Source organism: Cygnus olor, chromosome 23 (assembly GCF_009769625.2).
Source record: "Cygnus olor isolate bCygOlo1 chromosome 23, bCygOlo1.pri.v2, whole genome shotgun sequence".
Taxonomy (NCBI): domain Eukaryota; kingdom Metazoa; phylum Chordata; class Aves; order Anseriformes; family Anatidae; genus Cygnus; species Cygnus olor.
Genome location: NC_049191.1, coordinates 224,199 through 347,457, shown reverse-complemented (window position 1 = coordinate 347,457; position 123,259 = coordinate 224,199). Strand labels below are relative to the sequence as shown.

General features: G+C 51.6%; 2 protein-coding genes and 1 long non-coding RNA gene across 6 annotated transcripts; 1 reads left to right on the top strand and 2 right to left on the bottom strand.

Moving 5' to 3' along the window:
- Positions 1-16,754: 16,754 nt before the first annotated feature.
- Positions 16,755-37,528, top strand: LOC121058810. Of its 3 annotated transcripts, none has more exons than XR_005814362.1 (4): positions 16,755-17,655; positions 18,609-18,763; positions 33,329-33,563; positions 34,632-37,528. XR_005814362.1 is itself a non-coding variant. In XM_040534822.1 (4 exons), the coding sequence occupies exons 1-4, from the start codon at positions 17,561-17,563 to the stop codon at positions 34,828-34,830; spliced, it is 636 nt and encodes a 211-aa protein (XP_040390756.1). In that variant the 5' UTR covers positions 17,423-17,560; the 3' UTR covers positions 34,831-37,528. The 3 variants fall into 3 exon arrangements, 1 of the variants encoding a protein (XP_040390756.1); XM_040534822.1 differs by having other exon boundaries at positions 17,423-17,655; positions 33,329-33,515; XR_005814363.1 differs by lacking the exons at positions 33,329-33,563; positions 34,632-37,528 and adding an exon at positions 23,645-24,816.
- On the bottom strand, positions 35,677-95,516 carry RUNX3 (RUNX family transcription factor 3). 2 transcript variants are annotated; one of them, XM_040534820.1, is made up of 6 exons: positions 95,282-95,496; positions 73,997-74,241; positions 72,782-72,938; positions 67,671-67,775; positions 49,902-50,066; positions 35,677-38,344 (listed from the first exon to the last, which is right to left on the bottom strand). In XM_040534820.1, the coding sequence occupies exons 1-6, from the start codon at positions 95,337-95,339 to the stop codon at positions 37,821-37,823; spliced, it is 1,254 nt and encodes a 417-aa protein (XP_040390754.1). In that variant the 5' UTR covers positions 95,340-95,496; the 3' UTR covers positions 35,677-37,820. The 2 variants fall into 2 exon arrangements, with proteins under 2 accessions (XP_040390754.1, XP_040390755.1); XM_040534821.1 differs by lacking the exon at positions 49,902-50,066 and having other exon boundaries at positions 95,282-95,516.
- Positions 95,517-104,422: 8,906 nt separating this feature from the next.
- LOC121059002 lies at positions 104,423-111,289 on the bottom strand. Its single transcript, XR_005814411.1, has 5 exons — positions 110,700-111,289; positions 110,437-110,527; positions 110,135-110,257; positions 107,043-107,241; positions 104,423-105,327 (listed from the first exon to the last, which is right to left on the bottom strand). It is a non-coding gene; the product is annotated as an uncharacterized LOC121059002 (long non-coding RNA).
- Between the last annotated feature and the right edge of the window lie 11,970 nt (positions 111,290-123,259).

Sequence of the window (123,259 nt, the reverse complement as noted above, 5' to 3'; positions counted from 1 at the left end):
TTTAAAATGATGCTTCTAGCCCCTTCTACAATTTAAAAACAGCAGTTACCCTTTCAAGTAGGCATTCCAGTTTGCAAGTTGGTTGCGTGTATTAGCATGCTGAATAACTTGCTCTATTCTCAAGCTGAAATATTCTTAATTTTCCATTAAAACAGGTGACTTCTGTTTCCTGAACATAAAGGGAAAATCCATCATCTTCACCCTGGTTTTGTGTGGGAGAACAGATTATAGTATGTGCATGATTTTTTTCTTAACAAAGCTTTACTGCTTGAAGAGATTCCTTATGTGTACCCAGCTGCCTGTTGAACAGGAGGCATGCGAACTTCTGAAACAGTTTCATGCACTCCAAAACCTTCCTATCCATCTACTGTTCACTGCTGGTCTGTGTAAATGTCCCTCATTGACAGTCACAGCCATGTAGCTTGTACGCTTGAATTTTCCCATAAAATTGGTGTTTTTTCCACAATGGGCATGTCTAAACTGGTTGAGAGTTGCGTGCAGTTCCATGATAAGAAGAGAGATGTAATCAAGATTTTATGCTAAAGTAGCAAATTAGCATTTCATCTCAAAGGAATACAGACATAAGTTGAAGATGCCTGAGCCAAACCCACTGATGCCTATCTTAATGTAGAACAAAAAGTGGCTAAGTACAGTCAACTTATTTTTTACTCTTTGCCACTCAGAATACTATCTGAACACATCCAATTAATATCTTCAGAAGAAAGCTTTATCCCAAGTGAAAAATATTTAATCTGCCTCAGAACCTGTGCCACTATTACGTTTTGTTTCTGGAGGGAGGAGGTGTGAGGATGGGAGAAGAGTGGAGCAGAATAGGATATAGAGACTCCCAAGACAAGATATCAAGAATTGGAGCATTGTTTGCAGAAATACTTGAAGAGTTGATACAAGTTATTGTAGTTTGCTTATGTCTTTCACTCTCTTGAACGTCTTTTACAGATATACCAGTATACTGCTGGCAGCTATTGTTAAAAATAAAATTATATTTTCACTACCGAGCAGATTTTCTATTGTTTTTGAAGACTAAGTTCCTGTATGTGTAAGCTATGACATGAATGTGGTGTGCTAAACTACAGGAGAAGTTTTTAGTTGATTATACTCTCAATTTTTTGGCCTTCTGTTTTCACTTAAGGCAGAATACATACTGTTCTTTACATTATTACTAGCTGTAATGCCCCTTAACAAAGGAACAGAACAAATTGAAAAACATTAAATTCTCCTACAGAAACTTTGAAAAGGTTTATGTTCCCCCCTGGTCCCCCTTCCAGGTTTCCGCATTGTTAAGTATAAACTCTTAAGAATATAAATTTTGATAGCTTGTTTTTCTCCAGAACACTAGATACTCAAAGTTAAACTGGGAAAATTGATTAAAAATACATCAAAAAATTGTATTTTTTTAAACTTATTTATGCCCGAATAATCCACTAAAAATAGGCATTTCAAGAATTGAGACTGAATTCATGTCTCTACAGAAATCTCGGTTTATAGATTTTTGGTGCTCTTATTCTGAGTTTCAGCCCTGGTTCCATACTGTCTTTTGCTTGCAAGTATGTCTAAACTAGTTGTGGTAAACACCATACACCCCTGCTTTTAATCTGAGTGTAAGTAGGTATTAGGTCTTCAGGGCAGAGACCACCAGCTGCTAGTGGAAGTTTTCTTCAAAACTTCCTAAGTGTTATCATGTCAATCTCTTGTCTGTCTTGTGAGTGTTTGAGGTGCATCTTGGGTCTCATTTTGTTTTTGAAAGGAAATGTGTGGAATCCAGAAGACGTTCCTGGAGCCTGTAATCTGGGATGCTATCATCTGGGTTCAAGCGTGTGCAGGAAAGCAATGGCTGTACCTGAAGGAGCAGGAAATCCAGCAATTAAACCCTTGGTAGGATTACATGCTTGTATCCCTGTATTATTTTACTGACCATGAGGTCTGTGATCAGAGCTGGGTTTTGCAATGAGATTTCCAGTTACCTTCAGTTTGGTCACACAGTTCCATGAAATGCAACTGTGCGGACCATAAAGTAAGATAATGCGCTCTTTGTGTGAAGAGCATACAGAAAGGGAATGGTGTGAAGCTACGAAGATGGTGTTTGTCCTGAAGAGCAAAAACAATAGTCCTAAGATAAATATTTTGTATAATTAAAATTTGCTGCAAGTGCTGCTTTCATCTAGCTGATAACCTTTCTATTTTTTGCTAGATGTTGTTTTAAGGCATTTCAGGTGCCCAGTCTGGTGCGGAAGGTTCTTACTGGATGTCCTAGCAAGAAACAGATGGATTTTGGCTTCAGTGAAAGCTATGGGCCCCATTCCCAAACAGTTCTGTGTAGCTGCTGACTGTGAGCAATGGAGAGAACTTGAGGGGAGCTAGGTGAGGCTGAATGTTTCATGTCTATTTCTGACCACTGCATTCTCCCTGTTCTCTCATCCAAATAATTATGAACTTGATGTAAATCTAGGTTTCATAGCTCTGGCTTATCTCTCCAAAAATATTACTGTGTTCCCTAGGAGAATTAGTATGGAGATCTCTTGCAATGAACTGCAGTGGTGTAGGATTTCAACCACCTAAATTATGGTATGTAGTAATTGTGAAAACAGTCAGTATCTGTTCGGCTCAGTTGCAAGGGCTGAGACCAGTGGAATCTGAACTGCAGTGACTATTGTGCTTTGTCACTCATCTTCCTCTCCTGTGCCGCCTCTCCCAACACCAACAGGCTTTAGCTAGACCCCAGTTATATTTGAGTATTCTTGTTTGTACTCTGGCCTATTTTGACTGAACTTAATCACAAAATGGCTTGGGTTGGAAGGGACCTCAAAGATCATCCAGTTCCAACCCCTCTGCCTTAGGCAGGGACACCACCCACTAGATCAGGTTGGCCAAAGCCCCATCCAACCTGGCCTTGAACACCTCCAGGGATGGGGTATCCACAACTTCTCTGGGCAACCAAGCCACAGGAAGATCTGGAGATCTTAAGTGCTGGTTCATCTTAAGTGTTTTTTTAATGGCATTGGCCTTGAAGTATTGGCATCTTGTATGGAAATACTGTTTTAGATGCTCATCACCTTATTTTTGTGATGTTTCACTGAAGTTCCTAGAAATAAGCTAGCATTTTTTTCCAACATAAACGGCTATACGATTTCCTGATTTTGTTAGTGTATTTTATGCAGGTGTGTTGCTCGCGTTTCAGAAGATCTGATTTGTCTTGGTTCATTCCTTTAGCAATGAGCACACTTTATTCAAACTCAATTTTTTTATTGCAAAGAGGCTAAAACACTATTTTCCAAAAGTTTCAGTAATACTAATTAGGTGTGGAAAATCCAGAAACAGTTCTCAAATTACTTCCTCAAATCAGTTTTCTTATAAACAGCAGCAAAATACAGTAGCTACAAGGCCAAGGAGAGCCTGCTAGTATCTCTGACTACGTGCTGGTGTAGGAATAAATCAATTTGTCAGAGTGCAGTTGAGATTTTTATGGAAGGAAAAAGAAAAGTGGACAAACCTTTGTATTCAGTGGGATAGAAAAGGAACTCATTTGACGTGGTTGCCTGAAGGCTTTTGGACACCCATTACAATGAAAGCTAAGTATGAGCTGAATGTCTAAACATTTTTGCTGTCTCTGAAAGTCTCCAGGAGAAAGGGTGGATGTAGTGACTCATTAATCAAGAATATGTTTAACTGTAGTGGTTCCTAAACTCCTCTCTGTGAATCGCAGGTGGTGCATGATGCCAATGAGAGTTTTTTTATGGCCTACATGAAGCAGGGGATAGTGTTAATGAAAGGTGAATGGTCTGTGAGAAGCCGACAGACATTTTAATCACAAGTCTTTGGGAACTGCTGCTCTAGGGATTTACTTCGGTGAATTTTCTTTGCAACAGCAAGATTCACCTGGAACTGGTGAATAGCTCGCGTCCAAATGCTTGGTTTTGTGGTGGTCTAGTGTACTCAGTAGGTATAGTGTGAGACTTAATGCAGTTTAATGAGAAAAAAAGTGCAGTAACACTGGCAGTAACAAAGCTCTTTAGCCTGGGTTAGTATTTTGCTGAGATTACCACAAGTGTGTCGTGGCTGAGCAACTTGGGGTTGTGACTGCCGTGTTCAAAATTAACCAGAGATCAGGGAAAGTAATACATTTGTCACGATAAATAACTTCTGAAACATAATAAACTTAAGATGACTTAAACAGCTGCCTGTCTTTTAACTGTGTGAGAGAAAAATGAAAGGTCTGGAGGTACGTGGTCTTTCTCTCTGCAGGTACGTGGAGGTATGTGGTCTTTCTCTCAGCATTTGGTCTTGCTAAACTTCTTGTGAGCGCTCAGAGCTGATGCTGGATGGTTTCCAGAGCCAGAAAAAGAGAACTCATGATTCTTTGACTCAAGAGAAGAACTGCTGTGTTCTTACCACTGGACAGAGAGATGAAAACAGTTGCTAAACAAAGATCAAACGTGAACTTTATAAACAAACAAAATTGATGCTAAGGGATGTCTCGGCTCCTTTGCCTACGGCAAAGGGCTTGGCAGGACCTAGGAGAATGACTTTGTCAGTTTGCACATGGAATTCTTATTTTAAAGAGTCTGATTAAAGTGATATGGCTCCTCTTTTATTCTGGTTAAAATGACCTTTTCTGTCCATGCATTGGTAGAATGTACCAAAAGATGTAGGGTAGAGGAGAACCCTTTTCCAGTGTTGAGCTCTAGATGTTGAACGTGGCAAAGTTGTAAGTGATGTGTGATTAAAAAGCTGATTCTAAGAAGCTGAAGAAGCTGCTGTTAATAGTAAAACACTCCAAGGCAGCAGGTTTGCTGCTGTGCTAAAGAGGAAGCTTAGTTACCTGAGAGAGGTGCCTGCAAGGCAGAGCTGGGCAGTAGAGTGGGTTCTCTGTTTTGGTGCCCATTTGAGTCCTGTTCCAATCCTATCTTCTGATGTGCCCATTAGTAATACAGGACTGTGGCTTTCAGAAATCTTTAGTCAGTATCTTAAAAGATCCTGGTGGTCAGAGTGAGAGCAGAACCCAGGCACAGGTAGCTGTTCTTTTTACCTTTTCTTCTTCTCTCAAAATGTGACAAACTAGAAACGGGAAGCTTGTTGGTCAGACTTTTGCCCAGCGTGTAAACCTAACAGTCTTGACTGCCCCTACTTGTTCCCAGCATTAAGTATCATCTGTCTGTGACAGCTTCTGCTGTTATTGCTCCTTTAGTTCCATACCTCTGCTGCAGCGTTTGCTGTGTGATGCTATAATCTGGATGTGGAGCATGGCTGCGGCTGGCTCCTGGTTTTAATTTAGAGCAGCCCACTTGCAGCCTCCTGGCGAGGCAGACAGCTGCAGTCACCTTAGTGCCTGGTAGCAATGAACCCCACCTTACAGCCTTCTCCCAGAGGCCCAGTTGCTCTGTGCTTGTCATGCTGTGTAAACAGCTTTCCAAGGAGAACTTACACTTCTGAATGCTCCAGCAGCTATGTGGGATGCCAGGCAAAAGGTAAAGGCCCCTATCTTCTTCCTGAACAATTTACTGCCTCATAAAGCTGTAGAACTGGGCTTTGTGAGCTAAGTCAAGCTGTTACTCTGCAGCTGTAGGATCTTTGGAAGTTGTTTTGGGGATGAATTTCTTGTAGAGTAAATTGTGTAAGAACTGTGGTCTTAACAATAGTTCCCTGGACTCGATGCAAGGGGACCTGGGTTAATTTCTTGCCTCTTTTCAGCAAGCTGTTTTCCTTTGTGCTGTCTGCTTTTTGCTTTCATAAAAAGGGAGTGATTTCCATTAAAATATTTTAGTAGTGCTTTCCATCTGTAGATACCAGTGAGGAAACTTGAAGGAGAAGAAGGTATCCTGGACAGTCATGTCCCTGTGAGATCCAAGGAAGGGCAGAGCTCAGCTGCTGTATTGGCACTGGCAGCAGAGCTGGCCTAAGCACATGCAGAGCTCCAGACGAGTTATGGCACTGCTGCACCCTGCCTAGTGTCAGCAGGCTGTGGGGTGAAGAGGAGAGCTGAGGTTGCTGCAGCGGAGAGGAGTGCTTGAGGACAAGGGCATGTGCCATAGGGAAACTGGCTTCTATTAGCTCTTCTGGTCACAATGACTTCTGTTTATTTGCTTTGCTGGCTCACTGAGAACGAAGTTACATCGGTGTAACAAAGCTGTGTTAGCATTCATACTGATTCTGTGGCTTGTAGCTGAATTTTTTCATTTGATCTGGCTGGGATGATCTGCATCCATGGGCTCCTGCTTTGGATATGTTTGAAACAGACCCATATGATGAAGCTTGTGCTTTTCTTGTTATTCAGGGACCGGGACAGCATAAAATGCTGTTTGCGTGCAGGGTGGCATTACCTGTGACAAATGAGCATGTGAAGCCAGGATACACCATGCAAGGTCACAGGGACACAGGGCAGGAGAATGCTGAGAGTTATTACAACTCCTGCTTGTGTATGTGGGTTTAAGGTGTAGGCAGGCATATGCTGCTTCAGCTACTTCTTAATTTTAATTTCCTCAGGCAATATTTCTTATGGGGACTGGGAGTTCCTGTAGTTTGTGTTTTTATTAAGGCAGTGGTTGGCTCTTTGTCTTGCTGCACCCACTTGCCTAGGAATCAGATACACTACAGCACACTCGCATTTACTGCAGGCATCATACGAGGGGTTGACAGGTTCGAAGTATTCAGCATGAGATTTTTTTCAAGGGGTTCTAACTATTTTCAGAATGTTTCTGGACTTTGAACCAGAATCAACCATGAAGTAAAATTTGCCATAGCAAGACCGTGGAATAATGCTGCTCTGATCATTGGGTGAGTTCTGTGCTAATCTGTTGAAGAAAGAAATTTTGCACACTTGCAGGATGGAGATTGTTCCCGGGTCCCAGCTACCTGCCCTGCAGTCACAACGTGTGACAGACCAGTTCAGTTAGTCTAGGATCCTTTCATACTAGTGGGCAGTGAAAGATGCACACGAGCAAACTTTCTCACAGTGTGACTAGTCCACAGGGCAATGCAATCCACAGTTATTAGTGTGCAAAATCCCTTCTCAGACTTGCTCTGTCCTTCCCCTCCAGATGAAACTTTCCCTATGGGTAGTTATTCTGTAACTCATTACAGCAGAATTTGCTGCTTTTCCCATGAAACTTCCTGCTGCAGGCTGGATTTTGCAGTGGTTACTGCATTGGTCTGACCCAGTCGGCATTTCATAGCATCTTTGGGAATGTGAAGGATTTAGGGAAGTCTGGGGTAAGGAGGAAGGTACCACTCAAAATGTGCTGTAGGTGATGAGAAACTTGCTGGGGGCAAGTGAACAGGGGCTCCTTGGGGTGGAATCCTGCCTGTGAGCCTCTAGAGAGGAGACGCAGGTGCTTGACTGTGGGTCCAAATGGTTAAGCCTGTGCTTAAGGAGGGAGAGGCTCCTGAAAGTGTTGGATGGTTGTAAGAGAAGGATCCTGAGTATCATAACGCGACTCAATGTATTGGAAGCCTTTGAAGTCTTCTCCTGACATCCATCCCGTACCAGCATCTTTCATCCTTCGCCAGCGCTTCCCCAGCTGAAGCTATTAAAGGGAAACTACAGAAGCCATAAATCTTAGCTGTTAACATCTCCAGTGGTAAGATTTCACAATGAGTCCAAGTTGCTGCAAAAGATAAGAGAAGGCCTTGAAACCAAGGCAAGTTGTGACTGGTTCCCAGGAATAGCTGAGCTTCACAGCTTCGTTGGGGGTCCCTCCAGGTTACTTGCTCACAGGCACTGTAGCTGGCTCTGCTGCTGACTCCGGGTGCCCTTGTGTGAGTCACCCAGCGCGTGTCTGCATCATGCAGCGCAGCCGGGAGGAGAGGTCCCCCGCTGTGACCTGACCCGAAGGGGTGAAGCAGTATCTGGGGTATGCTGTATGGAGGTCAAACAACCCAGCTGCAGTGCTGTCCTGCCGTGATCGCACTGCTTCCAAGGATTGATCTTATGTCCACAGGGAGCTGATCTTATAAATGCACCCATTTTGGTGGAATGTGGGTGCATGTCAGGGACCCCCTTTGCATGTGGAGGGTGGAGTGCCTCTCCTGGCATTAACAGAAGGTCTAGGAAGGAATCCAGGAGTCCTGATTCCCCAGGATCCCTGATTTGGCCCCACTGTCTGGTTGGAACGGGCAGCGAAAGGTGAGGATTTTTTTTCTGTATCCTTACATTAAGATAGTGGCTGGAAGGCTCCTTGCTTTATCGGGAGTGTTGGTTCAACAGAGGAGAAGAACGCAGCCTGAATTGCTAGATAGCAAATGGGAATGGTTCCTGGGAATGTTTCCTTAAGTAACTGGGAGCGTTGTTAGTGGGCAAACTGGAATCAGTGCTACATTCATGATCTTATTTACACCCTTGCTGTGATCCTGATCTCTGCCCAGCCTAGAGTGCATATCTGTACAGAGTTCACTTCAGTATAAACACTTGGCTCTGCAGAATGTGTCGGTACATCACATCGTCTGCCAGGCGCCTTCCTGAGTGAGTTTTCATGGGAGACTTTTTTTTTCTCATGTCATCTTCACAGCACCAGTCTGGCAAGGCTGCTCCTTCCAGCTGAGCAGCTGGCCAGGAGGGAGAAGAGGGGTCTGCAGAGGAGAAGGCCGGTTACCACGTGAGAGGGCTGTGGCAGAACAGTCAGTCATCTTTGCCCTCTCCATGCCAGAGGCTCTGTTTTCCCATCAGCACTGCTTATTCCCACAATTCCCATCAGGAGTGGCAGTAGAAGAGAGAAAACCTGCCTCAGTGTGCCAAATGTTGCTCTGCAGATGCAGCTGTTCGATGGAAGGCCTTTGCCATTTCTGTGAAACCACTTTCCTGGCTGGGTAGGTGAGAGAACCTGCCACAGCGTTGGTGTTGGAGCACAGGGCTCAGGCTGCCCCTGGGGTCTGTCACTTTGTGCCACGCAGAGCACAGGCTGGGCTGAGAGGAAAGCAGTGGTGTCAAGTGGAGGGGCACGGGGCATCTCATCACGTCTGGCCAAAGCCCTCCTGAAAACAGCCCCGACCTGCAAACCACTCACTCAGTCCTGCCAGTTTCATTGGCTTTGCTCTGCCCACTCTCTTCCTCCAGGCATTAAAATGATTCTCTGAATAATCTTCCATTTGATTTTCTTGTTTTGATGTCTCCCCAGCATCACCAACTTAAAGCTGCCCTTCTGCAGGGAGACTGCCTGCCGCACTGGCCGCACGCTGCCCCTTGGGGCTGCACTTTTCCATCCCGTCACATGCTATGCTGTGGGGAGGCTGGTGTGCGCAGAGGGCAAAGCAGACCCACTTGGACCCAGGAGAACTTCTGCATCTGGCACTAACACCCAGACAAAGCCAAGGCTCTGAGGAGACAAATGCTGCATCTAGGAGTTCAGATCAGCAGCTGTTAATGAAAACCTCAGCAAGGCAAGAGGCTTCAGAGCTGCTGTTGCCTTTCAGAGATGACTTTGTTCCCCATCAGGGCATATGCATTGCTGCCTTGGACCTTTTCAGAAAAGGAAGACTCAATATTGGCTACACAAATTAGGTGGGCTTTTTTTTTTTTTTAAAGTTTTTGAGCTGAAAACCAAATCTTCAATGTTTGATGCCCTGCTGATAAACTGGAGACCTGCTAAGCCCTTCCAGGCACTGGGTTAGTGCAAAAGTGCACAGTCCTCGCCTCTCAGTGCCTGCTCTGAGCAAATGGTGTGGATCTCAGGGGATCAGGACTCCTGGGTCTGCTCCTGGCTGTGAAGTTCTGCTTCCTCCTCTCTGTGCAAAAGGGGTCCTCAAGGCTCTGGAAAGCATGTTAGTACTTCAGCTTGTCTGTCAAGGGTCTTCCTGAAAGATTGTTTTCTTGGGGGACCTTTTTTCCCCCACTACTGTACAGCATTCGTCTTGCTCACTGCAACCTGTATACACCAGGCGTGGATCTCATCAGAGACCACTGGTTCTGCAGCCAGTTTTGCTTTGGGGTCAGTCTGGGGCTCTGTTCCTGTGTGTATTGGCTCTTCCAAAAACAGTGCAGAAGGCAGCGTCTGCTTCAGTTTCAGAGGTGGGAGAGGACCCCCAGAAGGGTCTGGGGCACGTGGTGGCAGATGGGGAGTGAAAAGCCTTGGAGCTGCCAGAAGCTTCTTTGTGTCTGCGTGAGATCCAAGCGGCTTTACTTCAGTAGGGAAATGCAGGATGCAAACAAGGCAAGGCACAAACTTTCTGCTGGTGGTTCAGCATCTGTGGATTCCGGCCTGCCTTGTGTCCGGCTGTGTTTTTCAAGCTGGGAAGCTGGTGAAATGCCTGCTCCTGGGAGCCTGCTAGCTAGCTCACGTTAGCGTTGTGTTTGAAGAAGTTGACAGCGGGACCGACAGCGTAATGAATTGCTGCGAACCTTCCGTTTCCGCAGCATCCCTGTCCCTTACACCCCTTCGTGGCTGGAGGGGGGGGAGGCGGTGGCAGCGCCCCGCGGGGCCGGCAGGGGGCGGCCTCGGCCCGGGAACCGCGGCCCGGCCGGGGGCACCGAGCAAGGCCCGAGCGGGGAAGGGGAGGGGAAGGAGGGCGAGAAGCACCGCGGTGCCGCTGCCTGGCCCCTCCTGACAGCGGGGGGCGTGCAGGGGATGGGGGGGTCGCCTTGGGGAAATGCGGAGAAAGTTTCCTCCCCGCCCCGTAGGGCCTGTGCCGCATCCCCGGGGCGCTGGTGCGAGTCTCGCACCTCCAAGCGTGCAGGTCAGAGATGGCCACAGATGCACATCGGGGACCCTTCTGGGTGGGTGCTTGCTTTCCTGTGCTGTCCTCTAAGTGTTAGGTGTCCTCAGCTGTGAGTGGAGCACATGGATGCTCTTAAGGCTGAAGTCAGAGGTGCCCACACAGGCGGGACCCCATATGAGGCTGTGGATTTTTCTGGCAAGTTTGTGTTGTTTTGTCCAGCTGCACCACAGATCGGATCCCTCCTCATGCATCAAGTGAGGAACACTGGAAATCGATGGGTGTATATGGTTGCTGTGGTAGGAGTCCCCATCCTCAAAATGCCACAAACCACCAAGACGCCTCTGTAGCCTGGCCAAAGCACAGCTCCAGATCTGGGCAGTTTCTGAAGACCCCTGGGGCAAGCTACAGAGCAGGTCTGCTGACCGAAGTCTGTGTGGTGCCTCTCTGTCAGGACAAGTGCCTCTTACCATGGTATTTCTGAGACCATCTCATTCCACAAGGCGTTTCTTTGGCCTGTTCCCGTTGGCTTCCCACAGAGGAACCTGAAGCACGGCTGGATGCCGGTGTGGTTCCTCTTGCTGTGTGCTGTCTGTGCAGTGCCCAGTGTTAATTAGCAGAGCTGAGTTTAGGCTCCTGAAATGACCTGTGCTGGGCTCCTGCCCCGCCAATGGGACGTGGCTTTCATGACACTCGGTCACTAATCACAGTGATCGTGGTCCATATGGCAAGCTGGGTTGATGGAGCTCTAGTGAAGCAAGGAAGTTCCCCGCTGCAGGTATGCAGTGAGGCTTCAGGGTCAGTAGAGTACTGGTGGAGAAGAAAAAAATACCTCTCTCTCCTTGGTCTCTTCCACAGTACTCATCAATCCATTCTAGAAAAAGCTTAACAGTGAGATCTGAAGGTCTCATGTCCCCATTTTGCTGGCAATAGATGGGACAGGTAGGGTGAGGGTGGGGGAGCCAGGAGTTACCCCAGCTCTCTCAAGCTGGTGCCCTTGCTGCTTAAACAGTGTGGCCACTCTTGTTAACCACAGCAGATGCTCAGAGACTCTTTGCTGCTGTCTGGCCGGGTAACTGTCCTCACTTTGTGCTCCCCAGGCTCCATCACAGCCATTAACATGTGGAGAAGTTAGATACACATTTAGTTCATATTCTTTGCTATTAGCAGGTTTCTATAGATGCCACAGAAGGCATGTTATTAAGGCAGATGAAAGGCCAAGGAACGAGTTTGCTGTGCTTGTGCATGCCCATGGGGTGAGTTTTCTACCCCTCCCCCATTTTTATTGTGTTCACCCTGCATCAAAGTTGCTTCGAGAAGCAAGCAAGCTCTCCAGAAAGGCCCTGCAATGGTGGTAATGGAGCAAAACCACAAAGTGTTTCACTGCTTGTGAAGTAACAGACTGATGGCTGGGCTGAGCCAAGCTGACAGGTTGATCTTTTGCTTCCTGCAGCCTGTTGTTCTAGTGAAAAAAAAGGCAGCCCCGCTCCTTCCTGGAGGCTCTTCCACCAGCCCCGCTTGCTTGCTGACTCTTGCATTCCTCCTTCCACATGTTAGATTAATCGCTCCAGTTGGAGCCTGGTGTGACTGGGCAAGGCAGGACATTCTGCTGTTGACATTGCTGCTTTTGACTAAGTTTTGGACTCACCCTGGCCAGTATGTGTGGGCAATCTCCTTGTGGAGTTTGGCCACTCCCTGTCGCAGGCACAAAGGGAAGCTGGAGCCCCACTGTACATGCACATGCTCTCTGTCGGGGGGGATTTCTCTTTGCAGAACCATGGCTTTGCTGTAGATACCAAAGGGGCAGCCATGTCCCGAGCTGGGCAGCAGCAGTCTGGACAGGTTTGGTAAGAAATGCAGCTCTGTGTCCTGCCTTGGGACTGGGAAACTGCTGCGGTGCAGCTTTTGGGTAGCGGGCAAAGCAATGTCTTGGTAGGGGTCTTGGTGGAACTGTGGACAAGGGGTCTGCTGCTGCAGCACTGGCCAGGTCTCTGCACAGCCTCTCCAGCCTCTTCTGCTGGCTGTGCAGCTGCCAGAGGCTGCTCTGCCTTTGTGCATACTTGGCATCACACCTGGAGCTCTCGTGCACCTCATCTTGGAGAGCTTTTGGCTGAATGTACCCTCTACAGACCTAAATCAGTCGCACAGCTGCACTGGACCTTCCTTCAGATCTACCCCTTAGGATCGCCAGCCCTCAAAAGAGGAACCTGGCTCCTGCCTTGCCCAGCTCAAACCATGCATGGGAAGACGTTGGGAGAGGCTGTGCTGCAGCTTCAGGAGAGTGGAAGCTTTCCCCAGGGTTTTTTCTGGGTGGTTCTGCACCGCTTTGGTTGCTGTGCTGTCCTGTGCACGTCTGCCCCAACCGAGAAGTCAGGGCTGGAGGCTGTAAGGTCAAACCTCAAAGGTAAGTGGCTATTTCTGGAATTTCACAGAAAGGAGGCAGACATTGGGAGCCTCAAGCAGGATACACGAAGGGACATGGTGTGTCGTCTAGAGAAACGAGTAGCGGGAAGAAGCACAAATCCCCCCTGTGCAAACGGGAGCTGCGGAGGGGAACTGACGTCCAAAAGAGAGGACACAAGGTGAGGACTTTCCCAGCATCTCTGGCTTTGCAGCAGAGGCCTGAGTTGTCTCAGCAGGCTGGGGAGCCGCCACCACTGGGGGTGAAGGACGTGTTAAAGCACTCAGACAGATGTTTGTCTATGTAAACATGAGTGTGCCTTGGGCGAGGGAACAGGTTCGGCAGCTCCCTGGGCTCCAGCGCTGTTTCTCTGTGATTTGTATGCACATACTTGCTTGTGGGCACATTCATTCACCTATGTGCTTGTCCCACCATAAACACACGTTTGAGATCTGAACAAAAGTTCAAATACATATTGTCCTTGTTGCATTGTCATCTATTTCTAGTCTAGTTGAGCACTACAGTTTTGTAGTGCTTCTGGGTATGAGAAGGATTATACAAATGGAGCTGTTGTAGGACTGTAATTTCAGAGAATTTTTCTTACCATTAATTTTTTCTTTTCTTTCTTACTCTACTTAAAAACACACACACACACACAAAAAAAACACTTCTTTTGTGCACTTTGGACTGAGCTTGTCATATTTCTTAGAGTCTCCAGTGACTCCTTCATACTACAGACTTTCTGGAGTCCTTCTTGTTAGACCAAGAACTGCGTGATTCATTGTGTGCTGGAGATTTAATACTGCACGTAAAACATTCCCAGTTCAAATTTGTTTTCTTTCTTTCCCCCCTCCCCTCCTTTTTTTTTTTTTCCCTTCATTCTTGGCTTCTCACTTACATCCTGGAATTTTTTCACAAGATATAAAATAAATACATTCCCAAATATGTCCAGGAGGAAATGATCTGCTTGAATTTTTCAGCTCTTGTTTTAAGGCCTTGCACGGTTTGGTGCTGTTCACAGCTGTGTGTTGGGAGGCCATCTCCAGGCTCAGGGCTCTCTGAAGATGCACAGCATTTTGGGAGCAGCCCAGCCTCTGTGTGCAGTAGGGCTTCTGTGTTTGGCAACATGTGTTGCTTGCTGAAAACTTTTGGGGTTGCTTATCCAATGATAGAGGCAGATTTTTAGTGCCAACAAAGACTTTCCTGATTATTTAACATGGATGGCTTCTTCAGGTGACCTTTAAGGTCACCAGCCCTGTGATGGCATGTCTCATGCCAGCATTAATCAGCAGGTGCTTCACTGGTTTTGTCTGATATCACTTTTATGTTTAACAGCCACTCCAAGAGCAGTGGCCAGGGCCAGCTTCCTCTGAGGACAAAGTCGTCTGACGGGCAGTTAAGTGATGACTTGAACCTGGGAAGAAATACTTGAAGCCTTTAATTATTAGGTTGCCTTATGCCTGCCTGTAGCAAGGTGTATCGGTCCCAGGCTCTTCTTCATCTGCATTTTTTAAATGTATGGTAATGAATTCAAGTCCTTCAACCATGACCTGAGAATCAATTTTTCAAAGGAGCCCAAGGCTGGGTTTCCCAGGACTTGGTCCTTGCAGTGGGCTCTCAAAGACAGTCTAGTCCCTTCCCAAAGTCCTCGCAATGCCTGATTTCCAAAAGGAATGCAGCACCCCAGTGATTTCCATTGGCCGTGCTGTCCAGGGAGCGCTTTCCCAGGCACAGCGTGTCTGAAGCAAGGTGGTCCTGCTCGCTTTGCTGCCCAAGGACGTGCTGCCCGAAGCAGTACTTGCCAAGCCTGCAGGTGACGGAGTTGCATCAGCGTGGCACCTCACCTGCAGCTAGGGTGGATTAGCTTGGGTATAGCAGCATGTGAAGACACCTTGACCTCTCCTGGGCCTGGAGCACCTCCTGGTTCTGCACCATGCCCTGGGGACATGTCAGCCTGCTGGGTGTTAACAATATCACTGTCCCTGGGGGTGTTTAAGGAAAGGTTGGAGGTGGTACTTAGGGACATGGGTGATACTGGTGGTAGGGGGATGACTGGACCAGATGATCTTGCAGGTCTTTTCCAACCTTAATGATTTCAGGATTCTGTCACTTGCCTTTGACAGCTTCGGCCACCTCTGCTCCCTTCCAGCCCTCTCTCTTCCCACCAGAGCAGCAGGTTGCATTGCCTCTGGACCTTGTGTTGCAAACCTGTGAATCTTTCTGGCGGTTTGGGCCCCTGTGCTTAACTGGGCTGCTATCCCTCTGCTTGAGTGACTCGAGCAGCTCCTGTGTGTGTGAAGATATTTATATGGCCAGAAGCTTTCCTGCTCCTGTGCGTTGTGTAAACACCTCAGGGGGCTAATGCAATTCCTGGCTGCTGTCCCCTCTGCTCTGTTCAAGGAGCTGCCTGGAAAGGCAGCAATAAGTGCATGGGCTTTGCTTGACCGGTGTGTGCTGGGACAGGCCCAGCTGGGGAAGGCGGCCTGTCAGGCCCAGCCTGTGGGCAATGCTGGCGAGATGCCTGGGGCCTGGCTGCCATCGGCCTGGCGCCAGGCACGGTCCCAGGAGATGCAGCCAGCTGGTGCCCAAAATGGGCTTTGCAGGGTGGATTTTTTTTGGGGGGAACTCTGTTCCCAGACCCCCTCGTCCAGAAGAGACCTCTATAGCACCTCAACCTTGGAGCAATGAGTGAGCCATCAGCAAGTGCCTTTCTCAGGTATCCCTGTGCTGGTGGCCTCAGCTCCTGGTCCTATGCCAAGCTCTGTATGCCCAGAGAAGGGGCGTCTTGTCCTGCCTTGTGGTGCTTCCAAACCTACCCTTTCCTGGGGAAAGGAAGCGATGGGGTTGGTACCAGCTCAGCGATGGACTGGGGGCCATAGGTTCAGTCTCATCCTTTTTTCTTTAGCTTTGTCCACGGTCTTAGCTTCTCGTTGGCCATCAAAAGTCAAGAGGACTTTTCCAAGAGCAGCTTCTTCCACAGGTGCGTCGACTGCGTCCCTGCTGCCCCCTGTTCCGGCTGCTGCGGAACCCGCAGCAGAGGACCCTGGCTGCACACCCCACCGGGCGCAATCAGCCGCCATCGCGCCGTGGAGCCTGTGGTGGCTGTGGGCCGGCTCGCCGGAGCACCCCGGTGCTGCTTTCATTCACCAGCCTGTAAACACGGTGGTTCAGGCATTGCTTCAAGTGTGGTTCAGCCATCGCCGCTGTGGGGGCTGCAGCTTCCCGGCTGGGGTGGGGCTGGCAGCTGGGGGCCGTAATTGCTTCAGCCACCCAACTTTAATCCACCTATGTTGGTGAGTCAGTGCCCTGAGGGGCTCAAGTTAAGAGCTTGGGCTCACTATATATAGTCAGTGGGGCTGCTAGGAGGCAATTTATGAACCTGCCCCTCCCTGTTTGCTACCTGGGTAGCACAGGTAGGGAGAAGTACCCTGAGATGGGGAGTTAAGCAAGCCTGTTTTACTTAATGCTGGGACCAGACAAGGAGCCCGTGGTCAGTTGCCACAGTTCATCTGCGGCTGAGGCAACTTCTTAAACCACTTGAATTCACCCCGAAGCAGGCGCCTGGCTGCGCTGCCTCTTGGTGCAGAGCCTGCCAGGCACCAGCCCCAGGAGCCTGCGCTCCCCCAGACCCAAGGCTCCTGCTCTGCTCCTCGGGCAGGAGCCTGCATGCATTTCCACAGTGTGCTGGGGGCCAGGTGTCCTGGTGGCCCCAGTGGGGCCCTGCTGGCATTCCTGGCACCACGGCTGCCCCCTCCTGACATCCGTTCCCATTTGCAGCGGTCAGATGCTCGAGCTCATCTGCCAGCCTTGTCGCCCACCAAGCCCCAGCAGAGCCGTTGCCACACAACACACAGGGGTGAAGCTCCTGAGCACCAGAGGAGAGGAGCCAAACCTCTGCCACGCCAGGAGATGGAGGAGATGGCTTTAAATGGAGGCTTCCTTTGTGCCCGGCTTTGCTTTGTTGGCGAACAGCACTTGGCTGGTCACAGCAATGTAGCAACTCCCCAGCACACATGTTAGTGGTTTTGAGGGCTAAATTGGACCTTGAGAATTAGCAGCCTTGTAAGTCAATAACAACATGTCCTAATGAATGCAAGATGTCCCTAGGAAATGAAGGCTCCTTCGCTCAACTGGGATCCTGTGACTAGGAGAGGACCAGTAAACAAGAAGGAATGTTTCAACTGGAGATGAGCAGGAGATACAAAGTCGACATCTAGATTTCAAACACACCCCAAACGTGGGTGGTGGGGGGCACGAGCCATTTGCAGTTGTGAAACATGGCCCTCCGTCGCTGTCTGCCGTCTGAACGTCCCCTGCATTTCCCTTGGGTGGAGTGGGCTTTGAAAACCGGCTGCTAAATGCCACGTTGTCCCCCCGCCCCTCTCCATCACCGTGGGGTGGAATTACTCCCCGGAGCCGTCCCGCCGAGCTCGCAGCAGCGCCTGCCTTCTTGCGCAAGGGCTGTTTCCCTCTGCCCCCCCTCACAGCCTGCCTTCAGAAATGCGCCCTTCTGGCGAGGCCGCTCACGCCTGGGCAGCGCTGGATGCAGGCGCTGCGTACGGGAGGACGGGGCGAGGCTGCCCGTCCGAGTGGAGGTTTGCACCCGGGGCCTGGGCATGCTGTGGCTGCAGGGAGGAGGCGGCAGGGCAAGGGGCTGGTTTGCAGCTGGTGGCATCGTGCCTCTGCTGCCCCTGTGGGGGAAAGGTGCTGGTGGGGTTCTGTGCTGGGGCAGCCTGTGCTCAGCACAGACAGACAGATCTCGGTGCCATCTGTGTGGCTCTGCTCCACCAGGGGCCAGAGCAGAGGAACGGCAGGGCCAGCTCAAGCCTTTGCTTGCTGCACCTCTCCCACTGCCACGGACAAGCAGCTGCCAGCCGCTGCCTGCAGCCCATCCCAGCCAGTAGCTCCACACTTCCTGAACCCTCCCATCCTCAGCCCCGACAGCTGCTTTCGCTGCCTAATGCTGCACCACATGGAAAGCTCTTCTTTCTGTGGGTTTGCAGACTTGCTGCCTGATCCTCTCAGGGACTAGTGCTGTGCTGAATTAGGAGTTTAATTCCCAGTGCCCTGACATATATTTGATCATTCCTCTAATTGCACGTGACACGTACATGGGTCTCTGCTGTGTCAGAAACCAGCTGGAATGTCTTTCTGTCCACGGCTCTGGGCCTTGAAGCATTCACCACCATGCCTTCTGCTGACACCCCCAGTATAATGCGATCCAAATGTGTCCTGTGCGAGGGCCGGTGCATGCTGACATCCTTGCAGCATGATGATTGCTCACAGGCGTGCCGGGTAGCGCAGATTAAAGCCTTGCTTGCAAACGCAGATGATGCTCGTGAGTGACCCTGCTCCTCAAAGCAACGGAGCCCCCTGCTCCTGGAGCACCTTGTGCTGCAGCTCCTGGATAGAGGCATCAGGATTTTGGGGTGCGCTTGGCCACGCTGCTCGGTGCAGATGGGGGAGCTGGGGTTCATGCACTGCACATGTGGCCAGGGACTGCAGCATGCGACATCCCTGTGTGCTGCTGCTCTGCGTTTCCTCCTAGGCCGACCTTGCTGCCCTGCCCATGGAGCCCGCGTTCAGCTGAGCTGCAGAGCAGGTCTCTGCTGGTAAAGCTGCTCCAGGAAGAGATCGAGGAAAAGGCCAGCTCGGTTTCACTGTCATCACCTCCTCCTTGTTCTGAAGTCACCGTAGTTTCAGGTACGTTTAGCAGATGATTTATATTCATCACTCATTAAAGGCAACACTTGCTGCTCTGTCCTGCAGGCTGGCTGCTTCACAAACCCTAGTGCATGACAGCACACCACCCAATTACTTGTTGACCCCAAGCTTTCCTCTGCCAAATTATCTCATTATCTTGCAGCCAGGCTCCCGACTGGTGTGGAGCTTTGTGGCAGCAGAGCATGGCCTGTGATGCTGCCTGCTGCTCACACACAGGGTCTGAGATGTTGGCTGGACAGGGCAAGTGTGCACATCCCTCAGGTGTAAACATCTAAGAGGGGGACTGCAGCAGCCCCTTGCCCATGTCATCTCATGGCAGCCCCAAAACTGGTCAGAGAGAAAAAGGCTGCATTTTCCTAATGCCTCTCCAGCACCTGCCTTGGCATTCAGCTGATACCCAATATATTGGGTGCTGAGCTACCTCTGCCTGGCTCATGTAGCATATCTACACTGGCGTGACACATGACTTTCTCCTATGGCTGTTGGTGCGAGTGTCTGATGGTACATGTGTCAAGTGGCTAGCAGATCAGCTGGAAAAAGCGGCTGGACCTCAGGGATTGGGATTTTCCCTGGGAAGGTGGACCGGGGACTGGGTTTTTCCCTGGGGAGATGGAACCTCTTAGGCCTCTCCCCATCAAACCAGATGTTTTCACAGACCCTGTAGCAGCTTGAGACCTCTCCCATCTCCATTGAACTTGGAAATGGGCTGAAATGGTCCTGTTGCCATGTAAATGCCCTTGAGGTGGACGTGAGGCTGAACCCTGGGAGCCACCTGGGTGCCTGGGGAGCGACAAGCTCTCGGTGGGTCCGGGTGCTGCTGCTGCTCAGCCCATGCACCTTTACAGGAGCAGGGATGGGAACATGGGAATGGCATCTCGGCAAGTGCTTGCCTAATCCACGCGCATGGAAATGAACTGCTTTGTGCGCAAAAAAGTTGTCGTTTTGCAGAGGCGATGGGTGTGTGCATGTGTGGGTGTTCAAACTCTGCAGAAGCAACCTTGAATGCCTGGAAAAAACTTCTTTGTGCATTTAATTAGTGGTAAATATGATTTACATGCGAGATGCCTCTTGGTCTGAATCTGCCTGCTGATTAGCAATTGCAGCCAATTTATATTGTGTACTTTGTTTGACTTAGACCACAACAGCACTACATGAACGTAACAGATCTTTCTGCCTTTGCATTTCAAAGCCCCGCTCACACAGGGGTGTTATTGCACAATCAGCTCGCGCTGCTCCAAGACGGGACATTTGCCTGGGGAGCTTGGCCTCTGCTCCCCCATCGCCGGCCACAGCTCTCGCCTCCGACTTTCTCTGCGGGCCGGGGATGGCTCCGCGCCGTGAGTCAGAGCGCCCGGGTCTGCTGGCTCGGCACGGCGTCGGCGCTGGTCGGGGCTGCGTGGCTGACGGCGGCAGCCGGGCTGGCTGGCAGGGAGCTCGGGACCACACCGGGCCTGCATGCAGGGCTGCCCCCGCAGAGGGACGTGAACCATGCTGTTTTGCTCTGAAACAGTGGCACTTGGAGCTGGTAGGGGCCTCTCCAAGCAGAAGTCCTGATAAATGTTGTTGCACACAGAGGTGACCTCTGAAAGCTCTGGTACTGCTTTTTTCAGAGAGAGGAGGAGAAAAGGGAATGCTCTGTGCCCAGGTGTATCTGTGCATCCCCCTTCCTCTCCATGCACCCAGCACTGCCCCGGGTGTCCTCGAGGACAGACGTGGCACTGCCTCCTTGGCTGCGGGCCGGGCTCTGACCCCAGCAGCTCCTGCCCAAGCTCTGCCTGCCTGCACCGAGGTAATGGCTCTGCGGAGGTTGGCCAAGAGGGTTGCCTGGACATGTGCAGTATTTCCTGTGGTCAGTGTAAACCATTCCCATAAACAAGTATGGTGTGGTTTTGGTTCAGGTTCCTTTTTTCCTCCTCTCTCCCCTTCAGTGCTTGCGTTAATAACCCGGGTCCTCTCCCCAGTCTGCAGTGAAGCACCCGTCGAGGTGGGTGTGCTTTTGTCTTGTCCTGGCAAACCCCAGCAGAGCACCTGGGGAGGGCGGTGAGCAATGTGGTGGCTCTCCTCCCGCCCCATCCTGTCTCCATCCCGCCCCATCCCTGTGCTGGGGGACAGGGTAGACAAGGCATGGCATGTGCAATAAAAGCATCGACATGGCCCCTAGGGTCTGGGCCGCAAAGGGAACAGCTCCTGCCCTCGGCTCCTTGTCCCAGCTCTCCGACATGGACAGAGGGGCTCTGTGACTTTTCTTCCTCTGCTTTCCCTTGGAGATGGAGTAAAGAGGGGCTGATGACTACCAAAGGAGAAAAGGAGCACCATTTTTATGCCCTTATTTCATTCCAGGTTTTGTAACTCCAGGGCTAGAATCTACTTTGTATTTCTACTGACTTCTAGAGGCAATGCTGGGTTTCTGGGATATTCCCAGAGCTGTGCAATGAGTGGATGCACTGAGCTGGGATGCCTGAGCCTGCTGGCTCTCAGGTCAAACAGGATCTGGAGCAGCTCGGCCTCGGTGCTGGCCATGGGAGGACCAGGGAGGCAGCCCTCGCTCTGGCAGGCTCACAGTCTAAACAAACAAGGAGGAAAGAGGGGAGCGTTTAACCCAGTTTTACAGAGACAGCGAGATGAAAGCAGTTGCCTGAGGTCATTCCATAAATCTGGGGCAGAGCTTGGATCTGGGCTCACACCTTCCCCAACCTCACCCCAGCCTTGACGAGGCTGATCTGGGGCAGGCTCACATCTGCTTATCCTCTCCCCGGTATTGTCCATCACTCCAAAACACTCCCCTGTGCTTTCATCTGTGCTGCGCTGCCTCTCGCTGCTCAGCCCGGGGCCAGCATCTGCCCTGGGCCAGGGGGTGTGAGCCCTGCGCCGCAGGGAGCCCCAGCTCCTCTCGGCCTCGGGAGGCACTGGCCCTGGCCCCAGCTCTGGCAGCGGCTGGGAGTGCGGAGCCTGCCGCCAGCATCAGGCAGGATGCAGCTGAGGCAGAGCTGCAGAGCTGTATGACTTTCTCTGGCCCCTGATGCCCAGGTGCTTTTGGGCCCTGCTTGGGGAAATAGGGGTGAGACAGGGGCCTCATTAGGCACCTGTTAATTGCCCCCACTGAACTGGAGCAGGGCAAGAAAGCATGCCCCTCCCCACCCTGTGTCCCGGTCCCTCGTGGGGTTGTGTGTCTAAGGGTGACAATGCTCACGGTGGGCTCCGCATCCCCGTCTTCAGACTGCCAGAGGGCAGGGCCCACAGCTTGTCCGGGCTCCCATCACCATCCCGCCGCTCATGGGCATGTCCTGGCCGTGTTTCCACCACACGGCAGTGAGGGCAGCCGAGCTGCCCCTGGGACGCCCACGCAGCTCCCTCGTGGGCCGGCAAAGCCAGGGGAATCCTGTGGGAGACAAGGGCTTTGTTTCCCACCCACCTGGGGCCGAGTGGATGTGGGACAGGGACCGGCGGTGCCATGCAGGAGCAGTGCCAGGGTCTCTGATTCTCCAGCTCGACTCCAGGGTTCACTTTGGTCTGGGCAGCACTACAGCTGAGTTGGGCTTTCGGTGAGCTCTCATCTTCCTTCCTGTGGGTCTCATGAGGGTCCAGAGATCATCCTGCAGCCGAGGAAGGCTCTGGAGCAGGTAATCGCTGTGCTGGGAACTGGTGCCTTTGGGGTGCTTCAGTGTGATGAGCAGCAGCAGGAGTGCTTGTTAATTTTGTATGAGTGCTTCCACGGGCATTATATTTTTCCATGCTAACTTGCTGGACGAGGCTGCTGACACAGGGTGTTTGCATCAGTGGCTTGGATTGAACCTGTACCCGGGAGTCAGTAAAAGTGCTCAAAGCATGGGGCATTCAGGTGAATTGGGAGGGATGAGCCATGTGATGGTGAACTCTTTAATTTCCAGTAATTTTCACTAGATGTGGGTATTCACAGCAGCTCAGAGCTGCTGTCTGCCTCATTCAGTGGAGCTAGTTTCACTCCCCAAAAGGAAGAGCCCAAGCCCAGCCGTGCTGTCTTGCTCGGAAGGGACCCATGCAGCTCCAGCATGTTGCAGACGCCGCTTTGCCAGCAGGAGGGTCCTGCAGAGCTCTGTTCAGCAGCAGCTCTCTGTGGGCTTCCTCCAAGCCAAAGCCATGCAACTGGCTGCATACCCAGTGGGTCGACAGCACGGTCCTATCTGGCCTCTGCAAAGCAAAGGCAGCCTCATGCAAGCGTAGGCTGAGGCAGGAGCGGCGAATGCTCCTTCCTCTCCAGGGAGCCCGCAGGCCCCGCAGAGGTTAGCAATCCCTCCCTCACCAGCTGTCCTGATGCAGCACGCCAGGGAAGGGCTTCTCTGTGAGGCTGGTGGCCCCGCAGCTGCACAAAGGGACCTGTGAAGCCACCACGTCCCCGGGCCCCTCCTGCTGCTGGGCTGGTGCCTGCCCTTGTGCGAGGCACTTGCTGCTCTGGGAAGGCTGTGTTGACCCCACTGGCAACATCCACGTCACAGCAGCTTGCAGCTGCCCAGGTGCTGCCAGCATTCCTGCCCCCGTTTTTACGGAAAGCCAAGGTTACAGCCCATGCATGCAGGAAAAAAGCTGCAAAAGCAGTGCCCAGCCCAAACGCTTCTTGCACAGAAGCGTTATTCCTGTGTGTCTGAGCCACTGCGAAGCGTGTTTCTGAAATATGTATTTCTGGGCACCTTCAGCATCTTTCTACAGTGCTAAATAAAATGAAAGGGACTGGAATTTCCTCCTTTTGCTTGGGCTAGACCCAAGGTTTGTTTCTGGTACAGGGACAACGCTGGCTCGGATTTGCCCCAGCTCAAAAATCCCAGACCAAAGCATCAGTGTTGTGACTTTTTTTTTTTTTCCCTCCCTTTTCTTTTTTTTAAACAGATGCTTATTTCCCTTGTGGTTTTGGCAACTTAAACCTTATTGTACCGTGCTCCCAGGCGTGCAGCAGACCCTGGCAATGTTTGCCCAAGTGGGAGGGAGAGGCAGAGCCCAGCAACCAGCACCTCGCCTGCTCCGGACAGGGGCTCCTTGGGCAGGTCCTTGTCCGACACGCTGATTCCGCGATGCAGTCCCCAAGCACAGCTCCTTCATGAATAAATTCCCACGTGTGCCATGGAAAGCGAACTCAGCTTTTGCAAGCCACTCAACTGCAAAACTGCCATCAAACTCTGCCAGCTGACGGCCCTAACCTGCTGCTGCTGAGTGGAGCAAAGGCATGCCACCGGCAATGGCATGATGCGCCTGGGAGGAAAGAATGGACCAGCCTGGCGCACTGGAAATGAGAGACTTGAATGAGGGGAAAGGCTCTGGTTTCTGTCCAGCAGCAGTGGGTGGGATCAGGAGTGAGTTTTAATTCTTGCACAACTCTTCGTGCCAGCACGAGGCTGACAAGGACCTTCGTTACGTGTGCTGGAGTCAGGCTGCTGTGCAGCAAATAGTTTGTCTTTATGCAACCCTGCAGCCTCAGCAGGTAAGAGAGAAAGGCCCACTCAGTACCTCTCTCCTTTGCATGCCCGTGAAGGAAAGGCTCGTCCAAGCTGTGCAGAACCAGAGCCAGGTCCTGCCCCTGCTGCAGCCCTGCCTTGGCCCCACAGCCGCTTTGGGGTGGGGGCAGCTCACGGCAACCCCCAGCCTGGGTAAGGAGATGCAGAACAGAGAAAACCAGAGGACCTGCGTATTTGCAGCTCCCGGGGTCCCCTTTATATAAAAGGCCTTGGCTGGCATTTTCAATTCAGATTTTTTATTACTATTTTATTTGAGCCCCTGTTTGTTTTACTTTACAGATGAGCTTGGGGAGCTGCACAGGAATACTCCCTGGCCTTATGCAGGCTGCCTGGGGCCAGCAAAATTGCTGGTGTTCATTCTCTGTTCTGGTGGAAATTAACTTGAACTTGCAGCTCCTGGCTTCTCCTTGCCCCCTCCAAAGCACCAGCTCTGGGCAGCACGCAGATTCCCCACAGCTCCACACCTGGGAGCTGGGCTGCGTTTTCTCCAGCCTCTTGTTTTTCATCTCCAGAGCTGAAACTATTAATACTTTTGTTGGCAAATGCAAAAGAGAAAAAAAAAAATCCTCTCTTGTGAAAACAGCTGATTCAGATCCATAGTATCTTGATGTGGCAGAAAGAAATTAGGTATTGAATGTGGGCTGAGAAACGCTGTTTGTCCAGGAGAGGGCGGGGGTGGGGGAAAGGCTTCCTTGATTCCTTTTTTTTTTTTTTTTTTTTTTTGATTGAAATCTCAGTGCTCGCTGTATTTGCAGGGGTTTGTTTCCTTTAGAAGCCAGACGGTGCTGGTGAAACATGCCAGGACAACCACATGAGCAGCACGGCGCCCGTTTCTAAAAAGCACCGCTCACCCCAGCCCCTGCTCCATCCCTGGGCACCCTTGGGTGGGCTGGGCCCCCTGCTAAGGCAGCCCCCTCGCCTCTGCAGCCCTCAGCCACGGCCAAGCGAGGAGGAGAGCTGATGCCAATAGCCCCAGTGGTTTTGGAAGAGCCCTGTTAATGCTCGAGCAGTGGACGGAGAGGAAATAACTAGGAACTAATAGGGTTAGGTCCAAGCCTCACTCTCCCACAATGATGCTGATGCTGGAAGGAGAAAGGCAGGCTATTCCTTGCTGAGTAAAGCCCTGCTGGGTGGCTGGTCACGGCCGGAGGGTCAGGGAACTGTCTTAAAAATGGGCTTCTAACAGGGAGCAAGACAGGTTGGTTGGTGCTCCGTGTAGGTGGTTTGCTTCTCCGCACAGGGGCTGGGGACATGGTGGGCTTTGGGGCTGGCACGTGTCCTGGCTGCTGTACCCCATGGGGAAGGGCCGGGTGGCTCCGGGGGGAGTTCGCCCCTGTGGGTGCAACTGCACCCCAGGGCTGCTGGGACCGGTGCGCGTGGATGCAAGCCCAGCATCCCATAAATTACTATGTTTATGCCTCTTCTTCTTTTTTAAACCAAGAATAAAAATTCCTTTACAGTTGTGCAGTGAGAACCTCTCAGGGCTTCTGCAGGCATTCTTTGAACTGGCTGTGGTGAGAGGCCATTTCATGGAAAGGCAAATCAAGCCTGGCATTCAGTGACACAGGATGTTGCAGCCTGTCTGTCCCTCCTGTCCTCAGGCTTTTGGCAGCACAGACAGACAGGTAGAGGGCAGCTGGGACTGGTCCTGATTTCCAGGCCTTTGCTTTGGCCCCGGTTCTTTTACCCTACGCCTGTCCCAAGCGTCTCCCCTTGCTGCCCCACGAGTGCTGGATGCAGTGACCCAGTGCCATGGTGGAGATTCGGTCACCAGCCAGAAGTGCTGGCCCTGTCCCGAGCAGGGCTGAGCTCCATGCAACAGCATCTTTCCAAATCAGAGGGTGAGGGTGGGGAGTAAACAGTTAAAGTTTTTCAATCCACCTGTATATTTTCACAAGCCTTCAGATAGCAATCAAGAATGCAGGAAATGGTGTATTTAAGGGGTCTGAATTTGCCAAAACTGTGCCACAAGTCAAACTTTTAAAGCAAAGTTTATTTGTAAAGTTACAGAAGGCCAAAGTATCTCCTGTTAATGGGTAAGTCTCTTTAAAGCTACCCCCCCCCCCCCCTTTTTTTCTTCACCTCTACCTTTTAAAATGATTGGGTTTGGGAAGAGGGAGAGGATTCATGAAGAGGGGCTGGATTTTAATCTAATAAGCATTTTTTCCTTCTGGGCAAAGTGCTAGAGCTCATCAAGGCACAGATCAACACTGCTGCGTGCCGGGTTATAGAGGGGCCTTTGACATTTTCCTTGAATAATTTCAGCTTGTTCCAAGCTGTGCCAGGGACCTGACGAGCTCACAGATGCTGATCGGGCCTGGTGCCCGCTGGCCTGGCTGCGTTCCCCCCCCCATGCCCGGGAGGGCTTGGTCCCAGGCCCTGAGGCTGCACTGGGGACTCGACCTCGCCAAAACCAGCATCCGCCTCCTCCATGGCTGTAGCCTGGGCCAGCGGGATGCTGCAGAGGTGAAAGCTCTTTGATTATTAACCCTGCACACCACTGCATGTTAATTAGCATGCCGTCTGTGGGGGTCCTTGCTGTTGCCGTATGGCAGGACGTGGAGCCATCAAGTGTTTAAAGGCTCTGAGAGGGTGTTTTATTACCTCCTTATGCACAGCGTTGAAGTGACAGCTGCAGAGGCAGTAACTGTACTCCTAGAGCAAGGGTAAAATTTATTAGAAGTTCATTATATATAAAAAAAATTAATCATGTTTTTATTTCTTGTGGTAGGTAGGAGCAGGGTAGCTTTTATTTGGCCACTTGTTGCTCATAGCTTCTTGGCACAGAAAGCTCTGAGAGAGCGGTGGGGGTGGGATGGAGCCATACACGTCCTAAAATGAGGCACAGCCATGGTGATCTTTGAGGTGGCTGAGCTGTGACCAGGCTGGGCTCGGCAGCCAGCTCTGCTGCAGGGCCAGGGCCCGGGGTGAGGATGTGCAGCTCCTGCCCGCGCTGCACACAGGCACTGCCATCCTCCTGCTGCAGTGAGGAGGCGGCTGAGGTCAGCAGCACCTCCTGCCTACGTGAGCCGTGGCAGGCAGGCACACATGCGCCGCTCTCCTCCGCCTCCCGGCCTCGGTGGCGTGGCGCCGAGCAGTGTGGCAGCGAACTGAGGTGGGCAGGGGCCCTCAGTCCCGGCACGGCCAGGGAAGGTCAGGGGGCCCCTGCCCTGCGATGCTCCCACCTCTGCTGCACTACTGCTGGCAGCGGCCTGCAGGCAGAGCGGGCCTGTCCCTGCCTGCCGCCTGGGAGAAGCCCCGCGGTTGGGCATGGAGCTGACATCGGCAGCCCCCTGGATTGGCTACGCGCACACCGGCCCTGCCGCCATGCAGGGTGTGGGGGGGCAGCGACACCCCCGGCTGGTGACCGATGCTGCTGGGTCTGTGCTGGAGCGGAGGCGTCCTCGGGGTTTTGCACGCCTTGCCTCCTCTGCGATGTGCACGAGGTTTGTTTGGGTTTATTCAAATTGTTTGGCTCCCTCTCATCCCTCTGGGACGAATGGCTGATAAACGTGGAGCCCTGCAGGTGATCCCCGGGCTGTGTTGCACGGCTCAGCCCAGCCGTGGCTGGCGGGGCAGGCGCCGGAGCTGCCTGCGGCATCGCCGGCCCTGGGCACGGGGCAGTGGGTGCTGTGGGGCCAGCACCCGCACCATCGGCGGCAGTGATGGCAGCCCGCCACCGCAGACTGGGTGGCCCTTCCTTGGGCGGTGACTAATGACTTGTAATTGAGATGAGGCTTTAATGCACAGCAGCAGGTGAGCTGGCTGAGGGGAGGGGAAGAAAAGAAAGAGATAGAGAGCGGGGAGCGCGGCGTGTCTCCCGGTGAAACGGCCGCCGACCAGCCAGCCTGGCTGGTTGAACCAGCCTGCTCTGCGGTGCTGCATTTTGGCACATGCAGGGCTGGGCCCTCACCTCTCCTTGCTGCCGCGTGCCCAGCGTGGCACAGAGATGCCAAGTGCGGATCATACATGCATAAAAAGGTTTTTTTCTTATTTTCCTGCACGTGAAAGCACAAGCCACCCCAAACCCATGAGATGCCTCTGTCCTCTCTGGCAATGGTGTTCAGCAAGGCACACAGGTGCCTTTAAGTGCCAAGACACCCTGGTTTGTCCCAATGAAGACAAAAAAAGAAAAAAAACACCGTTAAGAAAATTCCTCCAGTACTTTCCACACATTTCTCCCCCCCCTGCCCCCCCCCCCCCCTTTGGAAGAGTATCTCCTCTGGTTCCAAAGCCACAGAAAATATCTTTGTATTTTTAAATGAAACCTCAGGGTAAATAAAGGCAACGGTTTGCATGTGCATTCAACACACACCAGTACTATTGCATGGGCAGGGGTAAAAAATCTGCCAGCGCAGTTTTCTGCAGATATAAGATATAAAGGTGGAGAACATTTTTTAAATGTTCTGAAAACATTCCATCATCTATAGGAATCAAAGCCCCATTGAAAGCTACAGAACCCCTCACATTCGAGGTTTTAATGAAAACCAAATTTTTCATGCCCTGTGTTTTTCTTTGCAAGGATTTCCAAGGGAATACAACTGAACCAGGGGGCTGGCTTGGGGAACTTGGCTAAAGTTTCCCATTGCCCACTAGGGCTTTAGCTGTGTTATTTCTTTAATGGTTTAAAGATAATATGGCACTCATATTTTTGGACTTATCAAAGTTATCAAAGTGCGCTCTTGCCCCACCTGGATCAGTGCTCAGTTGTATTTTACTGAAAAATAGAAGATGAAGTGTGTGTGGGTGTGATGACTGTGGTGGGGTGGGGGAGTGTGTGTCTCCGTTTGCTCAGACAGGGATGAATCCCAAGGCTGCTCTGACTGCTTCAGGAGCACAAAGACCAAATGCTGGCCTTAGCGTCAAGCCTGGCAAGACGGGTCGGGCACCAAGGGGCTGGCCAGCACCAGGCTTTCTTACCCTGGGGAAGGTGTTTAACCTGTTGGAGATGGTCTGGCCCTGGTAGGAGTGGAAATCTCTGTGCACGCTCTCTCTGTTTTTATGCCCTCTCTCCCCTCCAAAAAACAAAATCCGTGTGGAAAGCCAGTTGCTTTGGGTCAACTGAAAGGTTTTTTTGCTACTGTTAAGAAACTTCTCATTTCTACTTTTTTCCCCTTTGCTTTGTCTACCTCCATGTTGAAGCAAGGTGCCATGGTGCTGAGGATGCTGGTGCATGTGGCGGGGCTGCAGTCGATGCCTGGTGCTGGCCCCCCACCAGCACCACTGGCCCCCGCTGCTGTGCTGGGGGCGTGCAGGGGGGCCACAGGTGCCCACCCAGGCGGGACAGTGGGGGCTGGACCACACAGCTCCAAGCTGGCATGAAGGGGGGGGCGTGGGGAGCCCAAAAAGCGCTCGATGGGACAACAGGAGTGGCCTTGGGACCCCTGGGTTTCACAAGCATGTTTAATCCCCTCATTAACGTCCCCCATTAGAACAATTCATTCTTTCACTCTGGCTTAAACACCCAACTTTACTTTACAGCTCATTTCATTTATGACTGAGAAATGAAATTACTGTATCGATTTCATGGCAGACAGCAAAAAAACCTGGGTGTTCCCAGCTGTAATAAACCCACTGGCTGCAAAGACAAACAGCAAAACCTGCCAAGGCGTGGATGGGGCTGCAGCTGCCCCTGGGGATGGCTCTGGGGCCTGTGGCCCTACAGGCAGCCCTTCTCCGTGTCACCTCCAGCTCCCCTCCCTGCAGCCAAACCCAGTGCTGCCAAGGGCTTTTACACCCATCTTAAAGAATTAGATATATGTGTTCTCAGAGACCCAGGGGGCTTTGCAAGTCACTAGAATGGAAAGGAAATATGCTGCCTGGTAGCACTAGCGTGAAATATTCCTCCTGGAGCTGAGCCAGAGGCTGGATGGGAGCTGGAGAAGGGCTGGAGCAGTGAGTGGTGATGGGGAGCCTGACCTGGTCCTTGGCTGCTCAGCACTGAATGCACACAGCCAGGATTTGTTTTATCCAGCTCAAAAAGGCCATTGGCATTTTCTCACTCCTCCTGTCTTGCTGGGTCACAGGCATTGCTGTGCTGCATGCGGGAGCTTGGGGCAGCTGCCCTGTGATCCCACCGCTCTCCACCTGAGCATCTCTGGGCTGGAGCAGGGAAGTGATTCACCTAGACAGCTCCCAAAGGCCAGATCCTGCCCTATCGGTGCAGTGCATCCCTGGTGGAGCAGCACATCCCTGCAAGGAGCTGAGCAGCCGGGTGCGCCCAAGCAGGGCTGGCGGGAGATGGCGGGAGGTGGCGGGTGCCGCCGGGCGTGCGTCCCCCGCCACGCGGACATGCCCCGTCACGCGTGTGCGCCCTGCCCACGCAGGCAGGTGCATGCCCACAGGCGTTCACCTGGAGGCTGCGTCAAAACGGCGCCGTGCACACACACACACACACACGCACATGCTCCTGCAGCCTCGTCGCCTGTGCTCACCTTGGCTGTCCTAATTAAAGCCTGGTATCGCCCCATCTAACGCGACTCCAGGGTTAATGAGTCCTTGCTCTCCGTTTGAAGTCGACTGCTTTCATTGCCTGCTGTCTGATGGCAGTGGGAGGCACTTGATGCAGCGAGCCAGCATCCCAGAGCCGTGTCGCTGCCATCACTTTCAGACTCTGTAGGCTAAGCCAAGAATAGATACTTGCAGCGTAAGAGTGCATTTTAATTTAGACTCTTCTGATCTCCTAGCCCAGCCCAACCTCTCTGCACAAGAAAACACCTTCCCTGCATCTCACCCTGCTACTGTCAGGGAATTAACAGTTATACAGTTGATTTTATTTGCATGACTTAAATAAAAAATAGTATCTGTGATTAAGTTACACCTCTCGTGCAGAATGGCACATTATGTGCTTCAGGGGAATTTCAAGATGTGGTTTCTGTGCTTTGTGCGGCTGCCACACAAGTGGTGCTTGCTCCTACGCAGGCTGCTGGGCGCAGCCACCAAGCACCAGCCTGGGGGTTCGGGGTGCCAGCGGGATGCGTGCCCCAGTGACACGGCCTTGTGTTGGCAGCATCCTTGCAGAGTGGGAGGGATTCAAGGAGGCTGATGGGGATCCAGGGACCTGGGCTTAAATTAGGCACTGGGAAAGACCCTGGCCTTGTCTCCCCTCACCCAGAGAGGTTGTGGCTGCCCCATCCCTGGAGGTGTTCAAGGCCAGGTTAGATGAGGCTCTGAGCAACCTGATCTAGTGGGTGGAGTCCCTGCCAATGGCAGGGGGGTTGGAACTAGACGATCTTTAAGGTCCCTTCCAACCCAAAGCCACTCTATGATATGATGGGGAGCCACAAGCATCACGATGGGGGCAGTTTTACATACTGTGATGCCTTCTCCTTCTTCCCTCTATGCTGTCTGGGCTGTCCCAACCAGGAACAAGCAGGCATCAGGTAAAGCAGGAGTCCTGGCATGGCCAAGCAGTGGGGATTTGTTGTTAGAGTTCTATTTATAGGAAAACACAGATGGTTGTGTTTTTTTTTGTTGTTTTTATTTGAAATAGAGAGTCTGCAGTACATGGGCAGATTCAGGACTGCATTTAGCTGAACAAGTTCTGGTTGGGGTGTGGGGGCTGGATGGCGGCTTCAGAACTGACCAAGGCTGGGGAGAGACAGCCCAGCAGATGGGTTAGTGGGCCTGAAAAATGAAACATCCTGGCTCCAGCTGAACAAAACAGCTCTTGTGACCCCAATACAAAGTTTTTATGGGGTTGTTTTTGTATTTCACCAATCTTGAGAAGTTCTGAGTGATCAGGAATGAGGGATTGGTTTTTTTCTCGGATTTTTATAGTTTGGGCAGTGACCCAGCCAACCCCCTCTTGCTTTTCTCCCAGCTCCCATCTTCGCCAAGCCTCCTACCAGCCAGCACCGCGGCAGCAGCCAGAGGGGGCTTGCTGCCAGCAGGTCCTGGCGTGGCTGCATTTTGCCCTTTATGGTCTTGGTTTAGCAGCTCCTGACTTTTCCAAGTAGATGGCAAAGGCACTGGTTGCCTCTGAGAGATGCTGAGCACCAGCACTCTACTGGCGGGGGGGGGGTGGGTAGGGGGTGGCACGTGTGTGTAACTGGGGCAGCACATGGGCAGGGCTGCAGCTGCAGCTCTGTTTTGGGGAGGGAGTGAATGCTGGGATGGCGTGGCAGGAGCTGCCTCTTGGTTTGAAGAGCCTGTGAGAAGCGAAGGGCTCACATGTGTGTCTGTCTGGGAACCAAACAGAGAGAGGAAAAACAACAACAACAACAACAACAAAATAACAACAAAAAAATCAATAAAAACAGCCCATACATATAAAATACATGTATAAATATGTATCTCCCCCAAAGCATGAAGTCCCACTGAGTAAATAGAAGCGAATGATGTGTAACCTAACACTTTCCCAGACACCCTAATGAATTTTCCATGTTTTCTACCATTTAGCTTCTAAATAGGCAGTGTTCAAGAAGAACACCAGCAGCCCCCATCCGCTGCAGCAGGACGCCCCGCAGCAGGATTATCCGCCTGCAGATGCAGACAGAAGCTGTGCTAGAGCAGGAGCATTCGCCAGGGTTTGACATTCGGGGTTCTGGGGCTGCAGAAAGGGTGATGGGCACCTCACACGACTACCTGGCCCTGCTGTTTTGGAGGGGCAGGACTGTGCTGGCCACTGGCCTGTACACAGCTCACTAACGCTTGGACGAGGGAAAGGCAAGGCCCCATGGCCTCGTAGGCATTGCCCCAAGGCAGGCTCCGTCCCACATGCCCTGTGTAACCTATAAACCTTTTGGCAGTGAAAAGATTATTACTAAGATGGGCAGTTTGGAGATGACACTGTTATTAAAAGAGAGACTGGGTTTAGAGTTTGGTCTGGAAAGAGAATACAATGAAATTTTGGTGTAGCTGAGACTTTTGTTAGCTTTGTTCTCAAAGGAAATGTTCTTCATTTTTCTTAGGATATTTTTTAGCACAGACTCTGCTCAGTTTAATATCTGAATGTTCAAAACCAAAATCATCCAAGCTTCAGTGATGTGTGCCTCCAACCCCCCCCCCCCCCCCCCCCCCTTTCAATTTGCGAAATTAAAATCGAGTGTTTATGCTGCAGCTGCCCCACAGCACCGCCCCGGTGCTCAGCCGACCCCTTCACCAGCGGCAGCCGCGGGGCGCTCAGCTTGGCCAGACCCCACTGCAGCCACGTGTGGGCGCAGCCTTACCTGTGAAGTCACTACGGTGGTGAAAAACCTATGCAAGATGCGGCCCCAGCATCCGCAGCACTCTGGATCCTGTGCTTGGTAGGTGGCCTGTATAAAAATAACGCCCATCTGGCCTTCAGGTGTCGGGTAAGTTTAACATCGCCAGTTCTCTGAGCTGCATGTGCCTCTGCTCCGTGTTTCAGCTGCTCCTGTGTCCGCCCTGTGCTGGGTGAGCCCAGCAGTGTCTGGAAGGGGGGCCTTGGCCCTGGACAGGCACCAGCACTAAACCCATTCTGTCCCCCCCAAACCCTTTTCAACAGGTGCCCCAGTGAGCACTGGGGTGTGTGGCAGCATTCTGCAACAAAGCCCTTCTTCATCGTTCGTTTTTTTTTCTTTCCACCTTCTCTCTTTCCATTGCATCGCTCACTGAGGCCGTGAGTAAAGTGTGGATCAGCTTGGCATGGAAATTTCCTGCAAATAACAGCTATACCTTGGGGTGTCTTCTCTCACAGTAGCTGTGAAGAAAAGGCAGCTATGTCAGGGGGTTGACTTGAAATACAATTCCACTGGCCAGGGCTGTGGAGCTGGGTGCTCATTTAGTATGCTTTTGTCTGGGTTTTTCCTTTTTTTTTTTTTCTTTTTTTCCCTTACAAGGACTGCTGCGGGCTGTGCTTATGGAGCTGTTTGCCGAGGGGCAGCAGGGCTCTGCCCCAGCCCGCAGGATGCACGAGGCGCTGGCTTTGCCCTGCAGTGCCGCTGCCGCCACCTTCACTGGGCATCCCTGTGCTCGGCTCATGGCCAGGGCTTGGGTTGCGTTTCTCTCATCTTGGCTCCTCCAGGGTTCCAGGCAGACAGCGTGCTGGCATCTGGCACTGTCGTGGGCTGTGCTCTTTGCTTTTCCTCTGTCATTGGGGTCCTCGAGGTGAGCAGTGAGAGCCAAGGGGTTGGGGCTTGGGCTGTGTGGAAGCTGGGTGCTGTGTGGGCTTTGTGCCGGAGCTTTCATGTGTCGACAATGGCAGATGGGGAGGGGCGCAGGGCAGGGGCCCAGGACCATGGGAAACAGGGACAAGGGGCTGAAGTCCTTCGTGTGGTGACAGGGCCAGATCCTGGGAGATATTTAAGCTTTGCTGGGAACTAAACGCCTGCCAAGCTCTCCAGGTCAGGGCCCAGTCTGGTCTTGCAGAAGGCTATAGGAGTCTTTTTTATGGATTTCAGGAGAGTCAAAAGCTGGCCAGAGCCTGTGGGCATGTGCCTGAGTTCTGAGGAGCCCAGGGCCGCTCACTGCGCCCGCTCTGGCCAAACTGCGGCTGTGGCTGCCAGCCCAGGCAGCGGCCCTGGGGCGCTGGGCCAGGGGCCGGGTCCATCCCAGCGGAATGCAGCACCTGGGACCTGTGGAGCTGCGGGCAAGGAGTGAGCAGGCAGGAGGCACCAGGGGACTTGTAACCGTATGTTTATTATTCCACATGGAAAGTCATTAAAATGATTACACGAAGGCCTGACAATATAATCATGTACATTGGCTAAGAACATCGACACCGATAATAGAAAAGCAGAACTGACCACTGTGCTGTGGCTTCGTACCAACTCAGTCCCACCCGTTCACGAACCCGGCCGACAAAAAGGAGCCCGACTGCTCTCATGGAAGCTGGCACGGCAGAGATGTCGCCAGCCAGAGCTTCGTCAAATGACTTCAACAGGAGCAGACCGTCCCCGTCCTCTCCCTCCCTCCCCGCCTCCCCCCACCCCAGTGACAAGTGCTACAGGTTAAAAAGATGGGCTACATGTTAAATATAGGGCATTACCTTCAAGTAGGGCTGGTATATTACACAAATAACCACATTATTTGGTATCACTAGCATTTTTTTTAATGTCCATTGTAAGACACCATTAAAAAAAAACAACTTTAGCCTTCTTTATCTACATATGTCTCTGTTCTCAACTCCTTAGTTGGTTGTTGTCATTTTACCCTGCACATGTAAGTATTAGAAGCATTATTAAGAATCGGATCCTTCAACACATTTAAGAATTATATTATTATAACAAATAAGACCAAAAATTAGATTCTATAGTTAAATATTCTTTGAGCCAGACAAAGGGGTTTTACTGTACAAGCGATTGTGCATTTTTTTAAAAAAGCAAATTATAGTGCAAAGCAAAAAACATTGGCCTGTCTTGTGACCATTTGCATACAATAGAGGTGCATATATTTACACCTTCATATGACAATATGTCATAAAAAATAACATTGTTGCCATTTTAAAAAAAATTCATTATGAACAGTCTTAAATTAACCTAGTACTACGAATGCCTTGTTTTCTTTGTGCTTTCAATCAGTGGCGTGGTTGGATGATAAACATAAATGCATCAAAACACAGGCTGCTGCTGTGGTCCAGTTTCTACAGCTGGCAAGCACCAGAGAGGTGCTCCCTGTTGCTAAGGAAGTAAATGTTGCAGTTTTGCTGGGGTAGGGCTTTTAAAAATTTCTATTTAAAAGAGTTGTTCCTCTTGTTGCTTGTTTAACTCATGAGTGGTCATCACAGCTTTCCAACTAAGCCAGGATGTCTTGCTCCACTCTTTACGTGGTAGTGCAATTACAATACTCTGTATCTCAGCTGACTGCTGACAAGCTACAACTGAGATTTGGTGATAGGTATAATGGCATAAATTAGACAGAAGGGACTGGGAGGTCAGCTGGAGGGTTTAAATTTTCCTACACATGGAAAAAATAAGACTTGGTCCAGAACCCAGCCCCAATTTGCACACCAGCAGAAAGTGTGGCCGGCTGGTGGAAGGCGGCTTAACCCTGTGCCGTGCATTGGGGCCAGGCCACTAACTCAGCGTAGGGGAAGCCCCGCCACCTCTCCGGCTGCCTGCTGCCACCTGGTGCAGTCTCGTTCAGGTCACAGCCTCGTTGGTACCAGCTATGAGGCCGTGTCTGCATGGTGCCTGAGGGACCTGGTTCCTCCAGATGCCACACAATCCAACCAGCTAACAGTGCGCCAGTGGTAGCTTTAAGGGCCTGTTCTTCAGCTTATTCATCTACAGCATGATAGCAGTGCTCTGGGTCACTTGGGAGAATGGAAAGGAGGGTAAGTGCTTGGAAAATGTCAGATAACATTGCTTCACAATCTTCCCACCACCAAGGGGACTGTGTAGAAACTGCTCCTTTCTCCAAATCTCAGTTAGAGCTTTCAGCATGAACTGACAAGTGTAAGTTGTTTCTAAATAAAAAAAGTCATCATGTGTCAATCCACTCTAGGTGAAAACACAGGAAAGAATCATAACAGAAATATGATGCTTTTGCCACCAGCTGCATGTGTAGCCACTCAGAGAGAATGAAAGAAAGACCCAGAGACCAGTGGCAGGGTCATGCCAAAGGTTTCTGAGTCACTCTGCAGGTAACACGCTTGCTTGGAAGTGCATCTCACACATCTTGGATTGTCCTGAACACTGCCTTCGCTTCAGACACCATCATTGAGATTTGCTAAAGAGGGGCAAAGAACTAAATGGTGAGGTCAGGACAAAAGAGCAAACAAAACAAAACACATCTCATAAAAAGTACATCTCATATGTAAACATACAGGAAAGGGGAGGGTCTGTCAGGCACAGGATCAGCCACGTTACTGTTTTAAAAATGACGACAATGACAAAAAAAATGAACAATACAACCTCTGTCGTCAACAAAGAATAATAATAATCACATCACAGCTCTTGTTCACATGGCTGATGCCGTCTGACCCACGAGGAATGCGCAGCCTCCGTGCATTCCCGAGAACCCACGGTTGTGCTGTAAACCAGACTCTCACGTGCGGCATGTGGCTCTGGCGTCGTTCCACGGATCTTTGGTAGTCAGGAGCCTTAAACTGGCGGGGAGGGACTGAGAGGAGACAAAGTTTTTTTCTTTTTTTTTCTTCTTTTTTTTTTTTCTTTCCAGTTCAGTCTTTCTGCATTGGCAGAGAGATGGTTCGGATTATTTCCTGGTCCTTTCTCTTCTCTGAAACATTTTGCAGAAGGACAAGGTTTTCTTAACTATTGAATGCTTTGTGTGGGGATGAGGATGCGAGTGAGATGACTGAGAAGTGTTCTGCAATAAACAAATATCTGATTCCACACATCTTTTTTCTTTCCTATGTACAATCCACATATTAAAAACAAATGAAAGGAACCACATCAAGCGACAAATTCAAGTCTTGTGGACACTTATCTTGAAATGTAACATAGGTCCTGGTTCATCTTCGCTTGACGTTTGCCCTGCTTCTATGTAGAGGATCCTGGTTTGCTTTTGATTTGGGAGACTTTGGTTTACGTTTTCCCTAGGTCTCATTTTGCTGCATTCACTACCAAAAGGAGTAACGTAACGGTGGCCAATTAAGTTAAAGTGGTCGGTGCCCAGCTGTGTTCCTCCTAGTAGGGTCTCCAGACCGACTCATCCATCCTCCCTGTAGTCGTCATGGTAGTCGGTGAGTTACTGTGGCTCCCATCTGCATCGACCCCGTCATTCTGATTGCCCAGGCTGGGATTCATTAAGTTGTTCCCTGCTGAAGCACTTGTACAAGAAGAGAGCATGCGGGTGGGCGAGCGCTCGCCGCCTGCCACCATGGAGAACTGGTACGAGCCCGAAGATGTGCCGTAGTACAAATGGTAGGGAGAGGGGTTGGCCTGGAAGGGTCCGCTTTGGTTCTGCGTGGAGCCAGGGTAGGGGGGCGGCAGGTAGGTGTGGTGGAAGCGCGTGGTGGTGGGCATGCTGGTCATGCTGATGCCCCCAATGCCTGTCGCAGAGGGCGTTGCGGTGTAGGGGAAGGCAGCGGACATGGCGCCGGGGTAATGCATCCGCGGGTCGGAGAACCTGGTCTCGGTGAGAGCCGGTAGCGTTGGGAAGGAGCGGTCAAACTGCCGGGGGTCTGAGAAGGGGCTCAGATCTGATGTGCCTGTGGGGTTGGGAGAAGAAAGCGGGTGGTTAGAGCACTATCCTGGTGGCTTGTAGAGTTTGTCCTGCGGCCTGGGTCATCCCCTGCCCAAGGAACTAAAATCAGAGGGAAAAACATCTCTAAGATCTGCTGGGGAAGAGAGCTGGGAAACTTAAATACAAAAATCCTAATACCATTTTGTTTAATTTGTTCCCATTTCCTGTCCTAAAATTTGCTGTTTCCTATCCAAGAAGGGACACAATTAAGCTGACTTCTCTAGGGGTCTATTCATCTCTGGCAGATTAAAAAACACACCCCATAAACACAGAAAAAAATGTTTAGCCATTACATCAGCTGTGTAGTAAATAAATGGATGCAGGCCCCAGACGGCTGGTCCCTGAGATAGTCGGCGGTGTATATACACGCACACACAGAGACAGAGAGGAAAAGCTGGAGTCCAGACCAGGCTGCTAAGCCTTCCTGTGGGTGGCCTGTTCGTGCTGATACCATCAGGGGATGGAGCTGATAAACACACAGCTAAAAACTCCCAAGCTAGGAGCCACAATACCCCTCTGCTTGCTTTTCTCTGTGTATTTTTCTCCTTCCAAGAGGATAAAGAGAGTGAGAAATTCAGGCTTTCCTCTACTGGGGGAAGGGAGACTTGGGTCAGTGTGGTGGGGGTTACCCAGCTCCCGCACATGATGGAGCCCCTGTGCTTTTCCTTAGGGGTATAAATGCCAAGTGGGTTGCAGCCAGCTTGTATCTGGACAGGACCTCTGCCTGGTGCTGTTGGGTCCTGTCCTCTGTGGGAAGCCCAGACTAGAGGGGGGAATCCATGCCAGCAGATCCTGTGAGGACCTCAAGCCTGTTTTGTGGCTACCCCTGCTGTCCTGAGACCGGTGCCATTTCCTTATGGAGCCCAGCCCTCTGCTTGGGGCACCCGAGGCAAAGAGAAGTGAGCTGTGCTCTCCCAGAAGAGATGCAAAACCCCTACCCTCTGGACCTCAGTAGCTCACATTAAGCTCTGGCGCTGGTTATGAAGGAGGGCACGGCTATAAATGCTACTACTGTGCCTTTCTCAGCCTTTTAACACCACCCATGAAACAAAAATCTCTAGAAAGAGCAGTTCCAGTCCAAAGTTCTTGGCTGACGCACTGTGCTCAGAGTGCTTGGCTGGCTGGAGGTGGCTTTCTCTTTACTGCTAAGACTACTATTTTCCCTCGTTAAAGGCAGGGATATTGCACCTTTCTGCTTTGGTAGCAGGATGTCATCTGGCCTCAGTGATTTTTCTGCAGGCCCACCTCTTCCCCACATTCTGCAGGATGAGACACACTCCTCCAAAGTAGGGGGAAAATTCTGCTGTGCCAGAGTCTGCGGCACATGAGAATATTTATGATGCTCAGAGCAGGTGCACAAAAGCTTGCCTATCTCTAAAGAGCAAACCTAGCCAGAAAGACTATTAGTTGTTGGTTGTCTGTCACAAAGGCCGGGCTTTGAATCAACTCAGAACAAGAAAATGAGTGAGATGAATATGATAGAAGTGCTTGTTATTTTTATATATGTGCCTGCACATACAGAGACACACACAGACTTATGATTGCATGTTAGCTGTGTATGCATAGGGATGTGTATAATATATATATATTTATTATGCCGAAGCATTTTTAAATTCTCAGGGCTGGTGTACCAGTCCCTGCAGCATTTCCCCAGGAAAAAAAGACCTGAGCTAATCCCTTCTAGCTAACTAGTGGCAAGGGCATGCTCTGGAGGAGCAGACAGGGAGGGGATCTGACCTGAAGCCCCTTTCTGGTCCAGGTGAGTCCTGCAGCAGGGGAGCAGTGGAGGGGAGGAACCACCCTCCCCTCCAGCCGTTTGCGGGCGATCGGCAGCGCCTGCCTTCCCACGCAGGCTCCATGGAGGAGAAAGGCAGGGGAGCACCTGGTTTGTGAACATGGCTGCGGCTTTGGTGTGAGATAAGAGAGGAGCAGCTCAAAGCTGTCATGAACCGCACTGTTCTGCACACACCCGTGGCTCCATCCAGCCTGTGTGCTATGCAGAGGGGTAGCATGCTTGGGCTGGCTGGAAAAGAGCTACACTGTGGAAAAAGCTCACAGCTTATTTCGCATCTCAGTTTGCCAGCAGGACACTCTTCCCCATCCCAAAGCCATGCTACCGCAAAAGCAGCGCCAGCACTGCTGTCAGGTGCTGCGAGGTGAGGTTTGAAGAGTGTTGCTGCAAGAAGCAATTTGAGCAGAGCCCTGAGCTTCAGCAAGGATCAGGTAGGACCACAGGACAAAAATCCCAGCTGAACCTGGGAAAGACCCAAAAAAGACCATCTTCTGAATACCTCCTTACAAGCATGCAGCCTGGTCACTGCAGGAAAAGGGCAAGACTGTTTTGCTACACACGCAGAGACAGCAGGCTCCAAATTCCACCACCACTCCCCCCGGCACCAAAAACCCAGGGTGCTGCTCAGCACCTTCCCCAGAGAAGCTGACAATGTCCAGTGATCAGACTGTGTTCCTTTGTTAGCTTTAATGTGCCCTTATATAATAGTCCAGAAAAATGTAAATTGAAATAAAACACAAGCGCTCAGGGCACATTTCCCTTTTCCTCTATAACATGCTCAAAGGGTTTTTTAAAGGCTACGTTTTATTGGACTGAATGTGCAACATTTGGCAATTGGTATTTGGTACTAATTTAGACACAAGCTTGTGAGAGTGTTAATTGCAGGCTGCATGCATGGAGAGCAAAGCACAGCGATACCAACAGGTCTAGAAACTCTCCAGCTATGGCCTGAGCACAGCGGCAGGCAACAGGTGAGCTCTGTGGGTGCCAGGCTTTGGACTCGGCTCCTCGGCAGCTCGTCTCGCCCCCAGCCCTGCGTGCTGCAGATGTGAGGCACCCACGCAGCACCGCCGGGCTGTGCTCTGCACAGCAAGTGTGCGTGGGGATGTGCATGCAGGGAAATCCCTTTGGGAGCAGATCCCTGTGCCGCGCACACCCCTGCCAGCAAGATCGATGTCCCCGTGGCGCGAAGCCGAGGCCAGGGAGGCTGCTGCGGGACCCCCCCGGGGTCCAGGCTCTGCGAGGCCGCGGCTGGCTCGCTTTCATCTACGCAGGGCCTTGGGCTTGAAGGCTCACCCAGAACAAAGCTTCGGTTTTCCCCCACCAATCCGAGGCTAAAACAAACAAACAAACAAACAAACAAAACAACCCAAACCCCACCTGTCTATTCTGTTCCCGTGCCGTCGGGGAGGCGTTGGCCTTCCCTGTTGAAGTCAGGCGGCGGTAACCAGCCGCCAGCCCCGTGCCGGCGGCCCCGGCGTTCCTGCACCGCCGGGAGCACTCGGGGACTCCCCTTCCCGTCCCGTCCCGTCCCGTCCCGTCCCCGGGGGAGCCCGGCCGGGGCCGTCCCGCCTCCAGCAGGGGGCAGCGGCCCCGGGCCCGCGGCGGGAGGCGCCACCAGAGGGAGCCGCGGCCGCGCCGGGCTCGCTGCCGCCCGGGCTCGGGAGGGGAGCCGCCGGCGGGGACCGGCACCGGCGCGGCGGGTGCTGAGCTCCGTCCCCGGGCCCCAGGGCCCCTGGCGGCGGGGAGCCCTGCTCCGCTCGGCTCTGTGCGGGCCAGAGCCGCGCCCCAGGCGCCCCGTCCGGGGGCTCTGGGCCTCCTGCCCCGGGTCCGAGGAGGGCCGCGCTGCGGAAGGACAACGGGGGGCGCAGGGACAGCCCCGGCGAGGCCCAGGCAAAACATTGCCCTTAATCCCCTCCGCAACCACCTAGCTCGGCAACAAAGCAGCCCTCTGTTACGCTCATCCAGCTACCGAGCGGCAATCCGGAGCGAGCGAGGCACTAAGCAAATGCCCAGGGAATAGGAGCGGGTGAAGTTGCACCTTTGGGCCCTGCGCTCCCTTTGAAGTCACAGCCGGCAGCGCACTTGAAAATCACATCTCGGTGCCTCCTTCCCAACGCACGCAGAGCTGAGCGCTTCGCAAGCACAATCTGCGTGGTAGCACTGCCTCGGAGGATTTACTACGGTTTGCCTTGCTTGTTCGCCGTCCAACCCCCATTTGCTTTTTTGGACCCTGACAATCTGAGCTTGAGTATTTCGGTTGTCCAGTTGCCAATCAAAATATTTGAAGGAAATGTTTATTTTCTTCTCGAAATCACACCAGCTGCTGCACTAACTGAATAAGCCCATTTAGCTGCAAGAATTTAACCATTGTAAGAGTGAATTGAGCCCCCCCAACTACTCCAAAATCTGACCCAATCTATCAGCGGAAATGTCAATGTTTTGGATAGGAGTTTGGGGAAGTGTGGAATGTGTATTAAATAAAAGCCATGTAAAGGTCAGAGCCCTGATTAGTAATGCCACTGTCTCCTTGTTAGGGCTGCGCTGCCCAGGGGACCCTGAGGCTGGGGCACACCCCAGTACTTAATTGTGCAGCTGCAATTTGCACTTTTTGAGGACCCCCACACCCCCTTGTGCACCCACTTGCAGAGTCCGATAGAAATAGACTTTCAAAGCTGCTCAGCCTCTTTCCAGATAAAACAACTGTGTTCAAGTGACACAGCAGCTTTATTTTCACCTCAGAGGTGATACAGGCCTTTTCTTGGCTGAACGGCGGGGAGAAAAAGGCAAAGAGCTGCATCTGAGCACCTGGGCGATGGGAGCAGAGCTCAGCAGGTTCGTGGTGGAGCTGCGCAGGGTGGCGCGGGCTGGCAGTGAGCGTGGAGGTGGGGAGGCTGGCTTGGAGACCACAGTGTTGTCTGGGTGTGTTCAGCCTCCTCCCTTAAGACCGTGCTGGGTTTGGGAGCTCTCTTGGATGGACTGAAACGGGTTCCTGTGCCCATGCTGGGTCAGGACTGGGGGGTCTGCTCAGAGTCCCCTGGAAACCCTCGTGGAGCCAAGGCAATGCGCCCTGCAAGTGGTTTTAAAGACCAGCAGCACCGAAGTGCGTACAACCCATCAGATCAGCGAGGGCTTCCACTGCCTCATAACCCAGAAAATGTCTGTTCTGTCTGGAGAGAGAAAAGGGCAAGAAAAGCTATGTCAGGACCTCTTCAGTGCCACATCATGGAAAGAGCTCTGAGGGACAACTAAATGATAAGCTCACCCAGGGCACGTGCACAGAGCACATCGCTGAGGCCCAATGTACAGCTGTACGAGAAGATTATCAGATTAGCTAGGGATGTGCAGTGATGCATGGAACCTGAGCAATTCCACATCACTCTAGATACTACTCTCTGATCCCCATTTTAGAGATGTGGAGAACATGCAGTGGCTTATTCAATAAGTCAGCAATAAACCTAAGCTTGTGCGTATACTATACAACACACAAATACATATAGCATGTGGAACGCAGAGAGAATAAAGGAAATTTAAAAGGAAATCGATAGTACAGAACTCTCTATGTATATAGAATATATAAATATCTGCAGCCTGGCCATATATCACCATTTTATTTATATACATATACGTGCCTTGCAAAATTGTCGTGAAAAATCTAGCCCCAGGGGAAAGAAACCTCCTTTCCTGTCTTATGCCATGATGATTGACAACAATGTAAACACTAATGATACTTTATGCTTATGTATATAATATGCATGCATACGCAAGACAGAGCGGGGACAGAAATTCTCTCTCTGTATATACCTTCTGCTATTCTTTCTCTACTAGTTTCTGTGATGCTTGGACCTCTAAGTTGTTTTCGGCATTTTTCTGACCTCTCTTCCTCTCTGCTTCCTTCCCCTGATCATAGCGGCTCCATCTGGGAGCATGAAGAGGCAGGTGGCCAAAGACGAAGAGAATCTGCTCTGTAAGGGAAGGTGCACAAGATGCATTCAATCTCTGAAGACCCAGCTCATCTCTAGAAAAGGCGCTGTTCTCCTCCCCACCCACGCATGCAGGCACGCTCTCACGCCTCTGTCACATATGTGAACAAGTTCATTCGTTTCACAGTCAGAGATAACTAAAAAAGAAACAGCCCCTTCCTCCTGCCCCACGAAAAATAGAGTGAAATTTATTTTGGGGGAGGGGGGAGGTGTTGAAAAAAAAATGAGGGTGTGAACAGCATCCGTTGTTACACACCCATGGAGCAATTGTTCTGTATCTGATATAACCGGCTCACAAACTGGGTGCTAGTACTTCCTCTGCAGAGCCTGAAAAAAAAAAAACAAACCAAAACACAACAACACACGTCGCTTATCACAGCATCGCCAAGCACCACCTCAAGATCGCCAAGCACGTTTGCTACTCAGTTTTCTCATTCTCTTCAAATACAGTGTGCTGCTGTGCAGACAGACCCAGCCCCCAAACCTACCACAGGAGCATCACAAACCAGCCAACGATGCTCCCCTCGGTCCTCCCCCGGCACTTTCAGTCGGGCCCCAGATACGCTGGGCAACAGCCCCCAGCCTCTGCAGGAGAGCAGGGCTGGAGGCAGGGATGTCCCCAGGTGCTCCTGGCTCATCGACCCACACACTGCATTGCAGCCTCCTCTGCAAAGTCTTCAAGGTCCATGCTTTTACCCTGTCCCAGCCATTCCTTGCACCCTTCCTGCCCTTCTGGGGAGGACCCCACTTCTAACATCCAGCGTGGACTTCTTCAGGGCCAGTTCAGCCCCATCTCCTGTGCCAGCACTGTCCTTCATAGCTTACATTAGCTCTTCTCCCTCCCTGATGTTTATGCCCTGGATGTATTTACACAGAGCAATCAGCTCCACTCCCAGCCTGCCTTTTGCTAGACTAAACAAGCCACGCTCTTCCAGCTTCCCCTCTCGCCAGGCCCCTCACTTCTCCTCGCCATCCCCGAGCCCAGCTCTGCCCTGCACCCCTGCCTGGCACGCGCTGCATCAGCCTCAGTCCCTGCTGCTCAGTCCTGCGCAGATGAGGAGTGAGCTAACGGTGCTGACTGCGCGGGTGGGTGGGCTGGATGGGGAGCGCTACCTTGACTGCAGGCACTCCCTCTGGCCTGCCCGCGCTTTGCTCTTTACCTGTATTCAAAGGGTATTAAAAAAAAATTAACAAGCCCTGACTACATAAAAGGAAGTAGCTGAATTTACAACCCAGCCTGCAGCTAGACCACCTTGCCTGCTGAGCAGGTTTGGGCCAGGCTGGCCTGCCATGGGAAACCCACTGCAGCTCGGCAGTGGTGGGGGCAAGAGGCGCCCGGGTGCCCGCCCTGCTCCGCCGCTCCCGTGCCGCAGCCCAGCCTGGTGCTGCCCCTGCGGGTCCCGGCACAGCTCCCGTGGGTCCCAACACAGCCTGAACCCCTGCCGAGGGCAGGGCAGCTGCCCCGGAGCCCAAGGCAAGGCCAGCCGGTCTTGCTGCGCACCTGCCTTCTATCTCGAACTGCAGCACCTCAGCTCCCGACTGGCGCTGGTCTGTTTCATCTTTGACCATTACCTGACAAATTCATTTAAGGGACATCCATTGCACAGCAGGCAAATGCAATTGAGAGGAGGAGAACAGCAGTTTGAAGACAGGCACAGAAGCATTCAGAGCCTGAGAGGAGGCAGGAAACCCATCTTAAGCATGTTCCTTCCTTTGAGGCTGAAGCTGAATCCCACAATATGTTTTCTTCCCACTAATGCTTGCCTAGCTTCCTTTGGAAACAATTTAGCCTCTGCCCATGGTAGAATGTTTTTATCCATTAAGAAACGGATATTTTAAAGAAACCATAAGTCGATCTGGACAGGGATTAGGAAGCAGCAATTCAGGGTATTTGCTGGGCCCGTAATTCAGGACTTAACCTCAGAGCAGCCACGTTGCATTTCGGAAACAATAGGGCACTTGCTGCCTATGCCAAGAGACTTCTTAAAAGTAATATAATACTTCTAAAATGTATATTTAAAAAGAAAAGGAGAGAGAGAGATTTTACTTTAAATGCATATGGTGAAGCATTCTGCTGATGACTGGCCTATGTTAAAAATGTTGCACTGGCTTTAAGTAATGGATTGCAAATGTAACTGGTTAAAGCTGAGCTGTTTCCAGATCAGGAGATCTGAAAGCTCTTCACCAGCACAATGTCTCCAAAACCGTTTAGCAGACACTAAGGCTGGGAGAGGCAGGATGGAGTCGGCAAAAGGATCCAGCATTTACTGTTCTCCCTGTGAAGTCAAGGGAATTTGGTTTCGCTGGAGCAATACGAAGCGTGTGCGAGGGGATGTTAAGTGCATTAATCAAAACAGCTTGCTTTATTACTGAGTAGACCAAATTTAAAATCACTTTGCAATTGTCCTCATGTACACAAGACCCCTACATGTTGCTGGACAATGCACACAATTGCTTTTGAGTGATTGAAGATGTTTCCACCGCAAAGCTAGAACACAGGAGCCGGCTGCGTGGGCGGTCCTCCTCTGTTGCAACGGGAATAAAACGCTTCAGCATGAACCACTGCTGAAACATAGGAAGGACGAGGCATCGCGCAGAGAATAGGGGGCTGCTGGGAGCATCTCGGCTCGCCCCAGGAGGATGTGTGTCTGTCACCGTCCCACTTCCCCAGAGCAAGGGGGCCCTGAGAAGCAGCCAAAGGCGTGCAGAAGCAAGTTTCTTTAACATCTTGCTTCACTTTTGAGAGCTCCTTGATTTTTTTAAACTAGAAGACAAAACTCACAATGAAGTAAGCACGCAAGGCTCTGGCATCACGTGCCCCATAATAAGGAACCATTTCAAGCCATCCTAATGACAGCTTGGTGTCTCGCTGCGGAGACGGGAGAGCCGGGATTTCAAAACCTCAGATTTTCCAGACCTCACTAGAGAAGTATTGGGCCAAATCATCAGTGGAGGCAAACGGCTCTGCTCTGCTGCAGCCAGGAAAGAGTGCCAGCTGATGCAGGGTGTTGGTATGCCTGTCCCACCTGCCCATTCTCACCACAGCTGCACTCAGGTCACTCATTTTCTCTCCCCAGAGCAGTGGAAATGGCTATCAAATCTGGCATGTGCAAGGCTGAAAACGTCTGTCCCATTTGCAGACAGGCATGGGAAGATATTGATTCTCTGCTCATCTGCAAGGGGTAAGGTAAGACTAGAGCCACTGCAGTAAACTGGCACTGGGCAGCGGGAAACCAGTGCGAGAGCAGAATCTGACCCGCTCAGCCGAAGCACTGAGCACACTCTCCTCCTGTGCTTCCTGGCATGCCCTTCAGAAATGATTGGTTTTCTCTTACCAGGAGGTTTTTGGTTTGAGACCATTTAACCTCAGGATGATCATTTTACATGGGGGCTATTTATAACCTCCAGGGGCTGCTTTACTGAAATTCCTGCAAATGGCTGAGGGCCAGATTCCTCTTCCATTTACACCACTGTCCTTGCTGTGATCTCCACTGTGGCCACATGGGCTTCACTCCTAGGGTGGAAAGATCGGACATATCCAGAGCAAATGAATCTCCAAAGGACCCTAATTCCTCTGAAAGAGGAATCCTATCTCCTACATTCCTGTCTGCTACAAAGAACAAACTCCAGGCACTGAGCTCAAGGAGCTGAGGTGCCTGATTCCCCCCTCGGTGGCTGAGGCTGTTTCTGGGCATCCCAGCTCACTGGCCAGGTTTTGCCAGAAGCGGATTAGGAAGCACTCATGCAAACCGCTAGGTCAGCAGAACTGGGAGGCCAACCAACACCAGCAAGTTGGTTGACGGACGGAGAGCTGCCCCCCCTGCACGGGGGTGCGAGGACACTGAGGACATTAAGGCTCAAAGAACCCAGGTGAGGGGCAGTGGGGATGGGTGAACTCCAGCCTGCCCCATTCGTCCCTCCTAACCGGTATCTCGTTATGCTTTTGCTAATCGGCTTCTCATGTGTGTTACCTAAGAATGTGCCAAGTCGTGAGAATTACAGGCCTGTTAACTCTCATGTTATTCTTGGCATGGGTTAGGCTCCACTTGCTTGGGTAAAAATTATGATCTTTGTGAATAAGCTGTGTGTGTGAGAGAGAAAGGGTTTTATTATTATTATTGGTTATAGTTAGAGTTGTGTCAAAAGGACACAGTTGGGATTAAAGTTACTAAGTTGATTCTGCTCCCAGTTACACTGGTAAGAACCCACAGTAATTTTAAGACAGTTCCTCCAACTTGGAAACAACAGAGCCAAGAGCAGAGCGTGCACAAACTGCATTTTGCAGCATTCCTGGTACTTTGGATTTACTCCGCAGGAATGATTTCAGATGGCTAATTTTGTGTCTCCCCACTCCTGCTGTCACTTGACATTTGGGAATTTGGCACAGGCAGTAACTTGTGGCCAGTTTCATTTTTCTTTTTGAATTTGTGTCATCACCTGACTCTTTGCTCCAAATGACACTCTTTGGGTTTCTGGCGCTACAGGGGACTGTGCTAATTTAAAATATGCATTCCCCCCTTCCAAGACTCTTTTTATTGTACAGCCAATGAGTCGAGTCCATAAAACTCTCTCTCTCCTTTTAAAAAACAGAAATCAAATGATGATCCTACACAAAATGCCTATGTTCTTCTCATAAACTGTGCTAATATCAATGAAAATTCCAAGCATAAAGATTTGCATTTCAATGAGAAATAAATTAAGCTTTCACTGTAATTTTGGGTTGGGAGGAGTGTGGTAGCTTTTACAGTTTGGTAACGTTTTCAAACATGTTTTTGTGCCTGAGACACCCTCCTTTGCCAATGACATTGAGGTTTTCAAACATCTACATCACTTCTGAAAACGCAGCATAAAAGCTTTTGAAACTTTTCAGCCCAAAACCTTCCAAGAGGCACAACTTTTCACCAAAACTCAAAATACAGACTGCTTAATTAATATCTGTTAAGTCTCTGTTAGTACTTCTGCTGATTTTCAAAGGAAAACAACACCAAGATTAAAAACGCATGGGAAAGGATCATGGGCAATGCGCAGATGGGAGAACAGACTCTCTTAATACATCATGGTAGTGTCTGGCTTTGCTGAGAAGTGCAGCAAGCAGGGAGTTGCAAGACAGCTGGATATTTTCAAATGCAATGCCTATTTGGGGGATGAAATTCAAATGCAGGGGATTAGCAGACTGACCTCTCACAGGTAACTCTCCAAAGGACTAGTGGCAGTTCCTACCACTGTCCTGGCAACAAGTGGCTATGCAGACTCACAGGGAGTGCCCGAGGGCTCAGCTATGCTGATTGCAAATATGGGAAGAGCAAAGCCTGTGTGTGCACACGCGTGCGCCCATGCAGGTGTGCATACATGTGGGGAATTATGCTGGAGTTAGGTGATGGATCACCAGACTTGGCATAAACACAATGCAACAAGATAAGAAACCACTTGGATTACCATGTAAAGTACAATACACCCTTTTCTTGCTGATGCTTAACTGTCTGCGCGGGTGCCTTCATATCAAAGAAGCTACCGAATTCAAAGCATGCCTAGCTCTCCCTTGCATTCCTATTGAAACTCCTCAGTTTTACCTCAGACCCCATACCTAATGGTGCACTCAGTGAAATCTCCTGGGTTTACAATTCAGCAGACGTCTGCTTACTCAGCAGGTGCAAGAAAGCTTCTGGTGACAAGATCCCGGTCCCACCCGCCCCGGCTCAATCCCTGAGCCCTGCGGCTGTCCCGGCTGCACGACGCCAGGCTGGTACCTTGTATTGGAGTCTGGGCCTGTGACCCGAAGTGGCTTGGGGTGCTGAGAGATCCGCGAGGGCTGGGTGTCGTCGGGGTGACTCTCATGGACTGGCGCAGCCGTTCCAGCTCCCCGTAGCGGTCAGCGAAGGGTTTGGTTTGGTCTTCCAGCTTTTGCCTGTGCCCTGGAACACGATAAGAGAGGCTGGTGTCTGCTCAGCTCCCCTTTGGCTGAAGTGTTCTGTTAAGCACAGCATCAGCACAGCAGCCCCGGTCCTCGTGGCGGCCTGGCCGGGCTGATATGCGGTGGGGGCCTGGAGACAGGCTCCGTGTGCCATTCCCGAGCCACCAGCCTGCGCCCCCCTCGTCTGCTCCCAAAGAGATGGGGGACACACGTGAGTGGGAGAAGGCCTCTCTCCTGGCACTGCTGTGGCTGGGGAGCCAGCAAGGGAAATGCTGCATTTTAAATATTTTCTACAGCATTTGCTCAGGGCATCCAGGGCAAACTCTTGTCTTTCTGCAGACCCCTGCCTGGCTCTGCCCAGCCTACGTGGCCAGAGCCAAGGGGGCTGCAGGGGCCGGGAACAGCCCTCCCATGGCACTGCACCTCAGATGTGTCACTTTGCTTCTCCACTCCTCTTCTCCTAAGCCTGTAAAATGGGGAGACTATTCACCTACCTCCCTGAGGCAGGGCAGCAGCTAATGAGCATTTGTAAAACACTCCCAGCTTCTTAGGTAGCAGCTGCTGGAACAGGGCAATAATTATTAAATTTATGCTAATTGGCCTGAGGCAAGAGGCGCATGAAATACACTTGATACATAACTTTCGCATTTTACTATATTAATCATCACTGAACGGCTTCACTCTCTCTGGGCCGGATTCCAGTCTCAGTTACACCCGCACAAAGCTGGAGGGCCTCCAGCGAGGCCGGAGCTGCCTCAGCTTTACGTTCTGAACCAGTGCTGGGTTCAGCCCTTGGGTTTCCGTCATTCCTCACCTGCTGCAGCCAGGCAGCCACGCAGTGCCCCTGGCTCTTTATGCCAGTCACAAAAGGACCTCCGCAAGGTGGCAAACACCTGATCCCGGCATAGCCAAGCACAGAGCTCAGGGCACCAGAAGTGTGCAGGCTGGCAGGGAGGCCAGAGAGGGGCTGGGAAGGAAATGGGAGGCTCTCCTGAGAGCTGCACCTTACCAGAATCAGCTCTATGGCCCGGCACCCACCCAGCTGAGATCTCCGTGGCTTTTAGAAAGAACAGCAATGCTGCCGCACTCAAGAGGCACAAAACACAGCCACCTCTTGCTTGCATGCCCCCCCCAACCCTCCCCCCTCACATCTGCTTAGCGTGAGCGCAGCGTCAGTTTATAGTAAAGTCGCAGAAAGTCCCCAGACTTCCCCTCCTTAAACCTGGCGTCTGGTATCTTCTGATCTTGCCTCCGCTTGGCTCTCGTGCTGGGGCCACCCTCCCAGGCTGCTCATGGAGGTGCCAGGTGGCTCAGCCAGGAGGGCCACTCCACTGCACCCCAGCACCCTGCGAGGCTGCACCAGCCCCAAGCTCCACCATCCCCAGGCTGCTCCCAAGCAAAACTTCAGCCCCAACAAGAACGTGCCGATGCCAAAGAGCAGAACTTGCTATGAAATGACTCCCAGCAGAAAGCAAAACCCAATGGTATTTTGAAAATGCATTTTCCCTGCTGTGTGAAGTAAACCAAGGAAACCTCAAATCAACACCATAAAAGATCTCTTCTAATCTTTGTGAGCCCCTAGACTTCAGGCATCTCTGTCTTATCTGAGGGCCTTCGGAGAGACACAAGCAGCAACTCACATGGTGTTTGTATTTTCCCCAAGGGGGAAAGCGTGTGCAGCGAGGTGTCTTGTTTTGGCCCACGTTTTATTATTTCTATATATGTTTGAACACAAGAAAAAAAATAGGTTAAAGCTTTTCCTTTAACAGTTTTCTCAGGTAGGGCTTAGCAGAGAAGCTAAAAGGACTACGAAGACCAAGTTGTACAGAAATTTAATGGAAATATCCCTGCCTCTGTCTCAGCTGAAACCCAATCCTGCAGTAGTGTTTAGCATGTGACGGAGAAAATATTGAAAAATAAATCAAGTGATGTCTATCTTGATAATGCTTTTAAAGATTACTCAGCTATGCAACCTAACCAAGGACTTCATGTGGCTGTACTGTGCTGCACTGTGGTTGCTCCAGTCCCTGCACTGCCTGAACACAGGCACAGCCCCACAGGGTTTTTAAGCCTCAAGTAAATACCAGTGCTGTACTCACACCCCTTAAAAGGGGACGGTCTGTGGGCAGACCCAGCAACTACCAGCAACCCCCACCCCCAAACCTAGGACTGTTCCGACAAAAAGAGAGTAGAAAACTTGATGCAAATGTAAGTCAAAGCAAAGACTAGGTCTCATTTAGGAGTGAAACCCAGAGCAGAGGAGGAGTGAGGCCAGGACCCTTCCTGGCTCTCCCAGGCCATCTCCAGTTTGCCCTGGCAGTGTCATAACTCCATCAACGGGGCTGGGGCTGGGCAGCACTAAGCTATACGAAATGAGGAAACAAACGAGTTAAAAACCACCAGCTCCGCGGACTACCAACCCTGTTTGGTACAGGCTGTCTCCCCAGGACTTCCTGCCGCTTGTCACTGAGAGCTAGGGACGTCAGACTTTGTCACGCAAGAGAGAATTGCTATTAATGGGTTTCTTTCATCAGAACAACCTGAGCTTTTTAATTTCTGCAGTGGTTGGCTTCATTAAAGGCCCTTCCCCATCTACCCACAGCTGTCATGCAGAGGAAACCAACGCCGTCAAATGAACAATAGCTCGTACCTTAGAGAAAAGGAAGGTGGTTTCTAGTTTAACCCAAGGACTGACTCAAAGCCTCACAAAGTCAGTGGGTGGATTTTCAATCGACTTCAAACAGCTCCAGACCTCAGCCCCAGAAATCTGTCTGAGAAGTCTTCATCACCCTGAACAGTGAATTTTTGGGTACAAAACCTGCTGTTGTGTTGGAGACTTTGCATTGCGTTTGCCCCAGTGCAAGCGCCTTGCTCCGTCGCGCGGCTTCCTGCCCTCCGCAGCCATGCAGCCAGCTGCACTAGCACCAACTTGCACAGGTCAGTGTTCATGGAAACGACAGCCGTATGGTTATAACTCGATGGCGGCTGCTGACCTTGGACACTTCTTGTCAATGAAACGTGGGTTTTGAAGGTAGGTCAAGTTTCCAAGTCAGTCAACTCTGATATTCAGTATGACAAGATGTAAATTTTGACAGATCACCTCAGCTCCTGGGATAAGAACACAACCTGTATCAGCATAGCAAACAAACAGTCCCACTGAACACTTCCCAGCTGGAAGAGACAATGAGCATTTTACACTTTAAACCAGTAATAAGATGCATACTGGAAGTTTTGGGTGTTTCCTGCTGCAATGAAGCTCAGGTCCTCAAAGCTATGATTTAAAGACAGGCTTTCTGCATTAAAATTTTCAAAGCCCAAACAGACCCTGCTCATCCTTCTAGGAGTGTGCAACCTGATACGGCTTCTGAAATGGAAGCCAGGATGGGGCTTCCAGGCTGTAGGGGGTGTCTACAGCGCTCAACAAGAGCCACTTATTTCCCCAGATTTCTTAGGTACAGAATATAATGTTGACCAAAGGTAGAAAGGGGCTCCAGAAACTTCATGATTTGAATGATACCAGATTCCAAGAGCTTGCAAATTTGATTTGGCCCAGTACAGGTGCTGGGGCAACTTGAAAAGCCCCCTGGGGTCCTGGCCCCTGGTTTATCTGCGTGTAGGCACAGATGGAGTCACGGCAGGGAGAGGCAGGGAGCTGGCACAGCACGCTCTCTGCCCTGGATGGGTTGGGATTCGGGTGTCACGTTCGTCCCCGTCCCCTGCCATAACCCCATGCTACCAAAGGAAGGGAGAGCAGATGGTGGGAAGTGGCTTGGCCCTCCCCAGACATCTTGCTGCGAAGCGCTGGCGGCAAGATGGAGCGAAGGAAATGCAGAGCATTTCAGCTCGGGGCTGTCTGTGTGTGTGTGTGTGTGTTCATTAACACACACATTTGCAGATCATTTCCTGAGCTCCACAGTCGAGCAGACAAGAACCAGGAGACAGTAGTGTGGGCCGGGGCACAGGGCCTGGGTTCTGATTATGCCACAGCAGCTTGAGATGAGCCATCAGCAGCCACAGGGCCCCCAACATGTCCCCCTTCAAAGCAGTGCTTGTCACAGCTGCCAGCTCCCACCATCCTTCTCCCACAGCACTGCTCAAACCCTAGCAGCCCAGCTGAGAAGTACACCCGGATCAGCTGTGCAGCCATGCCGTGCATAGCCTAATGGCTTAGTTACTACATGTCCATGAGAACAGACCATAAGAAAGCAGTCACCAGTGGATAAAACTCCATCTCAATGCACAAAATACCTTTCAAATCTCTCTTGTAGCCCTCAAAACAGGTACTTCAGAGAGACATGCCAATCCTCTACAGTGCATTGAATTTTTTCCCGGTCTGAGCCTCGGCTAGACTATCAAGTCCCAGCATGTTCTCCAGAAACAAGCCACATGTGAAAGGCCTGTGTTACAGGAACATCAGGCCTGTCCCTTACAACAGATGGTCGGGTGGTTTCATCTCTGCACACCAACAATGCAGGATGACCCTCAGGTCTTCCCGGGAACCCCACCTCCAGCTCAAGCACCTTGGAAAATGCCCGTCCAAGAAGCACGTGGTGGAGCCCCATGGCCACTGAGGGAGGACAGGGCAGCGGAGCCAGGCTGCTCACGGCACCAGCAGCTGGAAAGGACTCCAGCATGATGTCTCTGCAGAGGATGGAGAGCTCTGCTGATCTCCAGAGAGCAGCAGCAGCCAGCAAGTGCCAGCGCTACTTCAGCCCGCTTCTGAAAGCAAAGAAGTTCACAGGAGCGAGCAGGAGGAAAGGAAGAAAGTGTTAGAAGGAACTGTCTCTTCTGCGGCCGAACAAAGTCAAGCACAGATAACTCATTATTCACATGTTTGAAGTTAGCCTGCTTACGCCATTTGGAAAGAGAATCTGTCACGGCGAGTCTTTGCTTTGGTTTCCTCTGGCTTTCGTGAGACACTACCGCTACTGTCTTTCTCCAGCTTTGAGAGAAAGGCGAGTGTGTCGCAATGCGCCTCGGCTCGCATGTTCTGGCAGAGGATTTACACTGACTTGAACAACGAAAGGAAAATAATATTTAAGGGGGTGGGGGAGAGAATTTTAAAAAGGCTGCTAATTTATAAAGCTTTTTTAGCTGGTGGTGGTCTGAGATGACTTGGCTGCCTCTAAAAGGATGAAAATAAATATCCCTCTTTTTGAAGGAAATACGCTGGCTCCTGGCCAGCTGGCAGGAAGCACAGAGATATGTTGCATTTACAGTAGGTTTTTACTGTCTGAAGCTACAGCAGTGGGAGAGATGTTCATTATATGCAGGCTGGTATTGATTAGCTGGTTTGCAAGCCCTTAATCTCCTCTCACTTGTGGGTTAGTCCCTTGACTTTGCTTGCCTCTGCCTCTCTCCCTGTCCACCCTGTGGTGGGAGGCTGTGCAAGCAGGCAGCTTCTGATAAATCCTATTGTACTTCTAGCCTTTTATTACACCAGCAGACCCAAAAACTCATCCCTCTGGAAGGAAAACAAAGCAGGGCATTAACTCGGATATTTAAACAGAAATCTCGGGTAGCAGTTCCAACAGCTCCTGCAATGCAAGAGCTGTGGCCCACATTCAATTTGAAAGGAACTTCACATCCAGATTTCGATGCAGCTTCAGTACAGACCCTGAAGAACATGGGCTCCCCACCCCCAGGGTTTCAGCAGGAAGACTGAGTCTTTCTAGATTTGAAGGACATTTAAAGTACTTCAAAGCGCAAGTAAAGTTGGTGGGAGTCTCAACAACAAACTGGGTAAAATTCATTAGGTTTAAGGATTTAGCCTGCTTGTGCCTCGCTGAAAAACCCCGCAAGTGCTTTCCTGTATTTTTCCATCCTTAAATACCCCTGAAAATCTGGCTCTGAGACTGCAGAGCCAATTAGGAGGTTTTTAAAGGTTTTGACTGAAGATCTGAAAATTTCACACGTGTCACAAACTAGCAGATCAGAGCACATCTGTAGGAAATACAGCAGCTTTCATAAGAGGGTGCAAAACCTACCAGCCTCACTGGCTTTGCTGCATTTCTTCCCATTTCCAGGAAGGCAAAATTCAATTATGGGCTGTGATCCAGTTCTCATGGAATTAGCCAAAAACCTTGATTCAAAGATTTCAAGGCTGGGCACTTGGGAGGAAGCAGACAAATCTCAGGTACATCCAGCTGGTATTGCCTCAGTCTAGTCTGAGATCAGATTTTCAAGTGCATATATATATTAGCTGTCACTAGGTAGATCAGTGGATTTATGCCAATTTCCAACAGGCAGTGAGTTAATGCCTGCTATCTAACAACTTGAAATGGGGCCTGCGTGGTACCAGTATAGCTGGTTTTTCCCATCTAATAACCTGTTCCATTAGGGCAAGCACATCAAATTCCTTTGGGCAACCCGGGTTAGGATACTCTGCCCTGGACAGGGAGGACCATCTGCTGGGTTCAAACCTGTGCAAGGAGTATGCTCTGTTACAGCTAACAAACATGAGATGCACCTGACGTTGTGGGGCCATTCAGCAGACAACTGGATATAGGAGCTTTTGCCAGACAGTCCTGTGCTCTCAGTAACACAGCACAACCCAGATCAGATCCAAACTTTCCCAAGGTTGAGGGTGCTGAGCATTGGATTTCCCCTTTACCCTAGGACAGAGCTGGAGTGAAGCCCTGGCATTAGAATATTAATATCCCCCAATCCCAGGACTGAGCCCTGAGCTCCATCTCCAGAGACCAGCTGGTATGTCAGATAATTACAGCTCCTGCCGAGCTTTACCAGCTCTCACAATGCAATGCTGTGAGAGCCCCAGGGCAATGCTGCTGGCATGGCACCCCTAGTCCTCTGCACAACGCTGCTTCTCCAGAGCCGAAGCAGTGGGATCACGCACAGGCTCACCTCTCCATGCTGCTGAGCTGTCTGCTCCGCATGTGCTTTTGGGAGGCGTGCAGCTGGGAGAGCAACAGCAGCCCCAGCAAGGAGGCGCAGCTCTCGGCTGCTGGGCACCTTCCCACTGCCAACATCCTTGGTGCAACGGCTTGGAGGCACCAGGGCCGCTCTCTGCTTGCTGCTTTGCTGCTCCTCCCTCCCCTCTCCTACTACAGTGCATAGATTCACTGGAAAGAGTAAGATAAAATAATGCAAAATCATGTCTAAGCACCTTCCGCTGCAGGATATGATTTATCTCTGGCTGATTGCAGAACAGGTGACTGGTCTCTGGCAGCAGAAGAGCAGGGTCTTAGGAACTAAATTTCATCTCATTCTGAGTCAAATCTTCTTCCTCCCTCCACCACATCATTAAAGTGATTGGTTGCACTGATAAGCTCCTCGTTTCTCCCTCCCGAAGATGTGTCCTGCCTTGGTATCTGATGTGATCTTGTGGTTTTGTTTGATAGTTCTGGTCCTTTAGCTGTTGTCTTCCCTGAAACAAAACTTGCCTTTTAGCATTGACTTTTTTCCTCTCTTTCAGTCTGCGACCCTTTGCACTGTCCTCGTGAGTTTGCAAATCTTGCCCAAGGGGAGTGGGGCTGCAATGCATCAATAAACCTGCAAGACGCAGTCCTAGCTGCAGTTCAACAAATTCTCACCAACAACAGCTTCCACATACACGTCGTGCTCCCACGTCACCCACTACCCGCCAGGTTATTAGATTCACTTTACAAACAGGTAAAATAAGATACAGGACAAATTGCTGGGACACCCCTTGTGAAGGAGCAAAGCTTGCCAACATCCTTGTCACAAATACTCTTTTTTTTTTGGGGGGGGGGGGGTCCTGGCACATGCATGCTGTCCTATCTCATCCCTTTTCACAGCTCTGCTTGGTTCACCCATTGGATTCCGCAGAAATTTCTTTTGCTATTTATTTGTACAGCACCTGGCACAACTTGCCCCTGCGCACAAGACCAAAGCACCACTGACATCCTTCTGGAAGTAGCCTTCAATGATACTTCGTTCTCCAGATGTGCCCCATTCACCAGAGGATACTCTTGCTCCAGTTTAATCTCTTCCAAATACAATATCAATGTCTTGTCTGCAATTCTGATTTTTTTTTTCCAAAGTCAGACCAGGATCAGGTGTGTTCTCCTACTCAGCTGAGAATCATGCCCTGGGGTTTTCCAAAGCATTCAAAAGCAGGAGGTGTTGCAACCAATTTCAACAAAGATTCTTTGTACAATGCAAGCAAAAATAATTTCCCTGTTCTGACTCCCAATACTGCTTTGCTTAGAAAATATTGGTCATTTTTAAGTGAAATGATTTTGAAGTTGTTATACACTGGGTGATATAAAAGCAGAGGTGGAATTTACCATATGCACCAAATAAAATAATTAGAGGAGTGAATTTACTGGAGCCCATGTAATTTTGGTTGCTCTATTAATACTTCTTTCAAGGCTGGGATTACAGCCTCAAGCTATAGCACCAAAGGACCAGGCAACGTGAACCCACTGCTTTGGGCGCAGCCGAGCAAACTTTGTTCTTGCTGAGGAAGGTTCCGTGAGCCCCTGGCAGCCGGGGAGCTCCGGGACAGCTCCGTACCCAGCCAAGGGGCGAGTGGGGCCAGAGGCTTGCACAGCCTGGCCTGCCAAAACCCAGAGCCCGTCTGCTTTTCTTCCCGAGTGATTTTTGCCCACCCGGAGCCGAACCCTCACTCCCCCTACACCTTGTCTCTGCCCAGAAGGGGTTAACTGGATAGCAGTACCTATAAGAAATTAGAGGAGGAGGTAGTTTAACATAATTGCTTGCGATGCATGTATCAACAGCGGTCCCAAACTGCCTCTGCAAGAAAACAGTGCCCTGGACGGTCTCAGCAGATACCAAAGGGTTCAAATTCACCCGCTGGGATCAAAACACATTAGCAATGGGAATACAAACAGAGAAACCCTGCTTCACAGCAAGTACTGATTTGCAAGGACTCCTGCGTGAACTCAGAGTCTCACACCTGAGCTGTGTGGATTCAGCCCTGGCCCCAGCCCTGACCTCCTGCCTGGCCCCTGGTGAACGGTGCACCAGGGTGAATTAAAGGGACCTGGTGGATGGGGCAGGAATGGGAGGTGCATCGCTGGTCGGGGTATGCAGTGATGGCACCAAGGCCCTGCCATCATCCCAGCCCCTTGTCCCAGCCAAGCATTGGCTTTTCATTATTCTCCATTCAGTGAGCAAACAGGACATGGAAGGGTGGGATGGAGCAGGCCAGTCTCCGTGCAGGAGGCGCCCTTCATGCAAGTGCCCCATGACGACAGCTTTAAGGGACAGTAAAGAAAACAGCAATAGAACTAAAACATTAGGATACGCCGCATTTTCCTGAGGATTTAACATGCATGCTTTGTTTCATGGCACTCTGAAGGTCTCATGCCCTGTTCTAAGCCCCTTCTGCTCCTCCAGGTAGGAGCCTCCAGTGGGGCAGGATCTGTGTGGCAGAACAGGAACAGAGGCCAGAGAGCTCTCCAGTGACTGCCCAGCATGCCCAGGGCGGGGCAGCACCACCCCTGTGCCAGGGGCCAGTGCAGAGAGCAGCTGCTGGGCTTCTGTGAGGGCTCATCTCACAAACTGCAGTGCATCCAGAGCAAACAGTTAATAACGGAAGCAAGAAACTGTCACTCAGGATTTCCTCCTTTTCCTCTCCAGGGAAGGGGACAGGTCTCAAGAAGTGGGAAATCACCCTAGTTTAAGCACTGCACTTTAAATTACAAAAAAATGATAGCAATTTTACAATCAACAAGTGACTGTCCAGGAAGTGGTGAGGTCATTTATTTAAGTGATCTTGTTGGTTTGATTTATTTATGGTCTTTTTTTTTCTTTTTTTTTTTTTTTTAACAGTTCCCGGACAGACTGGGAAACATTTGTTTATTTATATCTAGCTTAAGACAAGCAGGGGAAAAAAATAAAAGACCCTAATAATACCCCAAACTATCACCCCACGGGAGCACTTAAGCAACAATCGTGGTTTTAATTACAGAAATATCTCAAAGGCAAGTTTCATGCATCCCCCCTGAGAAACCCTTTCTGCCAAGATAAAGATCTGAAACCATATAATCCTGGCACAACGCAGCCCAAGTCCTGGTATGAATTCGAGCAGAAAAGCAATAGACCCTGTAATAATTTATTACCTCTTCTCCAAGGGCTTTCCAGACAAAATCACATCTCTGAGGACAAAAGGCGCAGCAAACGTAGGGCATCACTGCCATGGCCCTGGGCAAGCTGCAGACCACAGGGTCCCAAGACTGCCGGCAGTAAGATTGCAATAGAGGATCACTTTGTCCTTGCCCCTTTTTGGCCCCCAACCCTGCTTGGCTGCATTCCTCTCCCTTCTACTCCCCAGCTGGTTTTAGCTATCCCTTGCTAACTCACACCATGTCTGCTACGCAGCAGATCCTGACACCCCGCGTCACTGCAATGGGAACGCCACAGGTTTTATTCCGCCACTCAGGTTCACAGAGCCAGGGGCTGCGACATCTCCCTGAGCCTCCCCGCAGCACTGCCCTGCAGAGCTCTTGCGGGTCCCTCTTGCATCTCATTTTGCTTCGAAACCATGAGACAACTGACACTTTTTCCCTTGCGGAGGAAGCGTGGTGTGGATTTATGCAAATCCCTCTGCAGTGCAGGTCCACGCGACAAAACATCCTGAAATCAGCCTTCCAAAACCACCGCTGGGCTGGCAGGCAGGCAGCAGAGCTGCATCCCCGCGGGCAGGCACCCAGCATCACCCCGTTTGCCGGCAGCAGCTCTTCCTCTCCCGATGCTGCCAGCGATTTCCTTCTCTGAAGCACGCTTTACAACAGGGTCAGGATGTGATGAGTGAATGCACGGACCATTTAACTTCATAGTACAACCCCCATACAGCCAAATTTCTTAGAGGTAACTGGAATGTTTCTGCTTCATCTTTCTCTTTTTTGCCCCCAAATGGTGCAAGTGAAGGAAGTCCTAAAGAGGTGCTCTTTGCTACAATTACTATGGAGTCAGAAATCTGGCCAGATATATTATAAACCGGAAGTCAGCAAGTAAATAACCAACACCACAATATATTAAACACAGTTTTGTATTTTTTATGGCATTGAAGTCATTAAGGCATGAAACCATGATGCAGGTAAAGGAATCAGTTTTGCACAGGATGGCCATATCCCAGCAAAAGCCAACACAAGCCTGGCAAGTTGCACCACTGGGGACCCCGAGGAAGACCCCGCCACCAACAGCCCTCGCATCAGCCCCAGACGCCAGAGAGCACGGAGGGGCTGACTCAGCTCTTCAGCCTCACCCAGCTGCCACGCAGCACAGCCTCAGGTCTGGGCAAACTGCCTTTGTCTTCAAATAAATAAATCCTCACCGTGCCTGGGGCTACAGAGGTGCTCAGGGAGTGGAGTTGGTTTTGGGGTCGAACCTGGTGCTGAACAGAGACTGCTTGCTGCAGGGACACACAGACCAACTCTACCCCACAACCACAGAAGCTGAAGTACTGAAACCTCCCAACACAGCCCACAGCAAATGCAAAACCCTAGGTGCTCAGCCTCACAGCCCCCTGTCCTAAGCCTGCAGGTCAAATTTGGCAGGAATGGAGGCTCAGATTAGGACAGCACCATCTTATAGCAGATACCTGGTGATTTCTATTCATTACCATCATACTGGGGTCTCTACAGAGCTTATTCTGACTAACGGGGTGGAATATTGCACTTCTTTTCCCTTCCCTGCATAAAACAGGTTTTCATGTTTTGCTGTTTCTAGCTGTAAATCTCAGACTCGTTGGCAGCCATGAGGACGGGGAGTTCTGGGGGGGGTAACCATTTTCCTCACTAGTGCAGCCCTGTGCACCCTTTTTCTCTCTGCTTCAATCTGGAGCATCCACTGAGAATAGAATAAAAAACCCAGAACCCTCAGAATTCAAGAAAATCAATTCAGATGCAATTTAAAAATAAATAAAAGCAAGAAAGAAGCTTTTCCAAGGTGGTTTGTGGAGGCGCCGATGTTTGAGGTGCCGGGGCCAGAGAGGCGCTGGGCGTGGGATGAGAACCGAGATGGAGGCAGTGAGATTGGGGTGTGGGCAGCGGAGCCAAGGTGTGTCCAGGCTGGCAGGTCCAGCGCAGGATGGGGTGGTTCAGGGCGCTGGTTTTTATCAGGGCAGCTTCAAGGTGGATAGAGAAGCCACAGCAAGGTATGCATCATCTCAAGTAAGTGCTGATACAACCCTTTCTCCTCCTCAGCTGCCACCTGGGCAGTGCAGGCACTGCTGGAAGAAATGCTTTTATAGAGGATCTTGGGGCACCTGGCATTACCAGCCAGTCTTTCTCCTCTCTCCCCCTGTGCTTGCAGCCAAGAGCTCCTCATGCATGGGGTGCTTGAGTGTAGCCTTGCACCCACTGACCCAGGGACAGAGCTACCATTAACACCTTGCACAGGAACAGCGTTCCTGTCTGCAGGAAAGAGGGTTCCTACCCTCTGCAGACCCCACACTCTTGAGTTCCCTGCTGAGAATGCATGGCCGTGCTACAGCTTGGACTGACATCACACACAGGGGACAGGCGGAGAGGGAAACCCTCACCCAGCCGAGGCTCTTAAAAATATCAAAGCAGAACCCAGCGGTTCTTGGAAACAACTCAGAAACGTGGGAGGTGAGAAGCCTTTCCACCCGCCAGCTACGTGCTGCGCGAGGGGGGAACGGGTGCTCAGGGCACAGCAGAACCACAGCCACACGCTGCACCCACTGCAGGGGCTCTGCTCCCAGCACGCGTTTCCAGTGGATGTGAGGAAGAAGCCTTTTGGAAAAGTGGCCATGGAGGGGACACCTCGTGCCTGTGCAGGATAGGCCCAGCCAGGAAATCCCTGAAGGGCCAACGTGGTGGGGAGTGGGAGCCTGAATGCTTTTGCTAGGTGGTGGTAAGCCTGGCACTGATCCATCTGTCCCCTCCCACTCCAAGCCCAGCAGACACCACACAGCACAGGGACATGCTTACTGTGGTCACACCAAGCAGGGACATCACCAAAAGCACCAAGTCTCCAACACACGCACCCAAAACAAGCAACAGACACCAACTCGCAGCCCAGCGGCCCTCACCGTCCATGAGCACTGGCTTTGCTGCTCGCAGCGATGGCCTGTCGGTTGGCCGGGGAGAGGGGAAGGCAGGAACCCCGCTGCCACCCCACTCCTCGGGCATGGAAAACCAAGGTACAGCCCCTCCTGCCCTCATCCTCCTTTCCATTACCCGCCCAGGACAGAAGTGTAAAAGCCACAGTGTAAAAGCAAGCGGGTCTGTGCTGGTGCCTCTGCCCCGTGCCTGCTCCCTCTTCCACATGCTTTTTTGTTGGGGACAGTGACGGGGGAAAAAGCCAGCTCTGTGTACAACTTGCCCAGCACTGAACCTCAGGAACAGACCTTGTACTCCAAGCGGTCCAGGCCCTCACCACATGAGCAGAGAGGGCCCTGGACATCCTGGCACAGCTGCCCTGCACCCTTCCCACCTCCACAGCACCCACACTCAGGGCTCAACGCCCACTCATGGCCAGGGGGGTGGTTTTCACCCCCAGCAAACACAGCTGGGTATATACATGCTGCCCCACAAGGGTTATGGATGGGTGATCACATCTGCAGTGGTGCCCTTTGCTCCTCACAGCGGCCAGGACAGCAAGGATGGGGTGGAAACAAGAAACAAGGGGTTAAGGGCTAAAGGGCTTTATACAGAGAGGTTAAGGAAGACTGAACAGCAGCAAGAAAAGTCAGAGCAAGTTAAAGACACTGAAGGAAAAAAGAAGGACTTTGCACAAGAGTTCTCAGGAGATGGACAGTAAACAGCTATTGCTGCAAGGGATGAGCTGGGAGGAGGACAGCAAGTGAAAAGGGTTGATAAGAAGTGACAGAAGGCAAGAGGGAAGAGCTGTAGGAAAGGAAGGGGAAGGCACCCAACAGGTAGGTGTGAGGGGGGAGGCCCTGGAGTTGCTCTCATTTATCCAAGCACAGACTAAACATCACTGTATAGCTTCCAGCTATTCATTTTTCCATGTTCTGCCTTCTGTGGATTATTTTGCAAGCAGACATGGATGCGAGAGACTGCACAAGGATTGCAGCTCAACTAAGTCGGGTTTTTGCTAAATAAAGAACTGCAGAGAAGGGAGGGGGGAGAAGGAAATTCCACAGGAAGTTCAGATATTTTATTACTTCCTGTTTGTACAAAGTATGTCAACACTTGGCACCCAATGCACCATTTGTTTAGAGCTAAGGTGTCAACTTGAAAGAGTGTCCTTGATCTCTCCAGATCTAACCCACAATGAAGCAGAGAAAAAAAAAATCGAATGAGTGAGCAGGGCACTTGGGAGCAAGCCTGCATCATGGCTTTCAGGAGATGCTCATGAACCACAGCCAACATGAGCACTTGACCAAAGCCACCACTGCTACCAGCCCTGTGCACAGCACAACCCTACTCTTCACTTTGCTGTGGGCTATAACCCACAGTTTTGCCATGGGTCCTCCAAACAAGCACATCTGGGTGTCTTCAACACATCGGTCTGGCTCTCCCAGTCTCCTCATCCGGGTTTTAACCACTGGCCCCGCAATGGGCTCTGGCTGCAACCCGGGTCCCTGCAATTTCTCACCCAACTCAACTTGATTTCAAACTCCTCAGATGTTTTCTGGGCAAAGCTTTAGTTAAAAGACTTGCTCAAGGGCTGAGATGAAGTGATGGGACAGGGGTGGAAGATGAATGGGAAGCTCAGAGGTGGGGCGTGGAGCAGAGCCGCGTTTCTGGCCAAAAACCCCACGAGAACGTTCGCTGGAGGAATTTCACCGCATCTGAGAAGATGATGCCCAGGGCTTTCCCATGATACCAAGACAAACGGCCAATTCTTTCCGTATGAAGGATACTTTTCCGCATGATCACACCAGCCCCTCCCCAGCCGTGTCCAGCCTCCAGCACCAGCCAACGCCAGTCATGCACAAGAGGAGCCACCACGCACCACATCCTTCTCATTTGCAACAGGGCAGCCAAGAAGGGGAAAAATATTTTTACATATATATTTACATCTATAAAAGCGCCTATGTAATATCCATGCATGTATAAAAATAATTGCAAGTCCTGCTGGCAGTTCTCACCTCCCAAAACCAAGCAGGGGAAGGGAGCACGAGCTATCGTGCATGGCCAGAGATGGTTGTTACCGGAGCCTTACCAGCTCCCTTCCCAGGTCAGCAGGTGCCAGGCGCTCCCAGGGGTGCTATCCCGGAGAGCCACCCAGTGGCAGGTTAGCCAGGAAAACCACCTTTGGTTTCCGTGACCAGGTGGGCCAACATCGTTTTACAGCCAGGATTTCTGCAGGGACAGGAGTGCAGGGAGAGGCAGGGACAAATGTAGTTTTATTTTTTTAAATTTCAGATTAATTAGAAAATGAAAACCAACGAAGTATGACAAAGGCGAGAACTTTTTTTTTTTAATTTTTCCCATACAGTGTAAGACTGTATTTTCACAAGACATGAATGAATTCCCAGTTTGACCCAGGGCTTACAAATATGACCTTTACAGCCAACAAACCTATGACCATCTGCAAAAAGCAGAAGAACTACAGCTTAGGTTTAAACTCTTCAGATCAGCAATTTATAGGATTTGTCGGGGGGGGAAGTACTGGGATGAGGAAAAAGATTGACCTTTAGGGTCCATACAAGACAACGGAATAAGCAACAAATAAATACTACACAGAGTTCTTTAAAGAGCCTAAATCTTCAGCACAAACATTATGAGGTACACAAATCAGAAAAAAAGCAGCAAACTGCTGACCTTGCATGCCAGGACAGCATCCCTCAGGCAAGCAAGCAAGAGTCAGGGCCAGCTGCTCCATCCTCAGGTTTTAGCTAATTGTGCAAAATGAAGGCATGGCACCAAGGCCAGGAGTGTCCATGGCTCAAACCCACAGCTCCCTGCCTAGCTACAAATCCTGTGCCTCCGTATCGGAAAGTTTAAATTAAAGATCAGTAATGATCAACCAACATGTTGAAATTCAAAAGGAGGAGTGGGTATGACTCAGCTTGGTTTTGGCAAGTGCTGAACGTTGGTGAAGTCAGAGCAAACCAAACGCTAAGAGTAGTAACTATCTTGCCTTGTATTATTATTTATATATTCCCTATGATGGTGATGATGATTATTATTATTAGAAAGGCGATCTGATGCAGCAGACAAGGGGCTGAGCCAGGAGTCAGGAGACCTGGTTTCTATTCCTGACATGGAACAGTTGTGCAACTCCCTGCCCAAACCCTGCCTGCTTTCCCCCTCCCAGCCTTGGTTGCCCATTCCCAGGTGTTTGCAGTGCCCACCATGACCCATGTTTGCTCTCCACTGCCACAGCACTGTAACAGGGACATGCCTTATGCTTATGGTTTTAAAAAAAAAAAAAACACCAAAAAACCCACAACATTGCAGTGCCTAGGCACTGGCTCTGCAAACAAGCACTCCAGACCAGCAGCCCAACAGGCTTATATAAAGCTTCTAACACCCCAAGCTCCAACATTAAAAAATAAAAAAAAAAGAAAAAAATAAAAAGGGGACCAAAAAAAAATCAACAAAAAACAAGGCAAATAAAACTGTCTTGCAGAGGTAACAGCCTTGACCTGGCCTGACATCAAGGGGTGCTGATGGCCCAGTGACAGCATCAACAGAAAATATTTTCTAAAGCATATTTAGAAGGATCAAACTGTTTCCCTTAAATTTGGGCACTGATGGCTTTACATGCTAAGCGAACAAACTCTGCTTTATAGTCCCCAGGGTGGTGCTGAGCATGCAGGAAGGCAGAGCTGGAGCAGAAGGACAGCAACAGAGGGCTGGAAATGAGGCCCTGGGACCCCACCAAGCAAGTACTCAAGGAAGAGGGAAACTCCTCCTGCTGACATTATTGGAGCATTTCCCCAATCCCCTCTAATCATAGGAGAGGTACTCCAAGATGAACTTAAACCACCCCAACTCCAAAAATCAACCAAGCGCAGCCAGTCTGCAGCTGCCATTGCAGAGACACTGCCAGCCCTGCTATATCCAAAAGACCCTTCTTGATCACAACAGAAAGATGGTTCTGTAGTTGAATCATCTGCTTGGTTTTCTAAAGCAACGCAGCCTCCATCAGCGGCCACTACCAGACAGAGGCTTTGACAACCTGAAAGTGAAACTGCCAACAAACAGAAGGGGAAGGTGCCCTGTGAGTTCTCCTGGGCCCACGTGGACAGACAGGCAAATAGAAGCACAGAGCAGGGGAAACCTGCAAACGTTATTAATCAGAAATTCAGCCTCTGAAGCAGGGCACAGCATCTCCAGCTTCATAACTCCCCCCACCCCAAAATGCGTTGCACACCCCCAGGGTTGAGCCCTCGTAATTTCTACTGCATCCCAAGTGCCACGAGGAGCAGGGCTGTACAACCGCACAGACCTTGAGGGGACATGGAGCACAACAAGAGGGAACAAGCAGCAGGCAGGACACACGTGGTGCTCCATGGAGAAAAAGAAAACGAAGACAATCCAGGCGCGCTCCTGGGGTTTGCCTGACCACACTGTCGTCTTTGCTCTGTGCACTGTGAAAGGCAGCTGCCCCAGCTGCAGAGGCATCCTTCATCCACATGGCCAGGGAAAGTTCAGCCCCCTGTGACAGCCCCCAACACTGCTCAGCAGCAGCCAAATAAAACATAACTTACTTCGTGGCTCCCGGGGTCCGTCTACAGTCACTTTAATGGCTCGGTGATAGGTAGCGACTTGGGTGGGGTTGGTGAACACTGTGATCGTCAGGGTAAAGCTTTTTCCTAAGGGAGGGGGGGAGAGAAAAAAGGATATTCACATAGGTTCAGCTCCTTTGAGGGTAAATTGCTCCTGCTGGAGAAAACTCAGACACAAATATCTACATACACCAAACTCCGGCACACATATCAGTTAATTTTATGAGACATTATTGTCAAGACAAAGCTCGACCATCTCCCGCTGGGGTTCAACTGGCTGCAGCGAAGACAGACTTGGACCTGGTTCAGAGCAGGAGCCTGAACCTTCCTGGACAGAAAAGTCACTTTTCCCCCTTCCCCTCCCCTCTCCCAGTATCGACCCCTCTGCCCACAGCAGCTTCCTGTTGCTTCCCTGTTTGGACATTTCCCTTTTTCCCATGGGAATCCAGCCCCAAAATGCAGCACTGGACACTGGATCCTCTCTGCAAGGGCCAGATTTGAGTCCTGGCACCCACGGAATACTCCTAGAGGAACAGTCAGACAAGATCACATCAGTTTAGACGTGATGGATGATGGTATTTGCTGGGTAAAACTGGTGGCTGTGGCCCTGCAGAAGCACCTACACAGGTAGGTTTGGAGGGGAGCTACACTGGGCTCTTGGCCATGGGGGCACCTGTGGCACACAGCCCACATGTGCTCATGCCAGGCTGCAGCAGAAATTGGAAACTGCAAAGCCTGCACCAAATATGCCCAGCTTTGTGCACCAGAGCTGGCCACCACACGCGTGGCCCCATGGACTGGGGGCACTGTCCCTTTGTTCCCGTACCCCCAACCCCAAATGGAGACCAGGAACACGCTGCCAGAAAAAGATTTCATACATCATCATGGTGGGCTTTCAGTGATGCTTTTGACGCACCAAGCTTTTCACTTTTTTTTTTTAATTATTGGAAAAAAAAAAAAAGTGGGGGGCAGGGAGGTAGGTGGTGAAAAGCTCTCCAAACCCAAAGTTTGCAAGAGCACAACAGTGACATTTTCTGGTGGAACACGTTTCCATTTGCAACCCCCAAATGCTTCTGGCATCGCAGAGGGCATTTTCTCCCCATGCAGAGAGGGAAGCAGCAGCAGCACGCCCCCGGCCCGGCCCCCGCTCCCCCCGCAGCACCTGCTCGCAGACCTCTGCCCGTTGCTGGCGGGTCGGGGACACCACCGCCAGGCGCAGGGCTCGGCAGCGCCGGCTTCTCCTGAAAGGGCCTCGGCTCTCCCGCCCCCTCCCGGGGCATCCCCGCAGCGTTTGGGAGTTCCGCGGGTAAAGGGGGGGCTGCGTGTGTGTGCAAGGGAACCGCGCCAGCCGATCCCCCAAGAGCAATAGCCGCGGGATTTCAAAGGCAGGCAGTATGTGAGAGGCAGAAAACCCAGCAGAAATCGCCCTGAAGTGCCTGCCCAATCGCCCCCGAGCTCCTCCAGCCTTCGCTTCACTCACAAACACCTCCACCGAGCAGCAAGAAACAGCCTCCTCTCCCTCTTCCCCGGGTTAGAGTTTTCTAGATCCCAACCACCATCTGTTTATAAGGGTGGATCTGAGAGTGCCTATAGCAAAAATAATTTATTGTATTTATACAGCTAGGCAAGAAAAGAAAAAAGAATAAATAGAAAAATAAATGATCTCCTGCAGAGAACACTGAGCAGTTATCTCAGGTGGGAAGTTTCTCTACAGGAGTGTTGGGTGTGTGTGTGTGTGTGTGTAGGGCTGGCTTTAAAGCAGACGGCAAGAAGGATTTGTGAAAGCCAGAAAACAATCCATGCCGACTTCAGCTTTCAAAATTAGACCAGACGGTGCACAACCCTTCAGCTCATTCTCTACACAAGAGGGATTTTTTTTTTTTTACCCTCTCAAATGAAAATGTAACCCCCAATGAAGCAGCCTCGCTGCCAACCTGCACCAAAGAGCCACGCTGCCACAGCCTCCGGAGCACGGAAGCTCCCGTTGACTGCGTTCACATAAAAACAACCGACACAAGCAGAGTATTTGTTAGCAAAACGTCTGCAGAAACCGAGTGCGCAGATGAGGATTATTAGAAGAAGTTATTTAGGAAGCTATTTCACGGGAAGAAAGGCAATGGGAGAGAGAGCGCCCTTTTGTTCGCGTGCGAGCGCAGCGCGGTGGGAGCAGGCAGCACGGCCGGCGTGGGGAGCACCCTGGGCACCCAGCAGGGGCTGAGCGGAGCTCACAGCTCCGTGCTCAGCGCCGCTACTTTCTACTGGGTGTGATTTTTTTTTTTTAATTTTAATTATTTTTCTTTTCCAAGCGACAATTCCCCTGCCTTTCGGTTTCACTCCCTGCTCACCGCAGATACAAACACCTCTGCGCGGGGAGCAGCGTCCCCAGGGAGGATGGCTGCAGAGCGGAGCCGGCCATGACATTTTGCGTCTCTAACAGCTCTCAAAAATCCTCCCATGAGTTGAAAATGACAATTATTACTCAGCAGCATTTTTACTCATTTCCCGCCTTCTCGGGAAGCCGGGCTGTGGTTACTCCTTCCCACCGCTCCCCGGCCCCAGCGCCCGGGCGGCAGCAGCCGCTCGCCGGCAGCTCGGGAAGAAGCCCGGCTCCCTCCGTGGGTCCGGGTAGCACCCGCAGCTCCGGGAGATGCTCCGTGGGGATGTTCCCTGGCCGGGAGAGCAACGCACACTGCAGCATCCCCTTGCCCTCGGCTTTCATTTTCTATGGTGAAATATGAGCAGAAATCTTTATTCGAGAGAGGCCGGGGACGCGGCCCTTTTCCCCTCCCTTCGTCCTGCACACGGGGACGGTAATTTTGGAGAGGGGGAGGTAAGAACCTGCTTTTCCCCCCGCCCCCGGGCGGCTCACAGTGCTGGGTGACCCACACGATAGGAACAGAAGTGGCCGGCTCTGAACCACTTCAGCTCCTGTTTTCAAAACAAGAGCCTCGCTGGTTCCGATTCTCCTGCAGCTCAGGCACACTTACTTGCTGTTAGTCGGTGGACACAGGCTGTGCGTGCTTACAAGTGCACACGTACACACACCATATTTACACAAGCTTTTACACACACAGAACTTTGTTCCAACAAAATATTTTGCAGCAAATTCAGATTTCCACCAGAATTAACAAAACCAACACTGGACGTTGAGATTAAAACAAAACAAGAGAAATTAAGTGTGGCGCCCAGAATAAAAATTCAATTTAAACGATTTTTAGCACTAAATACACCTCAAGGAGCCCCTTGCTGAGAAAGCACAGCCATGCACAGGGAACTAAGCACACGCTTCAAGCTGCAGGAAAACCCTACTGTGCCTCTTTCACACAGCACCAGGGAGCCCTACTGGAGTTAGGTCTGTGCAAACACTACAAAGCCTCATCCCATAAGAATAGGTAAAGAAATTCGCACTTGAGTTAAAACTTCTTGCTGGCTCCAAAGCCTGTTAGAGGCAGCAGAGGTGTTTCCACTGCTGTAATGAGCATTTGCCAGGACTCTGCTGGAGGAAGGAGACGATTCACCCAGCCACTTTCAGTAGACTGTAAACTACTGTTAATTCAGAGCTTGGAATTGCAGGAGGAAAGTTAATAATGAATTCAAGAGTCACGTTGAGATTGGGTTGCATTCAGTTTAGAAATTTGTGTAAGGAGAATGAAAAAAACAGAAAGAAAAGAGCCTAAGAGAATAATTGATTACAGAAATGAAAGCTTAATTCATAAAAGAAAAACATTTTCCATCCATCAACCTGCAACCAGTTAAGTGGAGAGTTTTAAAGAAACTGCAATTTGGAGAAGGAGCCAACAGGAAAAAGGAAATGTATGAAAGAATGTAAACTATTCAAGTTTCATAAAGAGGAACAAGTAAACAGTTATTACATGCAAATAATTCCTAACATCACTGCTTTTAATTAATGCAGAGAAGTCAAAATACATCTGACATTGTATGTATACATTCAAAGACTGAGAAAATGCTATCATATGTCTATTTAAAATATATTTTTTTAAAAAATTAACAATTAAGTGGTTTAGTCTGTAGTGTTTATTGGTGACAAAATGCTGAAATTCTATTTATACTATTTGAAATTCAGGTAAAATGCGGCTGTGAGGAATCATGCAGGAGTAAAAGGCACACAGGGATCTCCTCTCAACACCCACTGGCTCTCAGTATTTTCAGGGGATTTGTTCTGCTTTTCTCAGATAGCGGGGACTGATTTCTTTGATGATTTGTTTTCAAAAAGCCAGTACTGCGATCGGTTTAAGGATAAATGACAGAGCCAGTCTCTAGAGACAGAAGGTAAAATTTCTGTTCTAGTTTCCCATGCAGCAAGCATAGGGAAAAACAAATGCATCTTCCCCAAAAGTGGCTCAGACCTGCAACTGCCCCAGCTCCCACATCCCTGGTGGCAGTATTGCCCACAGGGATTTGAATGAATCTCTCTGCAACCCTACTCACCGCACCTACTCCATGCAGAGCACTGGATTATTCTTCTAATAAGAACTTCAAACATTTGATTTGCACCCTTTAACAGCTAGCAAAAAGGTGGATTATTGCCTCATCAGACCCCAAGTACATCCACCTGCCTCTGACTGCAGAGGGGACCCAGGCTCCAGCAGAGTCACCTGTCTGCCTTATCTCTCCGAGAAGACTCTCCATAAATTTAGAAGTACTTGGGCTGGGGCTGCCTACCAGCCCATGCGTGCACACTTTTGAGTGAAACACATGCACCTGAGAGGGGTTGCATTACAACACCACATTGGTTTTACAAAAAGGTTTCTTTTCCTGCACCACCTGTGCCTGATGTCTCGGCAGAGAAAAACCCCAGGGAGGAGCAGAGCAAAGCCACCACCAGATCTGCTCTGCGGGGAGCAGCCAGGGATGCTACCACATCCCTCCAACTGCCCCACTGCCCACGGCCCACTCAGGAACCACTTCGGTGCTGGAGGTTTCCTCCCTGCCCGACAAGCCCAGCCCGCAGCAGCAAAACCACCTCCATTGGCTCACGAGAAATATGCCGTTAAAGTAAAATAAACTTTTGCTTTTCTTAGAGAAAATAAAAAAAGAATAAGAAGGCCAACCATTTCCTGGCCGATACCTACCCCTGCCGCTTCTCCCAACAAATCTGAGATCGTTAAATCTTGCTACTTGGTTTTTCATCACGGCGGAGGCATTGCGGAGCTCTGCAGAGTAGTTTTCATCATTCCCTGCCATCACTGTTACCACCGTCCCATCAGGTACATCTCCGAGGGCTACAACCTAGGGCAGGACGAAAGGATTTTAGGCTGAGCTTAACTGCGGTCTGAGCTAACCTGCCCTACGGTTTCGCTCCCCTCAAGCCCCCTCAAAGGCAAACCAAAACCAAAAACAAACCGAGTCCCCGAGGAAAACCGAAAAAAAAAACACAAACCAAAACACGGATGGGGAAAGGGAAAATGAGCTAAACCGGGGGGTAAGAAGTAGCGAGGGGCTTCCGCGTGCCGAGGGTTTGTCCGCCGCACGGCCCCGGCCGTGGCGAACCGCGGATTTATTTTGTTCGGCTCGGGAGAAACTCGCTGCCGAGCGCGGGGCGGCCGCGCCCGGGGCCCCGGAGCTCCGCGGGCAGCGCGGCCCGGGGGAGCCGCTGGCTCTGCGCGGCCGCCGAGAGGAGAAGCGACCGGCGGACGGCGAAGCGGCCCCGGTCCGCGGAGCGGCGCCCCGCGCTCCCGGCGACAGCGCACGGCCGGGGGACCCGGTTTGTAAAAACCTCCCCGCCTCGCCGGGCTGCCCGGAGCCCGGCCCTGCTCTCCAGCCCCTCCTGATTCCCCCGCCTCTCCTCCCGCTGTTCCTCTCGCTTTTTTCGCCTTGGCCCCGTTCCCCCGGCCCCAGCGCCGGGCGCGCAGCGGGGCCGCCCGTCCCGGTGCACCCCGTTGGGCCGCCCCGTCCCGTCCCGCGGGAGCGGAGCCGTGGGGAGGCACGCGGGGCTCGGGCAGCGCAACCCGGTGCCGGCGCTCCAGCTCTTCGCTTTCTTCTTGCAGATTAGATCTCCCGTCCCTGCCTCCCTCTCCCTCTCCCGGGAAGGTAATTAACCTCCACTCTCATTAAACTTCAAAGTTGCCCGAGAGATCCTAACTGTACGGAATATCTAAGATGCGGTGACCGCAGGGCAATGCAGAGACTTGATTAAAAATAATAAAAGAGGTTCTCGTGAAGGTGATGTCAGGAGCGAGTTAAAATGAAAGGGGCGGAGGGAGAGAGGCGAGCGGGTCGGGACGGAGGGCAGGAGGGGGGTAGCGGGGCCCGGCGCCCCGCAGCCTTCCCCGGAGCTCCCGGCTTACCTTGAAGGCGACGGGCAGCGTCTTGTTGCACCTCCAGTGGGACGGCAGCACGGAGCACAAGAAGTTGGGGCTGTCGGTGCGCACCAGCTCTCCGGCGTGGTCGGCCAGTACATCCACGACGGAGCGCACCTCGGGTCGCGTCCGAGCGCCCGGCGCGGCGGCCCCCAGCGCCCCGCTGTTCTCTCCCATCTTACCGCAGGGGAATGCCGTGGAGGGGGGTGTGAAGCGCCTGCTGGTGCTCGGGTCTACGGGAATACGCATCACAACAGCGGGCGTCAGGGAACCGCCGCGGCCGGGGGGGACGAAGAGGGGCCCGGCGAGGCCCGGCGCCCACCGCTCGGCTGCGGCGCGGCTCCCGCGGCGGGGCGCGGCGGGGGCGCTCCCCGCGGGCGGCTCGGGCAGCGGCAGCCGAGGCCCGCGCCGCCTCGCTCCGTCCCGGCAGATTTCCGTGCTCGGCGGGGCGGCCCGGGGCGAGCGGCGAGGGGGGGCTACTCCCGCCCGGCTCCGGGGCGCGTCTCCGGAGGCCTCGCTGCGGTCCCGCCCGCCCCGCCCGGGGAAAGGCGGCGCGGAGCCCCGGCACAGCCACGTCGCGGCCGGGCGCGCTCGGCTGCAGGCGGGTCCCCTCCGCCGGGCGGCCCCGAAAGCAGCTCCCCAGTGTCAGCTGCGCCGCCCGGTACCGTATTTACTGCCGGCCCCGGGGGGGCGGGCCGCGCCTGAAGGACGGGGCGCCGCGCCAATGGGGCGGCCGCGAGGGGCCTCGTCCCCGCCCGCCCCCCGGCTCCTGGGGGCCGCGGGGGCGTGGCCACACCGAAAGGGGGCGGGGAGACCGCCGAAGAGGGGCGGGGCATCTCTCGAAGTGGGCGTGGCCTCGCGGGGCCCCTCCCCTCCGGGCCGTACGGGCCGGGCGGGCGCACGTCGGGGCCCCGGCGGCTCCTCGCCGCCGCCGCCGCCGGGGGGGTTTGGGGCGCGATGGGGCCGGGCTGGGGCCGGAGGCGCCGCCGTGGCCGTGAGGCGCGGCAGGGAGCGAGGCCCGTCCCTCTCGCCGCCGCGGAGCGCTCCCGGTGCCGCCGCCCGCGACCCCCGGCGCGGCTCGGTCACCGCGGGGCGGGGGGAGCCGAAGCCGCGCCGCTGGGCCCCGCCGGCTTACGCCGAGGGGCGGCTCTCCCCGCAAACCGCGCTGCAAGCCGCGTCTCCCCGGCCTCCGCTTTCTGGCCCCCGAAAGCTGGAAGCCGCCTCAGCCTCGGGCGGTCCCGGGGCGCCCGCGGTGCCCGGCGCCCCCGCCGGCTCTGCGGGGTCTGCGGGTCTGGGCACGGCCGGCGGCCCCGGCCGGAATCGTTGGCGAGAAAACTCGTGGCGAAGCGACCGGTTCTGCAGGAACAAAACGAAGGCGTCGGGCTCTTTGCGGCTGCCCGCGGAAACGCCGCGCCGCGAAGCGAGCCGCGCCGGGGGCGGGCGGGGGGCAGCGGCGGAGGGGCGAGGCGGGGATTTCTTTGCCCCGCGGCCCGGCTCTGCCGCGGCGGGGACGAGCTCCGCGCTCCGCGGTCGGGCCTGAGCGGCGCTGGGGGGCTCAGCGGCTTCCCGCAGGTTCGGGGCCGGCACCACACGTCGGGGCTGGCGGCGGAGCGCAGCCGGCTGGGCCGCAGCGGGCCCCGGTCCGCGCTGCGCGGGGCTGCGTGCAACACGGCTTCCCTTAAAACTAAAAGAAATTCTTGTTTTGACGAATCCCGCCTCGAACTGCCGAAACATTTTCCCCCGCAAGCCGCAGGGCGCGGAGGAGCCGGGCCAGGCTCCCCTTCAGCTGCCGGCAAGAGCCGAGCCGGGGACACGACCGAAAGAAAAAATCTGCGTGTGTCAAAATAAGCGAACAAAGAAATAATTTAATAGGGAGAGAGGAGGGAGGAGCGGAGGTTCCCTCGCGGCGGTGCCCCGTCGGTAACCGGGGCCCACAGGGAAGCTGCTCCGGCCCCGCGGGAGCCGCACCGGTGCCGGGGACAGCGCCGGCCCCGAGCTTGCCCGGGGGGTCGGCCGCCGGCCCCCGCGTGCCGGGCGTCTCCCGGCGGCTCTCTGCGCGGAGGCGCTGCGATCCTGCCCTTTTTAGGGGAAAGCTCGCCGGGCCGCGGGGCCGCCGCGTTCACTGCTATTTTTTGCCCCCGCGTAGCAGCGAGAGGGACGCACGCAGAACGCGGCTGCCCCCGCTCGGCGCGGAGCCCGGGGCAGCGCCGCGGGCGGGCCGGGTTTGTCGTGGCCTCCCACCGGGGCCGGCCGGGGCTCGATCCCCGCCGCCCCCCCGGTCCCCTCGGGGGTGGCACGGAGGGGATGCGCGGGGGGGGGCACAGCACGCCCGCGCGGCGCGGCGGGCAGCGCTGCAGTGCGGCCGCGCGGCCGCCGGTGGGCGCCGCGGCTCCGCGCGGCGGCTCCGCGACGGGGCGGGCGCGACGGGGCTGCCCGGGCCGCTGCCGCCCCGGACCGGGGCCGTGCCGGGGCCGGGCGGGGGGGCCGGCGCTGCTCCGGCCTCGCAGAGCCCCGCCGCGGCAGCCGACCTCGCCCTGCGGTCCCCACCGGTGCGATTTCGGTCTCGGTTCTTCCCTGCTGCACGGGTTCTCCCCGACGGAGAGCGAGGCGCGGCCCCGGGGCCCCCGCGTTCCCCCCCCGCCCGGCTGCTCTCAGACGGAGCACCGGGCTGGGACGGTGTGGGGGGTCCCGGTGGGACAGAGCTGCCTCCCCCCGGCACGATGCTCATTTCTAGGTTTACTGGCTTTACATTTCCTGCTTTTCCTGTCTTTTTTTTTTTTCTTTTTTCTTTAAAGTCCTGCTGGGAACTTGCCTTTAAAGTGTCCCTCCCTAAAACCCGACATCCCTGCAGAGCATGGACAGTGACACAGCACCTTGGCCCCCTTCCTCCCAGCCTGTTCCGCACCAGCAGAGGTGACAAGTTCTTCTCCTGTTTATAGATGCCACAAAGTGAGAATATAATCCATTTACTGCAGCCAGGGAGGGCCTGAGCACCTGCCATGGAGCACATCAAACCCATTCACGGGTTTTGGGCGCTTGCACGGAGAAGCTGGTGTCCCCCAGCATGGGTGGGCCTGGGCCTGGCAGTGCCCAGCTGGGGGCATGCTGGTGGGCAGGAGCAGCCCGTCCTCGGGCATTTGTCCAGCTGATGTGCGGTGATGAGCTGCTCTGCACCAGGACTTTGTAAGCACTGTGGCCACACAGCGTGGTCCTCCCCAGGAGGCTCTTACCTTTCATTAAGCTTTATGCAAATCTGTTTCACCTAGCCCAAATCACTACATCTTTTGGTGAGGAGAGGTGATGCTATTTAGAGAGAGGGCACAAACCCGGATGATTTCCATAGTCCACCCTCCTGCTATTACCTCCGCATTCAGGTATGATGAAGGCACATTCCTTCCTTATGTCAGTGTCCATTTGCAGCCCTGCTGTCCATGAACTGCTCAAATCCGTTTTTATACTGGTAACAACATGCTCAAAAGGGCAACTAATTGCATCACCTCAGTGTCCTCAAGGTACCATATAAATGCCTCCCCGAAATACCTGGAGTCAGTCACCCAGGCCGGGTATTTCCAGGTGTGCAGCGTACCATGTCCCGCCCCTCCCCTGCAGCCACCCCGAAAGCTACTCACACCAGCACCCTCTGACACCCCATGCTGACTTATTTTTTTTTTAACGTCTGAGCAACGGGAGGCAGGCTCACTCCCGTAACCTGTTGCATCATTTTGTTGCCCTGCACTTCCCCATTGCATAGGTATAAAGCTGCCCTACCTTGCAGCAACACAAAATGCAACCCAAAACATTGAGCGGTGGTAAATCAGACTTCCCCCAACTTCAGATTGGCTGGTCATCCCAAGACAAGCAAAGCTCAGCAAAGCAACCCAGCATCTGTTCCAGCAAAGAGGTGTTCATGCAAGAGAACTTGTCCCAGAGCTGTGGGGACCCTTGGCACTGGCAAGCTCTGTGCCCTGACAGGAATTATCTGTCGTTTGAATTATCCCTCAGCCTCAAAGAGGGGCTCCTCCTCCAGGTGACGGAGGGTAAAGTTAGGCACTCATGTCCAAGTGAAACACCAGGCTTTCAGCCACCAGCCCCTGCACTTTCCCTTTGCAGCACAGAACCAAACTGGACAGCAACTGCCCTGGAAGCTGCGCTGGAAATGGAGAGAGAGGAACGAAGCACACACCACTCTGTTCCTCCGCAAACCAGGACATATCGACACGTGGGGAGTATTCCTCCAGCCCCTGCTCACTCCAGGGAAGGTTAATATGGTATAAGACCAAGGATTTGCATGGGCCTCTTTTCAAATACTTTGAAGCTACTGTTCACATTTACAGGGAGGTCAGCAGCTCTTTAAATCATTATTTGCCGGGATTAGTTCCCTTACAGTCTCCTCTGTAGTTTTTAATTCATTTGAGCTGTTATTTAGCAGCAGAGCCACTTGCTTCAACAGCAAGGAAGTAAGTGCAGAGGCCTATAGGAAGCTTTCTATTAAAAATTCATCACAAACTCTGTCTCAGGAGCACAGTGCTCAGTGGGGCTATGCGGGTGTCTGGATCTATTTTGTAGTTAAGGGAAGGGGATCTGAGAGCAGCATGCAGGGAGGGAGCGTGCTATTCATTCATAAATCAAACAACAGATGCTAGGTCCAATGGGGTGCATGATGGTGACAATTTTTAACCCCTGAGTGTCACTGACAAAACAGGCTCTCATGAGGCAATTATGTGAGCCGCAGTAAGAGGCTCCGGCAGGAGGGAAGTTGTGGCACTCAGGGGAAGAAATATGGGGAAACTGGTGTGTGTGTGTGTGCAAAAAACAGTGCCTGCCCCAGACATAACTCACTGGGAAGCCTGTACTTGGGCAAGGGACCTACTGTGAGACTGTTCTGCTGGTGACTTCAGCAGCGCTGCACCGGGCACTGCTCTGTGGCCAGTGTGCCCCGGGGCTGGGTGATACCCACAGAGAAGGGAGGAAAACCTACCTCAGCACCCACTCACAAGGCAAGAGCTGCAATTTGACATCAAGATTTGAGCCAGGACATCCATTAACCCCATGGGAGCCACAGCTGTCCCGCTCCACCTCACTGTCTGCATAAACAGCCCTGTCGCCTGGTGTCCAGGATCCTTGCACGGAGCAGCCAGAGCAGGAGGAAGACTCTAGCAAGAGTGTTGGATCCTGGCATGAAATGCTGTCACCCAGGAAAATCAACATGAGGTTCCTACCTGGTTGCCTAGGGCCAGGTTTCTTTCACCATTTGAAGGACTAAAAAGGCCACAGTTGGAGGAGCGGTTGAATTCGCTCCTTACAACTTTGGGGCTTGCCTGTCCTCCCATTTCTCCCCATTTTACACCAGTGCATTGTATACCAGTCCTTACTTAAATCAGCATCCCCAGGAAGACTCTCCACATGCGTGCACACCCACACACGCATCCTTGACCACTCAGGAACCAGAGCACCGAGCCCCAGGGGCATGCACTGGGGTGAATCATGGGCAATGCCGCTGCTCTTGAGGTATTATCAGCACTACACACCGCTGCGATGCTACGCTACGGCGATGAGAGCCAGGACGCACGGCTCCCCTGGCACCAGACTTTTGCGGGCGTCCTGCGCTCTGTGCAGCATGATGAGGTGGGATTTTCAAAAGCTGCAAAGTGACTTAGGAGCACGAGTGCTATTGACGTGAATCCTGTGGTTCTGAAGTCACGAAAGTGCCATTCTTCATTGTTCAGCACTGCAATTCTCCTCTCCTCACAACGGCAACAATTAAGAGCATATTCAGGGCTTACATCCTCTGTGCTATTGATAGCACAGCCGAGCTTTTTGGAGCATGGGTCCCATCTGCCACTTCCACTCCTTTTTAAAAGATCCTAATGACTGTCAGATCCTTTTAGTTCTTAATTAATTTCAGAGTTCAACTGCAAATAGGAAACAAGGCAGCTTTTGCCCTTACGCATATGAATATTACTGTTCCATTTAATGTGGTTACTGGTGGAATGCTGTTATTCATTCCTGCCTGCAATAAAAGCCACATGTTTTTAAAACTTTGCACTTGAAAAAACTTTTAGGAAAGAAATCAAGTATGTTTTGTATGCATGGCATGAGATAAAAACTAGTCATAAATATTCAAAGAACAGTTAGAGCTTTATGCTTGATTTAAACAAGTGAACAGAGAAGTATGATGGTTGAAGTAAGTGGAGAATGACAGCCCGATGCTCCTTTAAGAATGTGTTTATGCAGAGCAAAGGAACTATTCATGCAAAGGTTATGGAGCACCTAAGGACATCCCATCTCCTCCAAAAAATGCCCAAGGTGGATAACAACTGGAAACAGAGCGCTTTATTCAGAGTTATTAAGGTTCTGTGGAGTTTCTGTCTCTTTGGGGGTTTCTGAGGAGTTTAGAGGGGCGCAATGCCTTGTGCCAGACCCTATGGGGGTGAGGACGCATCTTTCATGGAGACACCCCTGCAGTGCCCACTCCCACATTGGCAGGCAGATGGCTAAAGTCCTGCCGAGTCTTTCATGGGGCACCTGGGATGCGGCATGGATCTTTCTCAAAGCCCAGGCAGCCCAAACCAGGAGAGAAGGGAGCAGCCTCCAGCCTCCAGGCCCCAGGCACTGCCCAGGCCACAGCCGTGCACAGGGCCCCAGGTGCCGCCAGAGCCTGGGCTGGTGCCAGACTCTTCAAAACCCAAAATGAGACATGGGGAGAAATAAAAAAAATTCCAAAGGAAAGAAAAAGGGGAAATGTCTGGATGGTGGAAAGAGGAACCGAAAGGCACATGACGACAAGAAAAGTACAACGGGGTCGATGTAAAAAAACACGGTATGATTTCTAAGTTCGAGGAGAGGCGCTCCGAGGAGCTGCTGTCACGGAAGGGCTCCCGGGCCAAGGGCTGGGGCGCTGGCAGCCCTGCACCCACACAGCTTCAGCATGCAGGGAAACCCTGCTGCACGTGCCAGGCAAAGCAGCTCTCCCACAACACGAACAGACTGGAAGGCACTTTCTTGCCTCAGAAAGTAGCCATGCTTTGGCAAAACTGCCCCATCACTTATCTCCATGTGGTGACACAATGTGTAATGATGTTTCCCAAAGAACATTTTTCAGTGAGGCTCCCATGAGTCTGGCCCCAAATGTTGCTGTGATGCTGGGTATCAAATGGGTGCACAGCGCTCCTCTGGCATGCTGAGATTTGCACACGGAGCCTCTGGGAAGGGTCATTCGTCTGCACACCAAAGCAGCGGCCGGGCTGTGTGCCTGCATCCTGGCTGGGTGAAGTGTTTGCACTGCCCTGAGCACTGCTGCGCTGCACTCCAGCTGCTGGAGCCGCGCATTTGGGGAAGTCAAACGTGAACAGAGAGAAAGTGAATGCTGGGAAGTGCTCATGTTCTCCCACTCTCACCTAATATCGCTGCAAAAGGCACCAGGCTCGTAGCAAACTGTGGCCGTAGATTTAGATATTGCTGCAATGGCTGCAACTACGCCTTGGAGGCAGGGACAGAAATGGGTGCTTGTCTGCCCAGTGAGGGCAGGAGGGGACTGACAGCATCTTGCAGCTGGAACTGGCATCAGCTGGAGCTCCGGTTTCCTTTTCAGGTCTAATAAAGCCTCTTAGTGCCACATCTCAACAAAACCAGTTTTATAGGCAAGTGCAAACACACCACAAACATTTAACTTCCCTGCAGAACATCAGCATTGCAATGGGAACCCACCCTGCTCGCCCCAGGGGCACCCCATTGACTCAGGAGCCCCTTAACCAGGCAGCTGACAGACTGGCTTTCCAAGGCTGACAGACCGGCCTTGTGCATCAACAGTAGCTTGCTCCAAAGAGCATGGTGGGGTCTTGCCATCTCATGCTAGCTGACCACAGGGCAGCAGAGATGCCCTGCAGCAGCTTTGCTAAATTTCCAAAGCCCTTCCTGGAGCACCCTCGTGTTGAAGACGGAGAGTCCCCGCCGAACCTCAGCCTGTGATGCCTCACTGGGAGAGCCACCTCCACGCCACGGTGAGACCTCCTGCTCTCCTGTCTCAGGCCATCTTATTTCTCCATTCTTCTTTCCAGCGGCAAATTACCCCACTTCTTCTGTCTGGGATGGGCAGAGACCTGGTAGATGCACAGCTGGAAGCTGGGAAGGGAGGCACATCACAGGAGATGCTTTATAAATATGTGGTCTGCCAGCTAGCCTAATTCACCAGCTTTCATCCACTTGAGGGATTTCCCCACTTGTCTGCAGGCAGATGAGTTTGCAGAGCAGGGTGGTATTTGTCCTCCAGCAAGACAACTGTCTAGCAAAGCTCCCAAAACTGGTATTTAAAGGGAGGGACAAGAAGGTGAGGGACAGGAAGCATGGGACAGATTGTGGCAATGGAGCCCAAAGAAGCTGCAGTGTGCGCACCGAGCAGCATCATATATAGCTGGGGGAACATGGACAGGAGGGCAGCAATACACTTCTCCAGCCCATTGCAATGCTGCTTGGGTGAAGCATGAGCAAACAGCCAGCAGTGGCTGCCGGCCGAGCCCTGTGAGCAGATCCCAGGTCTCTGCATTCAGTCATTGCCCCAGGTTCACCTCACAGGGGCTGTGACTCAAGCAGCTTGCCCAGAACCCCGGAATTTCTGGGGACCAGTTTGTGCTGGCAAGGTCTCCTCCCACGGGCTGTGGGTGCTGAAGCCACGGGGCCCATTCCACCCCAAAACTCACACCGGAGAGTAAAGCTGCCTTGGGGGACACGTCAGAGCATGCGAGGAGATGCCGTGTGTACCCCTGTCAATGGGACTCAACAGCCATTCCCTGAGGATTACACCGGTTACAGATTAAGCCATGAAATCGCTGGCAACCACAGCTATAACTCTACCTTATAGCTCAAGGCAGATGATACAAATGAGATTCAGGCTGGCTTGCATCCCTTTTGCAATGCCAGGGCTGTAATTGCACCCTGGACATTTCTGTCAATGCAACTGATTGGCTTTTTTTTTTTTTTTTTCCCCACAGAGAACAAGGTCCCAGGTTAGGACCAGCTTTTCCCTTACAAGCTGTGTATCATTCCCATGGGATTGATCCCTGATTTATGCCTTATCTGCCAGACTCCATGGCAATCAGCCAAAGAAACAGTGAAGGTTCTCCACCAGCGACACAGAGCAACCTCAAACTGCTGTCAGTGACCAACCTATGGTAAAGCAATTCTGAGAAAACTGGCCTCTGGTTCCAGTTGCAAATTGTCCTTTGGGCCCACACCATTTTTTTCCAGGCTGGTTTGCTTTTTGCAATTATTCATTAGTTTCACTTCTATGAATAACTCTCGGCGATGCACTATCACCACGATGTCACAGCAGAGCTGCGGTCAGGCAGCTTTGACTAGATGGAGTCTGGGTTAGTGTTGCTTCTGCTCCTTCCTCGGATTATTTTTTCCAGTGCAAATGTTCTCTTTTCATATTTGCCATTCTGTAAAGACTCACATTGGCAACCAGCATCCCCAGACAGTAAGTCTCATAGTGGTAGAGTAGCTACAGAAAACCCCAAAGAGGGCTCAGACTGTGAATTCACCTTGCACTTTAGCATCCATGTAGGCACAGAACAAATCCCCTGGACTTGAAGGAATTAGTCACAGGTTAAAAACTACACAGAAGGTACTTTTCTGGTTTCTGGCTATGAACTCTGACAAATCAAATGCAATGTTATTCAGAGAATGTTGTTAAGTCCCTGTTTGCTGCACATCCATCTCCAGCATGCTGGGAAGGGAACCACGCCTGCCTGCTCCCACCATTCCCCCAGCCCTGCAAGCCTCGTGCTGCATGAGCTCACTTTTGCAGAAGTTTCTTATAAAAGTTCGTATGCAACCAGGAGGTGCCTGTCTGCCGGGGTCAGCTGTCTGACACCACCAGCAGGCTCCCGCCCCAGCCGAGGCCACGGGCTGGGAAGTGAAGCAGTTCAGCAGCAGGTTAGGGCTGGAGCCGAGAGAAATGGAGAACTTGTCCAGACAACATGGTAGTGGCTTTCAGTCTAGCATGAGCAGCCAGCTCTGTGGGGAGAGGGGGGATCTTATCTGTGAAACACAACCTCAGCTGTTTCTTCGGGTCTGAGCCGTTCTGCGTCTAGCTGAAGGGACTGCCTGAACCTCCAAAACTGGAAGAGATCATGTGGTTTTGGAGAATATTTTTACATTTTCTCCTAAAACTGAACAGAGGGCCATCACTGGCAGGAAGCGTGGGCTCTGGGAGAAGGCATTGGCGGGGGAAGCAAGATGTCTGGGTTCAATTCACAGCTCCACCGCAGCCTTCCCCAAGGACTCTGGACAAGTTGCTCATGGGCTCCAGCAAGTGCTTCAGCTCCCCCATCTGCAGAGCAGCGATAACAGTGCTTCTCCCAGCCCTGGCAGCCCCCAGCACCACAACCCACCCCTGTGCCACATGCGCATCCCACGTCTGGCATTGAGGAGCCCCCAGTTTCCATCAGGCCCCGGCCACAGTGTTCCTTCAAGGAAAATACTGCGAGCCCTGGCAGTCACACATTCTTGACATTTCAATCCACCGTGCCGATAAAACATGCACACGTATGAGCCAGTCCTGCCAACAACGAGCACTGTCGACCTCCATTTATATCGGCAGGAATGGATTTTCACAGGATGGGGTCTTTTGATCTCTCAGCAGCCAGGATCCTCTCTCCCGCCGAAATGCAGCCACACAGTGAAACCGCAGCAGCCATGTGATGGCTGGGGATGGGCGGTGGGAGGTCTCCATTCAAAGGCTGGGGAGACAAACTGTGAATCCCCCATCTCGGGAGCATACCCCAACGCACCTGCTCTACGCAGGTGACAAGGGTATTTCACCTCCTCTGGCACAGGGTGAGACAGGGACGCCAACCGCCCGAGCTGTGATTTCTGCAGTATGTCAGTTTAAATAGCGCTTGCTGACTGTCAGGATAGAAAGAGGTTTGAAATGAATAAAAAATAGCTACCTCAAGGGCTTGGCTAGTATCCCTCCTACACCAAAGAGTGTGTCAATACAGGAGAAATCCCAGCACTGCCTTTCCCATCCAATCCCTCCTGTGAAGGGGCAGCCAGGATGGAGGGGCTGGGGGGCCAGCATCGCAGGCCACCTGCTTGTCCCACCACAGGCCCAAAGCTTCAGTGTTGTGGGTCCCAATCCATCCCACCATCACAGGGCAGGGCCAGAGCAGCCCCTTGTCCCCAGGAGCTGCGCAGGCAAAAGCTCCTGCAGGACAGGGAGTGAGCAGGGGCATTGCTGGACGCCCAGTGCTCTACAAGATTGCTGCATGAGAGATGTTTGTGGTCTCCCCATAAAAACCTAATCCCCTTCTAATAATTTGAACAGCATTTTTGCATGTTAATATCATCCTGTAATGTTGTCTCAGAATAAATTAAGAAGAACTCTGGCATCACAGCAGGAATGAGCCTTTGCAATGATAGCAGAAAAATGTATGTCAGTGGATTTCAGCTACCACAGCCTGGTCTTGGAAAAGTTAACAGAATCGGGGGCTGACCAGGCACTACTTCATTCATATCTATTACCCCACTGACCTTCATCACCCGAGGGAGGAAGGCAATGGGGTGAGTTGCAGGATGGAAGGACTCAGGACTGAACTGCACAGGTCTGGTTCCCAGCGACACGTTAACTCTGTCGCACATTGATGTCTCCCAAACACCTTCTCCATCTCTTGTATGTCATAAAACACCTCCACAATCCTGACGCCAAGCTCAGCAGACCTAAAGTGCCCAAAACTACACGAGAAAGCAAGTGACAATGGATTTCAGCTGCCCTAGCACTTGGAAGAGTGGTTTAAGCCCCTGCTTGTGATCCCAGGGGCCACTGTACTCAGCTATGAGAGGGGAGAGCCAGGAAAGCAAAGCTAACAAGGAGCAGAACCATGACATTTTGGAAAAAACACAAGGGAAGTGAAGCTCTGTGCCCAGCTCAAGGTGCAAAAGCAAACGCACAGCATTAATGTGGAGTAAATTAGGAGCTGACATGCTTTGCCATTTAGAGGCCCCTATTAGCTGTGGCGGTAGGGATAGTTTAAAGCACGTGCACAGGATTTTTAATGACAGTGTAACTCCAAAGGTTGGAGGGATAAGAGGCTTTGATGTGGGGACACAGACACCTCCAGGGCAGGCAGAGGGGGATGGTGCCAGATGAATCCTCACAGCCGGTGCCTCGCCAGGGACCCAGCCCAGCGGCACCAGGGCTGAGGAGCTGGTGGGCACCCTGCCACTGGGTGCAGAGATGAGGAACCAGGGCTGGGGCTGCTGCTCCCTAGCCTGGCAGTTGTGCTGAGTTTATGGAAAAAATGGTGGGCTTGCCCATGCAGTGAGATTTTCCAAACTGACCCAGGACTAATAAAAGGAGGTGTTTAATTACAGGTTTCAATGTAATTGGGCACAAAAGTGGCCAGTAAAATGCAGCCATGGTACAAAGGAGCTGCAGAACAAGGCTTAATCTTGGAACAGAACATCTGATTTATTCTTTACATTCTCTGGGCAGCATTTTCTCTCTCTTTCCTAATGAGGGAAAATGGCACAGCCTTTCTCAAATCCCCACTAAGTAGTTTATTCCTGACTTCAAGTCACTGAAACCATGGCATTGTGCTCTGTCCTGAAATTATCTCCATGCATATGCTTCGAGTTTAAAGGGAACAGCAAAGCCCGTGTCTGGTGTTTAATGTCTGCCAGGCTGTGAAAAAACAGCCTCTGCAGCTTTTTTGTGCACCTCAGTGCATCTCCCCGCGCCCAGCCCAAGCTGCTGCTCCAGACCAAGCTCAAGCATTTATCTGCAATTCTCATGCACTTGCCTTTGCTGAACAAGAGACATCCCCACTGCACCAATAAATGATCTCCCGTATCTCCCTGCAGCAGCAGAAGGCAGAAATCAGTGACTGGGTGAGACAGGCTGATCCCACAGACATCAAGACACGTGCAAATAATTTCACTCAAATGGTCCCATTAACTCCAGCAGAGCCATGGGTTCACAAGTGGGCAGATGGCACTGGCACACACACAGTGTCTGAACAGGAATGGAAGTAGGCAACTCTGGCAGTAGTTTTTAATATTTGTAATGAGTGTGGCTTCCTCCCCTGCTTCTTGGCTCCTTATCAGGAAAGAAATCAAGCTACTGCTGGGGACATTCGTGTAGCAATCATGCTACCAGCAGCAGGCTGGATGGGAGTTGTGCATAGGCTGCATTTCTCCTTAGGAAACATGCCTCTCCCAGCAATAACCACGTGCTCACTGCAGAGATCAGAAAGCAAATGCTTCAGTTGCTTGCTGAAGTTTTTATCCCCAGAACTCCCCTTCATTACAAAGTTATCATTGGTGCATGAACCTCTGCAGTTGCAAACCACAAACCAAGCACCATTTAACCAACGCCCATTCAGCAGACTAACACTCATGCTGTTGACTCTGTGCGGAGAGACCAGGGCCGCTCCCAGAGCCCGCCGGGAAGCCTCTAGCACAGCCCAGCCACGACTTGGTGTATCTGTACGGGACCGACTTGCCCGCACGGCCCCCATGGGCACCAGCGCACTCCCCACAGCCCTGCAGCAAGTCTGCAACACCCTGAGCCTGTCTGCCTGTCCCCGTCCCAGACCGAGCCCTGGCCAGGGACCAGGAGGCACAGAGGGTGCGAGAAGCCAGAGCAGACTTTCGTCCAGGGCTGTGCTGCTAACATCATTCCTACCATTTTGTTTTGATTTTTTAGAAGTTATTTTAACAAAAACCATGCTGAGTTGTGAAATCGCATCCCAATATAGCAGACAAACACAGTGACCGACAAAAAGCAGCCCCAGACCCCCCAGTCCCAACATTAGGGGCAGAACCGGCCCCGCTCCCGCAGTGTGGCTGTTTCCTGGGCAGCCCCCGGCATGCAGTGTCCCCCAGCTCCGGGCTGTGTGGCCGCTGGCAGCGACGAGCCCCAGCCCCAGCGTGGCGCGAGGCACGGGTGGAGGCCTGAGCAGGCGCAGTGGGTGCCAGGCTGAGGCCAGTGGTCACGAGCGCTTACCCCACGGCCACATGCCTGCTGCCCCGTGGTGCCGCTACAAAGCTGTCGGCACCTCGGGGACACAAATCCCTCCTGGGCTGCTTCTCCCTGGGGCGATAACGCAGTGCCAGGAGGTCCCTTCCCAGCCTTCACCTCCCCAAATGGAAGCACAGACCCTGGACCCTCTTTTTCCAGCATTTCATGTCCCTCTTGATCTGGATATGGCTGTCCCAGAGGCAAAGGTCAGGCCTTCTACAGGGCCCTCCTGCATAACAGAGACTGTTGAAAAAAGCATGTTTTCAGTGTCTCCCTTCCCAACTCAAGCCTTCTTTTTCTTTGAAAAAACAACAACACAACAACAACAACAAAAACTCAACTCTGCCTTCTCCTATTTTGGTTGTTTTTATATTTTATTTTACAATAGCTTGAGTAATACGTTCCTCATGTTCCAAAGGCACTTGCTTCTTCCAGTGGGAATGGAAAAACATTGTTTCTTTTTATTTTCCCTTTTCTTTTTCTTTTTAATATGTTTATGTTATGGAAAATACCCCCAGATTGCAGACGCATTGACTGTCCCACTTTCTTGAAAGAAAAAGAAAAAGAAAAAGAAAAAGAAAAAGAAAAAGAAAAAGAAAAAGAAAAAGAAAAAGAAAAAGAAAAAAGAAAAGAATTTTTAGAAAGGGAAGAGCCAAGCAGGAGGAGGATGCTGTGCTCGAAGGCTGTGCCTAGCACCCTGGGGACCCACACGTAGGTCTCAGTCCTGCTGCAGGCCATGGTCACAGCCAGCTTTGGTGTTGATTTAGACTGTCAGTGCACTGCAGCATCACCAGGGTCTGTAGAGCACCCGGTGCACTGGTGCTGCGTCCTGCCCACTGCTCTCACACAGGTAAATCAGAGCAATTAACAAGCTGGGTCTGGGCGATCACAGGAGCCAGGGATGGAGTAGGCATGGTCAGGATGAATATGGAGGCTGCAGGTCAGAGGACAGTTTGCATTTGCAGCCCAAAAGCCTGAAGTGTCTGTGATGCTTCCCTGTGCTGCAGCAAACATATATATGTATATATGTTTCCCTGTGTATAATTTGGGGGTGGAGGGGAGTTACCACATTTACAGCTGGGTTTTGCTCCTTTTTCCTTCCCACCATACACCACTACTGCAGGGTGCTGCTGTCAGGGCAAGGATAGTGTTCTTTTGGGACAAGAATTAAAGCTAAAGCTCTTAGAGCCAACCAGGTCTTCCTTGAAAGCGCATTTGCTCTAGTATGCAGCATGATTTCCATAGGAAGGCATTGCACAGCAGCACTCGCCCTGCTCCATTTGCTCTCAGTACTGGTCGTTGCTTTCTGCACAGGACAGGAAATGTGTGAAACTGGGGTGAGCTCTAAAAAGAGAAAAGCACACCAAGAAACCCTGCGTGAACTGGTGGCCAGGCTTCAAAGGGACTTCTGTGCACAGGCTGCTGGGACTCCAGGATGAAAGGGTCTGGAGTGCTGATTCAGCCCAAGCCGCTGCGCCTGCTCCATCCCCAGCATGTCAGGGATAAAGCACCAAGGCCAAAGAAAATGAAAGCGCCCCTCTGAGAAGCACTATGTGCCAGGACGGCCAGGGCACTGCAGCGGGCGGGTCGGGTGCTTCAGGAAACCACGAGGGCACAGCTCGGCCTTCTGGACCCTGGTCTGCTTGCATGGCAGCTCAGTGCAGGAGAGTCCATTTTCAGCAGGTTGCAGCTAACGACCCAGCAATGACATTTCTTCCCACCCTGGACGTACCCATGAGAAAAAATGGGGTGTGAATGCCCCACGAAACGGGAGGACAAGGAAACGTGAATCCTTGGGGCTGAGCCCCACACCCTCCTTGCCACCACCCCGACGCTGCTGGGGGACATCCCATCAGGCAGGCGCTGAGGACGTACTGGCAGGTTTTTGAATGTTCTCCCTTCTGTTGATCAGCCTTGTTTGGGGAATATTTATGGTGTGGTCCGTGGCTCAGGCTCGTTGCTTCAGATGGGAAGTCACATTCTTGCTCCTAATGCCAACCATGTGTGGATCTGAGCCTGCAAGCACACAGCTCATTCTTTGTTTCCCAAACTGTACACGGCCAAAACAGTGGACCACAAACACTGACGACATATCAGAGCAGATCAAGTCTAAGAAATCATCATGAATTAAAGTGCTTAGCAAAGGGAAGCGCCACTGTCTCTCTACCCCTATTAGATCATAACAAGGTGATGAGAGACAATGGATTTATATTCACTGTCATCCCCCCCAAAACACACACACACAAATATATTTAAAAAAAAAAAAAAAAAGACATGCCACGAGTCAGCAGGGTGCCCTTGGAAAAGGCAAAGCCACTGACAGTCGATCAGGAGCCGTCAAACTCCACGCACACAAGCCATCCCAACGAAGGAAGGACGAATGGAGGCAAAGCAGACCATGCGGCCACGTGCCGCAGCACACCAGGCCCCTGGCACGTGCGTGAGCGTGTGCGTGCAGGGGCCGGGGCAGCGCAGTGCAGCACTCGGGCTCCCCCAACCTGCACCCACAGGGAGCTGGGGGCCCTGAGCCAGGCTTTGTGCAGGCGTAGGTAGGCGCTGGGTGAGAGCAGGCTCCAGCCGAGTTGTGATCATTGGAGAGCTCACAGGTGTGCAGTGCTCGTGGGTGTGCAAGCATCCCTGCCTAGATGGCTAGCATTGCACTGACACTGCCCCAGTGCACCCTACATCACCAGCTCTGTCCAAAATCATCACCAGCTTTCCTCAGCACTCTAAGCTAAAGCATAGTGCTAAGACCCACCAATTTCACCCATTATAAATTAGCCTAACACCAAAACACGTGCCTGTGGGCTGGCCTGCATAGCGTCCCTCCCCCCCCAGCATCCAGGTTTTTTGCCTTGCTTCTCCCACTTGCGGACACGGCAGCGCTCGGTGCCCAGCCACAGGCAGGCACGGCCCCTGTGCTCCTGCCTCCCACCCCAGCGCCTGGTTGCTGCAGACCTCCAGTGCAACACGCTGCCATCGTGCTGGGGAGAGCTGCATTTGCTCTCGTGTTTGAAACAAGAAAAAATCTCCTTGAGTGCTACAGGATGAGACAAAGCACCTGCATTTAGGCAAACTCAGCTGCAAAGCTCAGTGCTGCCGCTACCCGTGCGTGGGGATGTGTGGTGCCTGCTCATGCCAGCCTCGGCCAGACGCATTGCCCTCAGCGTGGTGAGGCAGGACAAGGAAAAACTGCTGGAAACATTGTCAGGGTTACAGTTTTCTGTGGTTAGGAAGAAACACAGAAAGCCATTAAAAGGCAGTTTGCTGAGTGGAAATCCTGAAGTGGTGCGTTATGGGAAGGTTGGAAAAAGAAACCTCTGCCTGGGGAGAGCCGGGGACATTGCCTCTCCCAAGCACGAGGCGAGCCGGTCATTTTATAAAAACGTGTGTGGTCCATGACAAACAGACGAGAAGAAAAGTGGTTCTGGAAGGAGCAGCGGACCTGCTGTGCTTGGCGAGAGCTGGAGAGGGATGGAGGGAGAGCATGGTAAGGGGCTGTACGGGGCCTGGGGGCACAGGGAAAGGCACCCCGAGGGCATGGCCACTGCAGCTGGGCACCAGGGCGCTTCTCCTGCCCCATGACACACCAGTGCTGGCATGGCCGCAGCCCAGATCGCAGCGGCTGCAGCCAGTCATGGTGAAACCTCTGACTAACCTGCACTCGTGGGCTCCCTGGGGCTGCTGGAAACGTGCAGGCGGCATCGACCTGCCAGAGAAGAAATAATAGCCTCTGACTGCACGGGGGCTGTCATCCTCACCCAGTTTCAGAAGCCAAAGGCAACCAGCAGCACCTCCGACACTGAGGCCCCCGCGGCCGCAGGGTTTCCTCCCCCTCCCCCAGCAGCAGGAGAGCGGGCAGAGCTCCTGCTGGCCACACCTGGGGACAGAAGTTAACTTGTCCATGTGAGCCGCTGCACTTCGGGGATGGGGCGGGTGCCCCGTGGGAATGTGGCTCATTTCTTTCCCTTTGGGGTGGATGATTTTCTCAGTGGGATTTCAGAAATCCGGTTAAGCCACCAGCAAGGCAAGGAGAGGGCAGCTGCCCACAAGGACACCAACATGATGGAGAAAGACGCAAAAACAATATAGTGCAGTTTTGTTGTTTTCATTGGGGAGCACAGACGGACAGTACCGGTTCAGGAGCTGTTCCCTCGTGCTCTTAGATTTACAAAGGCAAAGGGAAAACACAAAGCATCGGCGCTCCGAGCTGTGGAGACGAGACAACACTCACCCACACCGCTGCCAGCAGGCCTTAGCAGGGCTCACCCCACCACCAAGCCCCCCATGACCCGCAGCCAAGCACTGGCAGCCCCAGCCACCCAACGTGGCCCCGCCATGATGTCACAGCCCTGCCATTGCCAGAGATTTCCGCGAACGGAGCAGTTTTCTACTGAAGCAACAGTGGCAGCTGTTAAGAAAGCAGAGGTCATCGCTGAGCCTTCCTGTTCTGATAGCCATCACTAACAACGGGCTAATGTGACTCAAGTGGCCTGACGACTTTGCGGCAACCTGCTGCCACCAGGATGGTGGCTCATGAGGTCCCAGGAGCTCATGGCCAGAACCAGGAGCTGGTCTGCTGAGCAAAAATCGTAAATTTTTACCAACAGCATCATAAGGAGCTGTGCCTGCTTTGGGCGCGAGGAACATCAGCTGAACCACGTTGCCAACAGTTCTTTGCCCCACGGAGCTGCTCTCTTCCCTACAAATCATGGGGTTTATATCCAAAAAGCCTCAAGGCAAATTTATTCATATTTACTCAAGGCAAATTTATTTGAGGCCCTACCATATCTTTTACTCAGATGTGAATATGAGCAGTTCCTCTGCACTCCTTTGACTGGCAATTGGTGCAGCTCTACCACGTGGCACTTCTTCAGCTACCCCATTGGAGAGATGAAAAAATACTTTTTCTATTAAAAAAAGAGTTTCCAGACTAACTAGCGAATACCTTTGGGATTTTTCATTTCATTCCTTAAATGTTTGTGCAAACAAACATCCCTTTTCATGGATATGCCCAGAAAAAAAAAAAAAAAAAGAAAAAAAAATGAATACAGTTGAATCCAAAAAAGCCATGAAAAATTTAAATGAACATTCATGAATGTTTTGCTGTACTCACCCAAATCTAGCTGTGCGCAAAGCTGTGCAGAAGACACACTGAGCTCCGTAAAGAAAACATGGATTTTTTGTCCTAATACTAAACAAATGTTTCACCATTTGGCCATATTCCATCCTTGGAGTAATCATTTAATTCTCCCCCATTTAATAAAAGTTATGTCTGAAACAAAGATGTTTATTGCTTTTATGAGTTCCTATTTGTATGGAAATTGCATACAAGACGTGATATTTCTGTTTCTCACTCTCTTTTTATTTTTAAATGAGCAAACCCAGTTAAACTCCGGCATTTCTTCATCTGCCTTGTGGAGGCTGAAGTATAGATTAAAAAGAACCACGCAAATGTTTTTTATAAACTTCTCTTATTTCCTTGCCATGGGACTGCCTTTAATTAGCTCCATGGAGTACAAAAGACACATTTGTACTGCCACCATCCCTGAGCAGAGGGCATTACGACAACCATGCATATTTTGCCTGTTCTCCCTGCCCTCTGGCACGGTGCACCCATGCTGCGGTCAGGGGAGCCAGCCCGACTTCACACCCCCATATCCCAAACCAGCTCTGGCTTCTCCTGCTCCCTGTCCAATGTCCTCTGCTCAGAAGAAAACTCAAAGCCCCCAGGTACGGCAATGAGGGTTGACACCATCAATCTGCCTCAAAAGTACACGTAACATTTTGCATTCTCAGAAATAGGCAAAAAAATGGTCTATGGCTAATGCATTTCTGGTCATGCAGCTGGACAGCCCCACAGAATTGCAGCTGGCTCTATTTTGCCCCTGAAGTAGGGCTCAATTTAGGATCACCCTGCCCTAATCCATTTGGGTTCAGCCCAACATGCTGAGCCATCGCTCAGAACCTGAGTCCCTACAGCTGTGATCAGCTCAAGCTTCGGCTTACGCTCCCTAACTGCAGCTGCAAAACCAGGAAGGGAGAAGGCAGCAGTTTGCAGAGCTCTGCCCAACTCGTTAGCAAGCACCAAGCTTCTTCCCAAAAAGGTCTCATCGTATGCCTTAGAGCTGCACCCGCTTGCAGCCTGCAGAAACAAGGACAGGCCAAAACACCTGGCTCATCTCAAGCAGCTTACCCACAAAGTACTTTTGTTCTTGTGAGAAGCATTTTGAACGCATTGCAGCCACCAGTGTGCAATGAAGAGACAGGGACCAGCACACCGCAGCCGGCAGGAATTACAGGCCCTATCCCCCTTCTTGAAGAAAGATCCCTTTGCAACGTAAATCCTTCAGGGTGTCTCTGTGCTCACACACATGCACTTCATGTCATAAAACGTGCAGTAGAAACAGCACCAATGGCCTGAAAAAGTGACAGGCAATGGCAGTTTGCAAATCTGCTCCTCCCAGTGCCGCACCTGGGAGCAGGCGCTGCTGGCTGGGAGCTGGGACCCCTCGGAGGAGAAACCCAGAGAGAAGCAGGCAAGTGGGCAACGTGCCTGTCCTGAGGCAGACTGAGGTATGAGGCCACCATGTCCCAGGGGTTGCAGAGAGGCCATGGCAGTAAGAACAGGTTGAATAAATCCATTTCCCAAGCAAATTGCATATTTGGTAAAGCGCTATGTACAGTTGCTGTGTGTTTTCACATTTGGAGTTTTATATAGAAGTAAACATACAAAAGTCTAAGCTTGAATGCAGCTCTAACCTTCCCACAAGCCCTTTTCCACCTGCAAACCAGTTTCTCCCTAGAAGTAATTTCTTTACACTTCTGCAGATTTTTACTCCCCCTGCAGGTTACCTCCTGCTGTACCTGCACAGCATCCAGCCCACAACACCCAATGCCCAGGTAACAACATGGACAGTAGAAAAAATATCAAGTCCCAGCACAAGTCAGTCCTGACCCTCTGCAACATCCACACTGACCCTTCCCAGCATGGCTGGCAACACAAACACATGGGAAAAAGGAAAAGAACTAATGGGAGGAAATAACACACCAGTCCTAGATGAGGACAGCAATGGATCAAAGCATTGCAGACCCAATAGAAAACCCTGGCGAGGAGCAGTGAGAAGAGATGTGCCAGCAAAGCTGTATCACAGCCTGCTGCTGGTTTGTTTCTTTGCAAAATAACTAAATAAATACAAAACCCAACAACATTTCCTGCCACCGTGGAACGAAGCAGCCCAGTCTGTACTCACCGCGCAGGAAAGAAGAGGAGTAGGTGGTGAAGGAGTCGAAGATGCTGTTGGAAGCCATCCCCTCGTCCTGACGCTCAGCTCCCCTTGAGGAGCTGGAGGCAGGCAGGAGGAGGTGGAGGGATGGGAGAGGCAGCAGCAAGGGGGAGGAAGAGGAAAACCCCGCCGGCGACGCAGGTAGCCTCTGGCTCGCTCGTGGTTCTGTGGTCGGCTCAGCAGAGCCGCCAGCTCGGCATCCGCTGGGTGGGAGAGCGGCGTCACCTGATCCGTGGCGTCAACGGGCCTGGCGATATCTCTGCGGCTTCGACTTTTTTTTCTCAATAATTTTATTGTTTGTATTTGTTGGTTCATAGGAGGCCTGTGCAACTCACCTGGACTCGCTGGTGAGTGACAGACGGGAGCAGAGCAGAGGAGCACAGAGACATTTTTCTTTAATTAATTATACTGTTGCCTTAGAAGAAATGGAGAAAAGAGTCTGTAGATTTCTAATTGGGTGATTGAAATAATAACCCATTTACATTCAGTGTTTTTTTCCTTTTAACTGCCTTTTCTCCCACATTCACCACTTGTCTGTATCCTAATTTTTAGCTGTACATGACTTTCTGAATTCCAGCCCTTACAGATTATTGGTACTGCATGCTGAGACTGTTTCCATATGTGTAGATGGGTGGTTCTTCCCTGAGATTTTATGTGAATTAGTATTAAGTAGAAATATGAAGCACATGCAGTAGAAGGAACATTGCTTTCTGCAGAGGAGGGACCCACCACCATCACTCCTGGGAAAGGTGGGGAAGGCCAGTGAGGAGGAGGAGCAGGAGGACAAAAAGAAGGCAACGGGTCTGGCTGAGCATCAGGGCATGCGAGTACGATTTCAAGGTATTTATAGAGCTTGGCACTCATCTCCTCTTGCCACTTGCTGCTGTCGGTCTCAGTTGAGTTTTTCATCCGATGGATGTTGACAATCAGATGTATCAAGATGCTATCATCCAAGGCATTACAGATTCCTGCAGCATTATTACAGGCTGGGGGAAAAAAAAGAGCTGCTTATATTTGCTGCAACTGAAAACCAGCTTGTTTTCTACTTTTATGCAGAGAGTGGGAAAAACTGTTTTCAGACTTCTGGAGGTGGCAGATGTTGTGCAAATATCAGTACAAAAGGAAAGCAGCCCAGCCTGGAAAACACCCGATGCAAGCCCTAGCACCGCAAAGAGCCTGTGCTAAAAAGTCTGTGCTATCAAACAGCTTCGCCTTGTCTCTCATTGCCAGATGGCCCACGTGTGACCACAGCTTCAGCCCTAGGATGTGAGTTATGGGCAATGAGCTGTTTCCACTGGAGCAGCGGCGTTGCTCCCTCCAGATGCCCAGCAGCAGGGGGATGCAGCCCCCAGTCCCCACCACAGCCCAGAGGGGAGCAGGGTGACTCCAGGTGGACAGCACCCTGCTCACCACCCCGCCTAACTCAGCATCACAAGGCTCTTGCATTCACATGCATGTCCACTTGGGTGATATTCAGATTTTTCAGGCTTTTTTTTTTTTTTTTTTTTTTTTTTTATGATTTTGCATCTCCTTCCATACAGAGAAATGTGTGGGAGTTTCACCTCCCATCTGGCTTAGGTACCCACTAGCATCAAGGGGGAAGAATCACACTGAAGAGGAGGGAAAAGTGCTTTTAAGGTATCTGCCCCCTCCCCACTATAAGGTGCCAGATTGGAGCTCTGAATCAGCTGAGCTGAGCTACATGCTGAGTGAACATCCTTCAGCTGGAGGAGGCTCTGGATGGGGCTTCTCCTCTTGGTCACCCTCCCACCGCCTCATGTTCCCTAAATCATGGCTGTACCAACCCCACAGACATGGTACCAAGCCCCTTCGGCACAGCTAGGGCTTGTGGCCTTGGCCATTGTCCTCATGCAATCCACAAAATCAGCTTCTATCATAAAATTTCTCCTTCAGCCCTTCTGAATCAGCACTTTTTTCCACAAGTGTGGCTTTAAATCTAAATACTCCAATTTGCTCCTTCAGATGTAAGGGTTTCTTATGTGGTCTACAAATTGATGGGTATTCCTTGTGTTATCTATACATGGCACCTACACAGTGCTCACAGCATGCATCGAGAAGATTAACAACCAGCTCAGGCATCACACTTCATTACACACGTTTATTTGCATCCACGTGAGGGTAATGAACATCCCAAATGACTTACTCTGCTTGTTTGCCAGTACTCCTGGAAATCCAAAATTCCTCCCCAAAGGCCTAAGAGGCTCCAGAGCAATTTTAGGACAAAACCCACATTAAATTTTGCCCTACTAAATCTGTTTACAAAAACGTGTCCTTTTTTTTTTTGTTGTTGTTAGCCATGTTACCACAGATAGCCACTGAGCCTTTATTGCCCTCCCTGCAAACACGGCCCCAGCCATCAAGCAAGCCCAGCTGCAGTTTCACCTTCCCAAACAAAGTGTGGGTACAACAACCAGAGCCACTGCCATCACTGCTGCAAGCCTCAGAAATAGCCAGGCATTTCTGGTTTAGCAAACCCAGTGCTTTTACCCTCAGCAAAATGCTGCTACTCAGAAATAACTGACATTCACTGCTGCAAACGGGTTGTTGTAAGTGCACACACTTTTGTGTGCTCGCTTGAAAGAGGGGCTTTACAGCTCAATGACTTCCTCTTTGGTGCAGCTAAAACCGCGCCTGTCTGCAGCTGCCCACCGCGCCCCGCGCCATGAACGCTGGCCTCTGGGAACGTCATAGCCACACTCCACTCCCAAGGTGCAGGGCAGAGGGTCCAGCACCTGCTGTACACACGTGTGCAGCCTGAGCGCCAGCATCCAGGTACCAGAGAAAAGCAAGAACTCAGGGTGTTAGCACCTGCCAGTTTGGTCCGTGGGGAAAGCCACTGCAGTACACATGGTGTTTCCCAAACAGAGTCATTATTTGCAAGGAAGGGAGGTGGGATGGTAGTTTGATGGTATATGTGGGAAAGTGAGACAGGACAGTGGAGATTAAAACATATATTAATTTGGGAAGATGGCTGAAAGCAAATAAATACATGTCCTTAACAGTGCAAAGCTCTGCACATCTGCAATGTGCCACATCATTTTGGCATGCCGTATTTTAGCCAAACTACCTGTTAGCACCTCACCCCGATGTCCTGAAACCACGGCGCAGCTCGTGGCCCCCTCCAGCCCCCTGGGCTGACAGCTGTGCCCACCCAAGGCAGGACTCACTCGCCTGAGCCACCAACGCTGACAGCACATCCCGGCCCCAGCACCTCATTGCTTCACCCAGCCTGTGCTGGCTCTGGCTAAAGCCCTGGGAAACGAGGCATGTGATTGCCTCCATAAAACCTATCAGGCCCAGGAAACAAGCTGAGGCTGTGTGCAGCCTTCACCCCGGCACTGCCTTGCTGGCACCAGGGCGCTCTGCGCACACCCGTGCTCGCTGCCCAGACTCCTGCACACAGAAGTGTGCTGCCACGCGCCCGTGGCCGAGTGGCACAATACTGGCATTATAAACCTGGCGCTAGGGGAACGATCCCTGCTGCCTGTGGAGCAGAGGCTGGCCACGCGATCGCTCCCATCTCTGCTGCCTTCTTTTCCCTGTGCATCTGACGGGGGCAAAGGAAAGCACCCAGGCCCTGGAGCTGCGGGTGCTCCCTTTCCTTTTTGATTTTTCAGAAATCTACCCATTCTGAAATGCCAATGGGAACATACAAAAATCACCCTTCCTTTTTAACCGCTGCTCTCACAAACAGTGATGCAAAAACAAATAACAATTTATGGCAAACAACATGAATTTTTGTGTCTGGTCTGTGGTCTCAGAGCATACATTAGCCAAGAAGTTTTCTGCAGAAGCCAAGGAAACCAAGACAGTTGCTGGTGGGTTCTCACTTAAATCTCCCTTCAGCAATGATCAGACCAGGAGTAAATCCAAGTTCCCCAGCATGGAGGAGGCCAGGACCATGGGAGAAGTCCCAAGGTCTGTGACCCACTGTGCTTGCTGATACGCAGGCACACCACATGCCCTGTTTGCACCAATATGGTGGGACTCACGAGGTCTAAATTAGGGATAAAATGAGCCCAAAGGTGCTGCGCGCACGCACACACCCAACACCCACACACCCAGCACACCCAGGGAGAGCATGGCTTTGCTCGCAGCGAAGCAGCTGCGTGACCATCTCGTGCTTCAGATGTAGAGCAGGAGACATGGGGAGCTGTCGGGTTCAAAGGCTCACGCGTGTCGTATGGATCCAGACACTTCAACCAGTGGTAAAAAGGCTCCGCTTGGGATTTGGCATCGTATAAGTCTGCAAACACTGGTGGAAAGGGCAGCTCGTTATTGATCCAGCCCCAGTGCCTTTTTGATAAAAACAGCTGCTTACCAAAATACAAAGCCATAGGGCAAGGCTGGCCAGCTGACGCAGCGCCTGGGAGGAAGAGGAAGAGCAGTGATCCCTCTGCATCTCCATTCTGCTCCTCCCACGTGCATTTGGGGCTTGAATGAAGGCAAGGCCACCAGGAGGGTCAGCCTCCCAGTCTCACCCTATGAAGAACCCTAGTGCCCCGAAGGACGTGGCGGGTTGTGTTTCGCAGCCAGCTGCTGCTGCCCTGCACTTGTGAGCAGGCAGCACAGGAGAGCAAGTGTGGGCTGCAGTTTGTTACCAGGCAACTTCTGAAGCAGTTAGAAAAATAAGTATTAATCCCACAGCCTGTGGGCAGAGGTGGATTCAAAGATGTTTTCCACCTTGAAAAAAAAAAAAGGAAAAAAAAAAGGAAAAAAAAAAAAGGAAAAAAAAAGGAAAAAAAAGGAAAAAAAGGAAAAAAAAGGAAAAAAAAGGAAAAAAAAGGAAAAAAAAAGGAAAAAAAAAGGAAAAAAAAAGGAAAAAAAAAGGAGGAAGAAGGGAAGAAAGGAGGAAGGGAACAAGCCAAGACCTGACACATCATCACGCAGGGAGAAGCTCAGTGGAGCCATTAGGTGAAGGTGCCCTCCGAGGGGGCTGCGCACCCACCTGCCTGTGGCACTAACCCTCCTGCACTGCCTTGAGACAGGCAGCCCTGTGCAAAATGCACGGGTAATTAGCCCAGGCTTCACAGCTGCAGGGAGCAGGTGGGAATCGCAGCCCCTGAACACCCTGAAGTGCATCAAGGATACAGCAGAGATGGGACCCCCAAGCACACACAGTGTTCATCCTGTTGTACCCTCAAAATCCACTACCAAATCAAAAGGCAAAGATGTGCTCAGAAGTTCTTTGATGTTGTACAGTCACAAGTAGTAGTAAAATACTCACATCAACATTGTTACAGAATTGTCGAAAAGAGATCTGGGGGAGACACCAGGACCCTACTTATGGTACATATATACGTATAATTTTGAATTTGAACAAAATTTGTAAGTGTTCTAGTGGGAGTTATTACCTGGCATTTATAGAGCATTTCCCTGTGAAAGCATTTCCATAAATGAGATACAAATCTTTTCTCTCATTAAAAACTTTTAGCTGAAAATAGTTCATTTAGAAAAATGCATGGGTTGTAGTTTGTTTTTTTTCACCCCACATACAAAACCTCCCTCCCAATTTCTTTCACTTTTAAGTAGAAAGTTTCACCTCTGTTTTTAAACTAAGAACAAAAGTTATTTTTGTTAAGTTAAAAAAAAATTAGCTATAGCTCAAGTCATTTAAAAAAGAGTCACATAAAATTCATTCACACCTCCAGGCCACGCTACAGCCCTGTTAGTGGCAGTGGAAGCGACCCCAGCCCCAGGGCAGCGTTGTGCCCCCAGCAGAGCCCATCTCAACAGCACGGCCCAACGCTGGGCCTCAGGTACTCACCTGGAGCAGAAACACAGCCACTGCTGTGCACATGCGATAGACACAAAACAAAGACAGAAGCTGAAAATGATTTTTTTCCACCCTAAAAAGCAGCAGACTCTGTGGGACCCCACAGGTGCTTGCTGGGTGTGTAGTTCAAGTCTGAAGCTGCCTCTCAGACCCTCTGCAATCAATTCCTGTCACAGAAGCACCCTTGCCTCCTTCCCTCAAACCTATGCTCCCAGGGACAGCTCTCTGGGGGGCAGGTGAGAGGTGGCCCCACAGCTGCTCAGTATCACTCCCAACATAGTCACTCATTGCACTTCTGTGAAATGCTATTTTTTTTCCCCAACCACAGAGCATTTAAAGACAAAACATTTCTCTTTCTTCTCCCTCCTGTCTTGGATGGGCCCGTTGAGTTTCTCCACATTCCCGCTGTCAGAGCATTTTCCAAGCATCTCCTTGCAGGATGCAGAGCCAACACGCTGCAAGAACTGCCCTTTATTTACAGTGACCAAATCTGTTTTCTTGTGTGCCCAGGAAGTTTCCCAACCACCAGAATTAGATTTTCACATTACCTCAGACCAAGAAGTGTTTCAAAGCAGGACTTCATCCTACTTTGATAACTCTGGAGCACGCAAAGTGGGAAGCGCAGGGAGGTGACTCCAGTTGTGGCTGGGATGGATGAACACTGGCTGCTGAAGTCAGCGTGTAACGCATCAGCAATTAGCCTCTTTTGACTTACCCAGAGCTTTTACGCATAAGCCACATCCCAGGGATAACCTCCCTTGTTATAGTCTGATAAATGAGAGTCTGTTAACCCCATGATTTGCTTTTCAGGTCTGTTACAACTGTGCACGTGAAGCTGAAAACACGCAGAACATCCAGCTTCAGGGACTCCCCCCTGCAGCCGAATGCTGCTCAGCAGCCCAGCCCAGCTGCCTGCACCCACCTGGTGGATGATCAACTTCCAACCCCAAAGCACCCTTAAAGACAAAATCTTTATTAGGACTACTACCAAGTTACTTGCTTTCCTCCAGAGAGAATAGATTCAAACCAAAAGGGCTAATGGCTTAAAGAGCAGGGATAAAATTAAAAGGATTCAAACCATAGTGTTTTTTTCCCATTCATACAACACTCCTTTTCCTAAACAAAATAACATCATTGCCTCTGTTTCTTGCTTTTTTTCTTTTCTTGTCCTCCCTCCCACCCTCCCCCATCAGATGTTTCTCTTGATCACATCTGTAGCAAATCTGCACTTAATCCTCCACTGACACAGAAGAGGGTGGAAAAGAGGAAGGGCCAAAAGTCTGAGCCCGATGTCTGGGAGATGTGTAGCTCCAAGGGAAGAAGGGCTGGTAACGGGAGCAGGGAGCGATGCCAGCCTGGCCCATCTCCCCCCAGCCTGCCCCCCCCACTGCTCTGAATTTGTAGAGCCACAGGACCCAACTCCACCTATCCTGGGGAGCCCCAGGGCCTCCAGTGTGAGTGCAGAGAGATGCAGCTTGGGCAGTCTGAGCCTTTCATCACACTTTGCAGGAAAGCAGGAACATGCCCAGAACACGTTGGCAAAGTTTGCCCCAGCTGGCCCCATGTGGCGTGCAGGCTGACATTTCAGAGCAGGTGGAAAGCTGCTGCTGCCCAGGACAGGCAACCCCACCGCCAGCTGTGCCACATCCCAGTGCTGAGCACACACCCCTCCTGTGTGGCACCTGGGTGCAGCAAGAGCTGTTTGACCGTGGGCTTCTGCGGACTCCTTCGCTTGGCACTGAGGAAAGCAATAGTCAAATCCCCGCCACTCGCCCTGATATAAAGTAGCAGTAAGCCTGCTGACAGCAATGGAGATTCACCAACACATGCAAGAGGTGACTCAAACTTGAGGAGCATCCTCCAGCTGCAAATAAAACAGTCGGGACCTAGGTCTTGTCAGCTGGGGGATGCCAAGCCAGTGGAATTTTGGCTGGCTCCTGCCAGCTTGCAGGGATGTGCCCAGTGCGAGGAGCATCCCTGCTGAGGAGCGGCCAGGACACGGTGACGCTGAAAGCAGAGACCTGTTTGCAGCAGGATGGGGGCACTTGGCCACAGTCTACCAAATTTCACCTTCTGTAAATATAAGTCAAGTCATCTGTGGCTTAAATTATGATTAATATTACTGTTGGCATCTCACTGCAGCCAGCATGAGGAAGGTTTCTTTCTTCCTTCCCCTTCCCTTCCCCTTCCCTTTCCCTTCCCTTTCCTTTCCCCGGGACACCATGTAAGCTGTGACACCCCAGAGGCTGAGCACAGACGATACCCCCCTGGGGCCCATCAGCCCTTCCCGGGGCCGCCCCTGTCCCGGCAGGACACCAGAGCCCGGCCCAGCGCTGCGATACCGGAGGGCTCACGGCCACTTCTCAGCGTGCGCAGCCCTGCCCGAGGCCCCTCAGCACCACACCGGTGCCCTGCGAGGGGCCGGGGCCCTTCGGGGACGCGCTGGGGGCGCCGATGCCCCCCGGGCACAGGCTTGAGATTTACCTTTTGTGCCCAGGCGGCCCTGCGAGAAGGGCGGCAGGGAGCAGGCTCGCCGGCAGGAGGGGGCCCGTGCGCCCCAACCTCGGCCTCGCGTTCCCCTGCCGCGAGCCGCTTTGCGGGAGCCCCGCGCCCCCGGCGCCCCCCGCACGGGCTTCTCGGAACGGCCCCGCGCTTCTCGCCTCTCCTGCAGCGAGCCCGGGGGGGCCCCGGCGCGCCCCCGCCTCGAGCACCGCCCGCGCCCGGAGCGGCCCCGGCGCGGGGCGGCTGCAGGCGGGGAAGGGAAGGGAAGGGAAGGGAAGGGAAGGGAAGGGAAGGGAAGGGAAGGGAAGAGGGAAGGGAAGTGAGAGGGGAAGGGAAGAGAAGGGAAGGGAAGGGAAAAGAAGGGAAGGGAAGAGGGAAGGGAAGTGAGAAGGGAAGGGAAGGGAAGGGAAGGGAAGGGAAGGGAATGGAAGGGAAGGGAAGGGAAGGCGGCCGGGGAAGCGGAGCGCAAGCGGTGGCGTGGTCAATCCACAGCTTTCGGGGCCTATTTAAAGAGCGGGCCGTGGGAAACTTCTTCAGACGTGCGGTTTCTCTAAACTGAGGGACTGGTGTCATCACTGTGCCGGGTGAGTCACAGGCACAGCAAGCAGGGGGGTGACCAAAAGAACAACAAAAAATAAAATAATAATAATAATTTTAAAAAAACACAACCCCAGCAGTGGCAGTGAGTGCCTCTGCCTCGGAGGACCCAGAGCCCAATTACCTCCTGCGCAGAAGATCAAGGTTAGATCTTTTAAGAGGACGAAGCTCCAAAGAGTTTTATGGTGTTTTTTGTTTTTTTTCTTTTCTCCTTTCTCCTTTCCCTTCCAACAAGAAAACAGTCCCCTGCCTCCAGCAAAGAAAAATGAATAAACAAAAGACACAATTTCTTATCTAAAATTGTGTTGGGGGGTGGGGAGGGTGGGAGTGGCACTGAGGGCAATTCTGGCCTGAAGGGGAACCTCGAAGGGGCCCTGGACAGCTCCAGGGCCCGCAGGTGTCTGTAGAGGTTGAGCAGCCCTGACCCTGTCCCCTGGGAGGGGCCCTGGAAGCCTGGCCCTGGGTCAGCTCCTCAGGAGGAGGGACCCAGGTGTCCCCAGAGAAGCCCAGCTCTGTCCCTGATGCTGCAGGGCACCGAGCGGGTCCGAGGCTGGTGGGCACTTCAAAAGGCCTTTCTCTCTGTCCTGAAGTTGTACACCTCTTCTGCAGTTGTCCTAGCAATGAGGGAAACTGAGGCACAGCCCAGCACACATTCCCTGTTCATTGTGGGGTAGCAGCATTTAGCAGGTTTATAAACCGGAGGTTGCCCTAACCTGGAGTAGCTTATGCTTTTGAAGTGGCACTTTTCCATGTGAAAAATACATATTTCTGGGTCTCTCAATATCATCATGTGTGCAATGTGAGGTTCTCCGAACTCCCTCGGCTCCAGATCCTGAGAGTGGGACCAGGGGGTGACTTTGACCACAAAGGAGAAATACTGAGAACCAGGAGGCAGCTCTCCCCACGGGAAATGTCAGCACCAAGGCAATGGTGGGGTCACAGAGGCTTCAGCAAGCGCTGCTGACGTGCGCAGGGAGAGCAGACACGGCTCGGGGGGGTTGCACCTCCCCGCAGGCGTCAGGTCTCCTCGTGAAACGAAACTGCTCTGAGATTGAAGTTCTGAATTCTTGTAATTTGTTCTGAATCATTTTAAAATGGCCTCTGCAGGTGACTCAACCTGGGAGGAAAAAGAATAAAAATCACAAAACCACATTTCATTCATGTTTGAGATGCGCCAGCAGTCTGGGGAACAGGGCACAGACGGCTTCGTGCTGCCGACAGCTCTCGGCAGCGGGCAACGAGCAGTGGGTGACTCCAGCACCGAGCCAGGGCAGAGGCAGCAAACAGGCACCAGATTCTTGCTCCAGGTTCAAGAATCCACCCCAAATGCTTCTACGGCTAGAAATGAAGGGTGGAAAAGTTTCCAACACTGAAGAAACCTCTCCTGCACACGCAGGGAGGCATTTCTGTAGCAGCACACAGGGATGTCCCTTGACCAAGGCTGGTCACATTGCTAACATGCAGGGTGTGGGTCTGGCCATGAGCAGAGGCACTCCCAGAAGAATGGATTGTCCTCTTCCAGGAAAAATGTTCCTGGGCGTTATTGAGAGCTGCAGAAGAAAATATCAACAGTCCAAACCCAACAAAGTGGATCAGAGAGGTGGAAAAAATAAAACAAGGTCTGCATTTGGTTTGGGAGGAAATGCTTCATTTCAGGCTCAAATTTTTCTCACGTTTTAATTTAGAAAGTAAAACCTTATCGTACTGATTCTACTTCCCCTCAGGATGTCTCTCCAAGTTAGAGAGAAATCCAAACCCTTCACTGCAAGCACTCTGCGCTTTGCTTGCACTGTCCCCTTGGCAGGGACAGACGAGCAAAACCGGTGGCACTTCAGGGGTGCTGCAGCGGGACTTTGGGGGACACTGTCAAAGAGGTTCAGGGACCAGGCACCATGCAAGCACAGGGACCGTGGCTTGGCCTCTGCACGGCTCGAAAGGATTTGAAACCCAGCAGTCTGCGCTGCCCGCAGACACTTTTGAACTTAGCAGGAACCCTGTGGTGACACAGAGACACGGGCCAGAAGTCACCTTATCTGTGACCCAGATAACTGCTGTGCAGGGGCCGGCTGGGACTCAGGCTCGCACCCGCTGCGTCTGCTCCCCGGCGAGAGCCAGGCTGACCCTGAAAGGCGTCCCAGCCCCTCTGGCTGTAAATGCAGCTGCTGCAATGAGGAGGGCTGCAGGGAGTCCCAGCCCTCGCCGGAGGCATCTCTCCGGGGTGACACTGGTGTTGAGGAACCAGGCGCTGGCTCGGGGATGGCTTTTCACCATTTCTGCCCCCAAACCACTGGGGCCATGGTGAGGGGGGCAGAGAGGGTGCTGCAGGACAGGGAGCATCCCCAGGACAGGCCCAGGCTGCACACAGGACCCCGGGGCTGGGCCTCCTCACTGCAGGCGCCCCCCTCACCATCGCCTGCCATCACTCGCAGCCAGGAGGAAGCGGAGGAGGACATATTTCCCCCCCCCAGCAGACAGAGCCACTGCATGAAGTCATGAAATCGCCTTTTCTCAGCGATGCAGCAGACACAACACGCAGCAGCTTCCGGCGCTGGGGGGGCTGTGGCGCAGCAGCTCACGCACTCCAGCCACGGCTGCACTCCCCAAGCAGAAGTCTGTGCTGCGCTGGGGAAGTCGCTTGTGGCCGGTGGCCCCAGGGCGGTTTGCAGCTCCCGCTGTGCCGGGGTGGCTGTGAGGGGGCAGCAGGAGGGGAAGGAGATGTGACTTCCAGTGCTCCCCGCCACCTGCAGCTCCCTGGGGCTTGAAGAAAAGCCAGCACTGCAAACCCCACCTGGGATTTTTCTTTCTTTCTAGTGAGGATTTATGCTGAATTACCATCTCTCAGCACTTTGCTCCTCTCTTCCCCAGCACGTAGCAGGGCTGTGAAGGTGCCACAGGCAGCGACAGCCTGGTGGGGGTGGCGGCCATGGGGAGGGGAACCCCAACCCACTGCGCTGCTCCAAGACCACAGGTCCAGCGTGCTGGGCTGCCCTGCAGGCAGAGAGAAAGGAACAAAACCCAAATCAGCACTGTCCTGGAAAAAGAAAAAAAAAAAAAAGACACTACTACAAAACAAGCAAACAAAACCAAAGCAGAAATGAGAGTTTTTGATGGTTTACAAACAAACTGAGAGGCACACCAAGCCTGGGCACTCTGCTCACAGTGCTGCACTGCCAGAGCTGGCAGGGGTCAGGGTGGGCACTGGGGGCCACCTCTGCTGCCAGTCCCCTGGGCCGTGGCAGGGCCAGCCCTGCCACTGCAGTGAGAACAAACTCACTGCTTTCTGAGTCCAAGTGAAGCAGTTCCTGGGCACAAACTGCCAGGACACAGCCAGGGCTGTCCGCAGACTCCTCCTGCTCTCTCAGGACCAGCCCCAGTCAGGGTGATGCAAGCCTCCCTGCAAGCAGGATTTCCCCCTCAGCAAACATAAGCAGCCTCCCCAGGCAGAGAGCGGGCCCCAGGCCCCGTGCAATGGGCTCACACGGGTGGCTGCAGCCACTGCAGCACAAACACCTTAGGAATAATTCACCAAGAAAACCCCTATCTCATAAACACTTCAAACCACAACTGGTGCATTTCCTTGATTACCAGCCCCAAACTTTTCATTAGGAATTACTTATTAAACGGGGATCTAACCTTTCTCCCGTCTGGTAGCAGATAACGAGTGTTTTATTAAGTCGTTGTGAGCGACCAGCAGCTAATGCAAGCTGCATCCGCTTTATCTGAGGGCTCTGTACTTCATTAGCGATGGATTGTTATGCCATTTATAATTAAGCGTTCTATGCTTCGAAATATGGTGCAGTAAGCAGCGGCAGCAGTCACTGCACAGGCAGATGGGACTGGAGAAGTGTCCTGCAATGGATGCGTGCTGCAAGCGTCGCAGCGCCTGCAGGTGGAGGCAGTGCAGCCACAGCTCGTGTCGGTACCGGGCAGCGGGGCTCTGCGACACGTCTGAAAGCAGGGGCTGTGCTCTTCCTCACGCTGCTGCCAGGGGGATTTTTACGTGTGCCACATTCTGCTGTCCCATTGACTTTGGGTGGAAGATGGCTAACCTGAGCAAGGGAAATGATGGGATTCTCACTGGGAAGGTTTCAGGTGAAATTTCTGCTGTGAAATTTGGCCCCAGAAATGAGGTTTTGATACAGCTGAGATCAACTGTAGCAGGAATATCACCCACAGCCTTATCCCTAGGAATATCACAGCCCCCTTGACTTATCCGTGTACAGCACAGACCAACACAGAATCTCCCAAAGCAGCCACTCACCCTGAAGGAGGAAAACTCTAATGAAAAGAATAATTAACAGATGGCTTCATCCCTATATCCAACGCCAATAATTTAAACCTGATGAGCGAGGAAAGAAAAACCACACTCCCATTATTTCAGACTCACTAAGTTTGGTCAGTTGGGTTGTGTTTTTTCATTAGCATGCTGTCTTGTGATAAGTAATTTTCCTTAATGCCTCAAATCACTCTTGATACCACTGTGGTGTTCCTGTGGCCAGCATGAAGTATGAGGAGGTCACAGCAGATGTGTCTTTGCTGGGATGGGGTTTCATTAAATGCGAGTGACCACAGAATTTAACAGTGGAGCCCAGCACCACTGCCCACTAATTGCTTTAGTGTGCTTCTGGTACCACCACAATTTCCCTTCTCCAGTATTGGGATTTGTCTACTTAATCCAATGCCCTTCATCAGGATTGTAGGAAGATGTGGCCTTGATATGTAAATACCACTTTTTCTGAGTCTTCAGTGTTTCTTCAGAATCAAGTAGCCATGCATTTAGCTCAAGAGACAGCCCTGCCCAGAAAACATCTCCTTGCATCAGGCCTGGAGCTCTGTTTCCCCAGTGCAATAAAGGGCTATAATGACCCGCTGGTGACACAGCTCAACAGCCTCACATTTCTCAGATGAGGAAACTGAGGCACTGGTAGGAAATCACCCTCCACCTATGGTCACCTCACAGGCTAATTCTTATCTGGGAAAAGGCAAAAGCTGTGAAAGCACACCAAAGAATCAGGGCACCTCCTGGGTGCTCCCAGTGCTTGCAGAAAATCAAATGCCTTTAAGGCAATCAGAGCTAAAAGCCCAAAGACGTCCCTCCGAAGCACCAGGCAAACCAAGCAAAACCCTAATGCTGCCAAGAAAGCAAGGACTGGAGCAGGGGCTGAGCCCAGCCCCAGCAGCTCTGAGTCCCAGCCCCACTGAGGGAGTGCTCAGCATCCCCTGCGGCTGGCAGACCCGCTAGAGGCTGCTTGGAGTCATCTCTATTGAACGAACACGTGGCATTATGGCTTGTTTTGCTTTAACTAAGTAAAATCCATCTGTGTTATTGTGCTATTTCTATTCCTAAATCTTGCATTACATTGAAAGTCTTTTAAACCATCTGCACAAAAGGACTCTATGTGGTTTCTAGGGCATTTTCTGTTTAACTTGCATTAAAGTGTACCGAAGAGCTACAAGTGCATTAGCGGTCCTGCTTCCAAATTGCTGTTATAACCTTTGCCCTCAGCCAATCAATCTTGCTGACACCCATTAAAATGAGCTCATGGTGCTGTTTTTATGGCCGGATTAAGTGGTATATCTGTAGCTCAGGCGGTTCGGTAAGGGCGTCACACTGCTAATGATTTCTTTATTGATCTTTAATGATTTCCTACATTAGTACAAGCAACATTAGCCTCAACAACATGCTCCAGGACAGACTGACTAAATAATTCACTGCAGCAAACTGTGATCACATAACTGCACATTTCTCCTTTGCATTAAGAAATGGAGGTGGAAGCTGCATAATTATATTCTCTGATATAACAGAGAAAGCTGTTTCCTCCCCACAGTTTTCTCCCAGCCTTCCCACCCCCAAGCCAGTGACAGCCCTGTGGTGTGAAGAAATTTTCCCATAAGGGGCCAGGGATCTGCCCCAAATTACTCACCAGAAGAAGAAATTATCAGCACGGTCAAGGCTTTACTCTGCTTCTGCCAAGGAAACACAGTGCCTCAGGGGCCGTGGGGACATTAGGATGAGCCAGGGTCTGACAGGTCTCAGCATCAGAGCGCTGCTGGGATGATGATCAGATAAGACATCACTGATGTAGGATGCCAGATGCTGCCACTTACCCATCCACACCCTGGCACACACACTCCCCTTCAGGACACCCCACAGCCAGTGTTTCACAGCCATGACAATATTTAAGATCCAAATTCCCAGGCTGTGGTTTGCTTCACATATAGACACCTGGGCAGTTTGGGGAAATGTTGCACCAGGGCTGCCTGCGAGGGGAGGTCTGAAGGCTCCTGGACCTGCTCCAGCTTGCTCTGCTTCACCTCTGAGGAAGAAAGCAGAAATAAGAGGTTTAACAGTCCTCAACATACTAAAATGAACTTTTAAAATCACTGGGATGAGGCTGACTTTCATTCCTAGCTGGAGCTCAGATGGAGGTCTCCCTGTGCCACCAACACACACAGGATGGTTTACAGGAAACCACCTACAGAGCTCACCTGTAGAGGAATGGCATGGCCAGCACAAAGGCATGCTGCAGGCAAAGTGCTCTGCTGCACTGGTGGCATGAGCAGCAGGAGAGGGTCCCCATGTCCCATCTCCACACCAGTGCCATGGCAGGTACACACAGCTGCCAGAGCGAGCCAGACACTGAGTGAGCAAGAAGGCTGCCGCAGCCACCTCCTGGCCACAAAGCCCAGGGGAAGCCCTTCAAAAGCAGACTTGGCAGCATCACTTCATTATTTCCTTGGTTCAGCCTACCCCAGAGGTTATTCTTTTGGTGGCACACTGAGGATCTAGTCCTGGACAGGGAGAGCTGCTCCCTGCCAGCTGCTGGCCACTAAGCCAGCCTGCCCAGCTGCGTGGCTCGGGATGCACCAGGTGCTCAGGTGCTGCGAGAAATCCAGCTGCAATCTGCAGCCTTTCTGCCAGGAGGTAACGGGGAAGCACTAGTCCCACTGCCACACCATTTAATTGGGCAAAGCACTCAGTGGCGTGGGTCAAATTCTCCACAGGTGCTGGTGTAAAGCCAGATGAGGCTGGGCATGCCACAGTCTTCATTAGCGTAACTGGTTGCAAACCACAGCTCTTGACCTGCAAATAGAAATGATTTCTTCATTAATGGAAATGTCAACAGTGGGGAACCTGTGGTTTCTAATGACACAGCCATTTTCATCAAGCATACAGACAAACTATTAAGAAAACAAAAAACTGTGGCCTTCTTCCCTCTCCCCCAACCTAATGCAGGGATTTTTTTTCTTGAAATGAAACGTGACACTTCGAGGTTGTGCAGAGAAGGAGCTCTTTCCTACAGAGACATAGAGTTAAACCTCACCATTACTCAAATTCACAAGGTAAACCCTCCCTGATGCTATCACTAGTACATCAGTGACGGGAAAGGCTTCAGGATGGCACCTGTGAATGTCACAGCTTGGTGATTCCAGAGGACAAGGCCAGAGGGGCACAAGGACACGGCATGGTTGAGACAGGATGCTTTGGGGAGTGCTGTGTTTGCCTGTGACTAACGAGGTGTCTTAGTGATGTTCCTATTCCTACTGCCCTCCCCTATCCTCTCACCAGATAGCTGCTGGGGGGGACTGCGTGCCACAGGGCCTCTGGGCTTTCATAGGATTTTTCTGTGTGTCCTACAAATCACCGCTGACATCAGGTGCCAGGGTGTGCAGAAGACAGAGTGCAGAAGGCACTGCAGCCAGTGCCTTCCCCTGCTGGCACTTGCTCAGCCACTGAGCATGCAGAAGCTGAGAGCTCCACTGGGTGATCTCAGTGACTAGGAAAAATGTGCTAGAAAAAGGATTTTTTTGGAGTCTTGGTACAGATGGGCCTGCTAAACAAATGAGGCTGCTCAGATGAGTCCAAATTAGAAGCCAGAAAAGACAGACCATGGCTCTAAACAAATAAACAAACTAAAGCAAGAGCTCATTTGCATCCTTCAGCCCTCAAATAAACCGCAGAGGATATTCTTGGCAGAAATGCAGCGACAGCATCTAACACCTGGACTAAACTCTACTGTCAGTAGCGCAAATTGCTGTGCCAACCCCATGTCCCACACACCAGCCCTCTTACAGCACCCATCAAGCACTGCAGCAAAATCTGCCCCCAAAAACTTGCCAAGGGCTATCTTCCACCTCTCCTGCCCAGATGCTGCAGCACAGAAGATGTGCTTGTTGCTGTAATTATTTGCATGAGCAAAGCACCAGTGGCAACACTGAGTTTGCATCATGTCAAGCAGAGCCACTGCAACCCAATGCCTAAGTCAGCAGAGTAGGATTTTGCAAAAAAAAAGATGCACTGGGAGGGCTGGGAGTGCAAGAGCCACTGTGACCCATAGGCACCAGCTCAGGTGACACAAACGAGCAACTTAATGATAGTTCTGAAATGAAAGCCAGCGTCCAGCCTCGCAGTCATGGGCAAAGAGTAGAAAAAGTGAACAGAAAAGCCTCAACTGTGGCTAACAACAACAACAAAATAATAATAAAAAAAGCCTGCTTATTTTATTTTTCTGGGTGACTTTTATTTTATTTTATTTTATTTTATTATGGCTATCCCTGGGTGGCTGAGCATGGAGTGTGGCAATGCTGCAACCTCAGTTAGAGAAAGTGTGTTCTCTACTGAGCAGAAATAGACCAAAAGGCAAGAAAACGAACAAACAAACAGAAAAACACAACATTGAAACAGAGCACTCAGACAAGGTAGAGGCTCAGAACTGATCCTCCGCTCCAGAGAGGCATTCTCAGAGCAGACTCAGTTGCTGGGTCCTGAGCTCATGAGGCTCAGGCCCAGCCCTCTCCACGCTGCCACACTACGAACAGCACATGGCAAACATCCCCTGCCCTTGATGCACGAAATACCAGCTGGGACAATTCCCCAAAGCTGGGAGCCCGAGGGGATTTTGTCCCTGGCTGGCTGAATCACAGCCCACCCCCCCACCCCCACCCCCCAGCACTTCATCCTCCTCAGCTCAAGCTTTACAAAGTATTTCCCAATATTACGTTTCCAACACTATCCAGCCATGCCTGTGGACAGAGCCACATCACATGCCCCATCAACACCCCTCTCATCCAAGCTGCCTTGAGCTCCCACAGGAACCATTTCCCAATGGTGAAAAAATATTGCAGAGCAGTGAAACCAGCTCCTTGATGCCAGCTCTGCTCTGTCACAGCCTGAAACACGTGCAAGGCTGAGAGCCTGCCCTTGTTTTCTTGAGGTGGACATCTCCACAGACACAATTCACACCTCAAAAAGCATGCTGTAAAATGTGCTTCTGACAAATACTGCTCTGGTTAACTTATCAGTGGGAAGATGTAAAGGTTATCAGTAAAGGATACAGTCATCAGGCGAAGTCCTCAGCTAGTAGAAATCAGTGTAGCCCCTTGAAGACAAGAAAGCAATGTCACATTTTATTAGCTGAAACCCTGAATTTATGCACACATTTGGAGTGGCAGGGTGGTAGTGGCCGGGAGCGCTTTGTGCAAGGCTGATGGGGCAGCTGTATCCCTATGAGATGCAGCAGGGAAGGCTGGTGGCAAACACCATGCCCTTGAGTAACTTTGAGTATTTTTTTTAAGGGGGGTGGGTAGGGGAGGTGGGTGTAAGGTATAAATAAATAAAATGACATTTAATTGCACAATCTACGTACAATCAGTGTTGGATAGTTCATAAAGTGGCAACAGCCTTGCTGCACCAGAGGGAGGTGTCAAGTGGAGATGAATTACAGTGAAAAAAACAGATATTTTTGTTCTCATCCATGCCCTTTATATTTATTCAGAATAAAACGTTTATACTCCAGAGAAAGAGCATCCCCTGGAAGGAGCAGTTATTAACCGTTACTTAGGGACAACATCCTTGCAAGGGACTGCATCTCACAGCCCAAGCAGAAACCTCGTCCCTCAGGCTTTCAGCCCTTTGGACACCAGGACAGCCTCAGCGGGGTGCTGGCAGGACCGGCAGGCGGTGAGCTGCGCTGCGGGCTGCGGATGGTGCCGGCAGCCTGAACCGTGTGTCCTCAGAGCCTCGAGCTGCTGCTGGCCGTGGCCAGTGGCTCCACCGGCAAAGCCACAAATGGCCCCTGATGCCTATCGACCAGGGGCCTGGCAGCGGGTGCCAGGGGCCCCGCGGGGCGTGCGGGTGGCTGCGGACATCGATCGCCTTTGCAGCGGAGCAGGAGCCAAGGCCACCCGGGGCGGCACGGGGAGCGCGACCCGGGCGCCAGCGCCATGCGGGAAGGCCGCGGGCCATCGCCCGTCCTGCGAGGGCTGCCGGCGGCGGGCGCGACACCACCGGCTGCACCCGAGGGCCCTCAGCTCGCGCACGGGTGCCGAGCAGCGCCCTCAGGAAGGTCCCAGCCCCTCGCTGCAGCACCCCCCGGGCAACCCCACGGGCCGGACCCCAGCAGCGCTCGGCCCCGATGCGCGGCGCCGGGACGGGGGCGTCCGCCCCGCAGGAGGCTCAGGCCCAGGGCATCGGAGCACGGGGCTTTGTCTCCCTCTAGCGCACGCCGCTCCGAAGCGGCTCTGCGGCGAGACGCGGCGCCCAGGGGTGCCCTCGGCCGAGGAGCTCGGCGGAGGCCCGGGGCGCGCAGGCCTTGCCCGTGGGGGGGGCATGCCTTTGCGCTGCTCCCGGGGCGAGGCCTGTGGAGGGGAGAAGGAGGCGGTGCCGGCCCCGCGGCGGGCCTGCCCTGCCCTGCCCTGCCCTGCCCGCCCTGAGGCGCGGAGCGGGTCCCAGCAGAGGCTGCTGGCCGCCGGAGCCGCCGCCCGGAGCAGCGCCCGGAGTTTGTCTCCTGCAGCGATGCAGCTGGAAGAGCTCTGTCACGGCCCCACACCTTCTGTATTGACTTTCCCAGTTTGTCCTGTTAAACAAATGTTCTGGCAGAGGTATAGGGGGACTTATTATCCTTGCATTACAATATCCGATCCACTGATATATCTATTATTCATTTATTTTTCTATTATTCATTTATTCACTGGGAATTTAGAGGCAATCAGAAAGGCACTCTTGGTCATTTTGCTATAAAAGCATTTTTGATCCTCTTCTCTGCCAATGCAAACTCGTCTCTCTCCCTTAAAATACATTAATGACCCATTACAGGGATGGGATCTGATGCCCTGCTTATATATAGGAGCGTCTTTGGAGATTTTGAAATTGATATAAATAAACCGGGGCCTGTTGTTAATGCGTTCATTAGGCAAGGGGTGGGCTGGGATGAGGAACACAATATTTTCCACTCCAAGCTCTCCAGAGGCTCTCCAGTCATAGATGTTAATGCCTAAAAAACAAAACAAAACAAAACAATGACAAGTTGGGCTCTCCTGTCCTGCTCCCCAGAAGCCACAAGGACCAACACCAGTGGCTTCTCCTGCACAGGTGGCATGTGGCTGCCCCAGCCCAAATGGTACCAGGGATCACCCTGACACCTTAAAACCACCCCAAATCCCCAGGAATTATTTACCAGACACCAGCATCCACACTTGGCTCATCCAGGAGGATGAGGCAATTGCACAAGGCAGTGGCAAAGGTCTTATCCTGCCTCTGTCCCCAGCCCCACTGCTGTCCTGTCCATCTGTGCCATGCTGTGGCTCTGTTTTTCACCTCTCAGACACACGACTGTCATTGTAATCCAAGCATACGGATAATCTTAAATTAACAGTCACTGATAATTTAGCCAGTGCAGCCCTGTATGGTGAAGCAGAACACTGGTCCAGTCTGCTAATGCATTCATCAGCACATTTACCCTCCTTGATTTTTCGGGGGCTGGGATCTTACATCATCATCCTTCCTGGGGGAGACATCATGGCTCTGCAGGGTACAGACCAGCACTGGCACCTCTGTCCTGGAGCCTCAAAGCCATAAGCAACTGGGATCAAACTCGTGCTCACTATGGGAGATGTCCTTCGGCATCAGGGGGGTTCAGAGCAGATTCCGTCCACATGTAAAGGTAGAGGAGCAACTAGCAGAGTACCAGCTTCAATGTTACTCCAAGAACAGGGTAATGAAACACAATCAGGTATGTAAGTCAGTCTGCTCATACACACTGAGAATTTCCTTGATTCACCAAAGCAATGAGAGTCAGAAGAAATGGTCCTGTTCTGCAATGTGTGTGCAGTCTGGGCCACTGCTTTCTTCCTCACCTTCAAGGACCACAAGTCCCTTCAGGGTCCATATCATAGTCTTCTCCCAGGAGCTAGCAGTACCCTTGTCATTAACTATATTATTTGGATGTGAAATAATACACCACCATGTATACTGTATACATAATACTGCCACCATGCCAAAAACTATCTGCAAAGGGCGGCTCAGGAGGAGATGGATGCACATCACCACCTTTGCTTTGCATCCTCAGCAAGTACTGTTTTTGAGTCAAGGGGACTTGCAGGGGAAATATCAACCATGAAAATCCAGCAGCAATGGGAGAGCAAAGAGGAAAAAAAGAACTAGACAATAACTCTACTCCTATGCCTCTACTCCATCTCTCCCACTGCCTGACGGAGGGACAGGAATGTCCCTCTCCCCTGGGCCACAAAAAGCGATCAGGCTCATTCAGCAGGGCTGAAGGCTGTGGTAAGCTCCAGGAATGTAAGTCAGCACCCCCAGGATGGGATGGCTGCAGCCCAGCCCCATGGCTGTCCCAAACCCTGCACCCTGTTTGCTGGAGGGGGAAAATCACTGTGGTGCTGGGACCAGGTCCCGGCAGCTCTCGCAGCTGCATAATGTCTCCTCACTTCTCTTTTCCCCCTGTGATACTGTGGCCATTCTCAGCAGTGGTCACCCCCCCGTGAGGTCGCCTTTCCTCACTTCTCCCTTTGCTCCTGGCCTGAGATATCAGTCCCCAGTCCCACAGGTGCTTCCCAGTCCCCAGCAGCTCCTTTTGCACGTGTGAACAGCGAGAGCAGCTTGTACAGGCACCCCAACACACCAAGACCTCTGTAAAGAGCTTCTTGCTCCATTGCATGGGGGAACTGGCCCCAAGCATTGCTTGAGGTTGCTGAGCAAGACAAGGGCAGGACAGGGCCATCGTGAACCCAAAACCCATCCTCCAGCCACCACCACTGCTTCCCCCAGCCCTGCAGCTCACGGCTGCACCGTGCTCCAAGGACAGCTTTGCGCTGTCACCCACCACACACTTGCCTTTCGGGGTTGCACTCTGAAACAAAGCCAGAAAAGGTGGTTTGCTGGTGTCCTACTTCTTCTTTAGCATCTCAGCTCTTCTTCCACTTCCGTAAGTGGCATCTTTCCCCATATGGCCTCTGCTCCGGGGGAACAGGCCCAGACCTGCTGCTGGCCTCGTCTTCCCGGAAGGCATTTCACCTCTTATCACCCCGCTTGCTTGGGAGGATCTCCCCACCCCAGAAAAAAGAATGAAGCAGTGGATGGGCTGGAAATAAGGGCTTGGCTGGGGACTGGCTTGCTTGGCTGGAGATTTTGCATTTCTTCCAAAGAGCCCGGTCACAAGCTCCCGTAGCACCACGCCGGTGGCAGAGTCGAGGGCAGCTGAGCAGCCATGCCAGCAGATGCCCCAGGTTGCACACCCTCCCCCTGGGTGCACTGGCTTTTTAAATGGAAAGAAGCAAGAAAATAGCAAACAGAAGTGGCCAGGTCAGAGCCAGAAAGCACTCAACTGAGTGGCTCCCTCTCATCCCAGCTATTAAACATTTGTGTAACTCATGCAATGGACAAGTGTGTCTGCAACAGAGGGACCAGTACAGATTGGGGATGCATCTCAGAGAAGGCACCCAACCCTAAATGATTCTTGGGGACACCACACTGAACTCTGCCAGGTGCTGTGGCTGCAGGATGACTCTAGCCCAGCCCAAAACCTGCTCTGCGCAGGGCTGCATGCAGAGCCAGGCTGTAGCACAGGGCAATGCTGCTGCAGTGCAGTGAGCATCCCTATGGTCCACCACAGGTGTAGCCAGCAGCACAAACCACCTCAATGCTTAGATGCCAACTGCCAGCAACTGAAGGAAAAGGGAAAGGAAAAAAGGAAAAAAGGAACCTTCCAAACCCCCACCAAACTAATTTCATCAGCATTATGAAAAAAAAAAAAGGGGGGGGTGGGAGTTATTGCTGCCTGCAAACATTCAGGCTCCTGAGCAAGGTCTTTCATGGGTAATTCCTGCTGTAATTAACATCTCTGGGGTTAATGTATCCAAGTTTCAGGGGATAAAAAGATGCATTGTTAACAGCCTGTGCTCCTGGTTGTGTCCTGTCCAGGCTGGGGTTGGAATGACCAGGAAATAGCAGCTTTCATCTGCCATTAGTGTCAAAACAGCTGTTATACCCCGGAAATTAAAACTATTCACTGTAGTAAAGTTTTAATGTCCGCGGTTTTATTTGACGTCCTGTGACTTATGGGCTGGACTGGATTCCCCTGCTCTGATCTCCTGGATTTATGAGCTTGAAAAATTCACCAAGTGACTCTTTCAGTGCCACAGCAACGACAGACCCCATGCTGAGCTGACGGGGAGGGAGCAAAACACAGCTGCAGGGCACCCGTTCCATGCCCAACACCAATGGAGAGGTAAGCTCAGCCACAGCCGAAGGAAGGAGAGCCATCCTGTCCCAGCCAAAACACCTCTGCCCGGGTGCCTCGCGTGGGGCTGGGCACCATCTCCTGCAGCATCGCCTCTGCCTTTCCCCAGAACAACATGGAGCAAGAGGCAATGGCCAAAGCAGAGCACCAGGATGGGTGCAACACAGCACGAAGGGGACAGAGCGGAGAGCAGGGAGAGGCTGTGGGGAGGACAACAGGAGCAAGGATCTGATCTGCATTTCACAGGCAGCTAAGTTTCCAGCTCAGTAAGCTTTGTGCTGCTCTGTCCTCAGGAAACCTCCCCACTGCCCAAGCGATGCTCTGGCTGCGATGGCTGAGTACATCCATCAGCACATCTCTGCAAGGTGGCTGGAATGAAGCAGAGCATGTAAGGGACACCCGAGGAGAAGGGACAGGTTCTCCAGCACTGCATGGGGACATGAGGCACAGTGGGCTGCACCAGCCAGTGCTGGAGGTGGGGACATGCTGCTGCAGGAGAGAGGAAAATCCACTATGTAACTCACCCTGGCCTCAAATTGTCCCATGCATTTTATAGTCCATGGGTACCTTCCCAGCCACAGGTACCTCCCTGCAAATTTCCATGCTGGTCCACCAGGGATTTGCATATCTGGGAATAAAGACAGGCAGCAGGACTCTGCACCAGCTGCCACCGATGAGAGTTTTCACTGCAGGCAAGGCAAGCAACTTAATACTGTGCCCTAAATCTTAGGGAAGGTTATGCTTTGCACTGTATCTCCCTGCACAAGCGCAAGGAACTACAAGCTGCCAGAGGGGAACACAAATCCGGGAGAGCAGTGCGGCTCCTCAGCAGCACTGGCTGCAACGGGAGAGCAGCTGCAGCAGGAGGCTCTTGCTGGAGCTACAGCAGTAGCACCCTGGATTTCAGCAGGCAAAGAAATGCTTAACAGATGGATTTTGCATCCATCCTTGTGGCTCCTAGAATATCTTCATAAGCCACAATGTGCCCTTAATCCCACAACAAAATCAAGTCAAAGAGCAATTAATATTCTGATACCTGTGGCTAGCTGAAGTGATATAGAGCTGAAGAATTCTTTTTCCATTTCACTCCAACTGTGGTTTTGTTTTTTTCCAGCCATTCTCTGGTCAGTGGTTTTAGGGGCACCAAGGTTCACTTTTGTGGGTAACCTCCACTGTTAGCTGTTGATTTAATTAACTCAGGCTCCTCTGCCTTCTTGACCATACCAACCCCAGCAGGGCTGGATTTCAAACACAAGCCCTGAGTATTTCTCCTTTACAAAAAGTGAGGGGTACTGAAGGGAAGCAAAGAGCCAAATTTATCTCCAGGTAGAGGAGGAAAAAAAAAAAAAAAGTCTGAACAACTGGACTCTGCAGAGCACTTTCTCCAGAGCACAGGGAAGGGAGCAAGGAGCAACCTGGGCACCAGGTCAGCACCTGAACTGCCACACAGTTACTGCAGGTCTCAGCGAAGCAGAGTGTACAGGAATGGCAATATTGTTTGCTCGATCCTAAGCATGATAAATAACAATTGTTCATGTCTTTTTTATTCCACAGTGGAATCAAGTGTTAACAAACATAGTTGATAGTGAACACTCAAGGTATAACCACAGGACGCCTCCGGCACCTCCAGGAGGCAAAACCAAATGGTAGCTCCTTCTGCCTCGTGGAAATCTGACTGTTCTCCCCCCACCCAAATAAATTAAAAAAATAAAAAATAAATAAAATAATAAAGAGTTTCTGTGCAGGCCCGCCATAGAGATGATCCCAGACACCAGGGATGGGGACCAAATTGCCCTGGCACATCCCCACAGCTGCTGTCCGTGCAGGCAGCATCTACAAGACCCAGCCAAGTGGGTTTTAAAGAAGGCTTCAAGTCCTCTGGGTTAGAAAAACAGCAGTTACCTACAGCCCCAACAGTATTTAGTAACAAAGTCACCAATCTGGACCCATGCAAGAAACACAGACCCCAGGGGCACCAAGAAACCCCAGCAAGACCTGTGGACGTCCTTCATCCCCTGCTGAACTTCCCTAACCTTCACTGGCAGCCGAAACCCTGTCCAAGTGATTAGCCCAGGCAGGTGCTGCTTTGTTTTTAGCAATCTCATTGAAATTTAAATTGATTTGTTATTTATCCAACTGACAACAAAGAGAGAAAAAAAGTCATAATTCTGTGCACCGGGGAGATTGGATTCCTGTATCACTGTCAGCTGCATTAACTTACTTCCTGGATCTAAATTCAATTAGGGCAGCATTCCCTAGCATTAATAAATCAATACCAATGCCATTTTGATATATTTTGAATGTCTTTCATTATATATTTCAGGGCAGGGATTAGTGCTGAATTAGAAGTTAATGGGACGTGACAAGGCAAATCAAGTTGGGTAAGTAAAACCTTAGAGCCGTTAGCTATAATTGCTTTCTGTTTCAAAAGATTGCTTTGGTGAAACAATGAGTTGTTGAACTTTTCTTGTTGGGAGTAGTCCCAGCCAGGGGGACTGTCTCCCTTTACAATGGAGGAAGAACAGTTAAACACGATCAGAAAGCCTCCAGCAGGATTTGTGTCTGCATTGTGATAGTGGTATGGCATTTACTTCTACAGCATCGAATGCCTCCTGCAGCAGCATTTGGGGCAGACTTGCACCCCGCTTATCTCCCCATAGCTCCTGGGGCTCACCATCTGCCCACAGCAGAGAGTTTGGGCTACGCCTGCTGCCATGTCACCTGCCACCAGCACCACACACTAGCTTTTATACCAAAGGGTTCTGGGAAAATTGAACTGATTTCAAGGTTCGATTAAAAATAGATGAGAGGAAACATTGGTGCTGCGTTATGGAATTTGTCCCCAAACTGCTGTAACGTCGTCTTATGAAAACCCACCAGCATGAGCATGTGCCCATCCATTTGATCTGCATGTGCACCCTGTCCCTCTCATCTCATCTCAGATATTTTTCCACAGCAACAGAGCAGACAAAATGCTGCACACAGGGACTCATTGCAAAGCAAAGGGGAGTTCTCAGAAGTAACAGAAGAGCCTTCACCTGGGGCAAGGACAGTTATGGATATTGGGAAGAGCACGAGGAACAGGTAAATAGAGCAGTGCTGCTGGCACAGCTAAAGGCATAGTAGGGCATCCTTGATATTGGCATCCTTAAGGCTAAATACAAAAGGCAATCCAGGTCCTCAACTGGGATTAATCTCACTGACTCCCACAGATGACCTGGCCCTGATTTTGGCTGCCTATTTCTCTGGGCAATAGTCCTTTGATAGCCGCTGCAGTAAAGGTAAATCTTCACATCTCCTCCCTGCTGCACATGAGCCTGCTGACTCTCAAATTGATCAGGACAGTACTGATTGTAGATTAAGTGACTGGCTATCAGTGACTTGAATCCTGTCCATCAATCACTCAGTTTGGTCCCTTGCAAAACATTAGCGAAGTAATTCATCAGAGCAACTCTTCCAGACAATAAACTAGGCACCTTACAAAATGGAGCGTGCAACTGTTAAAGATCTTAAAAGCATTTTCCAATTATGAATGGCCTGAAGGGAGCCATTCTTGCTGCATCTGGGGATGAATAAAGATGGAAAATAATAGTATATCAATGGTATTGCAACTTTGCTGTATTAATCTTTTAAGAATTAAAGTTGCTTGTCCCTTCAAAACAGGAATGGCACAAGATGCCTCTGGATTTTGATGCATTAAAAGTGGAAAAATTTTTAGTCTAAGATTTCTTCTGACCTATCCCCATGGACTTTGTCATGGTCATGTCCCCTTAAAGCGGGGGAGCCTGTGCAGGAGACAGAGGTATGTGGAAAAGGGGCCTGATTGCTAACACAGTTTCCAAAGTTTTGGGACCAAGAACCAAACTTTCAGGGGGATCCTCCAGCTCCCCCACTGAGCAGCAGTGGAGCTGATGCATGCAGAAGGCAGCGGAAGACAAATCCTGCATCATCACCACTACTTTGAAAATACAGATGTTTTACTGAACCTGGGATCATCCAGGACCCCTCTCAAAACCAGCATAAACAGCTCAAAAATCAGATGTCAAACACACAAAAAACCTACACACTGTGCCAGTTAATCTCATGCCCTTCTCCACCTGCTGTGGTGAAAGCCAGGCAGACACAGCCATGCTGGCTACTCCTGCACCAGAAAGCTTCCTCCTCTACCAAACGCCTTGCTGAAAAACTCCACAGCATCAGAAAAGACTAGTGTTTCCTTTGCCAGGCAAGCAAGCAATGCCCCAAGTTGCATTACGTTGTACATAAAATCAAAATATGCTATTAAGAGCAATTTGGAGTCAGGATTGCTTTTGAAACCAGGTGTTTTCACTTTCAGGGGCACCATGAGCTGCAAAAATGGGACATTTATATGGATTTTCCATAGCTGACTTGGAGAAAAAAAAAAAAAACGTGGAGCCAAATAAACCATAGCCCTTAGAAAAAAAATACAGTTTCATCCTTTTGGAATTCATTAGATCCTCCCCCCTCAAGCAGGCAGGTGCTGATCTAAAC

What these genes read in the sequence shown, in the direction of transcription:
- RUNX3 (XM_040534820.1), bottom strand. Translation starts at nt 95,339, where the DNA reads ATGGCTTCCAACAGCATCTTCGACTCCTTCACCACCTACTCCTCTTCT. An exon ending in CGCTGCCCGTCGCCTTCAAG is followed by an intron (nt 72,939 to 73,996) that starts GTAAGCCGGGAG and finishes GTCCTGCCCTAG; the next exon opens with GTTGTAGCCCTCGGAGATGT. An exon ending in CGGACCCCGGGAGCCACGAA is followed by an intron (nt 50,067 to 67,670) that starts GTAAGTTATGTT and finishes ATCGTGTTCCAG; the next exon opens with GGCACAGGCAAAAGCTGGAA.
- LOC121058810 (XM_040534822.1), top strand. Translation starts at nt 17,561, where the DNA reads ATGCGCCCTTCTGGCGAGGCCGCTCACGCCTGGGCAGCGCTGGATGCA. An exon ending in GGCTGCCCGTCCGAGTGGAG is followed by an intron (nt 17,656 to 18,608) that starts GTTTGCACCCGG and finishes GTTTCCTCCTAG; the next exon opens with GCCGACCTTGCTGCCCTGCC. An exon ending in CACTCTGGATCCTGTGCTTG is followed by an intron (nt 33,516 to 34,631) that starts GTAGGTGGCCTG and finishes TATGGATTTCAG; the next exon opens with GAGAGTCAAAAGCTGGCCAG.